We start from the raw sequence: 103447 nt of genomic DNA, 5'->3' as shown, positions 1-103447 counted from the left end.
CATTTCTGAGAAGTACATAAAAAGTAAACTAAAAGCATACTTTCCTATTTTAAGTTTAAAAGAAGTATACTAATAGCACACTTGAATAAACTTCTTTTTCGTAAGGGTATGCAGCACAGCTATCAAGAGTTGTTATTGTGGAGAAAGCAATAAACCTCAGCATGCTCATTTTCAAGCCTTTACCAATTAGAGCAAAAGAGCTGGGGGTTCACAGAATAGAATTGCTTGTAAAAAAAATCGGTAGGCCATTTCTTGCTGAGCAGACACATTTAGCAGCTGTAGGAGTCCTGTAATCTTTCTTCCATGAAACACAAAAAAGATTGTGTGTATTAGCCTGTTCAAGCCTGTGTTGTCAACAAGTGGGATCTGTGATGATTTGAATGAACATTTGCAAATGATCTTAATGATGTCCATTATAAAAGAGTTACCAAGACAGTACAGCTTTTTATATATACACTTGGATTCCCTGAACTGTAAAGGTTGAAAATCTCCAATTTAAAGCCATAAAATAACTTCAGTGTTGGGATATAAGTCTTTAAGAAGGGTTGAATCTCTTTGACTTTCTATAATTTTATTTCCAGAGCCTTTTAGGTACTTTACAGTCAACTCTTGCTTTAAAGCAAATCCATTTCAAATTTCCTTAAAGTCATTAGAAATGGCATATATTTAATCAACTGACCACTGCATTTCCCTGCCTGCATTTTTTACAATTAAGTCTACCTCAAAAGCGCTTCCTCAGAAGTTTATACACAGAATTCACATTTGTCTTTTTCTCTCACTATGGAAAGAAATACAAACAAAAACGAAGTACTTGCTGATGCCGCTATAATTATAAGGCATCTAAGCCTTTTTAGACTCCCTAAAAAATGCACTTAATGGCAGTCAGTTGGGCTCTAATGAACAGAGCAGCAGGGTGTGTCATCTAATGGTTCCCTAGAGGGACTATAACACTGATTCAGTGAACTGAACTGAGTCAGTTCAGAGATCACAGTGAGAACACAGCTAGTTGGCAGATTGAGCTCACTTCAGTGCAAAAGAGGTGTAATTCATTCAGTCCTATCCTCTTATTGGAGGAATGTTCTGGTTTTCCATATCAACAGTATGTAAATAAAATCAATTATATACAATAACACATAACCAAAAATTCCATTAATAATGCATTCATTATGGTATAATCTGTACTTTTTTACTTTATTTTATTTTTTATTTGAGTCTTAATGAAATAACCTGATTTATTTAATACTAAGTACTATTTATAGGTTTTAAAAATGAAATCTGAAGAGACTGTTGATCTATTTACTGCTTTTTCTGTTTTCTGTAGCTGCCTTTACAGGCCTGCTGCACTTGGGAGAATTGGACCTGTCCAACAACAGCCTGCGCTATTTTCAATATGGCGTTTTGGAGGACCTGTACTTCCTGAAAAGACTGTTTCTGGAGGACAACCCCTGGATTTGTGATTACAACATTCATTACCTGATCTATTGGCTGAAGCACCACCCCAGTGTGTCCCACACAGGTCTGGTGTGCAGTGAACCAGAAGAGTTTCGTGGTTGGCCGGTGGAAAACTATGTCAAGACCTACAACGCAGACTGTCCTAAAGACATGCAGCTGGGCCAGGTCCCTGACCTTGACCCGGCAGGCATCACAGCTCAGGAGCTCACAGCTCAGATAGATGAATTGGGGCCCATACCTTACAGCGTGCCTAAGAAATTTGAGATCATCCGTCTGACTTAAGATGGAAACTGTGATGCTGTTGGGAACTCTTTTTTTTTTCATGAACAAATCATTTTCCCAGCAAAATTCTGACTGTGTGAGAGATAAAACTTTAATATGCTATCACATTCGCAGATTTATTCAGTCCAATCAGAAATCAAGAAGTTGATGTTTACGTATTTTTTAGTATTTCTAATGAGTCATTTTGTAAATTGAATCATGATAAATAAAATACAGATTTTTTTTTTTATTCACTGATGAGTCTTATGTTTGTCCATTAACCAAATTTGAAGAGGCGAAATATAGTGCCCCATGTTGTGAATTTTTTATTTAGACACAATTCAAAATGCAACAACACATAAACTTTTTCCACATGTAAGCATAAAAACAATTTCCTTTTCCATGCAAGGCACCAACATTAGTGTTACACACATGGTAAAGCCCACAAGTTCACTTCTCCAACAAGATATAGCATAAAAAGAAACTGTAAAGTTCATAGAGGCGTACGTGTATATCCACATGAAGTCAGTCCTGTGATGATGTATATGTCTAGAGAACATTGGCCATAAGTGACTGAAACATTAGAAAGGCATTTTTCTGAGGGGGAAGGGCAAGTGTATACTGCAGTTTTTCTCCAGAGCCCCATTTTTATCTCCATCCTGTCTGAAAAGAAACAGATGCGAGAAGATTACGGTTCTGCAGTTTACATGTCACTGTATGTCACTGCTTTAAGAGAATGCAATGAGTGAAAAATCTGGGGAAAATTTTTTGCAGTTCAAGTGGAGGGCCATATGGGGACTCCATGCATTTGAGTGAAAACATGGCAGGGAATCAAAATAAATAAATAAAGAGCTCATCCTTTTAATTCATAACTGTTTTCAGCAGCACAGATGTTTTCAGCATTAAATCCGAGTGGCGTGATTCTGCTTAGATTCCCGTTCTCCTCTTCAGTTGCCTTAAACAAGGAGAAGTGTTGGTCTTTCGCTACTTCTCACGACGTCTGTCTTGGTTTATTAATTTTAATCTTTTGAGTTATAAATTCAAACAGCAGATTCAAATAGTTGGTTTAACTAAGAGAAAAACTGGATCACTGGGACATAGGTGGTGTTCCTGTACTTGGAGAGCTGATGAGAAGTTTGAGTGATAAATGCCCTGAGTAAGTGAAAACTGAGGTGCTGGTTAGGCTCTCAGTGGGAGTTAATACCTACCATCATACTGTGACCCACAATGCAAAGCAGAAAATGAGAGCAGTGAGTGTTGTTACTTTTTCCACAGAGGCTTACTGGAAAATGGAAAGCTGATTTACACAATGATGGGAAACATCACTGTACCTCTGATTCACGGAATGTCCGAACTGTTAGAACTCTCCTGAGTGCGTTCTCAGCATGCCTCACACGTCTGCTGCTGAGAACGCACTCAGGAGAGTTCTAACAGTTTTGACATTGCGTGAATCCTAGGTAAAAAAACGATATAAATACTGTTCAGTTTCTTGCGCAGACCGATTGTTTTGTGTCTTTACACATCAATGTATCATCATGAGCCGCATTGTTTAATTTGGTTTTGTTTGTGTATGTTTTTTTTTGTTTTATTGTATGTTTTAGCCATGATTCCCATTCACTTCCATTATAAGACTGACAGACTGCAATGGTTTGTGTTAAAAATCTTTGTTTGTGTTCTACTGAAGAAACAAAATGGCCTTTCGCACCACGGAAACCTTTTCATAGTACCAGAACTAATTGTGGAACTACCCATTTTTTGGTGTTTTCGCACCACCGGAACTCGGTGAGATTTTAGTACCGGACTGCCTTTTTCGAGATCCAAATTAGCTTCTACTTGGGAGCAGGGTCTAACCAGCACAACTGGTACTACCTGTGGCTCAGTGGTAGAGCATTGCATCAGCAGTGAAAAAGGTTGTGGGTTTGATTCCCAGGGTACATGTTAGGTAAAAAATGTTAGCCTGAATGCACTGTAAGTCACTTTGAATAAAAGTCTCTGCTAAATGCATAAAATGTGACATAAGTAGACATTGACTGGCCAAATGTGTACAAAAATGCCTCACCTGCCATGACTTAAAACACTGTGTAAACATTGTGTCAACTTATTTCGCAAGTATGGAGAACAGCAATAGATGAATGAACGCTGAAGTGCAGGTACTTGTAGCAAATGTAGCACTGCCAGTTGTTGTTGGAGATTCTTCCTCCTTTCCGTTCTTTCAATCGCTTTACGTATACGTCAACATTCCATGTCCATTATTGTGCAACCCACGAGTTGCAACAAAAACACAGCTCCGATCACAGCGTCCTCCATCCTCCTGTTGTTAACATTGTTCTTCTTAGTTTTCGTCATGCACAAATGATGTCGCTGTCGACTGGCACTTACTAGTACACACTGTCAGTGTGAATGCAACCCTTTAAATGGTACTGGGAAATAGTTCACGCAGAATCGTCCCAGTACTTTAGTACTGTACATTTAGTTCTGGAACTAAAGCGGTGCGAAAGGCCCTAACGTCACTCAAATCTTGGATGCCCTGGGGGTAAGCAGATAAACATCAAATTTTCATTTTTGGGTGAACTATCCCTTTAAGACTTAAAAAGAGTTAAGATAACAGGTTATAATGTTAAAAAATGCTATAAACATTTTTAGCTTTCCTTACATAGTGGAAGGGGAGGGGCTATCAGGCTCTAATGGTGGATGACAAAATGACCTTTATAATAACAACCTAAAATTAATTCAGATGGTAGAATTCATAGTGCACAGTGTAAGTGCATAGTGTACAGAATGTCTTTTGGGACACAACTGATGTTACATATAACAACCTAAACGTCATTCAGGGAGCAAAAACATAAATTCCAAACAAAGACCGGAAGTGCGAGAAGACTGGCTTCTGATTGGCTAAAAAAAGCGAGTAATTGACTATTGCTGGCACCGATGTGTGATTTCAATATCTGCCAGATAATAGTACATTTAATATATGGTATGCCCAAATATACAGCACCTTAAGTAAAGGCGATAATCTCAAAAGTGATCAAACGTAAGCTGTATAATGTAAAGGACCTTTACAGCTTACATTTAATATTTTTTGTGATTAAAAAAAAAACTTTAAAAAAAACTGCAGCATTTCAGTTACTTAGCAAACTTCTCTGAGCACCTAAATAAATGTTCAAGTCAAAAAAAAGAAAACAAAGAAATCTCTTGTCCTTTTAAAGATAAAATGCTTACCAAATCTCTAAATATCTTTCATAACAGCATGAGAGCTGGTTCATGCCCAAAGATATCAAGAGGTTCAGGGACTGTGATGCCAAAATAAAAACACTCGCGCCAATCTCAACACATCTTTTTATAAACGGTGTGTGTTGGCATAGCTGAAGGAAGGATAACTACCCATGTGTCAAATCAAATAGGAAACAAAAACAAACGTTGAACACAGCCATAAGTACATAAACTGGACTTTTACTGTGGTTATTGTGTCCTGCATATAATATTATCCCGCGCTGCATAAATTTGTCTGTATGAATGAAAGCATCTGTCTGTGTAGAGATCTGTTAAAACAGTCTCACACATGTCAAGGCTGTGACAAGGCTGACATACTGTATACTGTCAATTAAGTGCTCGCCCTCTGCTGGCATAAAAGCGTTATTGCAAATTGCACAAATATTGCGACGTTCACCCCAAAAAGAAAATACTATATCTACACAACCTTATGTTGAGTCAAACCCATATGCCCTCCTTTCCTTCTTTCCTTCATTGTGAACATATCTCGTTAAGCATAATATATATTCATCAAAGAATCAAAGAAAAAAGTATCACAGGTTCCAAAAAATATAAAGCAGCACATCAGCTTCAACACTGATAATAAATCAGAATATTATAATGATTTCTGAAAGCTCACGTGACACTGAAGACTGGAGTAAAGGCTGATGAAAATTTTGCGCTGCGTTACAGAAATATATTATATTTGAAATAATATTAAAATAGGAAACCAATATTAGACATTGCAATAATATTTCACAATTTTACTGTTTGTTTGTTGTTGTTTTTTGTAAAAAAAAAAAAAAATACAGCCTTGATTGATATATAATAATTTAAGAAAATATAAATAAATGTAAGAAAATCTAATGATTTCGTTTTATTATTATTTAGATTATTATTGCATAAAACTAAATACAATCCATATTTAATACAAATGTGTGAGTAAACTAAATATTAATACATTAATAACTAATATTTTAACTAAATAAAAATGTCTAAAATATTACTATTTAGTAAACTTTGTTTCGAAACAAGTCTTTTATTTTGAAATGCGCCTGTAGCCGCCATCATCATCATCATCATCACGTGCGTCGCTGTCAGTGTTGGATCCGGTAACTTTACAACAGCTTTTCAAATCTACTTTTTACCTTAATGCACAAATGTATTATTATATTTTGTATAGTTTTGAACGCATGCAGTAGTTTACGCCCAGCAGAGGTGTTTATTTATGAAATACGTGCAGTATGTAGTGTTTAACAAGCACTATTTGCATGACATTTCAATGTAGCAGACAATCTATGCACCGACTTCCACTCACAGACAACACGAAATGCTTCATCTGGCGCTGGTTTAAAAGCACGAGGTAAGTTTTCCCCGTGGCTCAGTTGCTCTGACAACATGTGAAGCCGTTATGCGTTTATGCTGGAGTAGCTCTGTTTCTACAACACAGAGTGAATCACTGGAGAGCAGCCTGAGCTTCACATCTAATCACTTGAGAGCAGAGGAGCACACAAGGACTCTTGTGCTGCACCTGTATTGATTAGATGCTTTGTTCGTGCTAACTAGACTCTTACAAGTGATTTAAAACAGCCAGCCCTGATGAGACCTGGCTGCATCTCTTGACTCTAGTTGGCTGAAGTGGACTCATTTGTATTGATTGAGATCTTTTTTTTTTTTTTTAGAGCTCTCTTGAGGTTGTAGTGGTTTCTGGGGGAGGTATAAAATCTTTTGCTTTTGTTCCCTCACTCTTTTTTCTGCTACGGAGCAGATGAACCCTGCAGCGTTAGGGCAGTCATCTGCCCTCTTCCCAAACCTGGAGCTGGTAGGAGGAGGTGGGAAAGCTGCAGTCCTCCTGAGCGGCTCTACGGGACTCACCAGCTCTGATATGGAGCTCCAGAAAATGCTTATTGATGAGAGAATGCGCTGTGAGAACCACAAGACCAACTATCAGACCTTGAAAGCGGAGCACACCAGGTGAGTGAATACTGCATATTTATATACTGTAAGATATCCTATTAAACTTCAGCATCTACTGAGCAAACGTGTGTGTGTGTGTGTGTGTATGTGTGTGTGTGTGTGTGTGTGTGTGTGCAGACTGCAGGATGAGTACACGCGGGCGCAGAGTGAACTGAAACGCCTGCTCAGTGATCGGCAGGCCGCGCAGGAGAAACAGCAGCTGCTGCTGGCCGAGCTCAGAGGAGAACTGCTGGATAAAACACGGGAGCTGGAGGAGCTCAGACTGCAGGTACACATTCTATGCGTGTAGTAACTTACAGTCACTATTTATTACAAGTCATTTCATGTCATTCAAAAGGATTATATAAAACACTAGTTTTACATACTAGTTGCTACTTATTAATAATTAAGAATACTAATGCTGGTTGTTCATGGATTCAGGCATGAATATATGGAAAATTTGATTATTATTGCGCATTAAAAATGGATAAGATACAAGTAAAATACGGGGAATAGGGAAAATATTAAAGAAATAAAATTTTATATTTAATATTTTCACCACATCACCACACTTTGCCTTGATTATTTTATTATTATTATATATTTTTTATTATTATTTTTGTTCACAAACAAAATCCATATAATCAGGAATTTTATAAATGCATTTAATTTTTTTTAAGTAATAATTATTAAGTATAATACAGTTTTATTTGAGTATTTATTTATGTTCAGTTTAGCATTTTGGTTAGCTTTTAGTTTTGTATTTTCAGTTTTATTTTGAGTTTTAGTAATTTTGTGTTTTTTTTTATTAGATTGTTTTAAAATTATTTCTATTATCTTTATTTTATTTCAGTTTTAGTAATTTTAGTACTTCAACTAACACTTTATTTCACCTTAATTATTATATTTTACTTCAGTTTTATTGCAACTACTAAAAATATTTTAATAGTCTTAGATTTAGTTAACAATAACAACACAGCACAACTGGTGATGCAGAGATAAGCAAGCATAAGCGTCTCAATATGCTCGAGTTAGACATTTTGCTGACAAAGTGTTGATCATGTGTTTGGTGCTGACCCCTCAGAGGCTGGAGCTCTTGAAAGCACAGGTGCAGCAGGAGTTGGAGACTCCCATCAGAGAACGCTTCAACAAACTGCAGGAGGTAAAAGACGCCCCTCCACACCAGCTGACTCCCACTCCACAGCGATTAACTCCTGTTCCCATGACAACCGCCTGAGTACATGCTACAGCCAGAATCATGAAAAACTGATTACTTTGTCTTTTCTACATGTTATAAAAAACACTTGAAATGTGTAAAAAATTTCAAAATACCCTTCTCTATTTCTCTGTGACAGGAAGCAGAGAATTACAGGTCTGAGTATAATAAGCTCCGTTATGACCTCACTTTCCTCAATCGGAGTTTGATCACCAGAAAGAGGAGCACGTCCGAGTCCTGGAGGAGAGACGGATACGGCATGAAGCTGATGTATGTTTTATCATTTTGAATTGAATTTTGACCTAGCGGGGTCTTCTATATAAAGAAGTGTTATATATGTGATTGTGCAGGTGGCCCGACTTGAACGTGATAAGGAGGATCTGGCCACTCAGCTGCAGAGCGGAGACCCGGCACGGGACGGGAAGCGTGTTGAAGCCCTGCTGAGGGAGAAAACTCAACTCCACCAGCGACTCAAAGGACTGGAGGCAGAGGTCACTGAACTCAGGGCGGAGAGGAATAACTCAGGTGCTCAGGCCGAAAATGTGCAGCGGATCCAGATCCGACAGCTGGCTGAATCCCAGGCTGCAGTAAAAGCACTGGAGGTGAGTGGATAAAAGTGAAGAGTTGTAGGTTTCTGATGATACAAATAAGATCTGATGAAGTTTGAAGTTTATGCCTTTCTGTTAAAACAGTATAGTTCAGTGTAAAATGTATATTAAAAGAGACAACAAATTTGTCAGTGCATTGGCACAGTGGGTAATACACATGCTCATAATGCAAGAAAAAACATTCACTCAATATCCTATTCCTTTCCCTCCTGGAAATTATATATATATATATATATATATATATATATATATATATATATATATATATATATATATATATATACATATATACATAAAATATATATATAATATATATATATATATTATATATATAATGAAAATATTATCAATATTTAAAAAATAAAATAAATATTTTATATAAATATATTATTAATTTATAAATGTATTAAGTATAACAATTTACATACAATTATATTCCAAAGTTTGAGACCAGATTTAAAAGTCTCCCAAAGTTTGAGACCACATTAAAAGTCTCTGGTTCACTTTTTAGGATATTAGAATATTTGAAATATTTTAAGAATTCATTTTGCATTTCTATAATCAAATAAGCACAACTTAATTTTTTTATTCATAGGTGATGTGTTCATGTCACAGCATTTGACAAACACGTCATATTTAAATAAAAAGATTTAAAAACAAATAATATAAAATAAAATGTTTTATTATATTTTATATTTTGTATAAGATTTTTATTAAGATGTTTGAAGGCCTTTTTCTCTCTTCTGCTGTTTGTGTTCAGGCAGAGAAGCAGTCTATTCGTATGCAGTTGGACCGGACAGAAAGTGAACTCCGTCTATCTCAGGAACAAAACACACTCCTCACAGGCAAACTGCACAAAGCTGAAAGGGAGATCAGTTCACTCAACAGTCAGGTGCGTGAATACAGCCTGAGTGACAAGTCAGATTTTATGACCACATGTCCATATGCGTGATATCTGTAGTAATATATCCTGTCGATTGTGTGTGTTTACTGGCCAGATTGAAGAGCTGAAGCACACGCATAAGCTGGACTTGAGTAACGTAAAACTAGAGTGTGTCAGAGCCAAAGGAGAACTAGAAAGAGACCGAGATACACTGCAGTGCCAAGTAGAGGGTAGTCATCTTGCCTTTCTTTCATTTACTTTGTTTTACAATAATGACAATAAAAACAGTGTCTTTCTCTCTCTCAGGTCTGCAGTCAGATATTGAGGTCCTGAAGTCAGCTTTGGAGAAAAATAAAGAGTTGATATCTGAAAAAGAGCGTGAGATGGTGCGCAGGGTTCAGGCAGCAAGAGAGGAGGAGATACACAAGATAGCCACCCTTCAGGAAGAAAAGTAGGCACTAATATCAGACAAGGAACTGATTCAAAGCTTCATGGGATTTTCTACATTCAAATGAATTTATTTCACTGTCACCAGGCTGGAGCTGGAGAATCATTTATCTGAGCTTGAGCAGCAGAGAGCTCTTCAGGAGGCATCAGGGAACTCTCAGAAAGAGGAGTGGGAAGAGTGTCTCCGTGCTGCACAACTGGCCGAAGAGTCTGTGCGGAAGGAACTTCAAAACCTGAGGCAAGCTTCTTCAGGGTCGTTTATTTCTGTTTGATGTCCGCATGAAATCAAAGCTGACCATTTTTATTTTAATTCCTGTTCTTCTAGTTGGAAAAATTAAGTTGTTCCATTCACAATGATATCTATTTTATGTTGGCTCTGACTGAGTTACAAGAAATTACTAAATTCTCAGTAGCTATAAACAGTACGATAATATGATCTTCAACCCCTGTTTGATTTCATGTATGATTGCTTATGATACAGAGTCAAAATTCAGCAGCAGGGCCAACAGCTGGAAGAGCTGGAGACCTTAAGAGCAGAAAATGCAGACCTGAGACGAGTAAGCAATGGAAAATATGTGAAATTACTGTGAATGCACATAATATACAGATGGAAGTCATAACGTATCATATAACTCAAATAACTTGTTTTGTAAATTGTTTATCAGCAAAACGCTGAGCTGAATCTGCAGATAGGAACCCTGTCTCACTCTGAGAGTGAGCTCTTGGACACCAACAGCAGGCTGAGAGAAAGTCTAGAGCGAGTGAGAGAGGACCTACGGAGCGCGCGCACACAAATGGAACGGACCCAACAGGAAGCCGAGAGGTACGCCTTATCATGACCAGGATACTAGCATTACTGTCAAATGAGAACCAAAAATATTTCAGAGAATGCTGACAGCTTGCTGAGAGAGCAACAAAACGTGCCATTTAGCATTTCTTCAGATTAGAAGCTTGAGAGTTGATTGGTAAGATGAAATGTTGGTTTCAAAGCAAAGATTCAACTTGTATAAAAGTGCTTGATAGACATTTTCCCCTTCAATCACAAATATGGGTGATTTGTTTATAATGGTACATTAGATCTTTTTATTTTTTTGTCCTGACAGCTATTTCAAATCATCTTAAAAATAAAACCGTATCATCATATGTACAGTAAATATATCAGAGGCATGGTCTAATATTAAGCAAATATTACTCACATTGATCCTTAGTGCTCAAATTTGATATTTAGTGATATTTTCTGATTTCCATTCCCCGTTTACTCTCAACATTTCCTGTTCACTTTCTAAACAACTTTAGAATCAACTTCTTCCATTTTTATCTATTTTATAGAAAAATATATAGATTTTTCTTTCTGTATGTAAGTTATCCTGTTTGTATATTCCTATCTCCTTTATTATAATTAATCAAATTTTTATAATTCATAGTTAAAGCGATTTTATTGTTCCTCCCATGAAAATAGACAACAAATTGTTACAATGTAGTTAACAATTAAATTAATTAAGTGAAAAAAGTGTAAATATTTTATTGTCACAGGTTAGTGGAGGAAAGGCGGGTGGAATGGTTGGAGGAGAAACACAAACTGCTGGAAAAAGAAGCAGAACTACGGGAGAAGTACAGCCAGGCCAAAGAGCGCCTGCAGAGGGCAGCATTTGCACAGAAAAAGGTAGTGCCTGAATTCTACAAACTTGTTTTTGGAAAATGACCGGTTGACACCTTGCTGATACTTTGACTATCTTGATTGTTATTTTTATGTTGTATTGTATTTATTGTCATGATAATTGTTATTATTAAAGGTGCATTATTGGTCCCTTTTCTTATCCAGAGGAAAACCATGACAGAACTGAAAGAAAACAAACTCCAAGACAAGATTCAGCTCCTAGAAGCCAAGATAGAAGAACTTGAAATTGAAGCAAGCACAGTCAGAAAGTACTTCTGTTTTCAGTTTACAACACTATCGGGAGACAATAGAGAATAAAGAGTTGTATATATGTATGTGTTTTTTTATATAATATTTTTTTATTTATGTGTGTGTGCTCAGGAAATCCTCATACTCTGAAGAACATGCTCAGCTCAGCAAGCGTCTGAAGGAGCTGCAGAGGAGACACAATGAGTTCCGTCGTCTGTTGCTGGGCAACCAAATGACCTCCTCCACCCCTCTGGCCCAATCCCTTCTCATCCCAGCAGAGTCTATCTTCTTAAACATACAGGTGTCTGCAAACATCCCATCCACGGTGTAGAATATTCTCTTGTCAGCCATAACAAAACCCAGGATATAAATCTGCTGCTGTCCCATCCTCCTCTCTCTCTTTCCCCCCTCTTCATCCCACTCATCTGTTTCTGCATTTCCTCTCTCAGGAGGATCAGCACCAGAGGGAGTTGTCTGTGCTGCGGAGACGCTTGGAAGAGTTGGAAAACTGTCAGCAACAGCAGCTGGAAGAGCTGGCTGCTCCTCTGGACAGAGACAGAGAGAGACTCTCAAGCCCACGGGACGCGCTTCCAGACCTTTCTTAACCACTACCTGTGTGATTACATTCACCATGTGCCAAAAACTGAACATACTGTGACATTTGTGAGCTCTTTTCTTTTAAACGACTCATGGTGCTTTGCCACAGAAAGTTCGGAGATGTTTTAAAAAAAACCTTTTGCATTATTTATTAATTATTTGTCTTATTCTAACGGAGAGACAGGGCTTATAAATTGTTGGTTTGTGTTGCAGAGTTTCTGTTGTACATATTGAAAATGATCCGTAACATGTTTCAAACCTGAGAAGCCATGTTTTATATGAGTCCAAATGGGAGACAGCACCTTTTCATCCTTTTTCATCAAATTAAACTGTAATTTGTGAACCTGAGGTTCATTTGTCACATTAACTTTCTATAGGGATGATGACATAGTGCATGGGTATTATGATGAATAATAATGATTTTATTGTGTCGAACTTGTGAAAACGTGTTTTAATAAAGAACATTGTGTCCTCTCGTTTTATTATTGTTTACTTGTGACCTAATTATCAAGAACGTAACAACACAAAAAATTGTAGGCCAAAAAAAAAATGTAGTAAAAAAGTGTCAATTAAAGCGGTAGGCAACAATACAAAGATAAATTTATTTATAAAGTTAATATTTGATTTAGTAAAGTCTATGGCTCAAAACCTAGTGAGCGTCCTACCCAGACAGCATAGGGCCCAAAAGTGCTGCGCGCACAAACCGGTCTTGTGAGAAAACGTAACTATTTTACGTTTTGGCGAATTTATACGATTTGACTCCTATAAAAACTTGGGATAGCCTTTAAATAAGCATGAGGTCCTAAACCTAACACTGGTAGGTAAGCAAATCGTTCGAAAACGTACAAATGAAGTCTTACTAATTGATATGAACTTACCAAAACGTTAAATAGTTATGAATGACTGTAAGTGCGTGTTGGCACGTGCCTCAAGTGTTGCGTATTCCTAAATTTACAAAAATCTTAATTATAATTTCCGCATAGTATTCAAATGCTGCCGCGTTGATGCTCAAAATCCTGCACCTGATGCCCAAAAGCCCTGTACACTTCTATAATGTCCCAAAATGTTGCTTTGTTTGGCATTATAGTCTTGTCGTGCAGCGTATTTTAACCATAATGCTGACACGGAACGATATGGTGTTGAGGTAGGCAGCTCACATCGCTTTGAGACACTTGGCTGGAGTTTGCGGTGAGTCGGAGCCCGAACAGCGGCGTTCACTCCTCCTCCCGCGCATCTTCTGAGGCATTAGGGAACGTACTTCTTTCTATCTGTCACACAGTCATGAACTGGACATTGCTCGCATTGGGTAGTGCGTGCTTACTGGTCCTCAGTGAGGACGCGTTCGTTCACGGGAAACGCAACGCGAGGACAGTGACTTTCTCTCGGACTCCACGCGGTCACTCGAGACACAGACGGGACACCTGGACTGGACAAGCGCCTTTCACAGCATGCAAGTCTCCACTGTCACCCAAAGACCAAGCGCTTCTGCTCAGCCACACACACGAGGTGAGCACGAGATGCTGAGGTTCACTCCATCCGAATAACTGAATTCATTTTGGCGTTTTACTTTTGACATTGAGATAAATGTCAAAAGGTGACCCAGTTTACCTGAATGTTATGGTCACAAAGGTTATAGTCGTGCTAAAAGTATTTCTGTATTCACTGTTAGACATTTTAACTGATAGTTGGCAGTATCAAAATTAAAAGTAATTTTATTTATTTTATTATTTATTTGTCCAATGTGTTTTGGACACTGAAATAGAAAACTGAAACAATGTTGTTCATATATCTTGTATATAATAATAACAATGATAATAATAATATTGAAGTCCTATAGGTTTGGAACAACACTAGGAAGAGTATTTTTTTTATTTATTTTTTAATTTTAGTGTGAACGATCCCTTTAAATGACAGCCAGAACAGGAAAGTCCACTTCCATCTGTATGTGCAACTCTGTCCTCTGGTCTTTTTCTAGACGGGGTTTCATGGTGATGATGGATCCAGTTTTACCCTCACATGGCTTGGAGATGGAACTGGGGTAAGTCAGTCTTGCCAAATCATCTAAAGATTACTAATCATTATCGCATCTAAATTTTAAGGTTATTGTCTTGAAAATTTGGATGACAAATTACAATGTAGTTTTCATTCATAATCAGTCACTTTAAAGGGTTTATATATATTTATAAAGAAATGATGCAGGGGGTAGTGTGAACCCTTTTTCTGTCCATCGCAGGTAATCCTCGTTCTTTCCACACTCAGCGCTCCCTCTGACTCATTTTACGAAGGCGGTTCATCGCGCCTTTATAGGAGGTCAGTGGTGAAATTTTTACCCAGTAACATGTAGACCAGAGATGCCCAATCCTTTTCCTGGAGATCCAGCTACCTGCAGACTTCACTTCCAGCCCTGCTCCAAACATACCTGTCTGTAATTATCAAGTGCTGATGAATGATCTCATGTTTGATCAGGGTTGGAGCTGAACTTTGCAGGACAAGAGATCCCTGCGAACAGGACTGGGCACCTAATGTAGACCAATGTGGCCAATTCAGGCTTTTACTCAGCCACAGACACCGATCTCAGAACAGTCAAAAATTGTCCCTTTTACTGGCCTAGCCAGCTGTTTCGGACTTCTTTACTGATTTACTATCTTTTCATAGTGAAGACTATGGAAAATCTTTTCATGATGTCTCCCATGCCATTAACAACACATTTATAAAGAGGGACTTTGGGATAAGTGCTGGACCCGGGAACCCTCAACAGGTAAATAAATGTGCTAAGTCTGAAGCCATGGCTTTATCTCTGAGAAAGTCACAAGTCAACTTGTTTTAGCTAATTCTGATAACTAATAATAATATTAGAAATAGCATGACCATTTTTCACTTTGTCATTATATGTAGTTGTCAATATGTGACAATATATTAAAATACAGAAGGCGCCATTACATTTACAATTGTATTAAGATAGCTCAGGGTTTTAACAGAGATTGCTAATGACAAGTAACCATGTTGTGTTAAAACCAACATGAAATTACACTTTTTTTTTCTTTCTTTTACTTCCTCTGAAGTGGGTTTGGTTTGAAGCTAATATCCGGCTGTGTGCTAGTTCTTTGGAACTAACTTTCGTCATCATCTAAAAAACAAAACAAAAACAAAAAAACTACACTTTAATTTCCCCCTTCACGATTTCTGTACTTTATTGATTTATAAGTAAATTATATATTATATATCTCTTTTTGTCACATTACAGGTGATTCTAACAGCCAACCTGCCTTTCACCGAAAGCCCAGGGGGAGTTATTTTTACGTCAATGGATGCTGGTGTGACATTCAGATCAGTGCAGCTTCCATTCCATCCAGCACAGGCCATTCAGTTTCACTACCAGGACCCAAAATACCTTGTGGTCATCAGCATTGATGTGAGTAAGGATTTGTGAGGTGATTCAGGTTTCTGCCACAACATTTTTGTATTTTTAATTAGCTGACACTTAAGACACTGAAAGGGAAACTCCACCCCAAAATGAAAATTTTGTCATTAATCACTTACCCCCATGTCGTTCCTAACCCGTAAAAGCTTTGTTCGTCTTTAACGTCTTAAACACAATTTAAGATATTTTGGATCAAAACCGAGAGGCTTGAGACTGTCCCATAGACTTCCCCTAGACTGCCAAATAAATAACAGTGTCAAGGTCCAGGAAAGTATGAAAAGCATCGTCAGAATAGTCCATCCGCCATCAGTGATTTAACTTTTGTTTTAATAAAACAAAAATTTATTCAACAATTTGTCTCCTCTGTGTCCCTCCACATAAGTGTGGTGCCATTTTGGAGAATATGAGCTGTATGCAGGCAGCTTACACTCTTCTGTGTCAGCCGCGACACAAGGATGCGCTGTTTTCTTTCAGATCAAAGCATAAATATATGTAGAAAACATATCCTTGTGGCGTGGCTGACACAGAAGAGAGCCTGCATACAGCTCATATTCTCCAAAATGGCGCTACAGTGATGTGGAGAGACAGAGGAGAGGAATTGTTGAATAACATCATTATTTTTGTTTTATTCGCATACAAAAAGTATTATTGTCACTTCATAACGTTACGGTTGAACCACTGATGGCGGATGGACTATTCTGACGATGCTTTTCATACTTTTCTGGACTTTGACAGTGTATTTTACTTGGCAGTCTATTGGACAGTCTCAATGTGAATGTGAGTTTGTTGACATGCTCTCTCTCTTTAGGATGGGCTATGGCTCTCAGAAGACTTTGGGAACAGTTGGTCTAAAGTTCACGAAGGAGTTCACACGTTCACATGGTGAGAGCGATAACAGGGTGACATGAGTAACCGAACAAGAAACTAAACATTTCGGATGTCTGTGTATTTGAATATCTTGATTTTCAAAATATTTTATATATTTTTTATAACTTTTTTTTCAATCAGACAGTTAATAAATGTCATCTTATTGAAAAAAAAAATTAATTTCTGTAAATAAAATATAGTTTCCCTTTTTTATTCCTTTCAGGGATCTGGAACCACTCTTTTTTTCAGTTCCAGCCCAAAAGGAACTGGTTTGTGATTTCATAATTTCTGTGTTTTTTTCATTAAATAACAATAAAGCAATCATTAGACAAGAATAACTGATATTCTTTGAGTTAAATTTTGGCCATTCAATTTAATGCTTATCAATTAAATGGTAATTGGGTTTGAACCAGTGGAGGCAGCAAGACGAGGCGAGCTCATTCTGAGACGGACGCAGGATGTCGGCAAAAGTTTCACCACCATCGCCAAGAACATCTTCTCTTTCGGATACATCGGTGGCTTCCTGTTTACTTCTGTCATGGAAAAACTGGTGTGGAACTCAGTCAACATGCACACTCAAGCATGTGTTCACCCACATGAACACACATCATGTTGCCCACCCTTTTTCATTTTCCCTCCTGTAAGAATCATCAAAGCATGCTTAATTTATGACATGTTGTGTTTACAGGGCTCTCCCCGTGTCATCTATGTGTCCTCAGACCAGGGTGACCATTTCAGAAAAGCTCAGCTACCGTCAGCAACTACAGAGCAGGTGTGAACAACACACAAACGTTTTAACACACTAATAAAAAACTAAAAACAAATTACTTTTCATTAATTACTTTCAATAAATTATATGTATATATATATATATATATATATATATGTATGTATACAGGAGCTTCTCAATAAATTAGAATGTCGTGGAAAAGTTCATTTATTTCAGTAATTCAGCTCAAATTGTGAAACTCATGTATTAAATAAATTCAGTGCACACAGACTGAAGTAGTTTAAGTCTTTAATTGTGATGATTTTGGCTCACATTTAACAAAAACAATCCAACTCACTATCTCAACAAATTAGAATATGGTGACATGCCAATCTGCTAATCAACTCAAAACACCTGCAAAGGTTTCCTAAGCCTTCAAAATGGTCTCTCAGTTTGGTTCACTAGGCTACACAATCATGGGGAAGACTGCTGAACTGACAGTTGTCCAGAAGACAATCATTGACACCCTTCACAAGGAGGGTAAGCCACAAACATTCATTGCCAAAGAAGCTGGCTGTTCACAGAGTGCTGTATCCAAGCATGTTAACAGAAAGTTGAGTGCAAGGAAAAAGTGTGGAAGAAAAAGATGCACAACCAACCGAGAGAACTGCAGCCTTATGAGGATTGTCAAGCAAAGTCGATTCAAGAATTTGAGTGAACTTCACAAGGAATGGACTGAGGCTGGGGTCAAGGCATCAAGAGCCACCACACACAGACGTGTAAAGGAATTTGGCTACAGTTGTTGTATTCCTCCTGTTAAGCCACTCTGAACCACAGATAACGTCAGAGGCGTCTTAGCTGGGCTAAGGAGAAGAAGAACTGGACTGTTCCCCAGTGGTCCAAAGTCCTCTTTTCAGATGAGAGCAAGTTTTGTATTTCATTTGGAAACCAAGGTCCTAGAGTCTGGAGGAAGGGTGGAGAAGTTGCTTGAAGTCCAGTGTTAAGTTTCCACAGTCTGTGATTTGGGGTGCAATGTCATCTGCTGGTGTTGCTCCATTGTGTTTTTTGAAAACCAAAGTCACTGCATCCGTTTTCAGTTCGTTTACCAAGAAATTTTGGAGCACTTTATGCTGACCAGCTTTTTGAAGATGCTGATTTCATTTTCCAGCAGAATTTGGCACCTGCCCACACTGCCAAATGCACCAAAAGTTGGTTAAATAACTATGGTGTTGGTGTGCTTGACTGGCTAGCAAACTCACCAGAACTGAACCCCAGAGAGAATCTATGAGGTATTGTCAAGAGGAAAATAAGAAATGAGACCAAAAAATGCAGATGAGCTGAAGGCCACTGTCAAAGAAACCTGGGCTTCCATACCACCTCAGCAGTGCCACAAACTGATCACCTCCATGCCACGCCGAATTGAGGCAGTAATTAAAGCAAAAGGAGCCCCTACCAATTATTGAGTACATGTACAGTAAATTAACATACTTTCCAGAAGGCCAACAATTCACTAAAAATGTTTTTTTTTTTTATTGGTCTTATGAATTTTTTTTTAAGTATTCTAATTTGTTGAGATCGTGAATTGGTGGGTTTTTGTTAAATGTGAGCCAAAATCATCACAATTAAAAGAACCAAAGACTTAAACTACTTCAGTCTGTGTGCACTGAATTTATTTAATACAAGTTTCACAAGTTAAGTTGAATTACTGAAATAAATGAACTTTTCCACGACATTCTAATTTATTGAGAAGCACCTGTATATATATATATATATATATATATATATATATATATATATATATATATATATATATATATATTCCAGAATTTTTTATTAAGTATTACTATTAACTGATATAATTAAATGTACTTATTTTTATTTCTTTATTACACACAAGTTTGAATACACTTATAATAAAATTTAATAAATGTATTTATATATTTTTATTTATATTATATAATTTATAAATAATAAAAAATATAATAAATAAATATTTGACTAATTTTATATTAATATAATGAAATAATAATGAATAAATAATATAAATATGATAATGTATTACTATATTGTTAATTTGTATAATAAAATATATTTATTTTGTATTAATATTTTAATTTCATAAATATGTTTGGGGAAATGTATTTGTATACATGAGTTGTGCTGTTACTCCCCTTTCAAGTTGGTCCTGCTGATTTGGCAGAAAAAAACCTGTCACAAGCTCAAACATGACTGGAGAGCTGTGTGCAACTGTTTGACTCTTGATGTCTGTTTGCAGTTCTACTCCGTTTTGGACGGTGACGAGGACATGATCTTCATGCATGTGGACAACCCTGGAGGTGCTGTTTCACACTTTTCAACTTCTTTCTCCATCCTTTGAGAGGTGTAAAAGAAAAGTATCAGTATTACTTAACAGCTTAACCACTGTTGCTGTCAGTTTAACACTATGGAGGCTGGACTTGTCAAGCGAGTTCCACTTTGTGCTGACATATCAGAGAATGTCTCCGCACAAAATGCTAGACTCTTTTAGGTCAGTGTGTACGCTATTCATCTTTGAGTCTGAAGGTCTTTGTGCTGCGACGATCACTGGAAATAGATAAGAGTGAGGATGGTGTAGTCTTTCAGTCAGGCCTTGGAGGTTACACACAAATACACCCCTCATTGTATTTACATGTATGTATCACATACAGTCCATGGCTCATGTGAAGAGTTATCTTATTTCCCATCATGCCTATTACATGTAGATCTGTTTCTCATTGGATGTTCAAGTCCCCTTTTGTCACATGAAGCCGGTTAGATGGGTTTGCTATGTATGTGTGTGAATAATGATGGTTTGCGGCTGATCTCTTATCTCGTCTGAGAGTAAGCTGTGTCAGTTTTTTTTATGTGATGTGATCTCACATGCTTACAAGACACATATTTTGGCACAATCTACACCTCTGATGACCGTGGAATCCTGTATTCTAAGTCTCTGGAGCGCCACCTGTTTGGCGGGGAGGGGAAGAGCGATTTCACAAATGTTACATCTCTGAGAGGGGTCTATCTCACCAACATACTGGAGGAAGGTATGAACACTTGTTTCATGCGATTTAGTTTGTCTTAAAGGGTGCCTAAAGGGTTAGTTCACCCGAAAATGTAAGCTTCCATTTACCATATTTGATGTGCTCTGTGTGTGTGCGTTAAAAAATGGGATAGTTCACCCAAAAATAAAAATTCTGCATACTCATGTTGTTCTGAACCCGTAAGACCTTTGTTTATCTTTGGAACACAAATTAAGATATTTTTGTTGAAATCCAAGAGCTTTTTGACCCTGTATGGACAACAACGCAACTGACGATGCATACGTGTGCATTCCTCTGCTTGTAAACAAGGCACAGTGCATGTGTTTTCTATGTCAGAATGCCGGCTCCTGCATCAGCAGCATCACATGAGAAGAAATCGTTGAATAAAATCATTATTTTTGTTTTCTTCACGTATTCTCATAGCGTCATAACATTGCGGTTGAACCACTGATCAAATGGACTATTTTAATGATGCACTTACTACCTCTGTGGGTTTTGACTGTCAGTTGCGTTGCTGTCTATGAGGGTCAGAAAGCTCCCAGATTTCATCAAAAATATCTTCATTTGTGTCCCGAAGATGAACAAAGGACTTACAGGTTTGGAACAACACAAGGGTAAGAAATTAATGACAGAATCTTCATTTTTGAGTGAACTACCCCTTTAAATATGTTCATCAGATAAAGCAATTGTGTCTCTTCAGAAGATTTAGATTAAAGTAATGTACTATAACCAGGGTTCTGAATCAGTTCAAGGAACGAAAATGAAAACAACATATACAACATATTTTGTGACATTGCAGCCTGTTCATTACCAAAATAAAATACAGCTAAAGAAACATAAAAAATTGCACTGCTCTGTTATACAATCTGTTGCGTTCAGCGTGACCACCACCTCACTGTGCTGAAATAGCTGATGCGAAGGATGATGATGATGCGAGTGAAGTACAAAGACTATTACATAATAGGCTAAATAATATTTTAGCATCCAGATACGTCGCGAATATGGAAACATTTGGTTTCAATTGAGGTAGGCATCAGTTTCACCTTAAATTAATTTGTTTTTGGATTGACGTTTTTAAAGCCTAAATGCATAGCCTTAGGAGAGAAGGAAACTAACAACTGTGTTTGTCATAGATAGCCTATGTATAGCCTACGTATAGGCCTATATCTATGGTGTTTATAATGTTTTTAAACACTATAATTATCGGCAATTTAGGACATTATTGCTGAATGTAGCCTACTAATAAAATGCGATGTGAGCCTACGCGACTTGTAGTGAACCGATTGGAATTTTTTTTTTTCAAACCCTGATTATAACTAATGTATATGAATTTATTTTCTGAAGCATCAATTTTTAAGTGACAAACCTCTCTGAAAAAAAGTAGTTTTTCCAAAGATGAATGAAAGTCTTTTGGGGTTGAGACAAATTTGACAGATGACAGAGTTCCCATTTTCAGATAAACTATCCCTTTAAGTGCCAAATGGCCACTCATGCTTGCATTAGTGATGTTTATATGTCATCACTAAAAGATGTCTTACTCCTTTTGGGCCGCAGATGGTCGCATTCGTTCAGTCATTACATTCGACAGAGGTGGGAGATGGAGATTTCTGAAGAAGCCAGAGAATGTGAATTGTCCAGAAACTTCAAACAAGGTAACAAATGAGGACTGAGTGATGAGAAATTGCATTTTACTAAAGTTAAAATTTATTTGCCTTTGATTGGATTGTTAAATGTAAGGTTTAATTTTTTTCATTTCACGGCGACTTTAAATGTTTTATCTATAAAATTGTTGTTGGTTGTTTTTTTTTTTTTTTTTTAGTGTGTAATGTGTATATACGTGGAGAGCAGTGTCTTTTGTGTGGTATCTCTCATGTTGTGTCTCTCTGAACCTACCGCCATTGGTCTGGTCATCGCCCATGGTACTAGCCCCTACTACCTATCTCCACAACCTCCACAACTTAACATTCAAACTTGTCAAAATTTTAAATGTTACTGCAGGTAGTGTTGGTGACTCCATTTCAGCCGCTCGGCCGGATGTGTACGTGTCTGGGGACGGAGGTTACACCTGGTGGGGGACTCTGAGAGGACCTCACCACTATAGCATCCTGGACTCTGGAGGGCTGATTGTGGCCGTAGAGGCGCATAGAGACAGACAGATCAGCTCAATAAAGTAACACACTAGCACTTACCCTGCAGTTGTATAACACATTGTTCTCATTCTGAAAGAACAAACATGTAATTTGTGGTCACTATCATATATGACTATATGTGTCTGAATGTTTTCAGGTTTTCCACAGATGAAGGACAGTGCTGGAAAGTATTTAATTTCACAGACCACCCGATCTTCCTAGCAGGACTGGCATCCGAGCCGGACACTAAGACAATGAATATCAGCATTTTCGGCTACCGCCCAGACGATGATGATCAGCCCATGTGGGTGGCTGTCACCATAGACTTTGAGCACCTGCTCACCAAAGAATGTAAGAAACGTTTCAAGAATTATGGGCAGAATTCAAATAGTGTAATAAGGATCATGCTAAATCATCAAAGCTCAGACACAAATCAATGAATAATGTAGAGCTGACCCTTCGCCGGGAGTTTGACTGACTGGCGTTCTGACCAGTTGTACTGCTGAATCTGCTATTTTGTCCGACAAACAAACCAGACAGGAGAGTAGATTAATGTTGGTGGATGTGAATTTGAAAAATGGTGCGTATTGATGTCTTTCTGCAGTTGACACAAGATACCTTCTGATGTTCATTCATGTTTATTTCATATAACTAGTAAAGAGGAAGAGATGATCGGCACACATGCTGCTTGAACTGAGGCGCTACAGCAATCTGTCATGACACATCAAAGAGTCATAAAATGGCATTTATCGTTTGAATTTCTTATTAAAAAATAGGCCAAAATTTGAAAGCTGAGACTTTGTTTCATACCAGAATAACCTGCTCTGTCTTGTCTGTTGGCACGTTGTGTCCTCTTTGTTCCATGATGTATTTTTCACTGCGTGAGAACATGATGTGTGATGAGAGAGTGCCATGGCTTGTCGGACGTAGCAATAGTAACTAAGGCGGGTGAGTCTTTGCGAAGGATCAATTGACATCAAAGAACAATGGTGACGAAAGCCGACTGTGGTGTCGCCTCACGCCGCCTACGCCTGAACCAAACAGTTGCACTTGAATGCCGCAAAAACTACAGCCAACGGCAACTAGCACATACATTCTGAACTTGAGAGGAAATAACTCTCCATACCAGCAGGTGGCAGTAGCCTGTATTCATCATTCAAAAAGGAAAACCGGAATCGCTAGGACTGTGGATATACAAACCGTAAACAAAGCAGCGCTTGCATACCATTTTGTCCACTTAACTTCATAGTTTGGTTGCTTTCGTCGCTTCCATTTTTCTTCCTGTGCACTGGTTCACTAAGCTGAATAGCCAATTAAAGTGATCTCTCTTACTATTGAGCTTCTAACATACTCAGTCAGACTAAAAGCTTCTGATAGGGGGTCCGACTAGTGCCAAAAGTGCAGAAAACACTACAAAAAATATAGGCCAACAAATGCTCAATGACAGCCTTACAGATGCTCAACAGCATAAGCCCATCAGCTTCATATCACTGCCTCAAGAAGGAAAAAGAATTATAGTTTCTCTGTGTTTTGGGTTGTTGATAGGTGCTTGATTTACTGGCTTAAGTCTCTGATAGCCTAGTTCAAGTATTTTGTTTTGTGTTGTTGATAGGTGCTTTTTTTTCTGGAATTTTATCATCTACCAGATAAAAATGATGACTATGATTGCGTAGAAAAGTGATGTAACTGCTCACACTACTCAATAAACATCAACATCATTTATATCTGTACCACAATTGTGACAATGCAATATTTAGTCTTAGAAGTTTGTCCAAATCTTGTCTTTTCCTAGGTGGTGAAGAAGACTATGTGCAGTGGTTGGCACACACTGACTATGACTCTGCCCCAGAAACAGACGGATGCCTCTTGGGCTACAAAGAGACGTTTAGAAGACTAAAGAAACTGTCAGCATGTAGAAATGGGAGAGGATATGTGGTCAGCAGGCAGCAGCGTCCATGTCCTTGCACTAGAGAAGACTACATGTGGTAGGAAAAATTGCACCACTCTGAGGTTTGGACTTCTGCTTATGAACAAACAAAAGTGTATTCTAAACATCTCTCCTGTCAACAGCGAGTTCGGTTTCTATCGGCATGAAAACACCTCAGAGTGTATCCTACAACCCGACTTCCTGAATCAAACCCAAGATATTTGCTTAAATGGGGAACTAGAAGATCTGCAGAATACAGGGTGATGGTGAAATGCATCTTGATTTCTATATAGCAAATAAACACACACACATACATACATACACTTCACTGTTATAATTATACCACTGTGTTAAACAGGTATCGTAAGATTCCTGGTGATAAATGTGAGGGGGGTGTCAGGCCTCCAAAACAAGAAGATGTTTTTAAAAAGCTTTGTGGAGAGGACACTTCACCAACTTCCTCAAATTCGGATACTAAGAGATCAGTGAGTGGTCGTTTCTCATGACAGTCATTATTCACTATACAGTGGCCAAAAAAGTAAAATCATTTATCATGCATGTTACAATATAAAGATCATAAAGACAGTTTGCTTAACTGATCTGACCAATTTTATTTATTGTCTTCCTGTTTGCAGCCGGGCATGCTGGTTCTTATTGTGGTGTGTACTTGTGTGGGGGTCATAGGTTTGGTTATTACTGCAGCTTTAATAATCACTTCAAAGAGGATAAACTGTAGGCAAAGGTAAGGTTATATGATAAAACTTGATTGTCATTATTTCTCATATTTAATACAGTATAAGTCAGATTCTCTATCGGTCAAATTCTGCCCCCTGCAGGTCACCTGCTTATCGCTTTTCAGCTCTGCAACTCCAAGAAGATGATCTGTATGTTAACACTGAGAACAGCCCCAATGGCAAACTAAATGGTTTCCAGGTCCAGGAGGACTCAGATGATGTGAGCTTGACGAATCAATCAATATTATCCTCGCTTGTATCCACTGAATTTAGCTGTTTTTATTTATTTATAGTTGATTATATATTTATTTTTGCATTCACTTGTTGACTTTTTTCATTTTTTCTTTAGGATCTCATTGAATGAACAACATTAAAACACTGGGAACTACTCAGGCTTTGCAGACAAGTGTGAATTGTTTCAAATGAATCTCATAACCCAGGCACTTTGACTGGACAATAAACGCTTGGAAATAACGGTGAACTGCATTATTCAAACCAAGGCAAATGATATCTTGCTGCGGTCAGGTTCTTATACAGGGACCAGAGGATCATTAGGAGTGAATTCACTTTCACCCTCTCTGTCTTTTGCACTGGAATCATTCATATTCCCTCAGGCTGCTGCTGGCAATTCTCCTTGAGCTTTGGGACTATGTATTTTCAAATAGACCAATCTACTGTTTTTGAATTGTAAATAAATTAAAATGCATTTAAACATCAGCATTATTTATGCTCCTCCTCTCATCCACATTTATATATATAAATTATAAGTATAAAAATATTTACATATATTAAACATCAGCATTATTTATGCTCCTCCTTATATATATATATATATATATATATATATATATTATATATATTTATTTATTTATTTATTTTTTGATAATACAATACCATTACAGTCAGATGCCAAAAGAAAGACAGACAAAACACTTGCCTGTCTTGTAAAACAAACAAACCACACACCTCACAAAGACATTCACTCACCTCACACCTCCTTACTAACACACACATACCACACTACACACCAACATGAACCAAACTCTCACACATCTTCACCCATCTGACTCGAAATTCAAAAGTATTTAAGCTGTACAGGGTATAGGGGGAAAAAATTAATTAATGACATTATAAAGTTTGTAGCCTATACTACTGTATCGCATTGCCTAAAGTTTTTCAGTCCATTGCCTAGGTGTGCATAGTATTCAAGCTATAAATTCACATAAAACACTAAAATATCAAGAATTTCCTTTTTAAACATAGTTTACTTTAGTTTAACCCAAACGTCTTAAAAATAATAATAATAATAATATGTTCTTTTTTCCATTCATTCCTAAGAGCTTCAAGTTAAACTACGTAGTCCAAAACTAATATGAGTAGTTTTTAACATATTATGCAAATTATTATTATTATAAAAAGCACTGAGCAGTGTGTGCAGGTGTCATATATGACACGCCCCCACATGGGCGCGTCTGTCTACGTACACGCATCTCTGCACACACACGCGCACGCACGCACGCACGCTCCTCCCCTCTGATGAACCCGGATGTGTAGGGATACTCAGCGTTGTGTTGACGACGCCGTGGCACCAGGTACTTCTTTCTATTCGCTTCTTCTTTATTCAGTATCAGTCTAAAATTATATTCGTTGGGTTACATGATTTCTTGAGTTTATAATTGTATATCTGTTTTAAGGTTTTTTTTTTTTTTTTTTAAATTCGCCTCATGCTAACATCTATTTAACAGCTTTTACTGTTGACATCTGACACCTAAACTTGACACAAACACAAACGATTATTAATTCGCTTCTGGCATCTTTTTCAGGAATAATTAGAGGTTTTCAGGATGTATGTGTTTGTTTTACAAGTTAGATCTTGAGCTGAAGTTAAAGTTTTATTGGCTCGTGGAAAAGAGTCATTTTCAGATGACAGTTGAAGAAGACTGATACAATCTAAAACTTAGACATGTTCACATGTGTTAAACCAGCTTATAAACATTATTTATTATATATTTTCTTTTTTCACCTTTCTGTACATGTGAATAGGGTTTGATCAATATTATTATTTATAATGGCCAGTGCTCATATTGTTATGTGGACAGCAGAGTACAATTTAATAACAACAATTAAGATGCTGAACACTAGATTTATACTGTATTAGAATTCACTAAAATAATTGAAAACAGAAACTGCACTTTATTCATAAACAATGTAATGCCATCATACATTATTTACTTTTGTGATGTTAAAGCTAAACATGGTAAAGTGTGTGTGTGTGTGTGTATATATATATATATGCACGATCATGACAAAAATCATAATTGTTGATTATTTCCTTGAAATTGTAATTGCGATTGTTAATTTCGATTATCACAATTTACATTGAATGACGTTTATACCGTTGTTTGATGCAACTGCATGCCGTATTTTTATATGAAATAAGCTGAAACCCTCTAACTGAAAAACTTTTAATGCTTTTCTATAGTTTTAAGCCTCAAATGTCAACTATACATCGGATTGGTTTCTTCTTTAAATTATAAAAAAAAATTAAAATACAAATGGTATTATAATTTTATACTAAAACTAAAATTAAAATAATGGGGAAAAACCCTTAAGATAACATGTAGAAAGAAAAAAACGCATTAATTGCCGCTTTGAACGATTACGTAATTGTGGCATCTATAATTGTAATCGCGATTAGAAATTCGATTAATTGTGCAGCTTATTTATTCATCTTTCAGATGATGTATAAGTCTCAATTATAAAAAAAAAAAAAAAAAAAACCTTATGATTGGTTTTGTGGTCCAGGGTCACATATGTAGGTTATCTTGAGTAAATCCTGCAGGTAACGTAAATTTAGGAATTCAGGCTTTTGTTCTATGATAACATCTGATCTCCTGTCAGGTGTGTGGATCTCAGCGTGGTGACTGGTGCTCACAAAGCCGTCAGGATGATGCGAGCAGGAGGTTTGTTCCGTTTCTTTCAGGATCAACTCTGCTTAAGTATATATGACATGTCACCAACGGCAAATATTTGCTCTTTTGTCGTTGACAATATGCTGTGGTAATATATCTGTAATAGCAGTGCAAAAAAAAAAAAAGTTTTGCTTTAAGACATAAAAAACATTGCCGTAATCCTAACAACTGGTTATTGTGCAAAAGTGAAGTTATTTTTTTTTTTTACAGGACTTTTGAAACTGGTAGTGCTGGTTTCTGTGTTATTTGTAGTTGTGTTCCTGGCATTTGAGCTATTAGAGAGCAATATGAATCTGAATTTGGGGAAAGTACTTGGTGAGTTCATGCATGCAGCCATTTTCTACAACATCCTTTGTACACACAGAACATCGATGTTACTGCACACATCTTTTGTTAGTAAGATAATACACTTGTTTGGTCAAGGAATGAATTCATGTTTTTCAATGTTTGACATGGCACATGCTATTTGCTAATCAGCATATGTTTCTCTACAGCACGATATGCACCCGCAGAGACTGTCCGTGAGTACATAGTGTGTTTTTTGTTGTTGTTTGTTTGTTTGTTTGTTTTTTACTACATATGAGAATTGAGGATGGTGAATGAGATCAATCCTTGATTAAAGGTGTGCGTAGTTAAACTTTCCTGCAATGGCATTAATGGCATGTAGGTGTTAAGTTCTTGATATTAGAGACAGAGTTCCATAGTTGTCACATTAGATGTGTTGAGTCGCTGCCAGCTGCCGTTTACTTTAGATAAAGTAGGTGTGTTGGGGTGTGATCTTATTTTTAAAACATCAGCCACTTAAGAAGTCTATTGTAGACATAATTCAGTGTGAAGACGCCTGTCTGGTATGTGTGTAAATAATATAAACAATTAATAAATCATGCAGACAGAAAACTAGAACATAGCCAAAAATTTTTTTTTTTTTTTTACTTCCTCAAATAGTTAAGACGTGTGTTTATGAATGTATTGATGTTATATTCAGCCACCAGTCCTCCACGCCACAAATGCGGCCTTTCTAAACCATGTCCCGAGGACCATTTTGCTTTTAAGATCACCAGTGGAGCAGCCAGCGTCGTCGGCCCGAAAATCTGTTTTCAAGACAATGTGTAGGTTTTACACACATCTCTAACTGCGCAGTACTACTGAATAATCACTATAGAAAAATACAAATCTTGACTTTTTTATTGGCTGGTGACTTCCTGAATTCAGAGCAAACATGAGAAGATTTTGACTGCTGCTGTTGAACTCTTTTTTTCTTTATCTTTTATCAGATTAATGAGTGGATTAAAGAACAACGTTGGACGGGGTATAAACATTGCTTTGATCAATGGTATGCCAGCTTTTTTGTCTTTAGAAATGCTTTGATGGTGAAACCTTTTAAACTGAACAGTTGCTACATACTGAGAGAAGTTGGACTGCATTAATCCACAGTCTTTTTACAGGCAAGACAAGTGAGCTCACCAAAACTGATTCCTTTGACATGTGGTCTGGAGGTAAATCTGTTTGTAGATCTCAAATGTTGTTTCCATTTGCAAATTTTGGACGTGTTGTAACTTGTATTTGCATTGTATTAAAATCCGTCTTAGGTGATCATCTTACTAAAGCTGTTAGGTACACAGTCTATTTGTCCCATTTTTATACACACATTCATATACATTCCAAAATGCATATGATTGGACATTTGTATTGTAATGTTGTCCTCTAAAAAAAAGTAGTCTTAGGAGAAGTGTTTGAGAATTGTGGTTATCAATGGGATCTTGCATTTTATTCAACAGTAATAAAAAATAAATAAAAATTGACAAATTTCAGATAATTCTGCTGTAATGACAAAGTTGCTCATTTTCAGATATTAGGATTGGCAATATATTAAAATAATTAAAATGTTTTTGTAACACTTAAGTATAGGGACCAACTCTCACTATTAACTAGTTGCTTATTAGCATGCCTATTATTAACATATTGGCTGTTTATTAGTACTAATAAAGCACATATTCTGCATGACCATAATCTACAGTGCCTAATTCTTCCCAATACCTAAACATAACAACTACCTTACTGTTAAAAAGCAGCAAATTAGGAGTTTATTGAAGCAAAAGTCGTAGTTAATAATAGTTAATATTAAGAATTGGACCTTAAAATAAAGTGTGACCAAAATTATTTTTGAATTAAAACGAGAATCCTTAAATTCCATAATTTTAAAGTTTCAATAACTGATATTTATATGACAAATGAATTTACATGACAGGATAAGGTTTTTTAAAAATAAACATTTACTCGCAGAGAACAATTTTCTGATTAAATATATTTAAAAAAAAATTAAATTCATGAATTGTTAAATAAAAATGACAGTTGTCAGGGGAACAAATTAAACACAATTTTTAAAGTGTATTTTAAAGCTCATTTTGTCTTGAGGGCCACTTGGAAGTGTGCTGAGGCCCCCTAGTGGTTTCTGGCCCCATGGTTGTGTTTTAATTGCACGGCAAGAGACTAATTTTAATACCAGTTAAAAACAGGTCCACTTTGTTAGGGTTTTATTGTTAAGAGCTTGTTTGTATTTGCAAACTGGACAGGGTCAAGAACTTGAAATCGCTTTCAAATGTTAATTTTTTAAATGTTTATTCTTGTCTAGATGTTGAGCAGCTTATCAAATTCTTGAAGGAAATAGAAGATGGAAGCATTGTTATGATGGCCACTTTTGATGATCCTGGAACAAAGTGAGTCACTTCTCTAAATAGTTGGTCAGATTTTACAGATCTGTCTAAGCTTTTCTATTTATTTAGATTATTATTTTATTATATTTTATATATATATATATATATATATATATATATATATATATATATATATATATATATATATATATTATGGTGTGATTATTATATGGTGTATTTTTATTTATTTTTTTTTTAATTATAAACAGGCTAAACGATGAGGCCAGAAATCTGATAGCAGAACTGGGCAGCACAAGCATCAGCATACTGGGATTTAGAGATAACTGGGTGTTTGTTGGAGGCAAAGGGATCAAGACAAAGAGCCCCTTTGAGCAGGTAAATGTGCCTTGTATCTTGTTTTCAGGCCACAACCCCCACTAATGAGAGGCCATGTCCTGTTCAGATTTTCAGTTAATATTTTAAGTATCTAATAAACCATCTCTTATGTCTGCAGCACATCAAGAACAACGCAGAGACCAACAAGTATGATGGCTGGCCAGAGGTTTTGGAGATGGAAGGATGCATTCCTATGAAACATGAAACTTGAACAATGCAAAGTTGTATTGTTCAGTTAGCATTTACAATGATGCAGGTGAGAGTAGAGTATAGACTTTAAATTTGTTGGTTGACTTCCTGTGTTTTGAATCTTGCCATTAGTGCTCCTGAGCATTTGCTGCTCTATTTTCTACATTTATTTCACAGGGTTCCCACTACTTTTGACCAGTGAGTTTCCATGACTTTTCTTCCAATTGTCCATGATCACTAAATGGATTGCACTCACAAAGGCCGATATGTAGCCAGGTCAATATTTTACAGTTGAAAATCACTATAAAAATTTATATTCACCATAGAAATATCCACAACTTCACGAATGTTGTGAATTTTCCAGCCCTGTCTTAAAATTCCATGCCTGTGGGAGATCGGATTTGTAGGGTTTGATTTAATAACTGGTCCATAAACAGCAAGTTTTTTGCTATTTGTGAGGTTTCAGTGTCATAAGGAAAAGAGAGATATTAAATCAGATGATTTACTGCATGTTTTCTTATGTACTGTTTTTTTTTTTCTTTCTTTCCTCCCAAAAAATAAATGGAGAGGGTTTGCGCTCATATTTATCTCTGTGCTATGACACTATAAATGTTGATCATACTGGATGGCTAAGGGTTGCTGTCGCCAAATTGTATTTATTTCTTTGTTTACAGTAATATTTATTTTTCTACTGGCAAAGGTATTTTGACTGCTGGACTTTATTCCTGAAGGTAAATAATTAAGAACCTTGTTTTAAATCCTTATTTAAAAACTGCCCCATATCTCTGGTGTGTGATGGGTCGAGTCGTTGATTTGTGTTGGTTTTTGACCTACTGTTTACAACTACTGTTTTCTGCTTCATGCCATTTATCCTTCGCTTTTGGGAATGTTGTTGTTACACATTGGGAAGTTTAAAAATGTTCAAAGATTTTCATCTGTTATCGTGTTGATAGTCTGTCTGGTTTCTGCACATTCTGAGATTATTTAAGCGGTATGTCTAGCAGCTGTTACATGCTTTTAGTGTTTATAGCAAGCAATAACACTATCATACAACATAACTGCTTTTATTCCGTATTGTGCCTTGTGCGGTGTCAATAATATGCACTTTTCTACCAAGTAGTAGTAAAATGTTCCATAATTATTAAGGACTTAACTAATGATCTCTACTTGTTCATTTTATAATTCTATGCACGATTTAGCTACATACTGTGAAGTTGTGGACTGACACCTATTCCCTTTGTAAGAAAACCAGTTGTGTGCCTTATTTACCACAAATATCAAATGATTTTTAGACTTTTTTTTTTTTTTTAGTTTTATGTGAAATCAATGATGTTGCGTGTCATGGCTTTAACGTGTAAAGCTGTTTTAAGGATTTCTTTGAGTCTAAATTAAAATCCAGTAAATTGTGTGATTGCTGAGTCTTTCGTAATGGCTGTAAATCTTTTGTTTTGTAAAAAGAAAAAAAGTTTAATATTAAAATGAAGCTGAGCAAATGGTTGTTGCTTTCATTCCTGGGTTTTGTCTTACCTCTGTTTAGCTTAAGGCTGAGAACCCCCAAGAATAACCCTAGCATCTGCTCTGCCTCATCAAAGCGTGATGCACACATCCAAAATGGTGCATGTGTTTATAAAGGAGTTTGTAGATTCTTGGAAGGCGTCCATTCGGCTCTCGCTGGCCTAAGAAAAGACCAGAGAAGGTTTCAAAGTGCACAGCTGCACAAGAAAGGGATGGTAAACTTCACTCCGCCAGCTTAACTGATGAAAATCATTTCTCTCAATAACAGATTTATTCCATTCTGAAAATATCAAAATATATAGGTACTGATGTAGGCATCAATATAATGTACAGACCCAGTCTATACAAATGTCAATGTGCTGAGAACTACCTTTTATGCCGTCAATGAATACCTTATATTCTGACAAACTCGTCTCAATATACTAATGCTCTCTAAATAAAAGGAATGGCTAGCGGGAAGTTGAAGTGCTCTCGCAATTCATTTATCCTGCAGCATGTGTCCTTCCCTTGCAACTGCTCAAATCCAGCATCATTATTATGGCATGGAGATATATAAACACTATTTACAAGTGCATGAGATACATCCATGAAACCCAATCAAGGTCACTGTATTCGAGGGAGAGAACTGCAGGGAGCTTGTGACGTTACAGCTGTACAAAAATGTTCCAGGTTCGATGCTGTCAGTTGCCAGAGAATAATTTCGACCCTTTTCAGTTTCTAATAAACAAAAACAACGTTAACGCTGTTAAGACGTTACGTTAGTTGTGGTCCAACTCGTCATTTTTCAATGGAGCTACTGTTTAAGTCGAATTTGTTCGTTACTTGACAAGTAATCTTCCTCCCCCACCCTCCCAAAAAAAACACAAATTGGTGAACATTAAATATAGATATATTACAATTATCTTTACCTGAATTTTGTCTTTTTTCTACAAGTAATAACGTTGGCACAAGATGGCACCATTTGTTTTCTAGTTTGACAGGAATGTGAGCAGTTTCAGTTCGTTACCCGGATGAGCGTACTTATATACAGCAATTGGCCAATCAGAATCAAGTATTCCACAGGGGCGCAGTTGTCTCGTATTGACGTCAAAACCTGCATAACATCTTAAGCTTTACTTCAGAAACATAAAATGTAAAAGTTTATTCCAGAGCAATGTCTTAAAGTAAACTTTCACTGCAAGTGGATGACTTGTACATTCTGATGAACGAGTCAAAATTACTTTCTGTTGTAATAGAATCGAACCCGGAACAGTCTTATTAAAATTAAAATAAATGTTTGGCAGCTTTTGAAAATAATACAACAATAATCTGTTAAATATATCTATAGTTGTGTAACAGACTTCTCTTGGGAAAATAAATGAATACAAAGCTTCTAACTCCCAACCAAGCTGTAAAAGTACAGAAAAAGTCCAGACACAGGAACAGAATTGAACGGAGCAATATTTTGGTTTGCTGAAGATCACATAAATTAGAATCTCTACAATATGTAAAATAATATTGGTTAAAGTTAAAAATAAGATTTTTTTTTTTTTAACAGTTAAAGAAAAAAAGGCAAATACATACTTTTGGCTTTGGAAACAAACCTATTTGAACACGTTATTGATATAAGAAGCAGAGTCAATGGAGGATTTACACACCAGAGCCAAAGATCATGAAGAGCGAGAAAAAAAAATCAAATAAAATACACGGTGTTCCAATGCATGATGGGAGACCAGGTCTCCATACTAACACCTCCATAAGTGCAAAATAAATAATGCAGTATCCCAATCCTGTAATCCAACAGATTTGGTACCATAGTAAGCTTGCAGAGATATGAAACGTGAAATGTGATAGCCAAAAAAATTCCTGGAAGAAAAAATAATCACATGTTGTTCAGGATGAAATATTAAAAGAGGTGGATCTTGGTATTTCCAACGAGAGCTACCGAAGAGTTCGGAGACGAGTCTGAAAAGTCTTTCTGACAGCATATAACAAGTTCTGGCTTTAAAAAAAGTTGGTGAAGCATAACACTGTCCTGTGGAGTATTTCATATGTGATATACTACTGAGCAAATATTCTGGGCCTCTGGGAAAAAAAAAAAAAAAATCATGCGCCGCATTTGCGCTAGACAGGGATACAAATAAAATTGTGGGGGGCAGTTCTTTCGAGACCACCTAAAATTAAAAACAGACAAAAAAAGCCTGTTTGTGGCAAATCCTTCTGTCCTTTAACAGGGATTTTGAAGGATTTGTAACCTAAGGCAACGATTATTACTATTACTTTAAGCTTTTTGCTTAAAACCATGATTAGTTGTTTAGTTGATTTGAGGGGAGGGGAAAGAACGGCCAAAAGTAATTCAATACAATCAGAAGGTCTTGACTAAGTAGAAAGTTGTTGAAAAAAAAAAAAAAAAAAAAAAAACCGGCTGCTTGTATATGCTTGATAAATAATGTTTTGCATGCAATGAAAAAGTCCCAAAAAATTCAGAGGCACACCCCCACCACTAATGTATAGTTTCCGAATGAGTCCAATTGAAATTAAATTACTAAACATTACTGCACAGGTGCCGACGTGGACACCGTGTCATACATTTCTGCCCCAAAGCACTTCAGAACATTCAAATACATGATTTAATGAGATTAGGCCATAATAATATGTTAAAAAAAATTTAAAAGTGAACTTGGCAGGGTGGTGACCTGTGCAAAAATGTGTCAAGCATTACAGAACGTTTCAGTTGTGCTTCAACATACAGTAAATTGTTGCAGAGGCTGTTGTCAGGCAGCGAGGCTTTCGATTTTGCATGAGGATGTTCAAGACGTTATGCCGTGAAGGATGAGCCTGTGCTTTCCAATTAGGACCTTCACATCCCTGTTTTCTACCATCCAAGGTTGCGAGCGGAAAAAAAAAAACGAATCCAGAAAAATTCAGGGAGGGACACAAACCAAGGAAAAAAAGGAGTCCTGACAGATCCTGTAATCACACGGTCACTGCTACATTTAAAACTGTGCATATCTCATACAAAGTTGAAAGGATTAAAAGACTAACATCTCTGAGCACTGTACTGGTTACTGGTTTCTTGTGTTACATGCCCCTGGCTTCCTTCTCCAATTATGGGCTGATTGGCAGTATCCAGGACCAATAACATGGCAGCATTCTTTATTTAAACACCAAAAGTGGTATTGAGGTTTGGGGGTTCAGAATGGAAGAGGCGGAGAGTGGGTCGGGACTCCTATCCAGAGCCTTCAGACCGGTCCGTTAGGCATGATCTCAGGTGCCTCGACTCTGTAGAGACATAAGAGAGAGTAAGAGAGGGTGGAGGGCGCTTTTTATCTAACATAACATCTGGTTAATACACATTCACATTTACCTTGTCTCCGTCACAGTGGTAGCGTCTGACTCTTCTGTAGACGCTGAAGACTCCCTATTGTCTGTGATGCTGAGCTTCCCCAGAGCTTCAGTAGGCACCTCGCTGCAGAGAAAAGAGCTTACCACTAAATACTTCTACGTCTTTACGGAATCAAAATTGCTTTCACAATTATGACACTGAAAGTGATCACTTTTCATCATTAAATTGTTTAAAATTTGATTTAATCGACTGGAAAAGTGGAGTAAGAATCAATCTAAAGGTGCAGTCAACATTAGCAAATGTTGTGGGCCAAAAAAAAAAAATAACCTTCCACTGTCAATAGTGTAGTGATGAAGCATCACAACAATCAGCTTTCTGCTGGTCAAGAGCAAATTCACAACCAATCTGAACCCTGCAAAAATATTTCACCTTTACACGAAATTTCCAATTGCGTGAATTCCTTTTGAAATCACTGGATTTTTGTCTATGAAAAATCCCCAAACTACAGTAAATGTGACCTTAAGTCAGTTACTTTGATATAGTAAAGTGTCCGAATGGGATTTACTTTTAAGTCTGGTCTGTCATATTTCTCTTCCCTTTAAGTGATTCCTTTAGAGAACATAACTAAACATAACTAAACGGAAGTTGTGGCCTAGTGGTTAGAGAGTTTGACTTTTCTTTCACTTAAACAATCATCACTCTACAGGTCTTCTGTCTCATCGTTTAAAAATGGTGATATTATTCCCTTCCTGAAGTCATGAGACTCCTTTTTTTCTGGACTACATTAAAACACTAATGCTGCTATTTCTTCACAAAGTGTTCTTACCTCAAGGGTGCTGCTGTCTGGTTGGCAGGTGTTTTAGAGGAACCCACTGTCTTATGTTCTCCAGGGTCCTCTTCACTGTCTGAGCCTCCAGACGAGCTGCTGTCTGAGGCCACCAGAGGGGCTTTTTGCCCAGGACTTCCTTCCCACGCTCCTGTAACCGAACCACTGCCAGGCGCTACAAAAAAATAAAATAAATAATAATAATAATAAAAGTTAAGGGTCTAAATGACAAAATTTCAACCCTCTTCTTAGTTCTGTGAACTAAGTGAACTTAGTGAATGTATTTCTAAATGGGAAGTTTTGTTCTAAATGTTTCCATTGTACTGAAAAGATCAATAAAAATGTGATTCCCCATGATATTACCATTTTATCAGGTAAATTTAAGACAGAAAACTGTCTGTTGGTGGTCGACTTCTTCCCATGTTGTGTATTAACAGAGTTAATATTCAGACAGACTCAAATACAGCATACTCACAGTTCTTCTCTTGGCCTTGTTGAGGTTGTCCCTCAGTCTGGCTGGACTCTGTGCTGTAATGTAAAAGTCAATGGATCAGCACTGATAAAGGTATTCCCATAATTCAAACACAGCCCAAACAGTGTCATAAGAAGCATTATACAACTTTCTTCAAAGCAGAGTGTTTTTACCCGCTGAAAGGCTGGAACTCGGTGAAGGAGGACCAGCTTGTGTCCTGTGGACCCTCACCTCCCTCCTGAGGGGGGCCACCCCAGGAGCTAGAGGAGCTCACCTCCGTATCACCAAAACTCGCCGTCCAGCTTGAATCTGTACACAAGCACATAGAATGTTCAATAAACTAATTCATCTGAAAGATTCAGAGTTGTGGGTGATGTTGTAGCACTCACTTTGAGCCTGAGCTGATGCAGGCTGCTGAGGACTGGCCTCTTCCTCAACATCCTCTTCCTCAGAGGCCGACCCGCGGCCTCTACCCCCATTCCTCACTGCACTCTTGGGTGAACTATCTGAAGAAAGAGACACCCCGAACCTGGAAAGAATAAATGGAGAATGTGAACTCAATTAAGAAAACAGGAGATTATATTTCCTCAAGCATATCATCCATGTGCTGTACCTCGATCTGGATTTGATTTGTGTTGCATAGTTTATTTCTTTTTCATCCCAAATATCCTCCTCTTCCTCACAGTCATCGAACTGCTGGATTCTTTCTTTACAACATGCCTCAAAAGCTGCAGCATTGGCCTAAAGAGCAGGACAATCCGAATAAAGCATCAAAACACTTACAGCAGAGTTAAGTGATGATTTGAATAATGGACAGTGTTTTCAGAGGCTGACACTTACACTATGATCATCTGCATCTATATTGAAGTTAATTTCAGCAATTCGATCGAATGCAGCACTGCAAGATTGAAAGAGGTCTCTCAAAAATCATAGTGACAGTCTTTACCACAGAAACATATCAGCACTGTACATCAGTGCATGTCTCTGCAGAATTCTAATATATGGTAATACTTATCACTGGATTTGAGAAACTAGGGCTGCAAGATAAATCGAAATGGTGATTAGACCGAAGCTGCAATTGTCATGCGTATGTTGTCAGAGAAGCACAGTTCTGTGATCAGTAGTAAATCTCTATCCGAAGGCCAGAGGGCGCTCTCACATGGAAACTCCAAGTACGCTCCGCAGAAGAAACCCAGCGGTTGCTAAATAAACAAAAGTTTTAAATGTTTTCATTTATTCAACGTGACTAATAAACACACGACTACAGCAATATGGTTTATCTGAGTTCTTATTATCATTTTCATTATAATAAAGTATATCTATAAAGTATATATAAAAAGATTTTTTTCCGTAGCTTGTCAGAGATCTAAGGCTCTGTGTAGTAAATGCTGCTCCATCTGAAAGCAGGTGATGGAGATTTACTACTAATCACAGAACCGGCTTTACTGACAAGATGTGCATGACAGTTGCATTTGATTAATCGTGCAGCCCTATGAGAAACATTTATACATAATACGTCTTCAGCACTCACTTGATATTTTCATCATGTTCACTGAACTCCTCATCATTAAAACCAAACTGATCCACAAAGTTGGCGGTCATCTGCTGAATCTGGTAATCAGAGAATGCCTGAAAGCAAAAAAACAATCATGCTTAAATGTTAGCCAATCAGCTGTAAGGAGTTTAAAACAGACTCATGCTGGCTATTTATTTGTTGCTTCTTACCTGTTGGATGGACAGATCATTGGGGAAAGGGCTCTCCATGTCATCATCTTCACTAGATGAGTGTAAGTTATGGGTGCTCACCTGGAACACAGGATGAGAACCAATCAGAAATCAGCATCAAACCATGTAAATGCTCTTAATGAAGGTGAAAGTGACAAAAAGAAGACATGTGCTTTCCTCACCAAATCCACTGTGTTTCTCCTGTTGGTCTCTCTAAGAGTCTCACCCACAAAACTCTCCCAGCGGCCTCTGCAGTCTTCTGGCAGCTCTGTGGATATACAAGTGATTATGATCTCAGGCATCATCAGTTCACAAACTCTGTTGCTCTTTTGACATATTCCTGCTCAACAAACCTTTAATTAGGTCATTCATTTGAGAATGAGCCAGCCCTTTCTCCAGGTTTTGAACCACAGTGTTTGCAATTCTTGTCAGGTGACCCATGTTTCCCCTTCGCCTTCCTCCTTCAGCCCTGGAAATTAAGGTAGAGAAACTACAATCAGCCAACAGCAGAAACAAACAGACATACAACAAACACACTGACAACATGATGGATATCAAGATGAGCTTCATGCTATCACACATGCTTATAAATCAATGACAAAAAAAGAAATGAGAGGCTCTTACTGATTTTTGTCATTTTCCTCCCAAGCATCCAGAATCCTTTGTACCAGCCGGCAATGCTGGAAGAGCTGAGAAAAGCAAACAGCCAATTAGGGATATGCCGGTATCAAATTTTCCTGTTGCGATTAATTGCTCATGCTTTTGTCACGGTATACGGTATTATGACGGTATTGAAATTTAGTTTCAAAAAGTGGTCATAATACAGTATAACAGGTTAAATAACCTTTTTATAACAAAAATAACTTAACATTTAAATACAATAAAGCAATACAGAAAAATATATAAAGTTAAAAGTTTTACACAGATTAAAGTGCACAAGAACTAGAAAGACCAATAGGTATCACTTTAAAATAAGATCTCATTAGTTTATGCATTAACATTCACAATGAGCAATAGCTACATTTGCTACAGAAGTTATTAATCTTTGTTAAAAAAAAAAAAATACAAGTCTTAATTCATGTTATCTCATTAAAAAACACAGTTGGAACTTTTGATTTTAACAACGTGTTATTAAATATTGGAATACCTAAGATTAATGAATGTTCAGAAGAATTTTGGCAGTTTATGTTAACTAATGAATTAACTAATGTTAACTAATGAAGCCCTCATGCAAAGTGTGAATTAACAATAAAGAATCAAAACTCTAGGGGCATGTTGTAGTCCAGATTAAAAAAAAAAAAAAAAATTTTGAAAATAATTAGCCTATTAAGTCTAAATATTTAAGTATTTGGCTGTAATGAACACCATTGCAAATCCTCAAATTTGAATGGCTATTTAAATACGTTTTAGAAAGTAGCGCAGCTGCTTTATTTATGTGGTTTCCAGAGTAAAGGCTGCTTTTTTCCGCAGTTTAGCACCATCTGCTGTCAGAGAGTGAATGTGTTTTCATTTAGCGTCTCTGTTCCCCCATGTGCTTCTCATGCGTGCTTGTTTACATCAAAACACACACGTGTCTTTCAAGCAGCATACCACTGATTCTGAATAATTTGTAATATATAATTATTCACGGTATTTAGAAGTGCCCACGATAACAATATCATGCATATTAATTACCGTGATATATCGCATTACCGAATACCGGCACACGTCTACAGCCAATCATTGAAAATAATAATAAACAAAAAGTAAACACAAAAGAGCATATAAAAATTCAGTCAGAAAGGGAAAAAGAATATGCAGAAAACAAAACTGACACACCTCTACTCAACTTTACTGTCACTTTTGATATTCTATTCATCCTTGCTAAATAGTCAAAAAATTTGACCCAAACTTTTAAAAAGTAGTATACATGTTAAGTAGTGAAAATGATGCTTGCATTCATGAGCACCACTAACAAGGCCCACTACCTTGTTTCCTGTAAGTCAATATGAAAATAGGCACCAAAAGGAAGCGGTCATGAACGAAAACAGATATGAACTAAAGCAGATGACCTACATTGGCAACAAGAGCATCTTGAATGGGTGTATTTGCTGGGTCTGAGGTGCTGTTCTGGCCAGGTGTTCCCTCCTCTGCTTGGCTGCCTGTGCCTGTAGCTGGTCTCTCCTCATGGTTCTGCAGACCTGGGTTCTGGAGGTCCGCGTGGGCAGAGTGGTTCAGGATGGATGCCACACACAGCTCCACTTGCAAGTGCAAGAAATTATTCCAGCTGTATTTAAAGAATAAATCCTGCAACCAGAGAGAAGTGGAGAGAAAAAAAATGATGAAAAACAAGATCGCCCACTCACAGCCAGCTCATAGTGTTGAGTCTGTGATATTCAATGTGTGTGCGTAAGTGATTTACCAACAGCAGGTCCATGGTGTTGAGTCTGCAGATCTCTTGGCAGATGCTGAGGTCGCAAGTCTGCAGCAAAGAAGCCACCAGTCTGGCCACATGAAGGCGGGCGCTCCCCAGGGGCTGCTCCAGAACGCCCACTGTAGTGAGTATTGCACTTCTCTGTTCCACAGCAAGTGGCGGGAGATTGACAAATTGTTAGAGGGCTGTCACTCTCAGCATTGCACAATGATTGTTAAGACAGAAGCTCTGTTCCAGAACTTACTGTGCTGCCAATAAAGACTGACACACTTTACGGCATCATTAAAATGATGCTCCTGAAGGCTGTTCCACAAAATTCAGCAGCAATATTAAGTTACCTTTGAAGACTTAATAAAGTCACAATGAAAACGAAGTAGCTACTGATTGTTTCTTTCGTATTGCAATGTACATCTGAGTGCAACAGATTATCGAAAAAGAAAAAAAAATGTAGGCCAGGAACTTGCTTCTGCCCATCGGCTGCTGACTGGATTTTGAGATGAGGGCATTGCACCCAAAAATTTATGTGAGCTTGCAATCGATTGTGAAAAGGTGTGGTTTAATTAGAGAAGTCTGTCATTTCACAGGAAGACTGAGTTAGGACATTTTGTTTTAAATTTTCAAAAAATTATGAAAAAAAAAAAAATACATGCATGGATTGAATAATTTGAATTAAGATCAATAGCATGTATTTACATACCAACTTTCCTGAAAAATTGATGATTGTTAGGTAAAAAAAAAAAAATGTTGAATGCACTGTAAGCCGCTTTGGACAAAAGCGTCTGCTAAATGCATAAATGTAAATGTAAATTTTTGGGTGTGGCATGTATTTTTGATGCCTAATGAAGTTAATAAGCTTAAAAACACACTAACTCAATTAGCGTTTTGTGAGGAGTGACAACGATGTAGAATTTTCCAAATCAGTCACTTAAGAGGTTTTACTTTAGTTATGCACACAGCAAGGCAGCTTAAGTTTGGAAAGAGAGCAACAAACTTTAGCTTAACACACACACACACACACACACACAAAAGTGGTTCTAAAGCCCTGAGATGACATGTATGCACAGATGGAGTTGCATGTGAGTGTGTGTTCATGCTGGTACCGTAGGAGGGTTCAGTAGGAGCTGCTGGAAGTCCTTTAGATGAGGCTCAATAGCACATAAAATACTGCTGTTGACAGTGTAAGACCTTTCACATCCCTGAGAATACAGGTCCATCAGACCCTCCAGCCTAATAACAACAGACACAGAGATAACAGAAGGTCAAAGAAAGATTAAAAAAAAAAAGAAATAGGAAGAACAGCAAGCGGATAAGCATGGCTGTTTATTTTAGGATTAATTAGGCCCTGTAATGGATGAACTCACCCTGACCTTCGTGACTCCAGTAACGTAAGAAGCACTTGCGTTCCATTGACGACAGACGCTTCAGTCCTTTCCCCTTCAAACATGTTCTTCAAAAGCTCCGCCACATTCTCTTGTCTACAAAGAGAAACATAAATAGATGAGATACAAAAACAGCCTTTTTGTACAAAAACAGCAGTCTTCACAGAGTGTGTAAATTCTTACACATGGCCCACTATGTTACAGGACTGAGATCTTAGCTTATCAGATTAGGCACTTACGACTCCAGGACAGCGAGTAAGGGGTCTGGTTCGGTGACCTCTGACAGCTGATTGGCCTGGTCTCGACTAAGTCGAATAATGTCACAAAGAGTCTGGGATGCATTAGATTGTCTCTGCAGAACAACAAGAATGTCCTTTTTTTAAACTTCCATAATTGAAATCATGTGGGCTGGGGTGAAAAGTTCAGCAGAGTGAGGGATATTTTGTACCTCTTCATCTCTCCCTGTGTGCATGAGCTCTGTGAGTCTCTGGATGAGTCTCTCCTCATTCAGCCACTGCAAATACATTCATTCACAGACTAGAATCATAGCCCCGTAATAATGAGTGAGGAGTCAGCCAGGGCTTGGAGGATAACAGTCAGGCTAAATGCAGGTCAATGTCTCATTTAAGCAACAAAATCACTTAATAATATTCGTTAAAGCCATAATTTCTACAAATGGTTCAGGCTCCTAGAGGTAGATCAATGTAAAATGCTTTTGAACAAGATTAACCATCATATAACCCCCGAATTCACTTGTAGAGTCAACAACACATGGAATCATTCACACAGTTCATGTTATTACATTTAGATATAGCTGAACAGAACAGTTTATAAGTGCCTCTTTAAATCTGTTCATTCTCATTTATATATAAATATTAGTGTGCTTACATTGAGGACCTCCATCCTCAAGGGGGCAGGCTCTACACAGCTGATGAGGCGCAGCAAAAGGTCCATCATGGCCGAGGCATCAATGTGATTCAGCACCAGACTGATAAAGTTGTGTTTTTTCCTTAGGAAAGAGATTACCTGCATGTGCAATGACAGACAACTTACTAACTAAACAAATCTAACAAATAACCCCCATATTTTCATATTCGGAGTTGTGTGGATCAGGTGTACGTACCTGGTCTGTTTTACGTGCAATCAAGTTGCCGATGGTTTTGCTGAAGAAGGACGCCAGCAGGGGATTAAGGGGCGGCTCTTGCTCCAGAAAGTGGTAGAGCTTCTCCAAAAGGGATTCATCTCCACCCAGCTTATCATTGATAAGAGCCACATCAGAGGTCAGGAGCTCACAGGCTATGTTTGGAAACCTAGATAAACAAATCAAAACGTCTATATTAGTTACAAGTAACATGTGACAACCCAATCAAACAGCAAATGCAACAGGCCAAAAAAGGTCTATGGTGACTTGGCCTTTAGCATTACAAACTAAACCACTTTCTGAGTGTCCAATGAAGGCGTTTCAAAACTAACAGAAAGTTGCTCTGTAGCACTACTTATCTTCTGTTACTCAGATAGCACTAAAGAAAATACTGGTCAACTCAGTGGTGCAGTGCTGACTAAGCCACAAGAGAAGGTAATAAACTCTGCAGCAGTGCATTATATCCTATTGTAGGATTCTGCATTTGACAAAAATATCACCAAGCAAAAAAATCTGGATCAGTGCTGCTGAGAACATATTTCACTCTATGTAATAACATTTCACAATACTTGGAGAGAAAAGACATTGAGTGAATCCGCTTGCTCATTTCAAGACAAATGATTCTGCCTCCTACACACAGAGAACCAAATGATTAGTTTTAAATGAACTCTAATGTCTTTCTCTGTCTCTAACCATATGGTCCCAACAGAGTGTGCTAACACTGATAGATTTAAACCCTTCAGAACATGAGTTTTTCATATATTTGGTTAAACAGCACAACCCTCACAAACAAAGCAACTCTGATTTAAAATATAAAAGTAGCAGAACACAAGAGTTTACACATCACCTTTCAACTCACTAATTTCTATTTTCCTGTTCCTCTTCCTTCATTTGTCAATTTAACTCCACTTCTCTGCACTTCTACATCTTCACTGTCAGTTTTATAGCCCTCCTGTAACCAGGAGCTCCAGACATGCAGGGCTACCAGTGAACAAAACATATGTCCTACCATCATAATTGAGCAATTCTCAGTACCAGTTGGAATACTTTTTACTGCCAGCCATATTTACATCTAGGTTACAGGTTAACTGCTGTGAATGAACATTTAAAGTGCAGCCACATTAGTGAAATTTGGGAAAATTTTGCAAGTAAAAAAAGTACACTGTTTATTGTCAATAGTGTAGCAATGTATAAAGCCCAGCTCTTAAACCAAGCAGCTTTCTTTTGGTCAACACATCAAACACATGGAAAATCTGCACAGGGAACATTTTCCCTCTCGTGCAAAACTCTAAATTGTGCAGATTCCTATTTTGCTCATGAAATTTTGACTGGCAACAGTAAATGTAGCTACAGACATCCTGTCCCAAACTCAAACAATTGGCTGAGCCAATATTGCAGTGTCTGGCTGGACAAAACTAGCAAAATAAGGTGCAAAGCCATGTCTCTGTCTTACTTGAAGCGAGTTTTCTCCTCCAGGTCAGCAGGGGGTTCCTCCGTAATTAATGTGACCAGCTCCTGCATACAGTGATCCTTGGAAAGGAAGAGCAGGAGCTTGCGGTTCTGTGCTTTGCACTCCTGCAGGACATCCTCCTCTTCCATCAACTCTCTCAGAGTCACTCCCTCTCGATCCAACAGCTGGTCGATATGGGAGGTGTTGTTCAGGTCAAACTTCCAGAACATGATGGCGGCGGTGGCTGCTGCAGCAGGAAGCCCAGGCCTGAGGATAAAACTTGAAAGTGAGAAGAAATATCTATTGCAGAGAAGGTGATCCTAGAGTGAGACTGCAATAAACACAATGAAAGAATCCAATGCACTGAACGAAAAGTAGACATGCAGAATTGCCTAACCTTTTTGAGTCAAATGTCCCATTATATCTACATAAATATGTAATATTACTTTTTTCTACATAATTATGACAAAGCTGCCTGTTTAAACTTTTTTATTAACAGAAACTAGGAGTATACACAATTTTGTGTTTTCAGACATTTTTAAGAATGCTGTTAATGAAACAACAGTTATTGTTACATTTTTATTTAGAGTTAGATTATTTTAAAATATTAGTAATCATTTATTAATTTAAATGCTTTTTAATGATCTTGAATGCCCCTTGGAAGTTTGCTGAAGCCCCCTAGTGGGCCCTGCCCCCCTGGTTGAGAACCACTGTGTTTCAAATCAGTCGCTTATGAAGTTCCATTATGGTTAGGGAGTTGTCTCAAAAAGCAGCTGTCTATGTAGGTACTAGGCAGCCTACTAGGTTTTGGAACAAAGCTATAGAATGAGTGGGAGGAGGAGGGGGGGAGAATAGCAATGGAAAGCAGAACTAACAGATGAAAGAGAATCTGGAGAACATAAAAACAAGGAAGTGGATAAAATAATTGATGGACCTTTAAAGCATCCAACTAACACATCCCACTCAAAACAAAACATGAGGCGACTGGAACATGAAGAGCAACTTTCCTTCTTTCAGTACTGATTGAAATCACCTGGGCTGTGAAGATTTTTTAACAACTCTGGTCATGAACAAAGCAGACCTTTCCCACAAGATGACTGATACCCACGCATCACACCCTGGGCGATACATTTCACACAGCCTGATAGGCTTTGCTTGCGCAAAGAGATGTGATCTGTTAGTGAGCCTATATAACTCTTCAGGAATTCGAGCTCTGGAACATTAATAGCATTTGTTAAATAAATATATTTTTACCAGCTGATGAAACGTGTGAATCCTTAGTTACACCTCCTCCACAGGCAGACAGGCATTTGAGTGGCAGAATGCAGACAGCACAGAATGACCTAGCATTAATCTGCATGAGGTCCACTTCCCACCAGGCCTTCCTCGAATACACGCCTCAGACGGACTCACACTGGGGAAAAGAAACCAGAAAATGCAAACTCTTTCAAAATAATGCAGGCACAGGGTAAGAAACACTTTAAACCAATGTAACAAATAATGCAAAGTGGGTATAATACATCAACAATGTATAAAAACACATTACATCATAAAGTCTAGGAACCTTGGAGCTAGAAAACACACAACAGACTGTGCAAGACCAAAATCAGAACTATGGAAGGTCTCGTGAACTGAAAATGCAGTGAAAAACGTCATTTCCTTATCAACAGCAAACAAATGCACATAAACACTCTCTTCCTCAAATCTACCGCTATACTAACTCTCTAGCAGACATGCAAACAGTTATTTTAAGCGTTTGCTTAAATGGTGCTACAGTGGTTTGTACAACAAATAAATGAGTCTTGAGATCAGACTCCAAGCATTAAAGGAACAGTTCACCCAAAAATGAAAATATGCAGAAAATGTATTCACCTTCAGGCCATCTAAGATGTAGATGAGTTTGTTTCTTCATCAGAACAGATTTGTAGAAATTTAGCATTACATTACTTACTCACTAGTGCATCCTCTGCAGTGAATGGGTGCCATCAGAATGAGAGTCCAGACAGCTGATAAATAATCAGAATAATCCACCTGACTCCAGTCCATCAATTAAAGTCTTGTAAAGCCAAAAGCTGCATGTTTTTAATAAACAAATCCATCTTTAATAATTTTTAAGTTCCAACCATTCCTTGCACCATACATAATTTTGCTTTCTCCAGTCAAATAGTGATCTTGTCTGAATCAAGAGAGAAATATGCACAGATAATCAGCGTTTACAGTCAAAAACAGTCCTAAACAAATATATGGTAGATTTTGATGTGAGAGGACAACAGGGGATGGAGTTTTTCATTGGAAGAAGTGTTATTATGGATTATGAACTAATATTTTGGCCAGAAGTGACAGTTTAAAGTTAAAACGCCTGGAGAACAGACGAACAAGGAAGGGGACAGAAATAACTGATGGACCTTTAAAGCATCCAACTAACACATCCCACTCAAAACAAAACATGAGGCATGAAGAGAGATTCATCTTTATGATGAACTTGTTTCTTACAAACACGCAGCTTTTCACTTCATCAGAAATTAATTAATTGACTGGACTTGCATTCATTAGTGTGTTGTTTTTATCAGCTGTTTGGACTCATATTCTGATGGCACCCATCCACTACAAAGGATCCATTGGTGAACAATTGATGTAATAAATTTCTAAAAATCTGTTCCAACGAAGAAACTCTTTTACATCTTGGATGGCCTGAGGCTGAGGGTGATACATTTTCAGCAAATGTAAATTTTGGGGGGCGAATTTAATTTTGTTTGGTGAATATTAACGTGCGAAATCCAGTAATAATTCCATGCGGATAACAATTCCCCCATGCAGATTTCGCAAGAGGTTGAAGTTTAAGATTTACAACATTGACCAACATAGTGATTTGAATATAAGCTTCATACTACTTCATCACTACATTATTAACTAAAGACAATGGTACTTTTTTGCCTGCAAAATTTCACTTAAATTTAGCCGTTTAGACCAAATTCTAGGAGGTTAAAACAAAAGGTGCTACTAGACACACTTTCTTCCTTAAATGAAATGCACACCTACTCCAAATCTCATGCACATATGGCACACTCAGAACAGCAGCTGGTAACAGCTTCCTTGAACACTACATACTCATCTGATGACAAACGACACAGAGAACACATACCGGAAAGAATATTTATCATTGATCTGCAGCTGTGCAAGCTGAAGCACTTCTTTCATTTTTTTTTAAAAAAGTGGCCAAAAATAGACAAGGGGACTTCTTTCCTTCTTTTCTATGGACATGACAGTGTGCATGTGCAGAGCTTACTGCGACAATAACAAGCAGAGAACTCCCCTGTGAATCCTACACAGGAAAGCGAATGTCTCTGCTCTGCAATTCATCAAAAATAGTAACAGGCAGCAGCATTCGCACACAATATAAGCTGCCACACACAGCAGACACGAGCGGGGATGTTGTATGAGATCTCTGACAGCAGCTGAGGTCAAAAAAGCTGGCATTGATTGCACAACTGTCCAGAAGCTGCCTACTTAGGAAGTTGATCCAGCAACTTGTCCTAACCCCTGGACCCCCAGAGGGGGTGTTCCAGCATTACAAAACTACAAATGAGATTGCATTCGTCATACTAAACGATCGTGTTTTACAACTCAATAGTTAAATAGCTGAGGAGAATGAACTTATGAATTACTCATGTGGCTGCTGATGACAACATGATTTGAATCAAATGTTTACAAAAGACGTCAATAACATACCATTGCATTTTTCACACCTTATAAAGCCAGGACGAGTAAAGAAGACGTATCACTATTAAATTTCACACACAGGACGATGATTTTAAATGCAGAAAACAGTTTCAGCAGAAAATCTCGGCGGTTACATGTTTACAACTGGGCCCCGCTAGCAACCGTTAGCATACGCGGCTAACATTAGCGACAAAACTGGTTTCCGTATTTTCAAAACAACCCCAAACTCCACCGAAACAACTCAAACAAACACTCATTTATAGCTCAAAATGGCTTGCTAATGATGTAAAGCATTATTTAACGCTAAAGAATGTGATGTTTTCGGTTTGTTTGCTAGCTCGTCTGGCTAACTTCAGCTGAACCTCTCTCTTACAGAAGTTTCTTCCGATCTGAAGAGCATAAAAACGACACAATTTCTAAGCGAGACATTGCGAAACAAGAATGCTTTGGAGTAAGGCAGAGAGGGTCGGCCCCAGCAGTGCTATCTGCGCATGTAAACAGGCTGTGCATGTACGCTTACCCCCGCTGTGAGTGTCTTCAGACGGGCTGCTGCTGCTGCCCCGCGCGCGCTCTGTGAAACCCCGCAGCTGCCACGAGACCGTTTTCCTCTCAACTATCTGCCCAGAGCGCGAGCCATCGTCCTCGCTAAAGTTGTTTTTCTGCTCCCTCTTATCGATAAATGAGTTTTTAGGAAATTATTCTGCTCTTAATCACTACGCAGAGTTATCTCTGCCACCCACGCGCAAGGTGAGGGGAAGGGAGATCGGAAAATAAAAACCGTTCATGTGTTTGTGTTCAAAATGGCGAAACTCTGTCATAGACGCGCGCGTGCTGTCAGATCCCTGTGCCTGCGCATCGAGCGCGCGCTTCCCCGCGTTCATTCCACGAGCCTTGACAAGATGAACGTAGATAATAATAATAATAATAATAATAATAATAATAATAATAATGATAACAATAACAGCAACAACAGCTGGAGTTTGTTGTTATATTATATTATTAAAATAAACTAGGCCAATACGTTAAACAATTTATATTACAATTAATGTCAATATTTTTTTCGGGAATTTTTCCAGGCACAGTCTATTTCAAAAACCTTTAAAGAAACCTTTACTCTAAAGAGTAAAGCACAAAACATCAAGCATTAGGCCTAATGAAACATGCTGACGGGCTTTGTCTGATACTAATTCATTCATTTTGGGATTATCCTTTTGCTCGTCTTTTTTGGAGTAGCCTAATGGCATGTCAAATTTTATTTATTTATTATTTCTTTATCTTATAAACATATTCTTTTTGTTTGTTTGTTTGTTGGTTGGTTGGTTCTCATGACTATATATTAATGAAAAAGTTTAACATTCATAAATGTAAATACACAACCTTCACTTTAATGTCTTTAAGCAAGAATTCTAATTAATTAATTAATTTATTTATTTTATTTAGGTACAATCTTAAAGCCTATTATAGAAAAAGAAAGGCCATTATTTCCACACCCTCTCCTTTTTCCCCTTCTTCATCTTTTAGGTTAATTCCTATCTTATTTTTACTCTACGTCTTATCTCTTATTAACTTGAAATTAAATGAAATTGCTTCTCATTGTATTTTGGTTTGATAGTTCATTTTATGGTCTCCTATTTGAGAATCTCTCTTGAGAACCAATATCCATCATATGTGACCCCGGAGCACAATACCAGTCATGATAAGCAGCACGGGTGCAACGATCCATTGCATGGGTCAAAATGACCGATTTTTCTTTTATGCCAAAAATAATTTAGGATATTAAGTAAAGATCATGTTCCATGAAGATATTTTGTAAATTTCCTACCGTAAACATAACAAAAATACATTTTTGATTAGTAGTGTGCATTGCTAAGAACTTCATTTGGACAACTTTAAAAGCGGTTTTCTCAATATTTAGATTTTTTGCACCCTCAGATTCCAGATTTTCAAATAGCCTAGTTGTATCTCAGTCAAATATGCTCCTATCCTAACAAACCATACATTAATGGAAAGCGTATTCATTCAGCTTTTAGATGATGTATAAATCTTAATTTCAACAAATTGACCCTTATGACTGGTCTTGTGGTCCTGTGTCAGTACGAAGTCATTCCTCCCCGCGGGTGGGCGCTGTTCAGCCTCAATGGCTCCTAAACGATGACCGAGGACGCGACCATTCACAAAAGCAAGCGGTTCTCAAATTGATTTTTACTAGGTCACAATGGACCCGTTTGACAGCTCCAGTGCTCTGGAGGGGCCATCAAAGGCTGCGGCGACAAACACAGAGGTACCGGTGCCGCGGTCGCGCTTCTCTGCCTGGCTCGAGTGTGTGTGTGCGTCGTTACCCTCGACCATCTGACAGTGTTTGTTTAAGTGTTTGTTTGTAACATCACCACTGTAACCACAGCAACAGCAGCAGCATCATCACTGTGTATCTCTAACATTCTTTCGCTTGTTATCAGCTCGTTTACCCTCATGATGTCAAACTCACAGAGAAAGAGGTAAGATGAATTAGATTTAAATATTTTATTTAATCATTTATTTTCATGCTGTATTATAAATATATAGAGCATATTGTGTTACAGCGATTTTCAAAACACTCATTTCTTTCTAAAGTGCCTTTAAACGTACGTAAACCCTTCCCTTCCTCCTGTCTTTTAGAAAACAATAATCTGTTTCTTATCGTTTCCTGACTCATACTCAGGTAATGTGCTGGCTCAGGCTGATCTGATCCGTGCTTTCATGATGAACAGCTGAAACATGAGCATGACAGCTCAGTCACATGAGTGCATGTCTATCCCAGGATGCCTCGGGGACACTCCGTTCAGCTTCAGACTGCAGCAGTAGCTCTTGGTTTGGACAGGAGGATGTGTACAACAAGGATGCACCTGTGACCCTGCAGGTTAGAAACAGACTGGCTCTGAATTAAGACATTTCCCAGCATCACAACTGATTGACATGTGCTTTGAACCAATCAATTCCATAAATAAGGTGTGCATGTAAAAGACCGTACTGTCTTTCAGAAGGAGCATGCACATTTCCACGGGTATGTGTATTTCAGGTAAGTGAAAGATGTGTCTGTCAAAAGGGCTACTAAAAGATACACGTTTGTTCTGGTTTTTCACAATGAGCCTTTCCAGTCTATTTAGACTTTACACTTTAATTGAATGCATTTAGTCAAGGTCCTTGTGGTTAAATACTAATATACTAGAAATAATTTTGTGCCATTAATGATTTCAGTATTTCTATATCCCAAGTCTCTGGTGGTGGTGTCCAGATTGCAGTTTGTGAACCTTTTCCATTCGTTGCTGAAGGTCATTGCTCCGGAGTGCTTTGAAAGCAAGAACCTTGTCTGGAGACAGGTGAGACCAGCTTGACTTGGGGAAAAAAAACGCTCTTGACAGTAACAATAGAATAAAGAAGACAGATTATTTCCACCTTTTTGCTACAAAATTCTGTTTTATTATGTAAAGCACCCTCTCTTACTTTCTCCCTTACAGACGCACACACATAGGCAACCCTTTGAAAGTTTGGGGTTAAGAATTTTTTTAATGAAATTAGCAAGAATGTATTAAATTAATCGAAAGTGATAGTAAAATAAATGCTGTTCTTTTGAACTTTCTGTTCATCAGAAGTATATCTAAAAAATATGAAGCACCACAATTGTTTTTAACATTGTTAATAATAAAAATGTTTATCGAGCACCAAATCAGCATATTAGAATGATTTCTGAAGGCTCATGTGACACCGAAGACTGGCTGCTGAAAACATCATCAAAAATACATTTTAAAATGTATTAGAAAACAGTTATTTTAAATTGTAATAATAGTTCACAGTAGTACTGTTTTATTGTATTTTTGATCCAATAAACGCAGCCGAAATGAGAATGAGAGACTGAAAATTACTCCAGATTGGGAATGGTAGTGTTTATATAATATATGTGTATGTACATAAATCAACTGGGTAATACAGTAAAGATTTAAATAAACATGACCCCCCCCCCACCTCATTTTACTATGACAATGATGAACACATATGCTTTTGTTTTAACATATGCTTAAAACGTGGTTGTATTTTTGCAGAATCTGCTCCCTGCCCCCACAGTTCTTCCATCAGTTCACGAGTTGGATCTTTTCAAGTGAGTATTACACCAGTTGAACATGTTATCTGTAATTACTAAACCATCTGTTGATTTTACAGCCCTCACTAATAGCAGCCCTAATTGACCTTCATGTAATCAGATGTTTCCAGTCAGTCCTGGTTCACGTGCAGATGCTCTGGGAGCTCATGTTGCTAGGAGAGCCTGTGGTTGTTATGGCACCCTCTCCAACCGTCTCCTCAGAGACTGTGTTGGCCCTGGTCAGGTATGAATAATGCGTTTTCAAACCTCTCCTTCCAGAAGCACATAAACAACATAAGTAACTTATAATAATGACAATAACAGCTGATAGCGTTTCTATTGGTCTGTTTCTGTTCGAGTTTATGCCTATGTTTATTCATGAGCAAACTCCAAACCCCACACCATTTCAGAACTGTTTGGATGTTTATTTAACATTATGGTTATGGTGAAATTGTAAAAGCGTTTTAAACACAAATAGTTTCTTCTTCACCAATTTTAACAATTGATAGGACATAGTGTAGTTTTGCTCAGGCTCCGTAAGCAAAAACTCACATGCCACCTAAAGTCTCTCTTTAAAGGATCATTTCTTTAAAAAATCTGTTGTTGTTTACTGACCGTCTTGTCTTTCCAAACTCATGATTTTCTTTAACAAAAGATAAAATTTTGAAGAATGATCCAAGCCATTTTTTCGTATAATGAAAGTGAATGGGGACTGGAACTGTCTAACTGCAAAATGTATATATATGTATGTATATATATATATATATATATATATATATATATATATATATATATATATATATATATATATATATATATATATATATATATATATATATATATAATTTTCTTTCTCTTATACCATAAGGGTACATACACAGCATACAAGACATTTCTACACAAAGATAGAGCCCTCATCAAGCGACTTTTAAAAGTAGGCTGCATTCTTGCAAAATGACATTTAAGTTAAAAGTAAAATTACATCTAACTCCTTGCTTTGGTTTTTCATTTTTACTTTTAGGGTATCCAGAAAAAAAGGCCATCAGAGGTGCAGAGCGCCATTTTGAGGCGGCATCTGTTGGAGCAAACGCAGAGTTTCATTCTTCCGCTGGTAACAAGTTTAAAAACATTTTTGCACCTTTGTTCGGAGCTTAATGACAGCTTTACGGTTTAATTTCAATCACTAAGCAGTATTGAGCGCCGCACCCATTCTTTTCTTTAGGAACGGTATTTGGAAAGCCTCATGCCGCCACAGAGATCTATGTCTCCATGGAAGTTTGGTAAATCAGATTAAGGAGATGTGATATGTTGGACCTCAAATATGAAGTGAAGTCTTGGGATTCAAGTGGCAATGAAACAGTTGTGTATGTATGTCTCAGACCCCTCCTCAGATCCGGTCTTTCAGTCAGGATGAATTCATGAAGACCCTGGAGCAAGCAGGGCCACAACTAACTCTGAAAGGAGACTGGACAGGCCTGTACAGGTAACATGCCAGGGCTGCGTTTCCCAAAAGCATCATAAATCCATTGGCATTAATAACCTGCACAGTCTATCTACACTTATGCTCCTTTGATGAGAAACACAACCCAGGATATGGGAGAACTAAAGACTGAAACTTCCTGTTAATTGTGCTTATAATAAATGTTTATATATGGCATTCAAAGACAAATCTGAAGTAGAGATTGTTGACCTCAAACTGGTGAGTTAAACCACTTTTTGAGTATGAAGGGGATAATAGTGAATCATTTGTGTTTTACGTTAAAACATTTGCCTGAAGCTTCTATCTCTTCTTCTATATGTCCTACCCAGACAAGAGCTCGAAAACACCAGCTCCCAGTTAAAGAAGAACTCCTGGAGAGATCAGAGCAGTCCATCATCATCTCCATGCCAGAGGATCTACAGACATTATTACACAGACAGAGGCAATCAGACTGACCAGCAGATCCACTGATACATACACAGAGACCGTCTTTCCAGAAAATACCAGCTATATTTGAACCCATAACACTTGCACAGGTACCAGCCCACATTTCTTCTGGTAAACCCATACACTACCTGAGAGTTCTTTAATTTTGGATGTACAGTACAGTTGAGAAACAACAGATACTGCTGCTATACAGGGTCCTAGATGACACATGAAGAACACAGAAAACATTGATACTTGGATTAAAATCATTTGAAGTCCTCAGCTAGGCTTCACACTAGATTTTAGATGTCTGCTAAATTACATTTTAACGTGCACCAAGTATTTAAAGCCTGCAGTCAGTTAGCACTGCATGAACAAGGCATTTATTTTATAAATCAATATTTAGTCAAATAAGATCAACAAACTGAGTTTTAATTAGCATATGCAGAAAAGTTCATAAATATGGATGACTTAGTTTAAGATGGTTTTATGAGTATTTATTAAGCATCAATGATTTTATTTCAGTGATGTTGTTTGTTATTATTTAGGGACATTAAGAAGCATATTAGTAAATGCACAGCAGTGCTTTTGGCTATTATTTATTTACACCTTACCTGACCTTTAACCTTTGCACGGGAGCAACTCTACTGCATTGTTTAGTCTGTTTTTTTTTTTTCTTTTTTTTACAATTTTTATGTTAGAAGCTGATTGTCTAGGTGTTTTTTTAAGGGGTTTTACAATTTAGATTCAGTCTTATTTAGAGTTGGATTTACTCTAAATATATCTGTATATATATTTATTTTTTGATCCAAACCTGAAAAGGAAATGGTTGTTCTACTTTTTCATTTGTAGTTTGTGTAGGGTCCATTTTTACCGTTTTTTTTTTTTTTTTTTAAATGGTTGTAAGTTTTACTTTAAAGTGTGCCGCTTCTGCAGTATTTTAAAATGTTTATTTGAAAGAGCCATATGTTTTTATGGTTGGGACTGTATTATTAAAATATGTTTTATCAAACCAGCAATCTGCCCGTTAGTAGAGAACTCATAAACTGAACTGAACTTGCTAGGTTTTCTTTTTTTATTATTGTTACCATATAATTATTCCAAAAAATATTTGTATTGTTAAAAAGTTGCTTATGCAGTGTAGTGATGGATTTTACAAATCATATACAGAAGATTAAATGTTTTTAAATATATTGTAATAATAAAATGCTGGTTGGTCAAGATTGAAAATATACATTTACTTGACTGACTGATAAAATTTACTTACAAGACAAACCAAGACAACTGTGAAAATGATCTGTAATAAGTTTTCTCAAAAAAATAAAGCATAATGTACATTCACCTTAGATAAAGGAATAACAGTGTAGCCATCAAATGTCAGGGAAAAATAGAGCCAACCAAAATCTATCCAAAAAAAAAAAACTATAATATTAAAGTCAGTCACATCCTTCTTAAGTTAAATACAAACTGCTGTAAGATTTTTACATTTATTTTTTAATTGATGATATATTCCCATTAAAAATTCATTTTGTGTGTTAAATATTTACATAGATTTCATCATGACAATATATGAAAAGTGCTGCTGTCTAAAGGCAATCTCTCTGAAAAGCCTGTTGGGGCTATTTAAGAGCATTTTCTTTGGTATAACTCATTCTGTAAATGTCAACCTTTCAACTTAACCAAATAGTGTTACGTTACGTCTCCAGTTATTATACAAAATCAATAACAACAGTTTGGTGCACCCAACTCTGTTAATAGAGACTGAAAACACAGTGTCAAGATCTAATATTATGTTGCACGCACAAAAGGGAAGTTTGGGATGATTGGCCAACTGTGTTACATGATCCAACACTGGATTCAAACCATTCATAAACTGTTTAGTATCCTGTCATGCAATAGCTGGAGTATATGTATATGGAGTATATGTCATTATCGGAAACATATCCACATTGTTCCTCCTGTTATTTGGTACCTTCTCACACTGCACACAAAAAGTGGTCAATAAAAATAAAGGAATATTTATCTCAGTTATCACATTAGAACCGTAAAGTCACTCTTCTTAACTCATTTGCATCACCTCTTCCCTGCCGTCCACCAGCTGTGTTGTTGCTGCTTCAGCACAGCCTGTTTCTCTTGAGGACTAAAGTGCAAAATGGTCAAAATGGCCATGAGTGTCTGCTGGCGCCCTCTGGTGTCATGGAGTGTGAGAAACCTATAAACGATGTTCTTGAGATACTCAAGGTTGGCTCCTTCTCTCCCCTGGTCTCGAATATGTTTGTCTAACTGGCACCGTAGCTCAGCGACCTCTTCTTCATGCCTCTCCCCATTAGCAATCAGCTTTCCTTGTATCTGATGCAAGTCCTCCTCTAAACGATGCTTTTGTTTGCGCAAGGCGGCCACGTCCACCTCCTTGCGCGCCAGCTGTTCGGCGTACAACAATAAAGTCGGCTCACTGGGCCCAGCTAGTTTTAGAGCTTGAGTGAGAATGTCACTTTCTTCTTGTTCTGGGTCAGCTTCCTCTAGGTCACCTCCTTCCATCGCTGTGCTGTTATTTGTAGCGTGTTTCTGATGGCTTCCAAAGCCGATCACCGTTGCTGCCCGAAGTCGCTCCAGCTCAAGGTCTTTTTCTGCAAGAAGAGCCATGGTGCGATCTCTCTGTTTGTGCAACTCTTCCTCAAGCCACAAGAAGTTCTCCCTGTGCTGAGCCTCAAGTCTCTCGACTTCCTGTTTGTGGGTCTGCTGGAGCACTACAAGTGCTTGCTGCCGCTCCTCCAGGTCCCGTCTATGCTGGACTTCCGCTTCGTCTGAAATGATACGAAGGTTGATGTACTTCTCCTTCAGCTCGGCCAGCTGGTCACGTGCTTCTTCGAACTCTTTAGCCTGGTTGCCATCTTTCGTGTTCTTGTTTTTCATAACACCCTGCGTCCTCATTTTGTAGCGTTCAAACTCCTCTCTAAGCTGCCGGAGCTCTTGTTGGTAGTGCAGCACTGAAGCCTTCTCGCTCTCGGAGACTTCCTGCTTCTTTTCTCCTGCCAGGAGCCTTTCGATGTCCAGACTCTGGTCTTGAGATCTTTGCGCAGCCAGGAGGAGTAACTTCTTCACCTTCTCGAGTTTGTCCTTTAACACGTCCACGTTTAAGTTGGCATCATCAAGGTTTAGATCGGAAGCTGTTGACCTGTTGACTGCTGCGATGGCGAGGGTTTTGTTCTCAGTGTCGAGTTGAAGGATACGTTCTCGTAGCCTCTGAGCATTTTGTTGGTCCTTCTGCCTGGCCTTCTCACAGGCACCCAGTAGTTCGGAGAGCTCAGACACTCGCTCCTCAAGGCTGGCAACTCGTACTTCCTCCATCTGGGCCTGTTCTCGGAGACGCTCATCTGCTTGTGCCACCTGCAAAAAAAAAAAAAGGAAATTAGAATAAATGTTTAGATTGGTAAGAGACCAGGGCCCAGGGTGTCCTATCCTTCAAAGTTTCGCTTTAAATCTTAATTAACTGCACCTGAACCAACGAACGAGCTCTCGGATTTCATCAAAAATATCTTTATTTTCCAAAGGTGAACAAACATGACATGAGTGTGAGTAATTAATGACAGAATTTCCTTTTTTGGGTGAACTATCCCTTTAATCATTTTCATGTTATGGCCAATAACCAATAAATGGTTGAGTAAATTCAAAATCCAAGACTTCAATAAATCATTTTGAATACTTTTAAGTGGATTTAAGAATTACAACATTATGATGTACAGTATAAAAATGGATATTCATTTTGAGAATTACTGGAGAACATTTAAAATTTCTTAAATTCTTTAAATATTAATATTTATCGATACCAATATTAAATGTCAGCATAACATGAAATTCAATCTTTAAAAAACTATTATTATAATATATTTTCTAAATGCATGTTATTAATCTTATTGTGAACAATTCATCCATGCATGTTTATTTTTTTTTTTTTTCATTTGTAATTTTAAATCAAAATGTCATAAAATGATCTTCTGGTGATGTATTCCCAACATCTCAACAAGGTTTAGACCACTTAAACCTCATCACTTTCTTACAATCGACTATAAATAATTTATTCAAATCTGCCTCAACAACCAATGGCCTGAACCAAGTCTCCTCCCAACACTTCACTCACATGTGAGTATGTCACAATACGGTATAAAGATCTGTTCTTCTGCTACATGTGCTACTTGCATTACATTGCAAAACAAAACAGCCTGTTAAATTAAGTGAGGAGTCACAAACCTAATATGTGGATTTCAAGACAAAACTGTAAGATATGTCATATTCAAAACATACCTTTGTGATTTCCTGCTGAAGCTGCTGGTTGAAGTGAGCTTTGAGCTCTGCCATCTCTTGCTGGAGCTCCTCGACACGTGGATCAGGTTTGCTCTTCTCCAACGCTGCAGCCTTCAGGCTTTTCCTCAGCTCCTCCCGTTCCTGAGTGATCTCTTTGAGCTGCGTTTCATAATCTATCCCTCGGTCTGCCGCCTGCATGGTTTCAGCCAGCGCCTCTCGCGAATCCTCCAGTTTGAGTTCGGCGTCCTGTCTCAGTCCCCTCTCCTCCTGCAGGAGTTTCTGGAGCTCCCGGAGCATGAGCGCATGGTTGCTCTGCTCCTGCTCCCGCTCGTGTTGCTGGGTTATGACACGGGCCTTGCTCTCGGCCAGCTGCTCCTGCAGACTCTGAAGCTCCAGCGGGTGCTGCTTCTGCTTTTCCTCCATCCTGGCCTGCAGCTCCTCCAGCTCCTGCTTCATCTTGCGCTTGTCCGCCTGGAATGAAGCTTCCATTCTAGACTTTTCTTGAGAGACCGTGGATAATGAACTGGTCAGAGTGGACAGCTGCATCTTCAGTTGGATGATACGGCGGTCTGTGTCCACTGCAGGTGGTGGCGGCTCCATACATCCACCGCTGCTGCTGCTGAGACCACTTTCAGACCCACCTGCCTCCTCAGATTGCTGAGGCAGTGCGTTTGGGACAGTCCCAGCGGTGGCTCCATCCACAGCACAGCTTTGGTCCTCCTCTGTTTGGTCTCCTTTAGTGCTGTTGCTGGTCACGCTAGTGGCCGTTTCAGCAGAGCCCGCTGTGTCCAGGCTGTCTTCGCTGTGAAGTGAAGATCGGTCATCCCCAAGATCAGAGGGCAAAGGTCGTTCAGCGCTTTTTGTACCGCCACCAAACGACAGGTTATCACCAAGCTGGCTTAAATCAACCTCCTGCGAAGTGGTCAGCACCTTCAGGCTGGCTTCCAAGGCCTCTTTTTCCTTGAGCAGGCTTTGGTACGCTCTGACAACATCTTTAAAGCGCGTCTGATACTTCACAAGCTGCTTCTTCTGCACTTCGATGGTGTCCAGCAGCTCCTGCTTGCCTGGGCCTCCACCAAAGCTCATACCGAACTTCTCCATGGTGTATCAGTGTCCGTCAGGTTTCATACTCTCCGATGTGATCTCCACCTGCAAAGTAAACAGATTTATGACTGTGAAATAAAAGAAGAGCAATGAGGAAAATCATTTAGCAGCATTTCACAGTATTTGGAGTTTGCTTAAACCTGAACATTTCCAAAATGCTTTTGTGAATAATGATTGTTTTACACTTTAGTATTATCAGTGGAAGGCACAAAAACATAATTTGACTTTAAACTTTTTCGTGTTTTGTTGTTAGTCTTTGAAACTGCTTTTGCCCGGTATTTTAAGACAATACTGACTATATTTATAGCTCATATCGGTGATTGTTGTCTTTAGCTAATTAGTTATCAAGTTGTAAAGGTGTGAGAATACATACATTACGTTAAATCCCACATTATGACATTTATGTCTAAAGCAGTGGGCAAAACACGTTAACCGAATGTGCTCTTAATAACGTTTGTTGTTCATATAAGCGTTTTTAAAAGCAGAAATATCGCATTACCGGAGTACGTGTCCTGTTTACTTGAAGCCGTCGCTTCCTGGTTGGGAAGTGACGTTCGACTTGAAAATTAAAAGTTGAAGTTGAATTTAAAATAAATCTTACAAGTGTATTAAAAATCGGTTGTATATGCCAGATTATTCGATTTTTAAATATCATCTATAAAAATATGCATATAACAAATATGAATCGAGGGGAAAATATATATTGTCCGTTGCTTTCACTTCTTTGTTTGTTGTGGTTCATGCTTAAACAGTGACTACCGCCATCTACAGACAGTTATTAAAGCAGAATGAGACTTAAAAGAGTAGGATACATTACTGACTTGCAAGTTATGTACTCTTACACCACAATAAAAGTGCATACTTTTATGGCATAGTATGCTATCTGATATTCGGCTTTGGAATATTAGCCATAAAAATATGCAATTTAGTGCAGATGTTGTTATTTATATGGTGGAAATGTAATAAAAAATTAGTTTGTAATGTAAATTAATGATAACTTTGTAACCGCATACATAAAATGCATATCAGTTGTCACTCTATATCAACCAATATATCCTAATATTTTAATGTTTACTTAAGTTTTATGATCAAAGCTCTGTTATTTTCATGGTAAGTTGAATAATGCAATGCAATACAGATGAAGATGTACAAATAAACGTTCCTCAAAAGCCTGCTGTATCATTTTATACTCGCACATTAAAAATGTTCTAAAACATGGTATGTTTACTTTATCAAAATTAAGATTGCACAGCAAAATACATACCATGACCTAAAAGTGGATATATTTAGAATTAAAAGGCCTTTTATTTATAAGGAATGTAAATTGTGTGCAACAGATTTTTCAGCAAAGTGTTTCATGTTGATAATGTAGAGGCCTTGGAAATGAATGTATCAAATATGATAAAATTTTTCAATAAACCACAACAGCATTTGAAACGTATATTTTTCATTGTTCAAGTATAAGCAGATGGCTCTTTGTCCATGATCTACATGTAATGAATGTATTTTATTTCACTTTCATTCCTATATATGATGAGTTATTCTATTTTTTATAAAAAAAGGCAAAAAAAACCCCTCCTGTTTTTTGAGTTCTTTTTAATGAGTAATTGTTTTCAGTCTCAGATCAGCTAAAAGGTTTCTCATCCACATGCAATTCTTCGCTTTCCTCTTTGACTTCCATCAAGCCTGAAATGAACATTAATTAGTCATAAATCACCTAAGTTTACATTGCAATATGTAACCCAAATTCGATGGGCAAGGATAACAGTTTTTTTTTTTTTTTATCACTTTACATTTGCATAATTCTTCAGTATTTCAAGAGAACTTGCTCTAGTGATTCAGTTCATAGTAAAAAATAAATACATAAATAAACAGAGAACTAGCATCTGTTTCACAGAGTTTTGCCCTATGGTTTTGCCATTTCCAGAATTGTGGTGGCATAAATAACTCAGTCATATCTCAAAACAAATTTTGAAACCATTGTGTGATTCATGTACTTTAAATATAAGTTGCTAACATACTTTGGCGTAAATCTACACTAAACCTACCACAAAGATGTGAGTGTACAAGCTTGATAAATGGGACAACAGCTGTAGTCCTTTAATAACAACTTGTTTAACAAAGAAAAGCTACAACTAATAGGTTTGTCTTTGTTAAGAAATAAGATCCCTGATACTAACGTTTATAAACCCGCACTCAGCTCTTCACTTTCCTCTTTCACTTCCATATGAGCCTAAAACGAAATTATGAAATAATCAAAAACCTATTACGTCTAGGAAGTACGTTTAGCTTTTTCCTCTTCGTCTTTGTTTTGTTTAGGAGCGATTCGCAAAGTTAAAAGTGCACTACCAACTCCTACTGCTACTGTAACTGTGTTCCCGTGGCCTCACAGACAAACTAGGCCTCTGGATTGGTTATCTAAAAAACTTTCAAACTATTAACAACAGAGAATTGCTAAAAAGTGCTCGAGCAGAAATCAGATGCAAATAAATAACATATGAAGATGCCAGACGTGTGTTGCAGTAGTCATTTCCTGTTCTATTGCACTTTTTTGTATTTTCCATCCCCATTTCTTTTCCTTTGTCCCCCATTCCATATAATCTTTTTTTAAAGATTCATCATTTTATTAGTCATTTAACCCTGTATAGTATAAGTGTTTTGCTATAAAACAAAGATAAAGGATGAAGGTAAGTATTGTACTATTTATGAGTAGACATGGATAAAAGCATAAAGGAAATGTGAAACAATGAGTAAGATTAGGAATTTCCAAAATTACTCTCATAAAGCATATCATTCCAGACTACGAACAGGAAAACCAGTTTTCTTCTAGTGTATGACTATTACATTTTAATATGCAGTAACAGTCAATCAGTCAAGATTATGACAGTAAAAGAAATGTAAAAGAAATGTTCTACATTATGCTCATGAGTGGAATCATTAAAAAAAAAAAAAAAAAAAATTGTGTATATATATATATATATATATATATATTTAAGTTTATGCATGGTAAGACCATGACAGACATACAGTTTAAGCTTAAAAAAAAGGTTATAGTACAATATTTTATTATTCAACATTTCTTGTGTGTAACCACAAATAAGCCAATGCTTATTTTCTACAACCAAAAAAGAAAGTAAAATATGCATAGTACTTTATTTAATATATTATTGTTAATGCAATTATTCAAAGATGCGATTTCAAGCCTGTTAATTGAACACATTTGGAAATAGACTGCAAAATCCTTTCAGTGCACTTAAATTTCTGCTTTCACAGATCCCAGGGAAAATAACTTAGTATTATAACACCTTACTACAAGGTTTCACACTTTATGTTAAGACTGGAATATGAAATTGATAACGAAATTATAACACCCAGTGTAACAATGTTTAAGACAAAACTGTGTCCGTGGCTAATGCATGTGTTTGTATACATATTTCAGGTCTATTATAATTCCAGCATAAAAACAGGATGCAATAAGCAGGTCCTTAAGGTCATGTATTTGTATGAGGAAACCATAGGTTAATGGATTGTATGGATTAAATATAAATACACACATATAATGAACTCCAGTAATACCTTAAATGTGACCACTCAAGCATAAATGGGGGCAAAAATATTGATAGCATTAAAAGACATAGTAATGATAAATCCCTTAACCAGTCTGTAACATTAGATTCATACAAGAAAGACACATTAACTTCCTTTGGTTCAGGTCAAATACACCTGACACCACCCCCAAATCGGTATAATAAGAATCTTTTACAAAAGAAATTGAGTGTGATTGTGCTAAACATCAGATAGATGCAATGGCTGGGTCATTTCAATGTGAGGGCACCATTTCGAGCTTGTAATAATGGGTAAGATCAGTCCATATTATCCTCTTTACTACACAATAACAGGTTCCCGCTGGTTGTTCTGCCTTTTGACAACAAAAACTTTCTGTCCGGAGACGGTCACAGCATAAACGTAGTCTTCGAACATCACTGTAAACAAAAAAAACACAAAATAACATCAGGATATTTACTAAGTGATAGATTTACATAGATTTTTGAAAACATATATTACACACATATACTGTATATATATATATATATATATATATATATATATATATATATATATATATATATATATATATATATATATATACACACACACACACACACACACACTATAGTAATGACAGTTGAGGGGAAATTGCATAATAAAAATAATGCTAAATATATAATTTCTTAAATTTCTCTTGATATTAGAGTGAAAAATTCTAAACAAACATGTATGTATGTTTCTTACCTGACATGCGCTTGAAAGGGGGCTCAGCTGTCCCATGCAATCTGAAACGACAAGCTGTTCTGACCATCTGCATGATCACTCCTGCTGTGTGCTCGTCATTCTCCAGCTCTCCTGCGGACTGTAGCAGGACAAGATTTATCATCAGTATATCTATCGATCTGTGAAGAGTTCAGATGCAAAAGCATCTAAATGCCGTCTGAATTATTATTATTATTTTTTTTTTATCAGGCTCCTATATTAATGTTCAGTTATTTCACTTTAATTGCATAGAAAATGACCTAAACATTGCCATTAGAGTAAAATTACCAAACCTAAACATAAGAGCCTGATAAAAATGCTTATTTTAGATGAACATTTCAGACGGCTTTTACATCTGAACTCATACATGCACACACATGCTTGCATTTTATTTTACATTAGTATATTATATTAAAATGAATTGTTATGACTATTCTATTGGAGTTTGCTCTTCAGAACTCAAGATTATTTTTCAACACATTTCATCTCATTATGTCAAGTGGTTGCAATATGATGAACTTTACTACATATGAAGTGTTTAATAACTTACCGCAAGTACACCTTCCTCACTGATAACCAAATACCCAATCTGATCGGGTATTCTCTCTAAACCTTGGGTCAGAGCGGTGGTCTGCAATTCAACACAAGATAATGCAGGAAATAAACATTAGCAGAGCTCATCTTACAGCCTTCATGCTTTTTATCACACTATTTATAATCTGTATCACTTTTCCATACGCACACCACATTAAAAAACCTTTTCATCAAAAGAAACATAAAGTGAAATAAGTGAAAATTAAATGTAACTTCAACGTACCATTTTTAGGCAGTGCAGATTAATTTCGTCGTCTTTCACGCCCCGCCTCACGTGACTGACGAGCAAGCGTCGCGTGTTTATAACGTCATATCACAAGTTAGCTAGATTATCCTATAAACTTGACATCACTCATGTTTTTATGACACAACACGCGATAAAACCCGCAAAATGATTAGAACATGTTTTATAGCTACGGAATTCTGCCAGCGTTTAGGATGCTAACACACTCAATCTGATTCAGGATCAGATTTCTTGTCATAATCACCGCATTAACCGAAGCGCAGCACAGACTCCAGATCAGCTGTCTACATTAAGCGCTCAAAGCGGAAGTGAAGTAGTCAGCTGATTAAAGCATATGATCCAGTAGGACGGAAAAACAGTTCATCCATTCTGTCTGTCATTTGAGCAAATATAAGCAAAACCCAAAATGCCTGGACGGGGGAAATTGATCGCCGTTATAGGGGACGAAGACACATGTACCGGATTCCTCCTCGGAGGGGTCGGAGAACTGAACAAAAACCGAAAACCAAATTTCTTGGTGGTGGAAAAGGACACTAGTATCACAGAGATAGAGGAGACCTTCAAGTAAGAGACAGGATTTGAAACGTCTGAATGATTTATGATCATATATAATGATATGCAATCATAAATCTATGAAATCTTAAGGTTATATTAAGGTTTATCATTGTGATCACACATAAATATATAATCTATCTATCTATCTATCTATCTATATATATATATATATGTATATCTTTTTTTTTTTTTTTTTTTTTTTTTTTTTTTTGATCTATCTATCTATCTATCTATCTATCTATCTATCTATCTATCCCTGTTACTTTAGCATTTTATAGTTTTCAAATAATCAAATTTTGACTGAGAATACAAGTTTGCATTGTTTATAATACACATGCTATTTTCTTACTTAAATTTTAACATCTGTTTTATGTGTTCTTCATTTCCAGGAGTTTCCTGGCTCGCAGTGACATTGGCATCATCCTCATCAACCAGTTCATCGCAGAGATGATTCGTCACGCTATAGATGCCCACATGGAGTCAATCCCGGCCGTTCTGGAGATTCCTTCAAAAGAGCATCCGTATGACGCCTCCAAAGATTCCATCCTGCGACGGGCCAAGGGCATGTTTTCAGCCGAGGACTTCCGATAAGCCGATACCCCCGTGGGGTCACGGTCTGGCCTGGGCAGGTGTGAGAGTAAACAAGTTTTACGTCTTGATCTCATCCATCTTGCTGAAGCCAGAACCCGTATTATAAAGATTAAATAATGATGCGTTGTTAATGTGATGTTCTGTGATTTTTTTTTGCCGTTCCCAAGTTTGAAGAAGAGGAAATTGTTTGTCAGTGCTCCTAATAATAATTGTTTAAATGTATGTAATATAATATAAATATGTGTTATTTTACCCCTTGTACAACAGACATTATATACCACAAAAAATTAGTTTAAAGAATGTATTATATTGTATTGTCTATACCTTTAATACTTAAGCTCTTTCATCTCAAAGCTGACAGTATTGGACTGCAAAGCCTCTATTCCTCATTTAAATGAGTATCAAATGATTTAAAATGCTAACTGGACATCTTTGGATCTCTGACATCTGTAACTGTAATATGATGTGCTATAAATGCACATTTTGTCATTGTATTGGCTGTCACTTTGAGCACTGCAAAGAGCTTTAGGCTACGTGATGTGATGTTATTAAAATGTGTTAACTTATGTCTTCAGAACTGTGACTTGCGTTTTATTAAAAGAAATGGAGTCTGACACGCTTTTGTTTTTTGTGTGATGAATATATGATGTCTAAAAAAAAGTATATTATTTTACAGTATATTAGTATACAATAAAAAATACTTATAATAAATATTAAAATATAGATTTTTTTTTTTTTTTTTATGAATTATGCCACATGTATTACAAGAAACCAATGTGAAACGTTCATTTAAGGTGAAATATATTTAGTTTGGCTTAATATACTAAATACATGCTCTTGCAAAAAAAAAAGTAAGATATACATTAGGATAATCAACCATGTGTGTAAAAATCACATGAGGTAATAATCATAAGAAATGAGAAATGAACTGCTTGTGTCTTAGTTCCTGGAAATTATATTATCACTGTGTTGTCACACACACGGAAGTCTAGCTGAAACCTAAAAACTGATATATCTAAGTTTACTGTAGTTCTAAGAATGACCAAACACTGATGAGAGGAAGTGATTCATCGTTCTGTGGTTTCTTACACAATTACTATCAGCTCCTAAATGTTTTCAGAACATTGATAAGGTCCCATCACTCTTCTGTCCCCGTCTCATTCAAGGACAACTCAGATCCCTAAAGATGAGATGAAAGAGCTTTTGCATGTTCAGGGAATTGTAAATAAGCTTAAATCAGCTCTGATCTGCTTCATTCACATTCACTGTGTTCAGTAAGTCAGTGCTGGTGATGAACATCAGGATTCTTGTCTGGACTCTCAGCTTTCTGATCCTCCGCTACACTTAATAGCACAAGGCAAGATATTTTCATGCATATGTATGAGTTAATGTGTATTTTCCCACAAAAATGTAAGGTAAATGTATTCTTTTCAACAGTCTTTATAATATTGGTAATTTTGTGGTTGTTACATGGAGAATTTTCACAGTGTTTATTGGAGGCAATCTGACGATGAAAATTTGGAATCCAACAGAATGCTAAAACAATTCTCTCATCAAACCCAAATGTCTTGAATTTTCCTATAGATCTGAAATAAGCACACAAAAAAGGCCCTCCGTGTAAGTCATGCATTTATTTATTTTAAATAATGCATGCATCACAAATATTATATTATATTATATTATATTATATTATATTATATTATATTATATTTATATATTATATTATATAATGTTATATTATATTATATTATGTATTTGTATGTGTTAACGTAAACTTTTAACTGGTAGTTCATGTAACAATAGTTTTCCTTGTAATTAAAAATAAAGTGTGTTAGTTTTAAAGGTGTTAACATTAGCATTTAAAATAATGGAATCATTCTTTACATTGTAGTGCCCTTCTAACAGCATAAAGACAAATTGCACAAAGAATGCTTGTTTTGTTCATAATCACACTGATAATTACAGTATATTGTGCTTTTGGCCTCTGTTAGACCACACTAATCTAAAATGCCAGATTAAAATGGATGCATTCGTTCCAGCTTTCATTAATTGCTTTCACACAGAAATCAAATTTTAATTGACTATTGAAATGTCACCATAAAGAAGAACAAATAACTTCCTGTCTCGTTATTCCTGTGTTATTCTCTGCATCACCTTAATAGTTTTTGACACACACCAGATGCACAGGGCATATGGCCTTCAAATAATTTCCTTACTGACAAAAGGACAGAATATTCCATTTTTAAATTCTCATTCAGTATTTCTTGGTGCCTGAAATTATTTTTCCTTTCAGCTGAGGTTATTGTCTTCTGTCCACTTGTTCCTTGTGGAACCTGGGGTCAAATCTATAGGCTGGAAATGAGATTGCTGGGGACATGACCCGTGATCCAATGGGTATTGGCAAGAAGTGAAGCATGATCCCGAGTGATCAAAGATCCAGTGGCGTTTTGACTGACTATAAGAGGAAGTTGCACTAAAGCATTACAGTGAAGTAATGTGCTCGGATATCTTAGGCTTGCTGTAATATCCTGCATGTTCTAAGCAGAATCTTATTCTGTTACAGTAGTGTTGTGATGTTTTTTATTTCGATGAGAATAATTTTAGTGAAATCCTGCTAGTTATTTCTGTCCAGTCTTGTAGAAATTAGATTTTAATATTTTTTTGTGAAACCTTGCCCATTATATTGAAAATGGAACAGCATATTATATTGCAATTTTTGTATTTTTAAATGACTGATTTTTTAAGCAGGTTAAAGTGTACATTGGGTCTTACTGTAGATGTTGTTGCACCTGATGGCGAGGCACTGCAGGTGTATATGGTAAAAAGAAAATAATAATATTTCTATAAAATATTAGATATTTCTGTGAAAATGTGCCAAGTGATTTTTCTGTAATAAAAATATTTTTATATTAGAAGTTGGCTCAAAAACACACATTACAGTACAGAAATGCAACAATATAGAATTGAATACTCATTGTTATCTATGTTGTATAATAAATCAGGAATAATGTAGGCCTAAATTCAGTAAACTTTCAGTGTCACTTTTAATTTCATTGAGTTACTGCTTTTGTGTTTCCTTCAGTTTAGTTCCTGTTTCCCTTATTGCTAATTATATGTGTATAAGTACTCCTATTTTTTTTCTTTCATTTTGCAGTTGGTTATTGTGTGGTTTGAGTATGTTTTCCTGTGTATTGTGGATTAAAGACTATTTAGATCAAATTTCTTTGTCTTTCGTTTTGGAATGAAGTGAAAACATATGTGCTAAGTTTTATTCATGTATGTTTATAGGAAGTTTATTAATTTGTTGATTTTTTTTTAACCTATTGTGTCTTTCCTTTATTTTCTTAAGGAACATGTATTTTATTGACATGTTTTTTTTTTCCTTCTAAATATTTGTTATTAATAATGAATTTACACAATATTTAAACTCAGCTCAGAAAAAAAAGAAAGAAAGAAACATCCCCTCACGTTCAACAGCTTTTATTTCCAGCAAATTACTGAACATGCATAAATATAAACATAAAAAGTGAAACAACTGAGACATAAACAATTGTGTACACTTGCCAATAAAGATCTGTAAAGCTTATTTGGATTTTACAAGATTACTTTAAAGTAGAGTACCCCACACACATCTAAGCTCATAACAATGGGTTGCAGAAGCTAACCTTGCTCATTGAATCTGTCTAAAATAACTATAAATTATAACCGGACATCTAATTGTAATACTGTATAATGTGCTATAAATTGACTTTTTGTCATTGTCATCTGATGTCTAAAAGGTTTAACTTTTCAAAGTGATTTTTTTGATTATGTGAAGTAACATTATGTTGTCCAGTAATCACAGGAGATATATGAGAACTGATTTATTTATTTATTTATTTCTGTGTGTTGTTGTTGTCTCTGTGTACTGGAAGCTTATGTCACTAAAACAAATTCCTTGTATGCACAAGCACACTTGGCAATAAAGCTCTTTCTGATTCTGATTTCTGATTATGAAAGCATCACATCCCCAGTGCTGTAAAAGGGTCATTCATACAAACCCGATTCCAAAAAAAGTTGGGACACTGTACAAATTGTGAATAAAAACAGAATGCAATGATGTGGAAGTTTCAAATTTCAATATTTAATTCAGAATACAACATAGATTACATCAAATGTTTTAACTGAGAAAATGTATCATTTTAAGGGAAAAATAAGTTGATTTTAAATTTCATGGCATCAATGTATCTCAAAAAAGTTGGGACAAGGCCATGTTTACCACTGTGTGGCATCCCCTATTTTTTTTATAACAGTCTGCAAATGTCTGGGGACTGAGGAGACAAGTTGCTCAAGTTTAGGAATAGGAATGTTGTCCTGTTCTTGTCTAATACAGGCTTCTAGTTGCTCAAACTGTCTTCTTAGGTCCTCTTTTGTCGCATTTTTATTGGAAAGATCTTATGATGCCATTTCAACCTGGGATCCTTTTTACACAGCCATGGGTGAAAGATGTGGACTGTTATGTTGGCCAGTGGGACTTTCAGTACGTCTGGATCCTTCTTCTATTTAGCCTTGGATGATTTTGCATTAATTGCCTTGCATGTGTAAGTCTGTGGTGCTAGGCCATGAGCGGGACATGTTGTCTTAAAATGACACCCGCACTCCCGCTGAATGATTCTTCAGCAGTCCTGAAAGAGAGACGATTTAGAAGAAGCTGAGCTGAAGCAGGGATGGTGCAGGAGCATCAATGATGGTTGTTCTAGAACTCCTTGGCAGGTTAAACTTTCAGAAGGAAGTTGATGGGCCTTTTTCACAATGGAGTCAATGTGAATGTCCCACTTTCCAGATAGTGTAAGCTTGACCCAGCACAGTGCATGATGGTTAGTAGGGGGTTTCTCCTGAAGTCCACGATCATCTCCACTGTTTTGAGCGTGAGAGGTTGGGACTGTTTTAACCTCCTGTCTGTAAAGACTCGTCACCGTACCTGAATGAGGCCGCTGCAAACTTCAGGAGCAGCCGATGTGCAATGTTAGTGACAGGGAGAGAAAACAGGCAGCCGCCCGATTGTACGGGTGCTGGATGTGTATTTTCAACAGCCTCACTAGCTGTTGCCTGTCTGTCAGGAAGCTGTTGATCCACTGACAGACGGGGACCTAGTCAGTGGGCAGGAGGAGGTTTCCTGATCGAGTTCGAGCTGAAGTCCCAAACAGGATTCTCACATAAGTCCCTGGTCTGTCAGGTGTGGCAGAACATACTGCAGTCCAATGTACTGCATCGTCCACAGACCTGTTTGCTTTGTATGCCTAAAACATGTGAATTTTGAGAGGACAGGAAATCGCTCTTTCCCTCAGCGACAAAGGAGATTTTTTTTCCAGATGTCTGACTTGCCTTGCTTTCTTTTGTCCCGCATGTTTGTGTCCACTCCTGCCCGCTCCCGCGGATCTCAGATGTTCACAAATAGGTACTCAGACTAAATATTCGTTCAAGCTAACACCAAGAATAACAGATTTTAAACATGATTGCATTTAAATAATACAAAGTAACCGATGCTAAACCAAAGCACCACACATGACAAAAACATCTGGGATTTTTTATTAGCGTTATAAAACATTAACCGTTAAAACAAAACCGCAACTAGCGGCACCTCAGTTTTTAAACGCAGGCTAGACCTACTGCATGGCCTGCATGCACCAAACGATTAACTAAATAACTTTACCATTAAATAAATAAACACAGAGAACTTTGAAAATACGCTAGATATAATTTTAACAAAATAAATACAAAAAGAAATAAAACAAAATAGAATAATAAAAAAAAAAAAAAAATCCCATTTCACATTCACAATAGCTTGCTTAACAGGCTATTGCAAAAAAGAAAATAAAATACAAAAAAAGTGTGTGTGTGTATATGTATATATATATATATATTATATATATATGTGTTGACTCCCGTAGACTACTTAACAAACAAATGAACCGTTGCTTACTCCATATTACTATGAAGGGAAAATATATTCTGACTGCGGTCCCGGAATGTGCGTCTTTTTCCAAGACCGCCCACACCTTTCTGATGGCGCCCGAAATGCTCAAAATAAAACGTGTGAATTTTGAGAGGACATAAAATCGCTCCCCATTTTTTTTTCAGCGACAAATGAGAATTGCAGATGTCTGACGGGCCTTGCTTTGCTTTTGGGTCATCTCAATGTGTTGACTCCCTTTCTACTACACATCACCATTCCCCGCCGGAGCCCAAACCCAATGCAGCCCTCTAGCCCATGCCACACGCACTCATGCAACCCCATACCATCAGAGATGCAGGCTTCTGAACTGAGTGCTGATAACAACTTGGGTTGTCCTTGTCCTCTTTAGTCCGGATGACATGGCGTCCCAGTTTTCCAAAAAGAACTTCAAATTTTGATTCGTCTGACCACAGAACAGTTCTCCACTTTGCCACAGTCCATTTTAAATGAGCCTTTGCCCAGAGAAAATACCTGCGCTTCTGGATCATGTTTAGATATGGCTTCTTTTTGACCTATAGAGTTTTAGCTGGCAACGGCGAATGGCACGGTGGATTGTGTTCACCGACAATGTTTTCTGGAAGTATTCCTGAGCCCATGTTGTGATTTCCATTACAGTAGCATTCCTGTATGTGATGCAGTGCCGTCTAAGGGCCCGAAGATCACAGGCATCCAGTATGGTTTTCCTGCCTTGACCCTTACGCACAGAGATTGTTCCAGATTCTCTGAATCTTTGGATGATATTATGCACTGTAGATGATGATAACTTCAAACTCTTTGCAGTTTTTATCTGAGAAACTCCTTTCTGATATTCCTCCACTATTTTTCGCCGCAGCATGGGGGGAATTGGTGATCCTCTGCCCATCTTGACTTGAGAGACACTGCCACTTCTGAGACTCTGAGATACTCAATCTTGTTGCCAATTACCCTAATAAGTTGCAAATTATCCTCCAGCTGTTCCTTATTCGTACATTTAATTTTTTTCGGCCTCTTATTGCTACCTGCCCCTGTTTTTTGGAATGTGTAGCTCTCATGAAATCCAAAATGAGACAATATTTGGCATGACATTTCAAAATGTCTCACTTTCAACATTTGATCTATATGTGATATTTATCTATATTCTATTGTGAATAAAATATAAATATATAATATAAAATATAAAATATAAGTTTATGAGATTTGTAAATGATTCCATTTATTTTTTACTCACAATTTGTACAGTGTCCCAACTTTTTTGGAATCGGGTTTGTATTTATGAACGAGTTAACCACATTCACATGAGTAGCTCAGTTTCTTCTAGGAAAAACTATGGCTATGTAAGTTAATATTTATCTGTACTTCACAGCCCAGTATGTTCTTTGGCTACCTTTGCCATGCAAAATCTGGCTGACCACATGCAGACTGGGGATGATACCTTTCCTTTGAGCCTTGGTAACTTTTATTATACATTTTATTATTCAAGCAAACATAGAAATATGTTTTCAACACATCGTTAATGTCATCTCTCCACACTAATGAAGAATAAAATCATTCTTATTTCCACCCATTGACTCCTTTGCTTTAATTTGAAGAAAAAAAATATTTATTAAAATATAACAAATATGTTGCCTGTTTTATCATACATAAAAATATGACTAAAAATAACTGGCAAAAAAATTAACCCAATATAGGGTTCAATAACAACTACAAAATCTGTCATACAATACAGTTGATTCACTTTCAGAAATATTATAGTGCATGGCAAGAGAAGAAACTAAAGAAAGTGGGCATCATAATTGTGTAGCTGAAACTTCTATTTTATATGCAAACTGAATGAAATATATAAAACAAATGATTGTGTGTGTATGTAATGTATTATATGTGGTGATTTATTTTCTCTCTTTGTACTAGGAAACATTGATAAGATCTCATCAGTCGTCTCTGTCTGTCTTTTAAATGTTTGCCCGTGTCTTATTCAAGGACAAAATCAGCTTCTACCTGTGGGAACCACACACATATACAGATCACTGAAAGATTAATGTGCTTTTGCATGGTCAGGGAATTGTTCAAAACATCCAAAGAAAGAACAGGGTATCTGCTTGTAAACAAAAAAATTTTATTCTAGCTTCATGAATTATTTTTTTTAAACACTTTAATGTGGGTAAGTTTCATAAAAAAAAAGAGAAAGAAATAACATTTTGAACAAAGAGCTGAAAAAAGACTATGAACTGGATTCAGAATGATAATCAAAATGTAGATGGAGTCGATCAACACCCCAAAGCTTGACTGTAATTATTACCTCTTCATCCGTCAACATTTTATTCCATAACATTAAAGGTTTGATGCTGTTTCATGTCAGATGATTGTGTTAGATTACATGTGTTAGTATGTGTTGTTTATTTTTCCTCTTCACTTTTTTTTTTTTTGTTTTTTTGAAATTCTGTAGAGAAGATGTGTACTAGTGCCCTCTACCATATAACAATGAAAACACGTATTCTAGGAGCACAAGTATAGCTCAAATATATTTAGACTTTTTCTGTAGTATAAGTCAAGTATACTTGAATGTCATTTTAAGTATATTTCTGAGAAGTACATAAAGCCCATTTCTGAGAAGTACATAAAAAGTAAACTTAAAGCATACTTTCCTATTTTTAGTTTAAAAGAAGTATACTAATAGCACACTTGAATAAACTTCTTTTTCATAAGGGAATTAAGCCAGTTATAGCTTCGTTTGATGTTAACAAGGATATGGCTGACACAATGTTCTTTCTCAATATAAAATGTTAAAAACAAACGTTGTTGATAGACCTCTTAAGTAAAAGAATATCCACACACACTTCAGACAAAAATCAGACATTTTCCCATGATTATTGTCCAACATTGTGACTCTTGGAATTGATTTATTTATTATACGTGACTTATAGTGACTTATTTTCTCTCTTTATACTGCAAAACATTGATAAGGTCTCATCAGTCGTCTCTGTCTGTCTTTTAAATGTTTGTCCCTGTCTTATTCAAGGACAAAACCAACTCCTGCCTGTGGGAATCACACACATGTACAGATGCCTAACATATTTAAAGAGAATCCTCAGAGAATTAAACATATAGTTTAACCCGCTCGGCTCTGCTTCGTTCACATTCACTCTGTTCACTCTGCTGGTGATGAACAGCATGTTTCTTGTCTGGACTCTCAGCTCTCTCATCCTCAGCTATGCTCTTGGGGTTCCCATCCTTAATAGCACAAGGTGAGATATTTTCAAGCATATTTGAAACATTGTCCACAAAAAATTACAACATTCTTCTTCACACTTGTGATGCATTCATTTGCAGCAGTGGATCCCATATGGTGACTTTTCTCAATGTCACAGAGAAGAACTTCACAGAGACCAATCAGACAAGGTATATATATATATATATAAACACACATGTTTAATGATGATTAAATAAAACAGCATGCATGCTGGGCTCTTTTTTATTACTTAAATCAGGTAAGAACAAGTTACATCTGTCACTGTTATCATTAGTCTAACATTTATAGTTATTTACTGCTGTTATTTACTGCTGTTTGTCAGAAAAAAGTATGCATTTTACATATTGATAAATTGCTGTTTTTTTTCATACTGAAACTTTCCAAGATAAATGCTCTTTCTTATTAATATTTTTTTTTTTTTTTTTTTGACAGACATGGATTACAACAAGAAAATTATGTTATTAAAGTCATGTAAGTAATTTTCTTTTTAAATTCTCTCCACTGGAATTGTTTTTTTTTTTTTTTTTAATAATGCATGTGCTGCTTATGACATGTCAGACAAACCTCTATGCATCCTGGGTCATTCTCTGTCTTTTTCTACCTCTCTTTTTTTGACACACACAAAAAACAGCACACAACATATTTTTAGTTCACATTTGTTAATAAAAAAATGCACTTGGATTCACTTCAGCAAGCCCGACTTTTCCGGCAAACAGCTTTTTCAGGCACAATTCAAAATTTAGCAAATGGCTAAAGCTAGATTCAGCTAGAGATCCAATGGGAAATGGCAAGAAATGAAGGAAGATGTAAAAGAAAATTAGCATGATTCTGAATGAGAGAATTCCAGTGCATTCTTTATAGTTTTGCTGCATTATGAAAACAGGAATGATTTTGGCATGTTGGTATCGAAATATGCTTGAATACTCATTGTACATGTGGTGCTCTGGGCTTTTGGTGATATTATTATAAGAAATAACCCTTGAACTGAATCAGTGTTTTAAGTGAATGGATTTGTCTTAAAATGCAATGACACGTGTGTGTCTTTTCTTTTCATGCTAAGATTTTTTACATCCATCACACAACATCACATTCTAAGACTGCAAATAAAGTACCCAGAAACAAAACCCAGCTTTTGTATAATTGTATTATTTCATACTGAAATCATTGGAACAACACTTAATCGAAACATTTAAACAAAGCATTGTAAGTCTATCTAAATGATACCAAGTCAAGTATTTGTGTGTCCTTTAATTTGTCTTTGGTTATGTTGTTTGTTACACAGATGTGCTAGTAATATTGAACTGTTTTTCTGTTTCTTTCTTTCTTTTTAGGCAGAGTTACTTACCTCGAGGGTGAGAAATTATAATTAGCACAATTAAATTGAAATGTGAATTTTACCTATTTATGAACAAGTTAACCACATTCACATGAGTTTTCAGTTTCTTCTAGGAAAAAACTATGGCTATGTAAGTTAATATTTATCTGTACTTCACAGCGCAGTATGTTCTTTGGCTACTTGTATCACGCAAAATCTGGTCGACCGTATGCAGACTGGGGATGAGAAGGCAGGGGAGAAAGCAAGTGACGCATGGGGGCCTGGGAAAAAATAAGAGATGAAGAGGACAAAGAGGCTTACTTATTTGATTGTTTTCAGACACGGTTATTTGTTAAATGTCTTTCCTTTGAGCCTTGGTAACTTTTATTATACATTTTATTATTCAAGCAAAGATATGTTGAAAATATGTTTTCAACACATTGTTAATTTCATCTCCCCACACTTATGAAGAATAAAATCATTCTTATTTCCATCCATTGACTCCTTTGCTTTAATTTGAAGATAAAATATTATTAAAATATTATAGTGCATGGCAAGAGAAGAAACTAAAGAAAGTGGGCATCATAATTGTGTAACTGAAACTTCTATTTTATATGCAAACTGAATGAAAATATATAAAACAAATGACTGTGTGTGTATGTAATGTATTATATGTGGTGATTTGTTTTCTCTCTTTGTACTATAGGAAAAATTGATAAGGTCTCATCAGTCGTCTCTGTCTGTCTTTTAAATGTTTGTCCCTGTCTTATTCAAGGACAAAACCAACTTCTACCTGTGGGAACCACACATATATACAGATCATTAAAAGATTAATGTGCTTTTGCATGGTCAGGGAATTGTATATAAGCTTAAATCAGCTCTGATCTGCTTCATTCACATTCACTGTGTTCAGTAAGTCAGCAAAATCTCTTTATTGGAATTTCTGATTTGCTGAGTAATGCATGTGCTGCTGCTTATGACATGCCAAACAAACCTCTACGCATTCTGTGTCATTCTCTGTCTTTAAGCCACTCTCTCTCTTTGATAAAACCGGACTTTCAGCTTATTCAATCACAATTCAAACTCTAGCAAATATCTTTCAAATGATTAAGAACTAGAAGTCAGAAACTCATAATAGCCTCTGGAATTATAAGCTTGTTTTCCTTTGTCATTTTAGCCTAACAAATCATATACACATAATATCATGTTTTTGTGTATATATTTATGTGGCTAGGTTGTTTTTAAGAAAATGGTAGTGGTTTTGACTTGTTTTTAGTTTGCTCTTTCAGGCCAAGCAATGACATTTCCAGAGTGTGAGAATTTGTTATCATTATAAGATATAAGATATAAGAACTATGAATTTCAGTGGGCTCATGAAATTTACATGAGTACAATAAGTTTAAGCAAACAAGATTCTTTGTAGCCCAATTTCTTCTAGGAAAAACTATGACATCCAAATGTAAGCTAATATTAATCTGTACTTTACAGGGAAAGAGATCCAGGATGTCCTTTGGCTATCTGTGCCACCCAAAATCTGGTCTATATAATGCAGACTGGGGATGAGAAGGCAGGGAAGAGCGCAAGTGACCCATGGGGGTCCCATGGGGGAAAAAAATAAGAGACGTACAGGAGAAAGAGGGTTACTTTTATTTGATTGCTTTCATTTAATTTTAAAATGTTTTTTATACTTTGAACCTTGCTTTGATTCAAAAGTGCTAACTTTCATTATACATTTTATTATTTATGCGAGCGAATAAAGAAAACACTTTGCTAATGTCATCTCACCAATGAAGAATAAAATCAGTTTTATTACTAAACATAGACTCTTTTTCTTTCTCTCTATTTTGATTTATCATACGTAAACAACAACAACAACAACAAAACATCTAAAATTACATAGTCCTTTTTTGTATATAACAAGAGTGTAGGTATCCATGCAACTAAATGTTCTGCAAAATTTATGAATTAAATCTGTCAGACATAACTAGGCTGAATATTTTCATAAATATTTCAGTTACTCACTGTAAAACATGTCACTCCCAGTACAGTGACTAGAAAACTGGTGTAGAATTTACTTTGAAACAATCTTTACTTTAGAAATTGCTAGAAACATTCACAAATAAATACAAAGAAATGGCAAGCAACACTCTGAACTGAACACAGAACTAGAAAGACTTAAATATTATTTTCTTGTAAAACATACTCCAATAATGTTTGTTTCATTTGCAGAGAAGGAACAAAAGATTGTAGCAAAATACATTTCTAACTGCAACTGCATGTGATTACCAAAAGAGGGCCCCGTAATATTAGAAGCATGTCTGTGCAAAACAATAAACCTAATTTTATTATTGAACACTGTATTAAATACAACGTTATTGTTGGGAGACAGGATTATATCTCCTAACTGCAATTTTATATCTCACAAGTGTGATTTAAAACAGCTTAAGCTGTTGTGGTGTTCATTCACATTGTTTCTTGATTATTGTGTAGAGTTATCAGATGCATTTTAAATAATAGCTAAAAGCTTCATTAGCCAAAAAAAAGAACTTTTCACACAAAAAAAAAACCTAAACAAATTTCACAGTTTTTTTATCCTGACACAAAACGACCAGCTAACATTAACTGACTAATCATATCAGCAGCACATGTGAAAGTGTGAATGAGTACTAGTCAGGTAAAATCACTATCATACTAATTAGATTGTAAGAGCAGACTGGTTGCTATAAAAGGAGGGAAGAAGTGCTTCCAGTCATTGTGTTCTTGTTCAGTGGTTACCTCCAAAGAAACACATGCAGCCATCATCGCTTTGCATCAAAATGGCCTCACAGGCGAGGAAATTGCTACAAAGAATGTTGCACCTCAAAGAACCATTTACCAGATCATCAAGAACTTCAAGGAGAGAGTGAAGAAGTCTTCAGCACTTCAGAGTGATAAAGAAGTGGCTCGAAGATCATTACATTGAAATTTTGGATCTGTGGCCAGGCAACTCCCCGGATCTCAATCCCATAAAGAACCTGTGGTCAGTCCTCAAAAGGCGAGTGGACAAGCAGAAGCCCACAAATTGTGATAAACTCAGAGAACTAATAAGGCAAGAATGGATCGCCATCAGTCAGGATTTGGCCCAGAAGCTAATATCCAGCATGAGCCAGAGTGAATTGCAGGGGTTATGAAGAACAAGGGTCAACACTGTAAATAAAGCCTTTAAAACTTCTGATATGCTTATCATTGTTTTTCAGTATACCACAAATACTGAAGCAGCAAACTTTGCAAAACACAAAATTTATGTCATTGCCAAAACTTTGACTGTGTATGTATATATATTTCAGTCACATAAAAATATGTTGATAATGCACATTTAATCTAACGATGCAATTTTAATTTGAGACTTTGATTTTTAAAAGTTTTTAATGACCAGGTATTAGTCACTAATTTCAAAGACACAAGATCCCAGAGCATCATAATGTTTTTGAACTATCATCAGAGTCCAGATTTACGAGAAAGAGAGCTGTGGAAGAATGAGTTGTGGCTGATTAGTTCCACCCCTTTCCAACCTTCTGAACAATTCCAATAATTCTGCTGCCACTCAGGACCAGGGAAGAGGACAGCAGACTTACTGAATATTGAGTCCTCAGAAGGGAAAGACACCATTAACTGTGATTACTTTGAGTTAATCAGGGTCTTCATCATCAGATCCACTCGTCAATCAAAAGTGAATGTGACACATCAAGTTACTTGTAATTATCAGCTTGCTATAAACTAAAGAAAAGTGGCCTCAAATGCATTATGTGTGTCCCCGGAAGACTAAAGTATTCCACGTTCATCCTCGGCAAAGGGTAGCTCCTTTACTGAATGTGGCTCACACACACACACACACACACACACACACACACACACACACACACACACACACACACCCACACACACACACACACACACACACACACACACACACACACACACACACACACACACACACACACACACACACACACTGATTTCCATTTTTGGTGGGGACATAGTCCTAATGGTTTTTATACTGTCCAAACTGAATTTTCTAACCCCTAACCCTACACCTAAACCTACCACTCACACAAAACTTTATGCTATTTTAGATTTTTTTTTTCTTTTTTAAGTTCATGCTATATGATTTTTAAGCTATTTTCCTCATGGGGACCAAAAAACAATGTCCCCACAAGGTCAAAAATGACTGGTGTTATAGGGACATTTGGTCTTCATAATGTGGGTAATTCCAGGTACACACACACAAAATTATATGGATGCTGTACTGCATTCTTGGGAGTCAACCTGATGGTCCTCTGACGTTTCTGCAAATAACCATATTAAAATAATAATAATAATAGAGCAGCCTAAGATGGTTTCCTGGTCTTAGCTGGTTTAAGATGGTTTAGCTGGTCTCCTAACCTAAGTTCAAACAGTTAGTTTTTGGGATTGACAAATACTCCCCAAAGACTATTATTTAGTAATATTATCAATTTGACTGCACTGACACTATTGGATGACAACTGAATTCAGCTGAATAATAACACAATTGTAGAGCTGCTTTATAGCTAAATTGAACTGATTTCATAATTGCAACATTGACACTGTTATTAAACTGAAATGAATTACAGTGAACTGATTCTACAGCCGAATAATGACATTACAGCTGATAGAGCTGATTATGGATGAATTAAACTTGTTTCATAATTCATTAACTTTACATTGAACTGAACTGAATGAACACTGAAGCAGAGCACGCTTCAGAGCAGAATTTGAATTTGTCTCAAAGTTGATGAAATTTGCATAACTGATTCTGTTATTGTCCTGTTTATTAATGTGAAGCTGCTTAAACAGTCTGTATAAATGAAGGTGATTTGACCTGAATCTCAAACTGTCCCACTCACACAACAGCTTACATAAAGTATTCAAAACAAGGCTAACCAAGGCTAATCAAAAGGCCAGTGTTAATTCCTTTTCTGTTCTTACCATAACTGTGAATATCACCTGACCAATGACTAATATTGCAATACCCATAACACTGGAAAGTCTTATCACAGCTGACGTGAAACAAGTCCAATTAGTTTTTCCACACTTCCGTGTTCCTGGTTTCCAGACTGGTGCTTGCAGAGTAAATTTATTTCTGGTAACAGCAATTGCCAAGCCTAACAAGAGTAAGATTTGGATAGCATTTAATTTTCTCACAGAATGAGTTAGTGTTACGCAAACTCTCTCTGGTGATGTTTAATCTCCTGATAATCTCCTGCATGTTGCAGACATCTGTTACTTAGGTTTGGTGACCATGCTGAGAGATTATCTCTGTTTCCTTCCATGTACCTTTTCTTGTATGCCTTTCATTCTCTTCTTTAATCATTTCTTTCAATAAACCTAAGGGTAGTGTGCTAGATTTTAATGGTTTGGATTACTTTCCTCTGTGGCAAACAACAGCTTTTTATGCCTCAGTGAGGTCAGCACAAAGTGGATTAAGACAAAGTGAAGCTCTAATGCTGTGCTACGAAAGTAGACGACTACCACAAACACGAACCTACTCACACATAATAACCGCTGAATTTTGGAGTCGCACTTCACAGCCAGGCCAATTTCACATCATTACTAAAAATGCAGATGAAAAGTCTTTCAGTGTTTTTGAATGCTGCCATAAGGCACTCTCAAGAGTGAAAGAAAAACGGGTAAGCAGAACTTTTTAGAAGTTTCTTTCACTCACCCACTCCCACACACAACATTTCCTCTCCATGGTTGTTTTTATGTAATCAAGGATTGTTAGTTTCAGATTTAAATGCCTATCACTGCCTCATTGCAATCTCTTATTGGCCCTGGTCGATGGTCCTCATCATTGTCATGTCTTCCCTATCAGTCCATCCTTCTCCCCTTTTCTCCATCATTCACTTCCTAACGGAGCAGTCAATGTAGGCTGATCATTAGGGGTTATAATGAGTGTGTACCTGTCTCTGCTCACAGCCACTGACCTGCCTCTATCCACTGTGACTCATTGGAGGCCTCTTCATTTTCTTAAGAACAAGTCAGCCCTCTCTACACCCACACAAGTCCCTGTCATTATTGATGTGTTGGATTGTAATTTGTCATTGAGCAGATGCTTATAATTCCAAAGCGACTTATTATACCTATTGAGAAGCATGTGGATAAGTGTCGGATAAATACAGTGATGATGGTTCATATAGCTCATCTCATCTCATTTCATCTCCATTTCAATCTCATCTCATCTCATCCCTTACAAAAAAGACATTTATTCAAGTGTGCTATTAGTATACTTCTTTTAGACCAAAAAAATAGGAAAGTATACTTTCAGTCTACTTTTTATGTACTTCTAGGAAATATGCTTTATGTACTTCTCAGAAATATACTTAAAATTATATTTAAGTATACTTGACTTATACTAAGAAAAAGTTGAAATATAACTATACTTGTGCTCCGGGAATCCATGTTTTCATTGTTATACGGTAGGGGGCGCTATTACACATCTTCTGTACAGAATTTCGAAAACACAAGCTTTTTTTCCCACTTTTTGTTCAAAATGTTATTTATTTATATATTTTTTTTAATCAAACCTACCCACATTCATATGCTTATAAAAATAATGCATGATGCTAGAATAAGTGTAGAATAATAATAATAGAAGAATTTTTGTTTACATGCAGATACCATTTTCTTTCTTTCGATGTTTGTATGTTCAGATATTCATATAACAAAATATATACAAATTACTACCTAAATAGGGACATAGTAGTATACTTAATGGGATATTCCACCCCAAAATGTAAATTTTGTCATTAATCACTTTATTAAGCTCCGTTCATCTTCAGAACACAATTTAAGATTTTTTTGGATGAAAACCGGGAGGCCTGTGACTGTCCCATAGACTGCCAAGTAAATAACAGTGTCATGGTCCATAAAAGTTATGAAAGTCGTTGTCAGAATACACCATCTGCCATCAGATGTGCAATCTGGGTTATATGAAGCGACGGGAACACTTTTAGTAAGCGAAGAAAACAAAAATAACGACTTTATTCAACAATTCCTTTGTCAACGGTTTCCTCTGTCTCTCCATATCACCATATGCTGCGTGTGATCTTCTGTATCTTCCGTGACACAAGGATGCGCTGTTTCTACGTGTTTTTAGCTTTGATTTGAAAGAAAACAGTGCATCCTTCTTGCAAACCAATCTAAATCTCACTCTAAAATCATCCTTAATCTCATCAAAATTGTTATGTCATTCAACTCTCCATCTCAACTCATCTCTCTCTCCATCTCACCTTAATCTCATCTCAGTCTCCACCTGATCTTACCTTCAGTCTCAAATCATCCTCAATCTCATCTCAGTTTTCAACTCATCCTTAATCTCATAACATCTCATCTGAAGCTCATCTTCATGAGTTTAATTGCATGTACCCCCTTTGTTCTGTCTTAAACCTGGACTATCAGTGGGGTAATTATGTGAAAGATGGAAACAAATTACAGTTCATTTCTGCAAATGAATCTCACAGGCAGCTGGCTGTCAGCCACCCTGGCAATGATTTCACACGGCTCACAATCAAATGACCAAATGCCTTCACACTCCCTGCAGGCACGTCTGTGCCAACCGAGCCTCCTCTGTATTTGGGATGTAGTCTCTCCCACATATGAAATATGGCAAACATTATACAGTGATACAGAGGAGAGCCATATGCCCACAGAGATTGTTGGAGTGTTAAATCCTCCGCCAACATGTGAGAAAGTTAACATGAGAACTTACCATGAAGATTATTAATGATTAGAAAATCAAAAGGTCAAATGAAATTGAATCCTATTACAGGTCATTCACTGTTAATTTAATACACAAATCAGATTGTAAAGTGCAAGCTTATAAAAAGGACAGAACAAATACTGGATCATGACACCTTTCTGTTACCTTGAGAGGACAAGAGCTTACATACAGCGACTGCAAATTAGAAATCCTTGATAAAATAGCCAGGCCATCAACTCCATAATACATAATCCCTTTTTCATTTTCCCTGCATCTCTTCATTTATTTTCCTCCCATTCATCTGTTTTTCACATGTTATTGACTCATCTGCTTTAATACTCTGTTACTCTCCCCGGGCTGCGGCTGTGGCCTCTTTTGTGTAATGTCCCTGTAGAGCCCAGATGAATATAAATGTGAAATGTCAGGGTGTCGCCTCTCAGCTGTGTTGGACGACTTTTGTCACTCTGGTCTGCCAGAAAGCATTGTTCACCTGTTCCCAGCTAGATATCTGCCCCTCCTCAGGTGTTTACAATCCTGCCCACAAACGTGCTGGAACCAGAGCCAACAAGTGAATGTGGGCACCACGTGTTGTTGTTGGCCTGGCCGCCAGTCACATCCTTCAACACACGAAAGCAGTTAATCCATCTAAATGTCAAGAAAACTGCTACGTTGTTTGATTATAGACTTCCAGATCTAATTTATCCATCTTCACCAGGAATAACATGCTTTACATAAACACTTAACATTAACTACAATGATATTCAGAATTGAATTGTGTTTTTAAAATGTAACTTTGTAGCAGGTAGTTCCAGTCTTCGATTTTGATTGGCTGAGTGGCCTATACAATAATATGTGTATTTTTGTATTTATGTAAGAGCACTAAGACTTTTGACTCTTCCTGTTAGCTACTTGGCTTGTCTGTATCACACTTTTTTTAGACAGATTATCAGTTTGGGCATTAGTAGAAGTGCTAACTTTCAGCAAGTTACATCGATAGTCATTGAATCATTCATTCAACCGATTCATTTAAAACACTGATCCACTGAGGAAGAAAACTCAGCTGCTGTGTTTTATTTGGAGACTAAAGAGATTCAGGATTTGTTTCTGCTGCAGTTTGTTTTGAACTGTTACTGACCGAAAATACAGGTTATCTGACAAGTCTCTAAAAGTACAACTCAACTCACAGACTAAGTTCCAGCTATTTATTTGTTTGTTTGTTTATTTATTTAGTATGAAAAGTAGGTCATAGAGTGCTGATGGGCATTGTTCTCTACAAATACTTTTTTGAGTAACATTTAATATGAAGCACATGTTGAAAGTTTATGAGCTATGAAAGGTGCATTGTGTAGAGAAGCATGAAAAACTGTTTACTCAAGTGGTCACTTACAAATTAAGCAGATTTATTCACCAGTGCAGCAGATTCGCATGCTCAAAGTTAAACAAATTTCAATCCTATGCTAAGTCTACATGGAGGAATGTTTCAAAATTCCAGATAGATCAGATACCTACTGAGATAACTGTACTTTTCCCACAGGATTTCATTTGACAAAGGTATAGTCAGTCACATTAATGAAATTTCAGCAAAACCATTGTCAATAGTGTAGCGAATGAATTGACTGGAATTCGCCCGCAAAATTTTGTAGATTAATGACAAATGTGACTGCGCCCCAAAATGCACAATACTCTATTAAATTTCACTGAAGAAATTCAGTAATTTTAACAGGACTCTGTACAATAAGGAGTTTTAAGTTTCAAGTTGGTAATGCAATTTCACTGCATTGACCAACACAAAGCTGGTGCATCTGCACCATTTATAATGATTTTAAATAAAAGACCAGAAAAATTTTTATTTAAAAAAATTAATAAATAATGAGTTGTCATGGCAGTTCTCAATGGCTGTTTAAGAAAGTTTTCTCAGCATCATAAGACTTTCCAGCTGTCTTATCATCACTCCTCATACTCAGTCATGGTCTTCCAGTTTTAATTAGTGGTGCTGATGGCAGCTGCACTGGCTACCTTCAGAACAGTGAGTGAATCAGGGTGAAGGAGGGTTAACTGATTGGAAAAGCAATCACAACCCACCGTAGCTGCCTGATTAGATGATTATCTGCAGGGGTTGGGAGCTCCAGGAGCAATCAGCCATGGCTGAGAGGGAGACAGGAGCAGGTGCGAGGGAGCTGCTTTCATGGGGAGATGTGAACATGGAAGCTGACGAAGCCTGGAATACCAAACATCAAATATGTAGCGTGATTCAGGGAACTGCCTCCAACTGGCAGAGTGATGTAACAAGTTGTTGGATTAGGACAGTAATAGAAGGCAAACAGGCAGGAGAGGGTAACGTGAATGCACGCACAAAAGACCAGATGACATCAGACAGCAAACACCTAGAAACAACCCAACGACTTTAGTTAAACTATATTACATTATACAAGTTAACTACATTTTTAGCAGCGGTACAGCAGCTGTTCTGAAGTTGTTTAGCTTTTTCAGAAGCAAACTATCTTTAGCATCACTGTTTTTAAGCCACATTATTAGGCAGACAGCCGAACAACCTGAGGAGTTTAGATAATGAAACACACTCTACTAGAATGTCTCAATAGCTTCAGCTCATTTAAGTTAATTGGTTCAATCAGATGGCTCATTTCAATGAATCTGTTTAAAACATCAATATAATAAAAGGTCCCAGCATTTATTTTTTAATATTTTGATCATTTTTTTTTAAATAGTTTAATGATGGTGGTTCTGTTAGACTTTGCAATACAGCCTATTACTATAATTATTCATTTGGTTTATCGTTTGACAATTTACATAATTAGTTGAAATGGTTTGTGTCTAACTAATTTGTATGTGCAGATCTTACATCTTACACACCCAAACCCACATTCACATATATAATATATGTGTGTGTGTGTGTGTAGGTGGACTGCAGTTTAACTACGATCATTTTAACACTGAAATGGAGACACCAGTAAACTGTGTCGCTCCTGAGAAATTCGAAGAAACGTGAGGTCCCATCAGTCACTGCTAAATGGATTAGCTGGGAAGCCATTGACTGACACCAGGGGATTTTTAAATGGCTGTCGATATCTCCACCACAGGAGGACGACTAATGGACATTGTGGGGTGCAAACACCATTTGGATACTCATAAAAGGTATTCTGCCACAGTAATGATTGGCCAAAGGAAAAAAGAAAAAAAAAACATTCCTGCACGTTAATGACCAGACTACCATGATTGACATTTTTTGTGCTAGTAATGAATGGACTAACTGCTAAACCCTGTGGACCGCTGAGTGTCATCTAGCCCCTTATTAGAGGTATCACTGAATAGCAATAGCAAGAAACAAGTAGATTAAATTATATTCCTAACTGAAAGGTACTCTCATGGGACTAACAACAACAATTATCATTCAGATGGATTCCTTGCCCTTGTGAAAATGTAAAACAGTTTAGCATAAAGAACTTATGAATATAATATATTTAAAAAAATTATGGACTTAAGTCTTTATATGTAAATTCTTGTTCACAAAGGTGACCATCAGTGTACTTTTGCTTAATAAACTTAGTCTTATTTGAAAAGTACTTATAACTCTCTAGCAGGAGCTCTGACGGCATCTGCAGCATCTGTCAGATACATCTTTCTCTCCGTCTCTGCTTCTTTCATCTGCGTTTATTCATCTTTTTCTGACATTTTATGAATAGTATATCCAGTTTCAGTGTTGAAAATGTACAATTGTTTATATGATGTTTCAGCAGACAGACAGTTCTTTTGACTTCTATGAAAGCTGATCAAATTCTGGACTAATTTATGCAGTAAATTCACAGAGGTTCAGATACTTTTTCCTGCGACTGTTTATTTGACAGATGATTTTATCCAAAGCACTTTTAAGGTAATTTTATAATTACATGCTTTCCCTGCATCAAATTCATAACTTTAGGTGCCAGAAATTGGACTAAAACACAATTAAAAAAAATTGAAGTCCCATAAATGATTATATTACTGTACATTGATAAAGCAAAATAACAAGAAATGGTGGCAGCTGTGACACCATATGCAAATACCTTTTTGATATAGCAAGTAACATTTAAGTATATATTTACATTTAAGTACATTATTAAATAAATTATAAATGCATACTTGGAAAGGCTATATAACCTGCAACATATTAACACACAGCATTCAGTCTTGTTTTTCTTAACATCTAGGTGTTTAAGAACATACTGCTGCTATTTAGTGACCCCCCGGGGCTTTTAACCCCCTTTGTACCATATATAAGTTATTGGACTTTTTTTTTTTTTTTTTTTTTTAAAGGATGAGATATAGCTCAGGAAATTACAGCTGTCCCTTCTGTCTGAGCTCTAAAATTCCATTTCACAGTCCGAGTCTAATCCAGATGCCCTCATCCAGAGCCTAGTCAGGGTCTGAGTCACCATGTCTTGAGCTCTTACCAGTGTGTGAGTCTCTTCTTGAGACCCACACAAAAACCACCCACTCTGAGAGCAGAGCTTTAGCCGGAACAGTGCTGTATCCAGGGCAAAAAGGCACCAGCTTCAGTAACAAAGCCATTAAACATCTTTACTGTCAAAGTTCAGAGCAGTCAGTAAGTTTGTGAAGTAGTTTTTGATCCATGTAGAGGTTGTGACATTTTTCCGTTAACCTCTCTCTCGCTCTTGATCATCTTCACTGAAGCCGTTTTTAAATGTCACGCTGTCGCACCAATTTTGGATGACGGCATTTTTACTTTCCTTCACACACGCGTGGCTTGAAAGTGTGCTAATTATTGCTCTCACACCCTATTCCTTGCAGGAGAATCAAATAAGCCCATCTGTTGGGTTTAACGGTAGAATGGGAGCCCAGTTTTGTATGAATGCAGCACGCAAAGTGTTTTTTATTCATTAGTTTGACAAATTCACAGCTGAAGATTGCGCACAAAAATTATGCAGTGATTGCCTTATGGCATGAAAAAGGAAACTAAACAAACCCGCTGTGTATTGGCAGAGCTCAGTAAACGTCAAACATCTGTGGATGTGTGTCAGGCTCACACACTCTAAAATAGAAACCTGACTGGCTTTTAATAAAAGACCAAAGAGCACACACACACAAAAAAAGGACTGCAAAATGCGGAAACCTGAATCTTTAACTGCATTAGTCTTGTGCCTGCGTCACAAGTGGGTGACGCCGCTTATTTTTTATTCAGTCGTATACTAAGAGTATTATCAAAGCCAGTGTTGCTGATATAGTCTTAGTAAGGGTAGCACCACATTTAATTGTTGACAGGAATGAAGACAAGGCTGTGATGGATAGAAAGTGCATTCAATAATATACTGATTGTTCAACTTATGCCTAAAAAATAATTTTTGTAGATAAAAACTCCATAAAACAGGAGTAATTGCTTCTGAAAAATCAGTTTTGCCATCAGGAATATTTTATTATTTTACTGTTTTTAATGTATTTGTTTATTAAATAAATGTATCCTTGTTAAGAATAAGACACTTATTTCAAAACCAGTACAAAAAATGTACCAACCCGAACTTTTGAACCATAGTGTATGTATTTTTCTATCATTTTTTCACGTGACATCAGATGGTTTCTTAAGTGACAGGTTTTCAGCCAGAATAAGCTAAAAATCAAAGGAAAAGTCTCTATCAAACAGCACAAAAGCCTATCTTACATTTAGCTTCACCAATATTTAATTGAGTAAAATAACTCAACTTGATTATTCTTTTCTTTGTGTTGACCTGTGGCCAGCTGTGTTTTCTCTGTTTGAATGCATGCTGTGATTGTTGTTGACTGCTGAGTTTCTGAGGCTCAAGATGAGCGCAAATAGAAATAGTTGCTATTGTAACTAATAGCTGAGGATCAATCTTCATGACAATCGGTCCACCAGCACTTTTGATCCATGGAGAGGTTGTGCCATTTCTCTATTAACTGCTCTCTCGCTCTTAATCACCTTCAGCGAAGCTGTTTTCACAGCATTATCTTTTTGAGATAAAGGAATATTTCAGGTTCAGTACAAGTTAAGCTTAATAAACAGCACTCTGATTACCACAAAAATGATTTTGACGTGTCCCTACATTGTAACATGAGGCACTTAGAATGGAAGTGAATGGGGCAAATCTGGAAATGTTAAACTCACTGTTCAAATATGCATGCTAACATGAGTTTAGTGTGAAAAAGAGCACTTGGCAACCTTTCTGTGTAATGTTATATCCATCTGCCATCACAATGTTAAACACATAACTCTAAAATGACTGACCTAAAAATGATGAGAATAAATTCACAAGTTTTAACAGACAAATTAATGTAAATGCTTTTATAAAATTACGCACTTCACATTTATGCATTTAAATCGTCCAACAATTAGCCCCATTTGCATTGTAATTTTTTTATTTATGAAAAGAAAAACATATTTTGACTAAATTTATATTAAACTAGAAACCCGTTAAAACCTGGGATAAAAATAAAAATAAAAAAGGCAATTGCGACTTTCCATCTCAAAATTCTAAGCTTTTTTCCTCACACTTCTGAGTTTATATCTCGCTATTTTGTTTTCTGAAAAAAAAAAAAAAAAAAATTATATTAGTTCGGGGAAAAAAGTGTGAGTTTTGTGATGTGGATGTTGTATTGTTTTTTAAAAAAAAGGGTGTGGATTGTGAGAGATAAACTTGAAATTGGCGATAAAAATTAAATTCCAAAACTGAATTCCATATTACCATGCTGCTGAGTGAGCTTTGAACATGGAATATTCCTTTAAATATACATCTAAAATTCGGATGAGAAAGTCCAGAATCATGTAATGGCCTCTTCTGGTCATGGCACACATATAATCATATTAATATGGTGAAATGGGAAGATTAGAGTTATGGTCAACCATTAGAGGATGGTCTTTATGAGGGTCATGCTATTAAACGTAAATGTTTTATTTTATTTATTTTTTTACAACCTATTGCTGAGGGCAGTTAAACCCGCTATTTGTGTGTGTGTGTGTGTGTGTGTGTGTGTGTGTGTGTTTCTTTTAGTGAGGCTGGAGTTCAGTGCCAGATGTTCCCACTAAATGACGACTAAAGTGGCAACCTGTTTTTGAATGAATGTGCATCTTGTCCGCACACATTATTGCTTGTCTGTATGCATGAATGTGTGTGTTCACAGATGACATTTTGTGTCCTTGATGTGTGTGTGTGTTTCTCAAATTTGACTGGAGCTGCTTTCTGTGTTGCCAGAGCCACCTGCTCCTCTACTTTCCCCCTCGGTGCTGCTGATAGTCTTGGCTGGGTGTCCTGTAGGGATAAGTACATTTCCTGTCCACAGTTGTCTAAATCTTTCCATTTACTCTCTCAGTTTCTCACCGTCACATGTGGAGCATCAGTCCAAATGTGCTGTTTCGAAAGCAAGTAAAGGGCAGCTAGAGCTACAGTGATGCAATAATATGTTTGGCAATGTTATAACAGCCTGATCTCAAGAATGTGCAACTATTCGTTCATAAACACATACAGTTTGGGGCAGTTTGATACTCTGAAACAGTACAGTAATGTGTAGCACATAAATGTCTGAGTATTTATGTATGCAACATTTTTACAACCATAAAAATCTTCACAAATTCTTTATATTATAAATTTTGTATTCACGGTTTTAGAAACACATTATTGTATAATATTATATTCAAATTATTAATGTTTTTATGTGGAGTTTCGTAAAAAAAAAAGAAAAAAATATTTTATATTGTATTAACATTCCAAATATATTTTTACTGTAGGTAAACTTATAATCTTCATATGTAAAATATATAATTTGTTTCTCCTAGATAACACTGAGATTAAGAGCGTTTCAGTTTTTTTTTGTCTTTTTTTAGAGTGTCTCCTCTAAAGTTTTAGAAAAGATGCAACAGTGATAGAATTTCACGTTTTTCTTTCATTCTGGAATCAACTCTCCAGCTACACCGCTCATGTAGATATCAAAGAAATCAATTTGTTTGCTTTGCAGTCATCGCTGGTGTTTTCAATTTCAGTCTGACTGTAGCATATCAAAGATCAAAGTGGAGGATTGAGATGCTTTTGTTAGTGTTTCATGACAGCTCTGTGATCTTCAGGAGGGTTGTTAGTTCGCCTCACACACGCACACAGAGAGAAATGTCCCACTGAGCGTTCTCATCATCTTCTCGATTCATCTTCATTTAGTGTTCAGGGGAACCACGAAGAGCTCTCAGGCTTGCAGGCTGAATGAAGTTAAAGGGCTGGAAGAGGCAGTTCGGAACAGGTGTGAAGGATAATAATGCGATTACCACTGAATGGTACTTAGAAATGACACACTTATTATCTTAAGGTTTGTATGTAACCTTTTATCTTTTATTGAAGCGCTAAATCTTGTGTTGTCCATTCTACTTTGCTAAAACAGCTTGTAGACTGGCTTAAGGAATAGACGATACAACTCACTCAGTGGCATTTGTGGCATAGTGCTGGTCACCACCACCACAAAAAAAAAAAGAAAACCTTTTTTTCTTTAAACTGAGGTTACGTTGAGGCCCATACAATGGAAATAAATGTGGTCAATTTTTGTAGCAGATATGTACATCTTACAACTTTATAAAAGTGTATTTGTAAATTTTTCTCTTAAAGCTTATTTGAACTGTAAAATTGGTCATTTTTATGGTCATTTTAGGGTTTACAGTAAGCAACCCATTTAGAGTTTAGGACAATGTGGTAGTACAATTTTAAAATCAAAGATAACCCAGAAAAGTAAATTACTTAGTAAATTACTTTTTCATTCTTAAATCACAAATTGTTTATATCTTGTGGCTATAATATTAAAACAGTGTTTATTTGAATAGTAATGCATTGACCCCATTCACTTGCATTGTAACTGCCTTATAACCCAGATTTAAAAAATCAGTAATGAGTGAAAATTATTGTTGTTGTTATTAAAATTATTATTATTATTTTGGTAATAATCCAAATTCAAGTGTCCTTGACTGAGTCTAAAATTAACCTGGAATTTTCTTTTGTCAAATGTAATCTTGTTATAAAATATTCTTATGGCTTCTTTCTATAAATGTTTGTTTCAAAAGAAGTGGTTAAAAGGACTGTTCATCCAAAAATTTAAATTCTGTTATCATTTACTGACCCCCATGTCATTCCTAACTTGTATGGTTTTAAGTTTTCTATAAAATAAAGAGGAAAGATGAAGCAAGGATAGTAAATGATAACAAAATGTAAAAAAATTTCCCCTCAGCTTTTGGAAGTTGTTTGTAGTACATGTCTCAAGATGGTATTCAAAGACTCAGGTAAACACTGTGCATTATTATGCTTCCTGGAGAACCAACATCCTCTTTCCTGAAAAGCTCAGAAGTGCAATAAACAAAACTTGACATGGCTTAAACACCCTACAGACATTATAAAAATTTCAGCTGAAAACTTTTATCTTGACACTCATGAAGACTGTTAGTGCCTTCATTAAAGGTTTTATGAGTTTGCCTGCTGTTTTGGCACTAGATCCAATCTCAGACGGGTATTTCATTCCACATCTGAGCAGATATGCCCCCCCCCCCATCCCCCGTGCATTGTGCATTTCTTTCAAAACACTCATAAGAAAGTGAAAAATATGTCTTTTATCCACCAAACGTATAATCTTTTTAATGATGTTTACCTGAGCCCTAGAGTAGTTGTTTAATCAGAAACCGTTTTCATCATGAGACGAGTTTGCTTTGGGGATCCTAGAAGGCTGTACAGTTTAGCTCAGAAGTCTGCTTAAGATTACTTGCTCATAAATACCTGAACAGAAATCATTAATAGACTTTATGTATAACACAGTGAGTTTTGCACAAACTTTCAGTGTTGTAACTAGCATTGAATTATGTTTTACTGAAACAAATTTGGTAGAATGACAAAGATAGCACACTGTAGCATCCTTTTTAAATGTTCCTTTTCTGAAATGAATGTACAAGTCATTAATAAATGGGAAATAAGAGAGTAAAAGCCATAGTCTAGCAGTTAGTGCCCATGCTACAATGCATTGAGTTTTTAATTTGAAATTCATTCATGTGTTTTGTTTCATATTGCACTTCATGTGATAGATATGTTTCATGTGATTACTGATTGATTGTTTGTAGAATGTTTTAAGGAGCTTTTTTTTTGTACAGTTGAAAAATCTGACGCTATCATGAGTTAGCATACAGCTAGCAACCAACTAGATTGTCGCTAAGTACTGTGTAATTGGTTGTTTAAGCTTATCAACATCATTATTATATAAAGATATCTGGATATTAATTAGTTGCCCCAGTATATAATATGATGTTTCAATCACAGACATTATTTCATTACTCTCACACTGAGTGTCATTAGACCGTATGAAGGCCCTGATGAACCTCATTAACTAATTGTCGTTTCAAATAACACAAGTGCCCTCTCACACATCCCCAAATTTTAAAAAATGTAATGCGTTCATCAATACTTTCAATACATTTAATCTGCTGCTCAATCAAAATAAAGGACAGTTTTATAGCTTTTTATAGTTTTATAGATGTTTTATCTACAACTGCTTTTAAAATGCTAACATTAGGGAAGCCCCTAACTGTCACAATTGATTTCATCATAACTGTAGTTTGCAGGTAAAATATAGATGGTGACACACTATTGCCCAGATGTCAAATCAGAAAACAACTTGAAATGTTTCTAACCTCTTAATTTTTATTTTTTTTCCCCACCAGGTGCAGCATGAAAGGGCAGATATGAATTCTGAATCATCTTTGTGATGGATGCCAACATCATTTACTGCTGTCTGTCTCATTGTTACATCCTTAGAGGGTTGTGATTCAAAACGCCCCTTGAGGTAGGTTTTTGTTCCCCAACCTAGAGCAAAGCAAAGGCACTAAGCATTCTGGGAAATGTTTCGCTTTCAAACTCAGAATGTATTGTATGCTGAGAAACAATTGATCTTCATGTGCAAATTATAGTCTGAAATGTCTGTTTTGCATTGATATTGGAAGGCAGGGTGGAAAATGAACACAGCAAGCACCAAATACCAGTAAACACTGAATAAAACGGACTAACTTGCCAGTTGCCCTTAATGTTATTATTGCATTAAATCAGATGTATATTAGTGATAAAACGTTGGTGTAACTAACAAGCACGATTCAACTAAAGCAACAACAAAGCATTTACATGTCTTCCAGTAAAAATTAGGAAAAACAGCTAAGTCAGTGTCAATTTCATTTAATCTGAGGCTAGAATCAGAAGAGAGCATATGTGAATTTGAATTTTAAATGCCAATTCAATGCACAAGTCAGTTCAAGACATTATCAAGGCTGTATATGAATTACATTTGGCAGGATATGAACCCTTTAGCAATGAACACAGAGGATTGTATAACTATAAGTCACTCATGTTGGTGTTCATGGGACTGACTGTGGTTGTAGATCAAGGTGATCAATTCCCTGCAGATATCTTGTGACATATATGCAGGTGAGAGATGAGCTCAGACTCGCTCAATTCCTCACTCTTTGGATGAGTATGTCAAATGAGAGGTGAAGAGCGATGCCACATATGACAGCAAGTGACTTTCAAACCTCAGATGTCGTCTGCAGCCTGCTGTTGTACAGCTTTTTATCTCATCAAAACTAAAACACAGCTTTATGCTTCAGTGGTATATTAAACAATTATTAATATTATTTATATAATACATTAATAAAGTATTTGTACACTGGCTAACAAAAGTTTGGAATAATAAAGACTTGTATTTTTTTAAACAAGAATCTTATGCTCAGCAAGACTGCATTTATTTTGATCATTAATATTGTGAAATAGTTTTACAATTTAAAAATAAACACCAAATCAGAATGGTTTTAGAATGATTTCTGAAGGATCATGTAACAATGAAAACTAGAGAAATGGGCACTGAAAATTCAGATTTGCATTTACAGGCTTAAATAACATTTTGAAATATATTAAAATAGAAAAAATGAAATAATATTTATTAAACACCCCAGCTTTGCTGAGCCTTAGAGGCTTGTTTTCAAAGACATTAAATCTTACCCAGTCTTTACATATTTTTTAAAATGTCTCACAGTAGTACAGAGAACAAAATATTCAGGAGAAAGCACAAAAGACTCAGTGTCACTATGATCAGCACTAAAAAGGTGATATTAATGTGTAAAACTTTAGTTCAGGTTCTAAATACCAGGTGTTGATATGTAGGCCCGTCCGCTGTTAAATCACAATGTACAATTTCATTCAGCTTTGTGTAGAAGACGTCATTAGCAGGCCTATTTTTAACTCTCCCATCTGAAGTTTAAGCTCTCACATCTGAAGTTCGATCAGAAACAAAGACAGCACGAGGCGGGAACATCTGTTCCTGTGTGCCAGAGGGAACAGCTGTTTCATCCACACTGTGTGGTGTCCAATGACGCTGGTTTCCTTATAACATCCCATACAGCTCAAGATCAACAGAATTAAAAAGACTGGACAAGAAAAGGCTAAATTATATCTCAGCCTTTTCCAGCTGTTATATTGATGTTGAATTCATATTTATATGTAAGTGGATAGTTTTGATGCCGGGAACTTTCATTGCAAATCATATATCCAGCGATATAACAATACAAATTATTTACCTGATTTTATTTTTGCATTTTAAAGCATATGAATGTCATTAATGGACTTGGAACTGCTTGGAAGAAATGATTCACATAAATCAATCAAACTTCTCAAACCTTGCTAACACAAGTTTAAATCTGGCCCTCTTGTATACCTTTTATTTTTCTACTTTCTCTCTTGCTGTTCCTTAGTTTATTGTAAAAAAAAAAAAGTCAAAAGGACTATATGTAAAAAAAGAAATTATGTAACCCTATCTTCAGCCAAACCATGATGAAACACGTCACAGCATGAGCCTCTGTTCGTTTCTCTCTCTATATATTTCTGTGTTTCTCAGTCAGTTTTTGTATCTGTACGGATCACCATCCAGCCCAGAATTGTCATGTCCTCCAGGGCTCCAACAGTTGTTTCTATCGCTGCTGTATGATGAAATCTCTTGTATATTAGCAAGTGTACCCTGGGGATTTTTTTCTTCTTCTTCTTTTCTTCAAGTGATGAAAAAATTTTAAGCAATGATATCATGACAGCCTCTTTAAACTTATAGTGAAATACATCTACAACTTGTGCAATATGTGTTAGAGAATGATTTTTCATACACATCCAGTCTAAACAAATCTTAAGAAAGTCTCTTTCAGAGAAGAACTGAGAATGCCTTTTATTACGGAATTTAAATTAAGGTAAAAACAGAATGCAGAATTGTCATAACATCTTACAGGTTCATAAAATAAAATCTAATTCACTAAATACAGTGAGATACACACACTACCGTTTAAAATTTTGCATCAGTAAGATATATATATATTTTTTTTAATTAATACTTTTATTCGGCAAGAACAGGTTAAATTGATCAAAAGTGACAGTAAAGACATTTATATTACAAAATATATCATGGTTTTCAACACTGATAATAATAAGAAATGTTTCTTAAACACTAAATCATCATTTTATTATTGTCACACTAAAGACTGAAGTAATGGCTGCTGAAAATTCAGCTTTGCCATCACAGGAAAAACATTATTATTATTATTATTATTATTATTATTATTATTATTATTATTATTATTATTATTTGATAAAGTAAATGCATCCTTGATGAACAGAAGACTCTTCTTTGAAAAACATTAAAAAAAATCTCACTCCTACTTTTTGCGACTTACAGATTGAGATATTTCTGGCCGTTTCTAGCAGAAACAGTTAATAATACAACTAAGTTAAGAATTATGCCAATGAAAAGTGACTTGTGGTCATGTGTGGTGATGCAAACAGTGATCAGCCACCTTATACAGTTAGCTGCTGCACGCCTACAAGAAACCAACAGCTCAGTGACTCGATTCCATCACTGTCAGTGTGAACAGAGAGACCTTGTTTTTTTCTCTCTCTCGCTGCCTTATGTGATTTGGACATTTGTTGTACCTATTCCTTCTCTAATAAAACACTCTGTCAAGATCAGACATGACCCATTCACCAAGTCAACAGTAAAAGCGCAGACAGCCATTTCCATCTTGATGTTTGTACTGGCTCATGTGCGCTCTCATTATCTGGCTCTTTAAGTGCTATTTTTATCTTGCTGTGTGAAATAAAGAACTATGAAGCATCTTAACACCCTGATTGGGTTTAATGTTGTATGTAATGAAGTGCCTGAAAGGTTTTTGTCTTCTGGCATTTTTTTTAGCCTCTCCCTCTCTCCAGAGTGCAAAATCGTAGCAAAAGAGACGTTTAAACACCGGAAACATGTGCAATGGATGGGTGGATATTAAGCATTAAGACAGTTATTCTGCCTGAGTGAAATATTGGCACGCTGGGGCCACTTAAAATGCTTAAGCACCTTTCAGTATGCCGTGAGGTCTGCCTGCCAAATCCAGAGGAGCTGAGCTCCTGAATGCTTCGACTTTCTCACTGCTCTCTCTGCGACTGCAGCCAACACATGCTCTGCATGCAGAGCCTGCAAGCACTGCAAAAGATAAAAGCTTTCATGGAGACGTGGCACTCCTTTAGTAGACACAGTCAGCATTGCCGGAGAAGGAAGGTACAAATGAATTTTTGCTTATGATGCAGACTTGAAAGATTAAATGGTGTCAGTCTTGTCTGGTAGTGTGCATGCCTTAAAGATATAGTTCAGCAAAAAATGAAAATTTGCTGAAACTCTCAGGTCATCCAAGATGTAGATGAGTTTGTTTCTTTATCAGAACAGACTTGGAGAAATTAAGCATTACATCACTTGCTCACCAATGGATCCTCTGTAGTGAATGGGTGCCGTCAGAATGTAAGTCCAAACAGCTGATAAAAACAACACGATAATCCACATGACTCCAGTCCATCAATTAGAGTAGTGTGAAGCAAAAAGTTAAGTTAAGTTAAGTGTTTTTAAGAAACAAATCCATCATTAAGATTAGGTATTTAACTTCAAAGCATTGCTTCTGGTTAAAATGCAATTCCTCTATCCATAATGTTGCTTTCTCCAGTGAAAACGTCATCTTGTCTTGGCAGGAATGGACTCATCATTCATTGTAAATGTGTTCTCTTCATTTTTACAGACATTTTAGGGTTTTAGGCATCACATTATCATGGCATAGTTGTAAAATTGGACATAACTTTTTGCAAAGCTTAGTAAGTGATTTTCAAGATCAGGTTAACATATAAATATATTGTCTTTAGTCTATATTATTGATTATTTTAACCTTTTTTTTTTTTTTTTTTTTTTTGGAATGGCCCCATTCCCTTCTATTGTAAGTGCTTCAGTATAACCCAAATTTACTCAAGTAGAAAAGTACAAATTAATTATATGGTAATCAATATTACGCCCCAATTACTGAACCCAGTATTGAACCCAGAATATTCCTTAACGCTTTCAGCTCTTCTTCTTGTGAAGGACTGTTAAAATCTTACTATCCAATTTGTGCACCTCTAAGAGGTTGTTGCTCAGGGAACGAAATGTGAGAGAACTTACAGATAAAGCTTTGATAACTCCCATAAGAAATCATTTTCACAGTAGATTATCATTGATTTCTCAAAATAGCTCCTCACAAGAGCCGTGCAGAACAAGAAGCGTGCGAGGCATAAAGCTCAAGAGAATCGGTCAAATCAAGAACATACAGTTAAGAGCTGTTCAGCCTGGCGCAATTACTAATGCCAATAACCAAGAGCATAGGAACAAACTGAAAACCTCAGGTCGATAGGTAAAAATGGGATTGCTTAGTAAAGTAATAGTCCATCTCTTTTCAACAAGCCACATATTTTGAGCTATTACTCATGCCTGTAGCATTTAGCACTGAAGCTCAATAAATGGGTGGTACTGTACAGTGAAAATTAGTAAGAATATTAAAAGGAATTTGAGCGCAGTTGAGTGCAGATTTGCCCCTCATCATTCAGTTACATAGTTCAGCTACTTTTATAATATTTTTTTTTTAAAATAAATTAAAATAAAAGTAATTACAAATATATAGTTTTTAAATGCTATAGATTTGACCTCCTTTTATTGCTTTAAGGCCTATAAAAATAAAACCGCCCTGTGTCTTTTGAGTGCCCACAGCAGCTATTTCTATTTTCACTGCAAATAAGGCAAAATGAGCTCAACAGGAAGCAGACATTTGAGCAGAGAGTGTGCCTCTGGCCCGTATTAGGTCAGTATCCTCCTATGAAAATGGCAACAAGGTTTTAACCTTTAGGTCTGCTGGGTTTAGCTGCAGCATATTGAATTAGAGCAGTCAGATGGACATGGCCAAGCAGATGCACTGCACTTCCTATCTGTTTGAGTGGCACCACACTGGCAGAAACTCTCATGGGGAGTTCACATCACACTGGAAAAAATCTTTCTCACACACATACAAAGACTTGTTATTTCAGACAACCTTTCAAAGAGGATGGTAACTAGCAAGCATAGTGTAGCATTAAATGTATAACAAATATAAGAAACCTTATTATTTGTGTTTCATTGGCTGTTTTTAAAGTGACCATGAACATTTTATTATTCATTACTTTCTTTGCCATAATTGGCATAAGAAAATGGTGTTCTCATTGAATCATGACATCATCTTGCAGTGTATGTCACCATGACTAAATACCATGTAAATCCACCACTTTTGGTCATGTCTGAATCTAAATTAACTTGAAGCCAAAATAATGATGTTAGTGAGTCGATTTTTAGTGCCTACTTAAATGGTCAAATTAAATTTGCATTTCCAACTGTCATGAAAGATTTGTTCGCTGCTGGTGCAAAAAACTACTAACAAGATGAATAAGTTAACAACTATTAATAAGATCCAAACAACAAGTTATTGTCCTTATTTTTTAAAACAGTGTTTAAATTTTGATAAAATTACTTGGTTTTAACAAATAAATAGTTTGTTAATAAAAATGATAAAATAAACATTAGTTGCTTCTTAAGAGTGTGTAGGTAGGTAGGTACCATCTGTTTACGTGAGTGTGTGTGTGTGTGCAATGACGCAGTCACCAGGAATCAGTATCCATCACATGTTCTCCATACCATGTTTATCTCTGAGCACCAGCCTTGAAGTCCAGATTAATCTGCTTTGCTTGCGCCTGGAAACGGGAGAGAAAATGGGAAAAAATGGGAATGGAGAGAGTGTGTGTGCATGTGTGACCAAGTGGATGTGTACAGAAGGGACATATGTGGTTTGAATTTCTTATTCACTCATAGAGTACAAAATAGATGGCACTTAAATACCATTAAGTGCCCCCTGCTGCACTCGGCATGCTCACAAGGAACTCTGGAGGTCAGTCAAACCGTACTGTTTGACAGCGAAAGACAATCCAAATATCAGGCTCACACTCACATGCTGATCTCCCCTCGTGTATAGGATTAAGGCGTCTATTTTTTTGAGTGATGTGGCAAATGAAACTGTGTCATTTCCAGATGGCTTGAAGAAGGAGGGAGGCCACGTCAGCATAGACAGAGCCATGTGTTTCACAAGGGCCACTGATCGAAATATAATAGTTGGAGGGAGGTCAAAAACACGCATAAACAGCTACAGGGACAATAGAGATGCAGGTTTATCTGCAGTGTCCTTCAGCTATGGGGATTGAGTGATAGATGACGACATACAGATAGGTGTGTGTTCACATGTTTATGTGTTTTTGACCTCTCTCAACCTGTTGTGTCCTTCAGTGTTCCTCTCATCAATGAAAATGTGTGTGTGTGTGCGCAATCTCAGATGGATTGAACAAGTTTAAACAACCTTTCATAACTATGAAAATCCTAACAGAAAAACATTGTAAGTATATAAGTATTTTGTCAG

The 103447-nt window shown here is 36.6% G+C and overlaps 8 protein-coding genes and 1 long non-coding RNA gene across 20 annotated transcripts in view; 6 read left to right on the top strand and 3 right to left on the bottom strand.

Moving 5' to 3' along the window:
- Window positions 1–1783, top strand: part of LOC109059541 (leucine-rich repeat-containing protein 17-like) — a 9568-nt gene extending 7785 nt beyond the window's left edge. The window contains exon 4 of the mRNA XM_042722154.1: window positions 1322–1783. Coding sequence (XP_042578088.1) covers window positions 1322–1734 — 413 coding nt within the window. The 3' untranslated portion in view covers window positions 1735–1783. The remainder of the gene's footprint in view (window positions 1–1321) is intronic.
- Window positions 1784–6080: 4297 nt separating this feature from the next.
- On the top strand, window positions 6081–13051 carry LOC109104462 (centrosomal protein of 83 kDa-like). Its single transcript, XM_019117770.2, is given in 17 exon segments — window positions 6081–6325; window positions 6731–6936; window positions 7057–7207; window positions 7988–8080; window positions 8274–8328; window positions 8331–8404; window positions 8485–8736; window positions 9503–9634; window positions 9741–9855; window positions 9932–10076; window positions 10161–10310; window positions 10554–10629; window positions 10738–10895; window positions 11606–11735; window positions 11895–11998; window positions 12111–12279; window positions 12428–13051. Coding segments are annotated over 16 exon segments (2166 nt in total). The 5' UTR covers window positions 6081–6325; the 3' UTR covers window positions 12584–13051.
- A 432-nt stretch (window positions 13052–13483) lies between these two features.
- On the top strand, window positions 13484–26147 carry LOC109104183 (sortilin-like). The gene is made up of 21 exons (XM_042722152.1): window positions 13484–14081; window positions 14551–14613; window positions 14809–14885; window positions 15231–15333; window positions 15820–15987; window positions 16805–16878; window positions 17086–17132; window positions 17277–17413; window positions 17552–17635; window positions 19848–19908; window positions 20479–20634; window positions 22186–22283; window positions 22451–22550; window positions 22630–22801; window positions 22918–23111; window positions 24553–24745; window positions 24831–24947; window positions 25046–25172; window positions 25323–25429; window positions 25524–25641; window positions 25771–26147. Exons 1-21 carry the CDS (start codon window positions 13857–13859, stop codon window positions 25783–25785), a joined length of 2436 nt encoding a protein of 811 aa, XP_042578086.1. The 5' UTR covers window positions 13484–13856; the 3' UTR covers window positions 25786–26147.
- Window positions 26148–26884: 737 nt separating this feature from the next.
- Window positions 26885–33140, top strand: LOC109104463 (protein FAM3C). 2 transcript variants are annotated; one of them, XM_042722151.1, is made up of 11 exons: window positions 26885–27013; window positions 28323–28384; window positions 28604–28708; window positions 28888–28914; window positions 29379–29502; window positions 29668–29726; window positions 29839–29889; window positions 31026–31110; window positions 31317–31443; window positions 31562–31699; window positions 31810–33140. In XM_042722151.1, exons 2-10 carry the CDS (start codon window positions 28369–28371, stop codon window positions 31652–31654), a joined length of 687 nt encoding a protein of 228 aa, XP_042578085.1. In that variant the 5' UTR covers window positions 26885–27013; window positions 28323–28368; the 3' UTR covers window positions 31655–31699; window positions 31810–33140. The 2 variants fall into 2 exon arrangements, with proteins under 2 accessions (XP_042578085.1, XP_042578084.1); XM_042722150.1 differs by having other exon boundaries at window positions 31562–33140.
- A 1429-nt stretch (window positions 33141–34569) lies between these two features.
- On the bottom strand, window positions 34570–50468 carry LOC109104182 (serine/threonine-protein phosphatase 6 regulatory subunit 2-like). Of its 4 annotated transcripts, none has more exons than XM_042722148.1 (24): window positions 50119–50468; window positions 47133–47292; window positions 45882–46145; window positions 44411–44597; window positions 44176–44313; window positions 43736–43801; window positions 43527–43639; window positions 43270–43383; window positions 43009–43135; window positions 41897–42049; window positions 41551–41781; window positions 40120–40184; window positions 39849–39964; window positions 39678–39763; window positions 39496–39576; window positions 39302–39399; window positions 38611–38668; window positions 38384–38511; window positions 38160–38299; window positions 37944–38079; window positions 37774–37826; window positions 37299–37470; window positions 36494–36595; window positions 34570–36408 (listed from the first exon to the last, which is right to left on the bottom strand). In XM_042722148.1, exons 3-24 carry the CDS (start codon window positions 46106–46108, stop codon window positions 36369–36371), a joined length of 2631 nt encoding a protein of 876 aa, XP_042578082.1. In that variant the 5' UTR covers window positions 46109–46145; window positions 47133–47292; window positions 50119–50468; the 3' UTR covers window positions 34570–36368. The 4 variants fall into 4 exon arrangements, with proteins under 4 accessions (XP_042578082.1, XP_042578083.1, XP_042578081.1 ...); XM_042722149.1 differs by having other exon boundaries at window positions 37299–37473; window positions 43276–43383; XM_042722147.1 differs by having other exon boundaries at window positions 37299–37473; window positions 45882–46157; window positions 50119–50467.
- A 1231-nt stretch (window positions 50469–51699) lies between these two features.
- On the top strand, window positions 51700–56839 carry LOC109104185. Of its 7 annotated transcripts, XR_006154531.1 has the most exons (12): window positions 51700–52093; window positions 52254–52296; window positions 52396–52494; window positions 52616–52653; window positions 52850–52954; window positions 53675–53730; window positions 53834–53956; window positions 54581–54646; window positions 54734–54823; window positions 54935–54992; window positions 55092–55195; window positions 55522–56839. It is a non-coding gene; the product is annotated as an uncharacterized LOC109104185 (long non-coding RNA). The 7 variants fall into 7 exon arrangements; XR_006154534.1 differs by lacking the exon at window positions 52254–52296 and having other exon boundaries at window positions 52297–52494; window positions 52833–52954; XR_006154530.1 differs by having other exon boundaries at window positions 52254–52494.
- Window positions 56840–57091: 252 nt separating this feature from the next.
- Window positions 57092–61733, bottom strand: LOC109104186 (GRIP and coiled-coil domain-containing protein 1-like). Of its 2 annotated transcripts, none has more exons than XM_019117555.2 (3): window positions 61524–61733; window positions 59921–61069; window positions 57092–59005 (listed from the first exon to the last, which is right to left on the bottom strand). In XM_019117555.2, exons 2-3 carry the CDS (start codon window positions 61019–61021, stop codon window positions 57692–57694), a joined length of 2415 nt encoding a protein of 804 aa, XP_018973100.2. In that variant the 5' UTR covers window positions 61022–61069; window positions 61524–61733; the 3' UTR covers window positions 57092–57691. The 2 variants fall into 2 exon arrangements, with proteins under 2 accessions (XP_018973100.2, XP_042578078.1); XM_042722144.1 differs by having other exon boundaries at window positions 61398–61534.
- Window positions 61734–64067: 2334 nt separating this feature from the next.
- Window positions 64068–66364, bottom strand: LOC109104188 (late endosomal/lysosomal adaptor, MAPK and MTOR activator 4). Its single transcript, XM_019117557.2, has 4 exons — window positions 66153–66364; window positions 65886–65966; window positions 65318–65435; window positions 64068–65007 (listed from the first exon to the last, which is right to left on the bottom strand). The coding sequence occupies exons 1-4, from the start codon at window positions 66153–66155 to the stop codon at window positions 64910–64912; spliced, it is 300 nt and encodes a 99-aa protein (XP_018973102.1). The 5' UTR covers window positions 66156–66364; the 3' UTR covers window positions 64068–64909.
- Window positions 66365–66495: 131 nt separating this feature from the next.
- Window positions 66496–67933, top strand: LOC109104187 (V-type proton ATPase subunit F). The gene is made up of 2 exons (XM_019117556.2): window positions 66496–66737; window positions 67118–67933. The coding sequence occupies exons 1-2, from the start codon at window positions 66580–66582 to the stop codon at window positions 67317–67319; spliced, it is 360 nt and encodes a 119-aa protein (XP_018973101.1). The 5' UTR covers window positions 66496–66579; the 3' UTR covers window positions 67320–67933.
- The last annotated feature ends 35514 nt before the right edge of the window (window positions 67934–103447 follow it).

This window comes from Cyprinus carpio, chromosome B4, assembly GCF_018340385.1.
Source record: "Cyprinus carpio isolate SPL01 chromosome B4, ASM1834038v1, whole genome shotgun sequence".
NCBI classification, from domain to species: Eukaryota; Metazoa; Chordata; class Actinopteri; order Cypriniformes; family Cyprinidae; genus Cyprinus; species Cyprinus carpio.
Note: the sequence above shows the minus strand (reverse complement) of the source record. Positions and strands in the feature narration are given on the sequence as shown.

What these genes read in the sequence shown, in the direction of transcription:
- LOC109104182 (XM_042722147.1), bottom strand. Translation starts at nt 46,108, where the DNA reads ATGTTCTGGAAGTTTGACCTGAACAACACCTCCCATATCGACCAGCTG. An exon ending in TGAGGATGGAGGTCCTCAAT is followed by an intron (nt 43,802 to 44,175) that starts GTAAGCACACTA and finishes ATGTATTTGCAG; the next exon opens with TGGCTGAATGAGGAGAGACT. An exon ending in ACAAGGCCAAGAGAAGAACT is followed by an intron (nt 37,474 to 37,773) that starts GTGAGTATGCTG and finishes ATTTTTTTGTAG; the next exon opens with CGCCTGGCAGTGGTTCGGTT.
- LOC109104188 (XM_019117557.2), bottom strand. An exon ending in GTGAGGAAGGTGTACTTGCG is followed by an intron (nt 65,436 to 65,885) that starts GTAAGTTATTAA and finishes GTCCTGCTACAG; the next exon opens with TCCGCAGGAGAGCTGGAGAA. An exon ending in CCCTTTCAAGCGCATGTCAG is followed by an intron (nt 65,008 to 65,317) that starts GTAAGAAACATA and finishes TTTTGTTTACAG; the next exon opens with TGATGTTCGAAGACTACGTT.
- LOC109104186 (XM_019117555.2), bottom strand. Translation starts at nt 61,021, where the DNA reads ATGGAGAAGTTCGGTATGAGCTTTGGTGGAGGCCCAGGCAAGCAGGAG. An exon ending in TTCAGCAGGAAATCACAAAG is followed by an intron (nt 59,006 to 59,920) that starts GTATGTTTTGAA and finishes TTTTTTTTGCAG; the next exon opens with GTGGCACAAGCAGATGAGCG.
- LOC109104463 (XM_042722151.1), top strand. An exon ending in CTTTGACATGTGGTCTGGAG is followed by an intron (nt 29,890 to 31,025) that starts GTAAATCTGTTT and finishes ATTCTTGTCTAG; the next exon opens with ATGTTGAGCAGCTTATCAAA. An exon ending in TTTGATGATCCTGGAACAAA is followed by an intron (nt 31,111 to 31,316) that starts GTGAGTCACTTC and finishes AATTATAAACAG; the next exon opens with GCTAAACGATGAGGCCAGAA.
- LOC109104187 (XM_019117556.2), top strand. Translation starts at nt 66,580, where the DNA reads ATGCCTGGACGGGGGAAATTGATCGCCGTTATAGGGGACGAAGACACA. An exon ending in GAGATAGAGGAGACCTTCAA is followed by an intron (nt 66,738 to 67,117) that starts GTAAGAGACAGG and finishes CTTCATTTCCAG; the next exon opens with GAGTTTCCTGGCTCGCAGTG.
- LOC109104183 (XM_042722152.1), top strand. Translation starts at nt 13,857, where the DNA reads ATGAACTGGACATTGCTCGCATTGGGTAGTGCGTGCTTACTGGTCCTC. An exon ending in TGCTCAGCCACACACACGAG is followed by an intron (nt 14,082 to 14,550) that starts GTGAGCACGAGA and finishes GTCTTTTTCTAG; the next exon opens with ACGGGGTTTCATGGTGATGA. An exon ending in CGTCAGCAACTACAGAGCAG is followed by an intron (nt 17,636 to 19,847) that starts GTGTGAACAACA and finishes GTCTGTTTGCAG; the next exon opens with TTCTACTCCGTTTTGGACGG.